This window comes from Grampus griseus (genome assembly GCF_964374135.1).
Source record: "Grampus griseus genome assembly, chromosome: 4".
In the NCBI taxonomy this organism is placed as follows: domain Eukaryota; kingdom Metazoa; phylum Chordata; class Mammalia; order Artiodactyla; family Delphinidae; genus Grampus; species Grampus griseus.
In genome coordinates, this window is record NC_138997.1 from 70,295,315 (window position 1) to 70,439,493 (window position 144,179).

The 144,179-nt window shown below is 42.2% G+C and overlaps 1 protein-coding gene across 4 annotated transcripts; it reads right to left on the reverse strand.

Moving 5' to 3' along the window:
* Positions 1-36,080: 36,080 nt before the first annotated feature.
* Positions 36,081-119,803, reverse strand: KIT (KIT proto-oncogene, receptor tyrosine kinase). 4 transcript variants are annotated; one of them, XM_082653917.1, is made up of 21 exons: positions 119,707-119,803; positions 82,423-82,692; positions 78,460-78,741; positions 77,249-77,385; positions 70,583-70,751; positions 66,509-66,698; positions 63,956-64,071; positions 51,381-51,495; positions 49,545-49,726; positions 48,245-48,351; positions 48,024-48,150; positions 47,642-47,746; positions 47,018-47,128; positions 45,619-45,769; positions 43,660-43,751; positions 43,001-43,128; positions 41,804-41,926; positions 38,231-38,342; positions 38,017-38,116; positions 37,562-37,667; positions 36,081-36,437 (listed from the first exon to the last, which is right to left on the reverse strand). In XM_082653917.1, the coding sequence occupies exons 1-21, from the start codon at positions 119,771-119,773 to the stop codon at positions 36,309-36,311; spliced, it is 2,919 nt and encodes a 972-aa protein (XP_082510043.1). In that variant the 5' UTR covers positions 119,774-119,803; the 3' UTR covers positions 36,081-36,308. The 4 variants fall into 4 exon arrangements, with proteins under 4 accessions (XP_082510043.1, XP_082510041.1, XP_082510042.1 ...); XM_082653915.1 differs by having other exon boundaries at positions 49,533-49,726; XM_082653916.1 differs by having other exon boundaries at positions 70,583-70,754.
* Between the last annotated feature and the right edge of the window lie 24,376 nt (positions 119,804-144,179).

Below are 144,179 nucleotides of genomic sequence, written 5' to 3' on the forward strand. Positions count from 1 at the left end.
ATTTTCTCTTCCTTATGGTTCCCTTTATAACATTTTGCTTTCTCTGGCTTACTTTAAGAAGAGGGTATACAATACGTATAACATACAAAATACGTGTTAACCGACTGTCTATGTTCTCGGGTAAGGCTTCCTGTCAACTGAAGGCTATTAGTAGTTAAGTTTGAGGGGAGTCAAGAGCTATACACAGACTTTTCAACTGCTTGGGGGGGGGGTTGGCGCCCCTAACCTCCACATTGTTCAAGGGTCAACTCTATTTATGCCTCCTACAGTATAGGACTATGTGCATACATGCTTATGTATAGTAGTATAGCATTCATTCAACAAATGTTTATCGAACAATTACTACATCCTAGGACCTGTGTAACTGCTGTCTCAACAAGGGTAAGAGATACGGGTATGGCCGCAGCTCTCATGGAACTTGCGATCTAGCCGGGAAGAAACCATGACATAAATAATCGCAACCTAAATATATAATTAGAGTCTGGAGTAAATGCTCCAAATCAAAAGCACAGGGGTCCTGAGAATGTATCAGTATAAGAAGAGGGGTCTGGCCCCGCCTGAGGGAGGGGCCTTTGAGCTGAGATGTCAGGATGAGCAGGTGTTAACTACAGTCTCTACGCTGTGTCTGCTGAGGATGTAGAAATAAAAACCACTGGCTCTGGGGTTTCACCATGGATGAGGCAGGAGATTCTCCGCAAAGTTCCAGTTTCGCAAAGCAAAATCGTAATTCTTAGCCCAAATCAAAAGGTAGGGCTTCATGGAAAACGAGGTTAAAGCCCAATCAATTTACTAAACACTAAGAATGGGACGTACTATAAAAATGGAAATCTGCGTGCAGACGAGGCGTCCAGCTTGTTTGCTGCCCTTAGAAGTTGCAAAAAGATACTAGCAAGAAGCACAATGCTTAGTTCTGGTGCCTAGAGCTCTCCTAGTTTTGATGTGGTCTGTTCTCTCTTCTCTCTTTCCCTTCGTTTCTCTGCTTGTCTCCTCTTCCCTCTACCTTCTTGTTCACTTTGATAGATTCACGTCAGCCAGTCTACTCATCTTGACTATAAATAGCCATTTTTTCCATATTAAATGCTTATCAGGCGTTTCTAGGTTCCAAAATTTCAAAGTGTGTATACAACATGGCAAAATTTTTATTTTATCACAAAAGCAAGTTTTATTTATATTTACACATGCATGCACGCGCGCGCGCACACACACACAGTAAATTAAAAAGGTTGCCTAGGTAGAGGCTAGAATCAAATAGTTTCTTAGTGTTCAACGCTTCGGGCCACACAAATTCTAGTTAGCTCAGCCTGTTTCTAGATGGCTATCTAATTAACCTCGAGGGTCTTTTTAAACAACTAGTAAAATCAACATACTATCACAGCTATTTTCTCAAAAATAACAAGTTCGAATTCTTGTTGTAGTCTTCCTAAATTAAGGAGAGACTTCCTGCCCCTGGTTGCTCAAATTCAGCAGTTTCCAGAAAACAAGGGATGTCAACAATCTGGCAGAAGCAGAAGGAAACAAACCAAACAAAACAGCCAGTGGAACCCAAGTGAAGTTTCAACACAGTGGTTGCCTTGGAACCCATTTAGAGGTTAACTTGCTCTTATTTCCCCAGCATTTCCTTGCTTAAGGACACTTGTACTCCAATTCCAGCAAAAACTCCAATAAAATCGAGATAAGATGCCCTGGAGGGTTGAAGGCAGGACTGTGGTGTGAGCAGGGTCACATCATATCATGGGAACTAATGAGATGGGATTTTACAGACTTTGAGTGTTAGCCGTTTTTCACTTGCCAACAGTGGGTTGTTTGTTCTAGTTGTTAAATAATTAAATAGGCAGTTTGTATTCATTTAACATACAGATTCTAGCCAATTCCTGCTGACAGCTACCAAAATAACCCCACATTCCCTAGCTCCGAATTGCTCAGAAAACTGTTTCCTGACCGCAGAGGCATCACCGCAGAGCGAAACTCGCCTCCGAGTCTCCAAACACCCTTTTTCATCACTTCAAACAATAAATCAATTCACAGTCTGTGATCCAAAAACAATAGCCCAGGTTTATTGGATGAGGATCCTTCTCTGAGGCTCTTCCCACTACCAGCGCTGAGCTGTCATGAAACTATGCTTGGCTGGGGACAGATGAAAAAGTCGCCAAGTTTTCCTCATTTGTGTGTGTCCAGTAAAGAAAGTGAATTTTGACCTAATGATTTAAAAAAGGAAAAAAAGGATGATAACTTGAAGCAGAAAGTAAGGAGTTTGGGAGAAGCAGACCGATTGGAGAGTCAGGAAAGGAAAATATTTAAATGCCACATTGGGTAGTCTGGGGAGCTTTGGAACAATCTATGGTAAAGTAAGGGCTGGTTCCCTGATGGGGTAACGGGAGAGGGAAAAAAACTGAGCCGCCAAAGACAGCATCCTCTTCATTGGTGGAGGATGATGGTAAGAAACATACTGGGAATATTTATATATTATTAAGGCTTTTACCCTATCACATGTGCAGAAACCGTTATCAAAGGAGATACAGACCAGACGCCTCTTGAGGTTTCCTGGAGCTCATACATAGCGTTTGGGGTATTTAGGCAGTACGAATTAAAGAGAGGTCTTTAGTAGGGGAAGGACGCTATGTGCCTTGTCCTATTTGGCTACCCATCAGCCAGCAGCATGGCAATGTGTGGTACCACCGCACTGTACCATCTTCCTCCTGATGCCCTCACTAAAGTGGGCATCAAAGGACCACCCTGGGGGAAGAAGCAACCAAAGGTATGAAGCAGGAAGGAAGATTCTTTTCCTTCTCAGTCACCTCCTCCCTGACTCTTGAATGGTCTCTCTATTGTGCAATTTGCCTTTGAGTGATTCTCTCGACTGGCGGACACTATGAAGGCCTCTGTGTGGTCAATATTAAAACCAAGCATTGATGAGTCAACATGGCTCCACTCTGGAACTGTTCAATTTCAGCAGCACTGCAGAGATTGGAACTCGGGTAAAGAAAACCGTTCACACAAGTAAGAAGGAAGCAGCCTGTTAGGGTGGCATCCACATTTCATCTGGACTGTCTGAAGCAGGAGGTCTCTCTCCCTATTATCTGTGCATTTTCAACCATCTGAACTCAGTTTCCTCATCTGTGAAGTGGGTCTGCCCCACTTGTCCTTGTCACTGCATTGTTCTGGGGGTAGAAATGGAAGAGCTCTGCCCTCTGTTATTCATCGCTAGTCCTGTCCTGTTAATCAAGCTTGAGGGAACACAGAGTTCATTCTACCTCTTCCAGAGATGCAGAACTATGGACGCAAGCTCAGAAGTCGATTATTTTTTTTTAATTGTCACTCTGCCCCTCATTTTCCATTTGTATTATAAAAGGAAGAAAGTTTTTAGTAAGATCTCCAAGGTTTCTTCCAAGCTTAAAAAAAAAAAAATGCCAGCAGTCCATCCAAACATGTCAGTCATGGAGTCTTGACCTCCTTTGGAATGAGAGGCAATGTCTAAGTAAACTTCAGCCTAATCTCTATAACTCAGCCACAGAAACAGGTATTCTGGGCTTGGATGTCTCAGGAGCTGGGAAAGAGATTTTGGCGTATTTCTGAAGCATAATCAAATGGGTGTAGATAACAGAGAAGAGTGTCATCCCTGCTCATTATTTGGGGCCATACTGCTAGGAGGCTAATTCAGCTATTCAACAGCCAAGGAACATTTCTGATCACAGTCTCAAGTCTCCCATCAGACACCTGCTCCTGACATATCACCTAAGGTACTGTAATCCTTTCAATTCCCTGGATCATGAATCAAGTGACTGCTGTCGGAAGCAGTCAAGTTGCTGATGGTAGATTTTCTGGAAGGGTCCCTCACCTCTCTCTGCACCTGATTTCTTCTCTTCACCCCTTCTTGCCCCAGCCCCTGGGACCCTCTACAATCTTTATCATCCCTTTTCTCCCCTACTCCTTTCCCTCTGCTCCATGTCTTTCCTTCCTCAGCAGCTCTGATGGCAGATACTATCTTCCATATTTCTAAGTTTCCACTGGGATCGACATAGTCAGCTTCGCTCACACTGCCCTCCACCCTTCCTTCCCTGTCCCATTCCAATTCCTTCCCATGGAGGACAAGGGGACTGTATCCAAACTGGGACTGAATATAATCCACAAGGAACCTAATGATCCAAGTCCCATGTCCACAGCGCACTATATTCCAGTGCAATATTCGGCAGATCACAGGACCAAAGATCAAGCCCTTATTAAGGTGGAAGATTGTTGGCTCCCTGTGGAGAGTTAGCCTCTGTCAATTGAATCCCTGGACATCCATAATACAGAACTGGATAACGGGCAAAGAAAAAAAGAAGATGACAAGTTGGACGTTATGGGAAAGAAGGCAGAGAAAGAAACCAAGTTAATCTAGATACCGAGGGAGAGGGCTTCCCTGGTGGCGCAGTGGTTGAGAGTCCACCTGCCGATACAGGGGACGTGGGTTCGTGCCCCGGTCCGGGAGGATCCCACGTGCCGCGGAGCGGCTGGGCCCGTGAGCCATGGCCGCTGAGCCTGCGCGTCCGGAGCCTGTGCTCCGCAACGGGAGAGGCCACAACAGTGAGAGGCCCGTGTACCGCAACAAATAATAATAATAATAAATAAATACATAAATACTGAGGGAGAGACAAAAAGCTAAATGAGATGGAGAAGCATTTTGTGGGAAGAGGGGCTGTTAGTGACTGGGAATGCAAAGTAATATGTGGTGCAAGAGACTCACCACAGGAGGAAAAAGGGGAGATGAGTAGTGTCGCTCAGTTATAAGTTGGATCCTCATAACCTCTTTTTAAAGAGATACAATTTAGAGCCTGGTTTCCTTCTTGATTACCTTTGGCTGTTTGATCCATAAATCCTTGAATAAAAGTCTCTGTATAAACTGAGCCACGTGGGTCAAGGAGGCATACAGGTTACACACCGAAGTTCAGATAAGTATAGGGACTTCTGAGTTGTCTTTGGATTAAGGTCAGACCACTGAAGTTTAGAAACAAGGATACTTACAGGAATTTCCCCTACAGTACTCTCTCATCAGACAGATTTTTCAAAGGGCAGTCATTTCAGCAGAATTGGAAAGAGATAAATGGCAGCCCCCTGCATTTGATATTTGATACATTCTTCCTCCACTGAGAATCTAATGCTTTAGTTCCAGACTTACCTGAAGCCATCAGGAGACTCTCAAAGATGTAAAACTCCTGTGCTATGCTGAAAGGAAGTAGGTTTTAGAGTCAGAAGAATTGTCTCTTTCTGTAGTTCAAATGCCATTCAGAAATCCAATTAATGTTTGGTTTTTAAAGCAGAATCTGTAATTGTGTTCAATACTGCCAGCTGTTCAGTTTGATAATAAAATGGGCTATTCTAAAGATGGCTTATAGTCATTAGGGAAAGTCTCGCTCTGTAGGATAAACTTTCTCTTTGGAATAATAATATTTTATGTTTTTATAATGTCTTTCATCCAAGAATTTCAAAGCATTTTAAAAGTTTGGGGTGATGGGAAATGTAATGCTTCATAAGTTAAGCTACATATGTCAATACTTTGCCTGGGGACAGAAATTAATTATTCCATGGAAGTAATGCTGGTACCTAATTTTATTCCATTTACACTTTAAAGGCATCATTATTATTAAGTACGATAGCTATTATTTATTGAAAGCAGAATGCTTATTCAGTTAGGCATTGTGTTGTTCTACATGTAGTATCTCATTTAATCTTCATATGGATCTAATTCTTAATCTAATGTCATTCTAATGTGATTCTTTGAGAAAAGTACTACTTTTATCCTTCTTTCACAGTTCATGTAAATTAGGTTCAGAGAGGTTAAGTAACTTGTTCATTGTCATAAAGCTAGTAAAAATGATAGTGTCCTTTATTGAGTGAGGATCAGTTAGTAAACGTTCTGGTAGTCAGTTTCCTTTCCAAATGTCATTTGCATGGCATTTTATGATCATGAAGAGATGGTTTTCTTAATCCTGGAACAGCGTGGTTGCAATCTTTGCCGATCCTTGCATGTGTCAATGGTTTTGTTGTCCTTCGACACCTAGTAAAGTAGAGAAAACTCAAGGGTGATTTAAAAAATGTAGTAAATGACACCCCTTCTCCACTGTCAGCCAGGTCTCTAGAATTACAATAACAGCACACACCATAACCAAAAATTCCAGGATTTAAAGATATAGGGCCATCAACTTTCCCCTGGATTGTTGCAACGTCCTCCCCGTAATCGGTCTCCCTGCTTCTACACTTGTCCTCTACAATCTAATTTTGATTGAGCATTTAGAATGATCACCTTAATGTGCAAAACCAAGTCAACTTCCCTGCTTCAAATCCCCCAATGGTTTCTCATCACATTTAGAATAAAACCCATGGCTAACTGCTCTCTGTGATCCAGCAAAACCTACCAATAACCTGATCTCATCTTAACATCTCTCTTTTCCTGGCTCGCTCCATTCCAAGCCGACTCACTCAGCCTTCTTCAGATCTTCAAGCACACCAAGTTTGTCCTGCCTAAGGGTCTTTACACACGCTGCCACCTCCTGCTGAAATCCCTTACCCTCCTCTTCTTCCAATTCCTTCCCCCTGTTTCTCAGGGCTCAAATGTTATAGTTGGTCTTCAGTGATACACACATCCCTCCTCACCACCATACACACAGACACACACCACATCTAAATTACATCCTTGCTACACTTTCTCCTAATACCCTGTGTTTTCCCTTCAGACCTCATTCATACGGATCATTTTCTATTTTTTTGAGTACTTCTTTGTCTCATGAGTGTCTCCTCAACTGGACTGTAATCTCCACGAGGGAAAATTCCTTATGTCTTGGATCACCGTTGTATTCTTAGTGCCTGAGACCTTGTCTGAACACGTTAGGTACCGATGAAATATTTGATTAGTTGAGTGACTCTTAAGTCTGATTCCTTCTCAACCACCTCATTGTTATGTGACCTTTGGAAATATATTCAACCTCTTCTCTAAGTCTCAATCTTTTCATCCGTGAATGGACTTCATAATAACCATGTTACAGGATCTGTAGGGAGAAGATATATGATAATGTATACAAAATGCTTCATAGATCGTTAAACCGTATTATAAAATTTCAAACATTAGATCCAGCATCATCTCTTTGAAGCAAAGGGCATTCCCTCCCGTCTACCAAGCTAAACTTGCAGAAGAAGCAAATGTGGACAACACGTGGGCAATTTTTACAAGGCTTGTAACTGGGCTCCAGGGCACTCAGAGGTTCAATAAGGAGAGAAATTGACCCAGCTCATGCCCCAAGGAATAAACTGGTCCCCTGACTGAGCCTACAGGCTCATGTTGCTGACTTAGTCTTCATAAACTCAACCACCTCCTGTCTGACCTTTTGTCCTCTTTCCTAACTGACTTCTCCTCCAAAGCACAAAGCCAAAGGGAAACCCGAGGGGCATGTGTATCGACAGAGCAAATGCCCTTGGAGGATCAGAGTGGCTGGTGATTTCTTTAAGGGACCGCAAAATGGAAAAGTTCTGCAGGTACATGAGACATATGGTTTTCATCCGTCCTTAAGGTAGACATCACTCTCTTAAATGCTTAGCGAAGGAAGGGCTGTGTCCGATGTAACCTAAAACTTTTCTCAGGGGCTTTGATGAAAGTCTTCTTCCTTTTTGTTGATCTAGATTTGAAAAAGCAGTAGTATTTGTAACTATGTTAGGGAAAATGTCAGGATGGCTAGAGGTCATTTTCTGTGGGAAGGATCAGAGTAGGTAGAAGTCACCTGTGGAGACCAAAGTATAGGATATATGTTTTCCTTTGACTTCCTTCTTCTCAGCAGTGAGCAGACTGGTGACCTGGGCATCAGCATCCTTGGAACCTTCGAGAAGTTCTCTAATACCTTCCAGTATTTTGAGACGAACAGAGTGCCTCAGAACAGGCTAGATCCAGAGTTCTCCATTCCCCATGCTTTGGCTTCTAAAACAGGTGAGAAAATAATCCACAGTACAAGTGGTGTCCCAAATAGCTATTTGGGGTTCTTTTCTGGTATTGAAGGGGGGAAATCTTGTGAAGAGCCCCAGGGTCTGCTGGGCACTGGGAATCAATTCTTTCTTTTCTACCACCCCGAAACCTCATTCCAGCACCTCTCCTGACCCAGGCTCCCATCGTCTCTTGCCTGGGCCACTGCAATGGACTCCTAAGTGGGCTCCCTGCCTCTGGTCTGGCCTCTGCTCCACGCCACCCCCATCCATTCTCAACACTTCACACAGAGCAATCTTTCTGAAACTTACCCAATCACACGGCTCTCCCGCTTCAAGCACCTCTACTGTTCCCCATTGCACTTGAGATAAAATCCACGCCATCACATGGCCTAAGAGGCCTGGCTACCTCGCCAGCATTATCTCTTGTTAATTCTTCCCTCCAATCACCCCCCACCTCTGCCTGTCTCTATTCCAAGCCATGATTCCCTGCCCGCAGGTCCAAAACTGGCTCTCTTTCAAGAGTCTGGGGCTTCTCAGATGCTACCGTCCATGAATTATAAAGTCCATCTTCTCACTGCTGTTTATTCCATATGCTTTCCCTGAGCCCCTACGCTGCGCCTAACACCGTGCTTGCTAATGAATAAGGCAAAATTCCTGCCTTGAGGAGATTGCAGGCCAGCAGGGCAGACAGGTGGGTAAACAAAGAATAGTTCAAATGGGATAGAGGGAAATAGGTACAAAATGACAGGAACCCAGAGGAAGGGGCCACTGAGGGGTCAAGGAAGAGTCAAGGAAAACTGCACAAGGAAACTGTAAGAAGAAGAATACAAATCATAATAACATGCATTTATTGAACATTTCTTTAGCTCTGTGCTAAGCACTTTAGGAACATTATCAAATTTGTAAAACAATCCAATGAGAAGGGTGCTATTAGGAGGCAGGGGAGCATCACTGTTTAAGCACATGAGCCAGACCTTGGCTCAAACGGTCTCTTTCGTGTATCAGGTTCATGGCCTTTGGCGAGTTATTTAATGCCCAAAGCATTCCATCGTCTTGAAGATGAAAATGATGATTTTAAAATAAATCAGTGTTGCTTGTGTGTATTAAGAGAGAAAAATACATGTAAATAGCATGGTGCCTGGCACTAAGCGAGGGTCCATTAAAAGTTGGCTACTACTAATATCCTTCTTCTTGGTTTACAGAGAGTTTAAGTAATTTCCCAAGGTCACACAGCTAGTAAACACCGGAGCCAGGGTACAAACCCAGTATCGTCAGACTCTAGAGTCCAGGCTCTAATCCAGGATGTTTCTCGTGAGCCTGAACAATGAGTAGAACTTTGGGCTGAGTATTTGAAAGTATTTCTCAAACTAGGAGCCGTAAAGAAAAAAGAAAAGGTGGTGTTGACACGGCACCAGCTTGGGAACAAATACTTGGAACTGAAATCTGCCAAACGGTGTGTCCTGCCTAGAGAAGCATGTGCTGAGGCTGATCCAGCTCAGGTGGGCCCACACCTGCTGGGCAAGCAGTCCGCAGTTTACACTGGGCCCAAGACCAGCTGTGCGGGGCTTGGGCAGCCTCCAGGAACGCAGGACCAATTCTCTCTCTCCCTCCCTCCCTCCCTCCCTTTACCCAGGCTGCTGCTGCTAGGATCTACCTTAGTTCAAAACAGCTTCCTCCTTAAATACCAGGCTGCGCCCTTCCCTGCTACTCTGGCTGTAATAAGAGCTGGAGGGATGCACCAGTGAAACAGCAGAGCCAGGCATCCATTCCGCAGACTTTAATTGCTCCAAAGGAGCGGTTATGGTGTGTCTGTGTGAAAGACCCTAATTATCTGTTAACCCAACGAAACAAATTTCAGAGGGCCCACAAAGACCTATTACCCAAATGTGTAATCTGTGATTACAAATCATCCATTGGGCAATCAATAGACATTTTAAGCCATTGTTTGAAAGTTATGCCCTTCCATGGGAGAGGGTTTTCCTGAGGACTTTTATATTTGTTTATAAACTGAAATATACACAAAAATTGATCATGGGTATAAGTTACACATTTTTTTTTGAGCTGTATTTAGTTTATTTTTTTATTTTTATTTTTTTTACATTTTTATTGGAGTATAATTGCTTTACAATGGTATGTTAGTTTCTGCTTTATAACAAAGTGAATCAGTTATACATATACATATGTTCCCATATCTCTTCCCTCTTGCGTCTCCCTCCCTCCCACCCTCCCTATCCCACCCCTCCAGACGGTCACAAAGCACCGAGCTGATCTCCCTGTGCTATGCAGCTGCTTCCCACTAGCTATCTACCTTACATTTGGTAGTGTATATATGTCCATGCCTCTCTCTCGCCCCGTCACAGCTTACCCTTCCCCCTCCCCATATCCTCAAGTCCATTCTCTAGTAGGTCTGTGTCTTTATTCCTGTCTTACCCCTAGGTTCTTCATGACATTTTTTTTTTCTTAAATTCCATATATATGCGTTGGCAAGATGTGGCACATATATACAATGGAATATTACTCAGCCATAAAAAGAAACGAAATTGAGCTATTTGTAATGAGGTGGATAGACCTAGAGTCTGTCATATAGAGTGAAGTTAAGTCAGAAAGAGAAAGACAAGTTACCCATTTTTATGGAACTCGCACATCAAGATGGAATATCTCAGCTCTGATGAGTTTATTGAAATAGATTATGATGTTGAGAACAGTCCCTGAATCATACTGAAAGCAATGGATTTGGGGCCTTGAAAGTTGAAATTGAGTCTGCACTAATAAAATGCTGGTCGTAATCCAAGAACTAGCTGCTTTCAGTGTGTCCCAGAACATGCAGTCCAGGCAAAATGATCCTGGCTCTTGGGCTAGTAATACCCCTGTGAGGCGGTTTCATTCACATATTCATTCATTAGCCCAACAAATCGCTCCCACTGTATTGTGGATTGTGGCCCCGCTCCATGCCAGACCCTACACCAGGTAAGGAGGATTAGATGGACGAGGTCCTGCTCCCATGGAGCTTATATTTGGGAGTCGGAAAGAAATAAGTAAATAGATAAGATAATTTCAGAGAATGGTGGTGGCTATTAAGAAACTAAAAAGGTGATGAGACAGTGACAACCCAGTAGGAGGCTGGAGAGGGCCTAATTTAGATTGAATAGAAGGCCTCTTTGAGAACGTGATTTTTTTAGCTGAAGACTAAGCAATGAGAAGGATCCAGTAACATAAAGATCAGCTGCGAGCTTGCCATGTGTGAGAAGCAGAGGCCAATGTGGCTGGGGCATAGTGAGCAAAGTGGCACCAGACAGTAGTGGAGGGGCAGGCAGGGACCAGCTCATCTGGGATTTGTCATGGTAGGGAGTTTGTATTTCATTTTTAATGCAGTGGGAAACTGTAGGAGTGTTCAAGTAAAGGGATGACATGGAAATATACATTTAAAAAGAACATTCTGGCTGCTGAGTGGATAATGGATTCTAGGAGAGCAAGAGTAGACAGGGAGACGGCTGAGAGACGATTGCAATCATCCAGATGAGAAGAAAAGCATAGGCTTGGATTACAGTGAGAACGGGAGATGGTGAGAAGTGGCTGGATTTGGAATTTGTTTTGGCATCAGAGCCAACAAGACTTATTTTATATGGAAAGTCAGGAAGGTGACAAATGGAGGCTAACTCCTGAGATTTTTTTTTTTTTTTTTTTTTTCAGTACGCGGGCCTCTCACTGTTGTGGCCTCTCCCGTTGCGGAGCACGGGCTCCGGACGCGCAGGCTCAGCGGCCATGGCTCACGGGCCCAGCCGCTCCGCGGCACGTGGGATCTTCCCGGACCGGGGCATGAACCCGTGTCCCCTGCATCGGCAGGCGGACTCTCAACCACTGCGCCACCAGGGAAGCCCACTCCTGAGATTTTGATGTGAGCAATTGGGTGGGTGATGGACGGAGTCACTGAAATAGGGGAAGATAGAGGAGGAGGAAGTTTCGGGGATGCAGCTTCAGGAATCAACAGTTCTGGTTTGGAAGTGCGTTGTAGTGCCAGCTGGACTTCTAAATGAACATGACAAGTTGCGCTAAAGGACTTAGATCCCAGACGAGAGGTCAAGGCTGGAGCTTTAGCATATCGAAAATTATCCCCATTTTAAGAAAACTGAGACTTAGGAAGGTTAAGGGATTTACCTAAGGCCATGTGGCTCATACGTGTAACCTGTAAAGGCCCCTAGAATGTGGTCTCCTTCTGCCCCATCAGCCACATCCATGACTCCCTGGCCCGTGCTGTCTAACCTCTGGCCACACGGACGTTCACTCCATTTCTCAGAGGTATACAGCTCTTTCCTGCCTTGGAGTCTTATACACAATCTATCTTCTGCCTGGATGTTCTTCTAGTTTTCCATCTACATCTACCACAAGGTCGCTTCTCAGGAAAGCTTTTTCTGACCCCCTGAGATAGATCATGTATTCCTAAAACAGGCATGCATGGCTCCTTTTATGTGTTACATGTCATAATCAAGTTTGAATATGTGTAATTATTTGATTAATTTCTGCTCATGTACTCCAATACAGGCTTCATGAATGGTCTCTTACTACTGTATACCCAGAAACCTGGGTAATCAAGAAATATAAGTTGAAATTGATCATTGATAAATAATGGTAATCAATAAATATGTGTGAAAGAATAAGTAATTTAAAAAATTAATTGATGACTAGATAGATGGATGGTTTTATTATCTGGATAATGTTGGGGGAGTTATTTAGCTTATCTTCATCTTCTACCAGATGTATAAAATTAAAATGAAAAACAACAAGGAGCTACGGTATAGCACAGGGAACTATACTCAATATCTGGTAATAAGCTATAATGGAAAAGAAGCTGAAAAAGAATATATATATATACATATATATATAAAACTGAATTGCTTTGCTGTACACCTGAAACTAGAAAACATGGTTAAAAAAAAATTAAGACAAAAACATCTTCTTTAACCTTTTGGGGATATTAAAAGGCTAAAGATAAAGTGCTTTGCTAGTTTAAAAATAAGAGCTATATAAATACAGGGTATTTTTAAATCCAGAGGAAATACCAAGACATCAATTACTTAATAGCCACTCTACTTTACCAAACATTTTCTTAGAGTTGCAAACAAATTCATTTCTACAGATTCCCATTTCCTTTGCCTCTACTCCTTTGTTCACTCACTTTTAGGAAGGAGAAATACTTTTAGAAAATGTACCAACTAAGAGCGGCCAGGAACGTCCCAAGTAATCCTCTAATAACTGACGAATTAATCTCCAGCCAGAGGTTAGAAAAGCTGACTGCATTTTCCTCTCCTGTTACTTTTTTCACTGATTGTGGACCAAATGACCAAATGACCTGGGACCCAATAAAGTTTTCATAGGGCATCTGTGGGCCATGAGAAATAAAGTGCCATTTATTTAATAAATGAAATGAATAGAAATAAAGAGCCAGTTGGAACCAGTCCAGCTACCCTGCCGGAAAGACCATGTGCAGCGGGAGAGGTCCTGAGAGTATGTGGAGAGTGAGAGAACGGCCCAGCCATCCCAGCATCTCATCAGAACCCAATCTTCCTGCCGTCCCTACCAAGTTACCAGAAATGTGAGAGAACAAAGTCTGGAGATTTCAGTCATCAACCCCCCAGGACTACGGGCACAACTGACACTATATGTGAAGCAGAAAGACTGCCAAGTCAGCCCCCAGAATCATGAGAAATTAAAAATTATTGTTCCTTTTACCCTCCAATTTATGTAGTGATTTGTCAAGCATCAATAAATAGCAGAAATAGAAATTGCTACCGGCAATGGCATGCTCCGTAACAAAAGCCTAAAATAGGTGGCTTTGAAACCAAACGGCAGGTAGGTACCAGAAGAGCCTTGAGAATACTTTTAGAAAAGGCTGGATGGACACTAAGAACAATTTTTACTGGAGCCTAGAGAAAAGGTGACCTGTGTTAAGCAGTTGCAGAAAGTTTGGCAAAACTCTCACCCGCTGTCACAGGGAAGACAGAAAGGGTATGTAATTAGTTAGTAGTTGGTCAAGGAAATTTCCAGGCAGAATGTTAAAAAAGCGTCAACTTGTTTCATCAAGCTGCCAATGGTAACATAAAAAGAGAGGGTTTAAAGAAGGAACTGTGCAGTTTTCAAGCAGAATTTAGAGGAAATACAAGAGATCCCAAAATAGTTTTTCCAATCTGAAAAAGGTTCTGAGAAATTAAGAAATGTTCTCCAGGAAAGATCAAATCCAAGGCACTGACTCAGATCAAACGCGGGGTAAGACTTTTTTGTTAAGACTCTGAGGAAGATATAAGGTAGTCCCTCCTAGATCCTCCCAGCTGCGGAAAAAAGGACTTCTATTCTTCAAGCACTGGGAAACAAAGGCAGGTTTTTGAGTGTGTAAATGGTGAGAAGAAAGAGAGGCTTCATAGCAATTCCTCTGGCAGTGGAATGTAGGATGGAAAATCCTGAGACATGAGGAGACCAAATAAGAAATAGCCACCTTGGTGCTGGAGGTTCCTTCTCAAAAACAGTTGCATGCTGTTTATAACTCTAAAAGAATACAGAAGCTTCAGCACCTATTGTAGTGCCTAACACATAGTAGACATGCAAGAGATATTTATCAAATTGATGAATATATGAATTATTCAAAAATATTACACAATATTAACTGCGAAGGATAAATGGGGCTAGATTAGCGCTCACAAAGACCCAGCTTCAAATCAGCTCATTGGATTAAGGTGATCCAACCCTAATCTAACTGCCTGCAGGAGCAAAAACAAACCTTCAAAATTTATAAAGCAGAATCTAACACAACTAAAAGAGGAAATGGAAAGGTTCACAAAGACAGTGGGAGACTTTAACGCATCTTCCCAGTTATTGATAAAATAAGCAGACAGAAATATTAATACAGATATAAAAGATTTGAACAACACTAATAAAATTGACCTAATTTATAAATATAACAGATGTAAATATATAAGTGGATAATGGATCTAAGTTGACCATTTGTATATACATACATACTCATATGAGCATACACGTATGTACACTATACCCAATCGTAGAATACATGTATTTTTTTTTTTTAAACTAACTCCTTTAGGCTATTGGAGCACTTTTTTTTTTTTAATTTAAATTTATTTATTTTATTTTTTTGGCTGTGTTGGGTCCTCGTTTCCGTGAGAGGGCTTTCTCCAGTTGGCGGCGAGCGGGGGCCTTTCTTCATCGCGGTGCACGGGCCTCTCACAGCCGCGGCCCCCCGTTGCGGAGCACAGGCTCCAGACGCGCACGCTCGGTAGCTGTGGCTCACGGGCCTAGGCCTAGTTGCTCCACGGCATACGGGATCCTCCCAGACCAGGGCTCGAACCCGTGTCCCCGCATTAGCAGGCAGATTCTCAACCACTGCGCCACCAGGGAAGCCCCGAATACATGTATTTTTAAAATGCACATAGAATATTTATTTAATGTATCCAAATACTGAGCGACAAAGCAAAGTTCAAAAATTTCAAAGGACTGAAATCATATAGAGTATGCTCTCTGACCACTGAAGCATTAAGCTAGAGATCAATAACAAAAATACCCCCAAATGTTTGGAAATTAAGTGACTTGATTAGAAAAAAAGAGCAAATTAAAACTCAAGAAAGTAGAAGAAAGGTAATAATAAAGACAAGAGCAGAAATTAATGAAAGAAAAACAATATATAATACGAAAGATTAAAAGTTGAATCTTTGAAAAGACTAAAAACTTTATAAACTTCTTGATAACTGATTAAGAAAACAAGAGATGATGCTCAAACAACCAATATCAAGAATGAAAAAGTGATTGTCACTTATCTTACAGACACTGAAAATATAATAAAAGGATATTATGATCAATTTTTTGCCAATAAATTAAAAAATTTAGATAAATGACAACTAGAAAAACAAAACCTACCCAAACTGATTCTGGAATAAATAGAAAAATCTAAACAATTCTGTATCTGTTAAAGTCATTGACTCTGTAGTTAAAACCTTCCAGATGGCTTCACCAGTGAATACTTCCAAATATTTAAGATATTTAAGTAAGAAACAACATCAATCTTATACAAAATCTTCCTGAGGATAGAAAAAAAGGGAGCATTTCCCAACTTGTTTTATTACACCAACAAAACTTTGATAGTAAATCCTAATAAGCACATTGTAATGTAGGTCAGAGTGTTTCATAAACATAGATACAAAATCCCAAGACGATTATTAGCAAATTGAATATAAGAAAGAAAATACATCAGGACCAAGCTGGGTTCATTCCAAGAATGCAAAGTTGATTTAATATTTGAAAATCAATAGATGCAATTTACTACATTAATAGAACAAAGGAAGAAATAATATAAATTATCTGAATAGAAGCAGAAAAAGCATTTCACAAAATTGAACACTAATGCAAAATAAAAACCTCTTGCAAACTACAAATAGAAGTACACTTCCTTGATTCGGTGAAGGGTAGCTACAAAAATCCTACAGAAACTGTACCTTGAAATCAAGAGCAAGATAAGAATGCCCGCTTTATTACTTCAATTCAACATTATACTGAAGGTCCTAGCCAATATCATGTAATAAATGCAATAATGTAATAAAAAGGAATAAAACGTAAAATAATTGAAAGACAAGAAATAGAACTGTCAGTTTTTACAGATGATGTGATTTGTATCCATACCCAAGAAATCTTCATATAAATTATAAATAAGTTAGTTTAGTAAGATTGCTAAATATAATTATTTATATTTTTATATACCAGTCATAGTTAGCAAATAAAATTTTTTTCAAATATCATTTACAAAAGCATCAAAACAATCAAATACCTAGGACTAAATATAATAAAATCTGTTCAAGATCTACATTCTGAAAATTATAAAATTTTCCTGAGAGAAATTTAAGAAATCCTAAATAAATTGAAGCATATGACAATTTTCATGAACCAGAAGATCAATTTTATAAAGATGTAAATCTCCTCAAACTGATCTACAAGTTTAATGCAATGCCAATCTGAATTCCCATAGGTCATTTCCTTAAAAATTGATAAGCCAATTCTAAATTTTATATGAAAATACAAAAGGTCAAGAATAGCCCCTTGAAAAATTGGGAAGAAGATCAAATTTAGAAAACTTAGATTGTCAGACATCCAGACTTACTCTGGTAATAAAGACTATGTAATGTTTGCACAAGGATTACAAATAAACTGAAGGAACATAATTGAGAGCACAGAAGTAATCTATACATATATGGATAATTTATTGACAATAAAAGTGGCAAAATAGAGCAGAGGGGAAGACATTCTCTTTTCAGTAAAAGGAGCCAAGACAATGAGATATCCATACAGAAGGAAATCCTGCTTGACTCTTATACCACACACAAAAATCAGTTCCAGGTGGATTCTAGTTTTAATGTAAAAGGTAAAGCTTCTAGAAGATAAAATATGAAAATATTGTCATGGCCTTGAAAGAAGAAACTATTTCTTAAACAGAACACCAAGAGTAATAACCATAAAGGAAAAAATTACTATATTAGACTGCATTGAATCTCTGATTCATCAAAAGATATCATTAAGGGAGTGAGTGAAGAGGCCAGCCACCGAATAGAAGAAATTTGCAATATAGAAAACCAACAAACGACTTAGTCCAGACTATGCATAGACCTCCTACCAATCGATAAGAAAATCTCAGAAAAAACAGTAGAACAATACACAAAAGACTTAGACAGGAAGCTTACAAAAGTCGATGACCAAATGGCCTAAGGAAAGGTCCTCAGTAGGGAAGATGCATATTGAATCCACAACGAGGTTGTGTTATTAATGCACCAGATTGGCCAAGTCTTTAAGCTATAGTCAGTAAATTCTAAGTGTTAGGTGAGATGTGGAGCAATGGGAACTCTCACACACTGCTGGTGTGAGCGAAAATTAATACAACCCCTTTGCAAAAATGTTTGGCAATATCTACTAAAGCTGAACGTATTCAAAGACTATGAAGCAGAAATTGCACTCCTGGGAATGTGCCCAACAGAGGTACATGCTTAGTTTCAACAACTATTACAACTATTACTAATAGCCCCAAACTATCAACTCAATTTGTCAATCAATTGTAAAATGGATGTACTGTGTTGTATTTTAAAATGGAATATTATACAGCAACATGGATGGACTTAGAGAATATCATACTAAGTGGTCTGACAGAGAAAGACTAATATCATATGATATCCCTTATATGTGAAATCTAAAATAATGATACAAATTAACTTATTTACAAAGCAGAAATAGAGTCATAGATGTAGAAAACAAATTTATGGTTACCAGGGGGGAAAGGGAGGGAAGAGGGATAAATTGGGAGATTGGGATTGTATATGTCAATGTATACTACTATATATAAAATAGGTAACTAATAAGGACCTACTGTATAGCACAGGGAACTCTTCTCTGTAATGTCCTATATGGGAAAAGAATCTAAAAAAGAATGGATATATGTATATGTATAATTGACTCACTTTGCTGTACAGGAGAAACTAACACAACATCATAAATCAATTCTACTCCAATAAAAATTAAACAAAAAGTAAAATGGAATATTATACAGCAGTGAAAATGAATGAACTACAACTATATCAATAATGTGGATGAATCTTACAAACATAATGTTGAGCCAAACAAGACAAATGGGTCAAAACATATATACGACTCCCTTTGTAAACATACAAAAATAGGCAAAACTAATCTATGATATGTGACGTCAGGTTAGCAATTACCTTTTGGGAAGGGGGAGAGAGGAAGGAGTGAATGAAAGGAGACCCAGGATGGGGTTTGGGGTGCTGCTAATGTTCTACTATGATCTAGGTGGTGACTATATGGGTGCAATCACTTTGTGATCTCCAACTGAGCAGTCCATCGATTATTTGTGCACTTTTGTGTATGTATATTATGCTTCAACAAAAGTGTTGCTTAAAAAGTTGCTTTGCCAACACGGGACAGATGGCTCTCCTCTGCCTTCAGATGTGCATCTTGAGACAAGCATGACATCACTCAGTAGCAATCCAGCCTGGAATGCGACCATGAATCTAACCTTGGGGAAATGTCACTCAGACCCCAAATGAGGAACAATCTACTAAAAAGGGGGAGGAAGGATTATATTATTTAAAAATATCAGTGTCATGCAAGAAAAAGAAGGCTGAGGAAATGTTCCAGATCAAAGGAGATCAAGGAGACACAATGGCTAAATGCAATCCCTGATCCTACACAAAAGGAGTCCGATTATGAAAGGTATGAGGTCAACTGAGAGAGAGAGAGAAAGGGAGGGAGGGAGGGAGAGAGAGAGAGAAGAGCCAATAGATGGCAAATGGGGCAAGTATTAACAACAGGTAAATCCAGGTCAAGTATATTAATTGTGTTTTATATACCATTCTTTTTTACTATATACTATTCTCTTTTTTGGGGGGGCTGTGCCGCCTGGCATGCGGGATCTTAGTTCCCTGACCAGGGATCAAAACCGTGACCCCTACAGTGGAGGTGCCGAGTGCTAACCACTGGACTGCCAGGGAATTCCCTATATGCTATTCATATTCTTGCATATTTTCTCCAAATTCAAAGTCGTTTCCAAATAAAAAGTTTTCAAAATGCATTGGCTTATTGGACAACTTCACTGCACTGATGCTAGTTGACATGGTTTCTGAGTTTACAAGTATTATGAATAAATCAACGACTGAACATCCTGCACAGCCCATTCTATTCCATTTATGTTACTGAGAAATACGCCAATCCCAGCCATACAGCGAAAGTTAATGAAAAAATTGTCCCCAGTAACCCTGTCAGACTCCTGCCAGGAGAATTAGCAACGATTCGCGAGTCATTTTTAATATCGCTTAAGTCTGAGAAAATGTAATGTCTGGGACACTTGAGTAGCTTTTCACACCATTTATTAATTCAATTATTGAGCAGCTCCTATGTATGTGCCAAGCCCAGTTTTAGGCACCAAGTGTAGTGCTGAAAAGTAGAGAGAATATATGCTACCTGAAGTCCAAAAGGGAACCTAAGAATGTAACAATATAAGAACAATAAAATGCAACCAGTATTTAATTTACAAATGCTTATCAACTGAATTCCAGCACAATGCAAAAGGTTCCAAGTGACAATTAAATACAAAGACAGTAGTGTTCTAAAAGTTTTGTTTCCCTAACTCTTACGGATCCGGAATTACCGTGCTAAGGAAGCATGTGTGTTGTCATTGTTGCTTTCCACCAGTATGTTCAGAACTACCCCATCACCATAGCTTCCCATGGAGTCCATACCAAAGAGAATGGAAAGAATAGGAGCAATCATTTATTGAGCAACTATTATGGACCAGGTAGTTAAAACAGTATCCCGTGTTGTGAGATAAATTGTGTTCCCACCAAAAGATAGGTTGAATTACTAACCCCTGAACTGTGAATGTGATTTTATTTGGAAAATAGGATCTTTGCAAACATAATCAAGCCAAGGTAAAGTCATACTGGATTCGGGTGGCCCCAACCCAGTGACTGGTTTTTTTTTTTTTTTCTTTCCTGGATCTATACCCAGGAGTGGAATTGCTGTGTTATATGGTAGTTCAATTTTTATTTTTATTTATTTATTTTTCTATTTTATTATTATTATTTTTTTTAACATCTTTATTGGAGTATAATTGCTTTACAATGGTGTGTTCGTTTCTGCTTTATAACAAAGTGAATCAGTTATACATATACATATGTTCCCATATCTCTTCCCTCTTGCATCTCCCTCCCTCCCACTCTCCCTATCCCACCCCTCCAGGCAGTCACAAAGCACCGAGCTGATCTCCCTGTGCTATGCGGCTGCTTCCCACTAGCTATCTATTTTATGTTTGGTAGCGTATATATGTCCATGCCACTCTCTCACTTTGTCCCAGCTTACCCTTCCCCCTCCCCGTATCCTCAAGTCCATTCTCTAGTAGGTCTGTGTGACTGGTGTTTTTATAGGAGAAAGGAGAGGGAGATTGAACACAGAGACACAGAGACATACAGAAAGGGGAGAAGAGAATGCCATTTGATGTCAGAGGCAGAGATCAGAGTGACGCAGCTGCAGGCCAAAGAATGCCAAGGTTTGCTGGCAACCACTAGAAGCTAGGAAGAGGCAAGGGAGAATTCTTCCTTGAGCCTTCGGAGGGAGGCTGGCCTTGCCTACACCTTAATTTTTAACTTCAAACCTCTAGAACTGTGAGAGAATAATTTCTGTTATTTTAAGCCACCTGTTTGGTGGTACTTTGCTAATGCAGCCCCAGGAAACGAATACAACCCTGCTTTATAATTGAGGACACTGGAGCTCAAAGATCTTATGCAAGTTGCTCAGGATCGTACAACTAGTACTTAGCAGAAACAAAAGTCCAAGCAAAGCTGTCTGGCTCCCAAGCCCATCCTGCCAATTGCTATCTCCAATCTTGCCTACTCTCCTGAATCATACCTGTAATATAATCATACCTGTAATGTCTACTTTATATTGTCATTTGCATGAAGATAGGCATCTCTTCCATGCCATGCTCTGGGACAGTGTCTTGGAGATTAGTCTTTTCCTGCCTTCAGACTTGGACTGAAACTCATGCCACAGGACCTCTCGGTTCTCCAGCCAGCTAAGTGTAGATCTTGGCATTTCTCAGCCTCCATAATCATGTGACTTAATTCTAGAATACAATAGAATAGATAGACATCCTACAACCTATTGGTTCTGTTTCTCTGAAGCTTGCTTCAGTGACTGCAGGGACTCTCTCTGGAAGGCAGCCAAAGTGGCATTGGCTGCTGTCCAGTGGAAGTGTCCAGTGACAGGGATGGTAGCACTAGAAATGTCAGTGTCCAGCTGCTGTCCCTTGCTCTTGTCACTTTTCCACATATGTCCTTGACAATCCTGTGGGCTACCTAAGTTCCTTTCAATAAATTCCTTTTCTGATAAAATCGTCCAATCCGTCTCTGTTACTTACTATTAGTTACAAAGGGACTTGTAAATGTGTCTGATAAAACCGGGTCGTTTCCTGCTTATCCAGTTTCATCACATATCACCTCTCCACTAGGTCCCTACACGTCATCCCTCCAGGTCTTTTTCTCCAAACTCTTCCCACCTTGAGTCTTTGGTGCTCGCCTTTCCCCGGGTGTACGTGGAGGCTCCTTCATGTTATTAAAGATTCAGCTCAACAGATCCCTTTCAGGGAGAACTTTCCTGATTGTACGATTTAAAGCGAACACTTCCCCACCAAGATGCGTTTACTAATTACTCTATTTTATTTTCTATATTGCACTTGTAACTACCTACAAGTTTATTAGTCATGCTTTTACTCGTTCATGGTCTACCTCACCCATTCGAATTTATCCCAGCAGAGCAGGGACCCCCTCTCCCTTCTGTCCTGTCAGTGCTGCCTCCTTAGAGCCTGGAATGGTGTTAGGCACATGACCAATGTGCAGGAATCATTTGCAGAATAGAGAAAAGGGAGGCCCCTCAAGGGAGATGTCCAGGCCAGACTTCTCGGTGAGAAGGGATCACTCTTCAAGCTTGAGCATTAATTTCTGAGTGCAGTAAACTCGTGAATTTTGTCTTTCTGTGGAGCCAAGCTTTGTCCCCCTCAGGGTGTCAGCAGGGGTGGTTCTGTCCATGTCGACTGCTGCCATTTAAACCCTGAAAACTGCTAGAGTGTTTGACAGTAAAACGTTAGCAGGCCAAAAGCCGTGATCACCCCAAGCTACAAATGTCATCAAGAGAGCCCTGGCTGTGTTGGCAAGAAAGGGCACCCAGGGCTACTTTTCCCTGAGAAGCAACAATAACAACAACAAAAAAGATTTATTTCTTTGCTCTGGTCTGCCTTCATTCTATTCTGATGCCGCTTGCTAGAGGAAGAGGGACGGACGAAGAGCAGAGGAGGGTCTGGTTTTCCATGCTTTGGAGAATGTTTGTAGGGCCAGCTGGGCTGGGATGGGTAGGGGCAGGAAGACCAGGGATACAGGGAGAGGGGTGGTGGGGAGAAAGGGAGGATGAAAAGAGCAGATATCACAGGGCTGAAGGGAGTTGAAGGGAAGGAGAGGAGGGAGCAGAGAGAAAAATCAGACAGAGGGAAAGAAAAGAGGATGGAGCAAGGGAAAAAGAGAAGGAAGGGAGGTGAAGGAGGAAAGAAAAGGAAAGGGAGAGCTGGGGAAGAGGATGAGGCTGGGGAAGGGAAGACAAATTTAGGGAACTGTAGATCCTGGGCCAGGTATTTTTGTATTTTTTGTTTGTTTTTTTGGTACGCGGGCCTCACCCGTTGCGGAGCACAGGCTCCGGACGCGCAGGCTCAGCGGCCATGGCTCACGGGCCCAGCCGCTCCGCGGCATGTGGGATCTTCCCGGACCGGGGCACGAACCCGTGTCCCCTGCATTGGCAGGCGGACTCTCAACCACTGCGCCACCAGGGAAGCTCATGTTTGTTTGTTTTTGAATGCTGATAAGAGCAAGTTCCCTCTGGGAGTTACTGAAAGGAACTCCTGCGTTTTTAATCTGGATCCCATCTTCCCCTCCTTTCTCTACCCTACCAATCCTGTTCAGTACCCACCGTCATCGGCACTGACCCACTGACTGCGTGCCAAACATTGATTTGAGGACCTCACCTGTGTTGACATTTAATCCTCATAGGAACTCTGTGAGGTGAAGTCAGTACTATTAGCCCCATTGTTTTTCAGATGAGAAAACTGAGGCACAGAGGGGTTACGTAACTTGCCAAAAGTCTCATGTCTGATGAACTGAAGGAGCTGAGATTCAATTCTAAGCAAGTCCACCTTCTCAAACACCCCCTCATTCAGTACATATTTACTGAGGAGCTACTATATTCCACGCACCACGATTCCCCTTCCAATTCCCCAGGCAAAGCTAACTGAGCCCTTTGTGCTCCCAAGGCACTGTGTGTACCCTGATCCCCTGGTAATGGGTTGTACACGTGTGATCCATCTCCTCCAGGAGCCCAGACGTTTCTTGAAGGCACCATCCACGCTTTGTTTTTTGTTTGTTTTTGCGGTACGCGGGCCTCTCCCTGTTGTGGCCTCTCCCGTTGCGGAGCACAGGCTCCGGATGCACAGGCTCAGCGGCCATGGCTCACGGGCCCAGCCGCTCCGCGGCATGTGGGATCTTCCCGGACCGGGGCACGAACCCGTGTCCCCTGCATCGGCAGGCGGACTCTCAACCACTGCGCCACCAGGGATGCCCATGCTTTGTTTATCCCTGTATGCCTGGCACCCAGTCCTGAGCCTCCTACGGGGGAGGTCCTCGGAAAATGTTTGTTGGATAATTGGGAGTCAATGATTGATTAATTAATATCACCTGCTGTGACTTTGAAGCTAGTGCCTCCGGTTCTAGAATAGCAGGCTTCACTTGGCTAGTGGGGAAACGCCAAAGCAGCAGCTAAGGTAGCCAAGAGAGAAAGCTGACAGTTGCCTGTCTGAGACCGGATGCATCTACTTCAAACCTGCGCAGCCCAAAGTAAGATTGGGGATGCGGGTGAGGCAAGCAAGGGAGAGCGATCGGATCGCCAAAGCCGGGCTAGGAGGCACTTTTCCAAAACTTATGTTTCCCAGGAAGCCGTGAACATCCCAGAGGGTTCAGTCCTGACACTGTGTGTCTGGGTTCTGAAGCCATGGCTGGGGCTGCACCTGTTATTTGCTCACATCTCAGAGAGGGCCTGGGTGGGACAACACACAAAAGCAAAGTCATTGCCCATTCTTAGCAGATTCTGCTGCATTCACAGAATCACAGACCCCAGAGATCAACCAAGCCAGTGGTGTTTACAACCTTTTTCTTGCTTTGGGTAGCAGACATCTTTCTTCTAAGCAGATATACGGACCAGATAAACGTCAGGTAGTTCTGGTTAAACCAAGGGTGGGAACTCAAAGTCCCCCCCACTCCCATCCTCCTGTTTACTGAGTATTTTGGAAATCGCTGATACATTGTGACCATCTCATTTCAAAGATGGCGAGTCCAACCCCCGCCCCCCGCCCCCACACACAGAGTTTAAACGACCCAGCAGAAGGCACCTGGGCGCCGAGCAGCCTTTGGTGGGATTGGGATTCGACAGATCTGAAGAGGTTTCCTCCATTATGTCCTGCTTCTTTTGTAATCAATACAAGTCCACTAAAAACAATGATGGGGACGGTGCCGTGTACTATCGAGCATGTGGTTGGCAGGGCCCACAGCTGATGTGCTGCTGCTGGTTGGGACCAGCCGACAGACGGGTTAGACAGATAGTGAAGCCCTGAGTTACATTCTGTGCACTTGCAAAACACTTGACAGGTCAAAAAACTCTATTTTCAGATGCGGCAGTATAATTCGTTAGAAGGTTAATTTGTGTGACGGGCAGAAGCTGCTGGAAGAAAACATCCCCTCCCTTTTGGAGCCTTCCTTTTTTAAAGCCTAGATTCATAGAAGGCATTATGCTAGGTTTTTCCTGAAAGGGTGGGGAGGCAAGCGGGGACCTGCCAGGGAGGCTGGGGACGTATGTGGGGAGACTGTCTGAGACCCACAGTGTGGAGGAAATGGAAAGCCAGGCCCTCCAGGTGCTCCAGGAAGACCATGAATTGAGTACTGTCCTGCCAACACTTAACCTGGATTATCTCATTTAATTCTACAAACAGCCAGTGAGCTAGGAGCTGTTCTTATTTCTATATAATAAATGAGGCAACCGAGGCTCAGAGAAATTACATGACTCACCTGAAGTCTTAGAGCTAATAAATGACAGAGCTGGGATTAACATTCAGGTCTTCTCAACTCCAAACACCAAACATTAATCACAATAATGTTCTTTTTACAATTTCCTTAATCTAAGGTGGAAGCTGATGGAATATCCCAAAGTGTAATTCAGCAATGGTACAATATAGTCTCGTCCATGCACATAATATTCTTATGTTCATGGATAGAACTTGCATTTCCTAGGGGAGGAGAGATGAACTGATTATTCTTTAGACAATTGTGCATAAGCACTGTTTCCATCAACTAGGATTTTGATGGATTCAGAATGTCAGGGAGTTGGAGGTTATACGGCCTGAAAGTACCTGGCATACAGTTGTTTTCATCATCGGTTAAAAGCGGGCTAAAGCTTTACTAATCAGCCCAGACAGGGGTAAGGATTGACATTCTTGGGGATAGGGGACTTAGAATCATTGGAGAACAGTTCAAAGAGAAAGTGATAGCCCATTGTTGTCTGAGCAGTGAATATCTAATGTAACCCTGGTGTGGTCTGGCTTTATTTATTTTTTTGCGGTACGCGGGCCTCTCACTGTTGTGGCCTCTCCCGTTGCGGAGCACAGGCTCCGGACGCGCAGGCTCAGCGGCCATAGCTCACGGGCCCAGCCGCTCCGCGGCATGTGGGATCTTCCCGGACCGGGGCACGAACCCGTGTCCCCTGTATCGGCAGGCGGACTCACAACCAGTGTGCCACCAGAGAAGCTCCAGTCTGGCTTTATTTTAATCATAGGCAAATGAACTGTAGATGCATATGTGTAATTGGAAAATAACTCCTTCTCTTCCAATTTCCTTTAGACATCTGAGAAAAGTTAATAATCTTCCTTTTAAAATTCACTGAATAAAAATCAATCCAGGCACACTAATATACCTTCTACTTTCTCAGCCCTTTTTTACTTACTGAAGGATATTATACTTTCAGATTTAATTAACCTTTAATGAGCACATGCACCTTACCTGGCACTGCTCTAGGCCTTCACATGTGGATTACCTTTATCTAATAAACGGACTAAAATCTATTATCACATACTTCCCCCTGACTCTGCTTTTAACCCAAACAAACAAATGCATTCCAACCTCTACATTTGTTAGAAGTGGGCCCCAAATATAAGGTCTTAAACTTCCAGTAGCTAATGTGACGTTTCTTACCTGAAAATGCCAGGCTTTTGGTATGTCCTTGCAATGTGAAATTATAAGTTTCATTTACATGTAGTGATCTGGAGTGATAATCATGATACAGTGGAAATTAAAAATGTAAGTTGCAGAATATATAATCCCATTCCTTTAAAGAACAAGAAATATATATACAGAGAGAGAGAGATGAGAGACAGATAGATGATAGAGGTAGAGATATATTTGTATGAAATAGAAAGTTATGAAGGAACCATATCAAAGTTAACATTGATTACCTAAGAGAGAGTAACAGTTAATTTGAAAACAACAGCCTTTGTGCTGCAGAAGACTGGAACACTTGCAGACAAGGAAGGTGTACTTCCTCCAGTATCTTTCTGTTGAGTCAAAAGAGGAGTCTCTGTTTAATGGCTGGGAAATGCTCCCCAAGTGCCCTTGGACAGGAAATCTTCCAGCAGGAGGAGACATCGTTGGCCAGTCCAGAGTTGGGATGGGATTTTTAAGCTGCTAGACTGCAGGGAACTTTCAGGGGTTTCCCAAATGTGGTCTGTGATGGACTAGAGAGTCTGGGGGCTTGCTGTGGGAAAGGGAGGGTAAGAGCCTGCCAGGCGGGCCCCTGGGACCCCATTGCCACTGAATGTTTTGCTTACTGGGATTTCCATTTAACTGGGGATTCAGCAGCGACCCCAGCAAAAGAAATTGTAAATTTCTGATTCCATTGAGAAGGACTTTGGAGTCAAACAAAATTTGCTTACACTCCCTGAGTCTTAGTTTCCTCACTTGTGTAATGCAGATGAAGTCCTACCTCCTAGGGCTGTTTCGAGGATAAGATGAAATAATGCAAGTTAAGTGCCTAGTGCTTGATAAATGGTTATGTGAAAGGAAAAAGGCTCACCTGAGTGGTAAATAGAGGCACGGGTAGGGCAAGTGACGGGCTTGGAATACCTTCCATGGTACAATTATCTTCAACTTTTCCTGTCACCTTTAGACATTATTCATTTCAGAGACCTGGGTTTACCTGGACCTGTGGTTGTCACCCACACATGCTGTGTGCACCTGGGGACTTCCGCCTTCACTGTCTGTTTAAAAAAGTCATCTCCTTTTGCAAGGTCAGATATCTAAGTCCTGGTCATCCTGGGAGGGAGGAAGGGCCATAGAGACCCACAAAGTCCAGTAAGTAAGTATCATGGTGGAGAAGACCCCTTCTTGTATGTGATGCCAGGAAAAAATGTGAAGGTTTTACTGAGTGAGGCTAACCCAGGTAGTCTGACTTGATTATAATAGGACAATAGAGGCAGTGTGACACAGTGGTTCAGAACCTAAACTCTGATGCTAGACTCCCTGGATTCAAATCCTGCTTTGGCAATTTACTAGCTAATGAGCTTGGTCAAGCTACTTGATCTCTCTATGCCTTTGTTTCCCCATCTATAAAATTACATAGGGTCGTTGTGAGGATCAGATTAGTTAATGTACGTAAAGCGCTTAGAACATAATTAGACCTATATAAGGATGCTGTATGGGTTAGCACATATACTGCATTCCCCATACCAATGTCTAGGCAGACATAACTAATCAACAGCAGCATTCTTTTTCACTCAACCTGTTTGAGGTCCCTGTATCCTTCCCAACAGTCACTCCAAGTAGTTGTTGATTGATTAGCTCACCCAATGAAAACTGTTTTCACATCCTAGTCAACTGGAATATTTGGATATAAGCAGTGGAGAAAGTCAGTTTACCCATACCAGTTTTCTAGACCACACACTCCCCAAGGATAAAGCGTACCCTGATTAGCGGCAAATGATGCCATTTAAGGGCTGTTTGGCCTTTAGGCCCAGGAGCCTGTTGTGTCAACACAAGTGTTTTCAGCTGCCCTAGAATACATTCTGAGACAAGCAACCACGACAAGAGTGCTTGCCTGTCCTCATTCTTCATTACCTATAGAACAAGAGCAGCTGCTAAGCCACAGACCACAAAGAAAAAGTCAGTCTCACAAAATACACCAGGGTCCTGCTGATGTGCCTGAAAAAGCATACACAGTTCAAAGCCAACCACGGACGGAGACATCTAGACGAGCCACTTGAGAACATTTATTTCAATTAGGAGCCTTTACCCTGAGGACCTAGCCCTTGTGAGGTTAAACCCCTCAGTCGAACCCACATCATAAAAGCTGCATTTAACCAACAAAAGTGGAATCAACAGTGAAGGAGACATATGGGCGACAGCTTAATTTATGAGCAACAGTAACAACTGTTGAAGCAAAGGCAAGGTGGTATGTTCACCTACACGCTCACTGATCTGCAATTCTTGATTTGCCCTTTCTCCAATGCCTCTCTCTGCACTTCAGACCCCAGCCCCTTCTGCAAACCCAACATTTTGTTTTTCTCACAAGGCTCGAATGAACAAGACTGTTCTTTGAAATATAAAGGCAAAAATGTTCTTGAAGGATATGAGGAAGGTCCCATGGTGCATAAGGGAGGGGGCAGATCATGAACCTGGGAAATCAACAGATGATCCTGGAGCCTCACATTAACTTTGACTTCAACCACCATTCTCACCAACATTTAGAGGAGCTGGTAATAGGGAGCAAAATGGTTGATTTGCTTTCTCTACATTTTCTTGTATTTTTGAAGGGGAACTGAAATGGCTAAAACATCATCCAGAACCCAGAGAAAGACCATAAGGAGCTTGCCTATACACCAACTAGTTTATAGTGATTCGGATTCAGAGATCAAACAAACTAGAGCTTGCCTCTCAACTCCGCTGCTCATGGCTGTGAGGTTTAGGGCGAGGCAGTTTTCTCACCTTGAGACGGAGATAAATCACACCTACCTCCTAGTGTTATTCTGAAGCTTAAATAAGGTAAAATGTGTAAAACATCTGTTGGAGGACAGGGAGAAGAAAAATGCCCATCGAAATGAGAAATTGTCTTGAGACCGAAAAATGAGGCAGGCAGCTCGATTTAATCAACGGATCAGTTTATCATAGGGTAGCTTACTCACGGGGTGGATTGGGCAGACAATGATCTAGAAGTATTTGCAGCTGCACTCCACACTGCCGAGGGGCCACTGGGATACTTTTATAGATAACCTAGGGTATGGGGGTACGTGCTTGGAAACAGGGAGTGCATTCCTAAGTCAAGATATATGAATGGGTAACTAGTCTCACGGGCGCCGGGAATACATCAACAAAGGATTTCATCATGGTTTGGAGACTACCAGAGCATAGAGGCCACCTGGTTGTAATGATTAGTAAACGATATCTATTAACTACAAAGCCCTTAACAATAAAGAAGTGATTTACCGCACAGCATAATCCTGGGTAGGGACAGTGGAAGAACAGGAGGAACTGTGTGGGCCCAAGATGGCATCAGTAATGCTAACAGTCATACAACATCCGATGTAGGTCCAGGTAAAGAGGAGGCGTTCAACAACTGGTAGCCATCATTATCTTCATCACCATTGGCATCATCATCACTGATAATACCCAAACAAGGCAACCTATCAATTGTCACTGTTATTTATATGACCGAAACATCTAATCTAGAAAGATCCCAGAGACATAAATGACTGCGTGCGTGTGCTGTGAGCGCCAAAAATGTGCCGTCATCTTACAAGGCAAGAATTATTGAAAATTAATTCATTTAAATTATCTGAATACTCATTAACTGCAAACAAGCATGAGATAAAATTTTGGGATAATGTTCTAAAACTGTATCATGGGGATGGTTGCACAGCTCTATAAATTTAATAAAATCACTGAATTGTACACTTACAATGAGTGGATTTCAATGTTAATTATACCTCAATAAAGGTGCTAAAAAAAAAGTCTCCCTAGGCAGGCGCTGAAGGGGGATTCAGATGACAGGAAGAACAGAAATTACCTTGCATGCAGCATAGAAAGACAAAAAGAAGGAAAATATGAAAGATTAAGAGACATGGAGGGCAGAGTGAGGGGCTCTAAGATGCAATGAATTGGAATCCTAGATGGAGAACTGAAACAGGATGGGCAGAGGCAATTTTAAAAGGGCTAAGGATTTGCCAGCATCAGTGAAAAACACCAATGCATAGATTCAGAGTCCAAAGAATCTCGAATAAGATAAATAGAAAGAAATTCGAGCTTAGATATATAATAGTGAAACCAAAGACAGAATGTTAGAAGCAGTAAAGAAAAAAAGATAACTATCTTCAAAAGAACAATAGACTGACCTGGCTTCTCAACAACAACAATGGAAACCAGAAGAAAGCATGGAAATAAGCATGCTGAAGTTGCCAACCTTGAGTTTTATATCCAGTGAATATATCTTTCAAGAATGACGGTGAAGTAATTTAGACAGCAAAAACAAGATTTCCCGCCTACAGACCTTCACTAAAATAAAGTTCCTCCTCTGTGTTTTACAATCACTTTAACTCTTCATTTCTTCCACATGCTGGACCTTGAATATTCCCAAAAATCTAGACAAGGGTTATTAGATTTAGCAAACAAAATACAGGACACCCAGTTAAATTTGAATTTCAGATAAACAACAAATACATCTTTAGCATCTATGTGTCGCCAATATTGTATGGGACATTTAACTGGGTGTCCTCTGTTTTATCTGGCAACACTAGTATATACAAGGGGAGAAATGTTAGAGACAGAATTGGAATCGTCTGTTTGTAGGTGATGGCCACATCCCAGGGATGAGATGAAACAGACTAGGGCTTGATGGGAGAAAAGACATGAAGGGCCAGACTCTGTGCAACTCTGACCTTTGAAGGGGTGATGGAGGAAAACAGAGAGGAGGAGAACCAGTGAGGGCAGGCCAGGGGGCAAGTTCCAAGGAGAAGCATAAAACTTCATTCATTCAACAAGTATTGAGTGTCCGCTACAGACCAGGTACTGTTCTAGGCACTGTTCTAAATAATCAAATAATTGAAAAGAGTGCTCTGAAATCGGCACAATGAAACGTAGTGATCATTTAAGGGTTACGGGTAAAAGTCTCTCCTTAGGCTAACTCCAATTGCGAAGTACAGGCTTCCTGGAGAAAGCTGAGACTTCTAAGGCATCTCCATGGGAAAGAGTGCTGTGTTACATGAGTGATGTCTGCACGGACATGGATAGCGAGATGCCAGCATGGGAAGACCAGGTACTTGCCACCACGGAGGTGCAGAGACTTCATATACCACTAAGCAAACTTGGGCAAGTCTTTACCTCCTGCAAACTCGTGAGCAATTTAACCTCTGGAGTGTCTAATTTTAACAAGTGAACGATAACCAGAGAAACTAGTGACCCACCACATATAGGTATTTCATGTTAATTAATTTTAACACTGACTATAGTATCGGTGGGGAGCAGATAACACAAAAAAATCAAAATAATTACAGTACCAGGCAGAATAGATTGATAAGAGCAATAAAAATGATGGGTACCAAATGTCATGGGGATTCAAAGGCAACTTCCAATTGAGTTTATTTCCCTGGTCTTGAAGGGTGGGGGGCTTGTTGGGAGAGAAGAGACAACATAAAGTCAGAATGGATGGAAGCAGAAGAGTGGGGCATATTTATGAGTCGAGGGTCACATGAGAGAAGCGTGGAGAGAAGGCTGGAGCAAGAATAGAGAGCCTTGAATTCCTGGCTAAAAAGTTGGGATTTTAATAAAACACAGAAATCTCTATAGCAAAGTCAATTTTCACCAGCAAACTAGTATGGTACTGTTTGCATTTTACAGAAAGACAACAGGTAGAAGCACATTTTTGACCGTAGAGTTCTATGCGGGGTAACCGGGAGCATCTTCTTCCTTCCTAACGAGCCTAATCAGCCATGACAAAGGTCACCATTTTTTAATTTTAATTTTTATTTTTTTTGCGGTACGCGGGCCTCTCACTGTTGTGGCCTCTCCCGCTGCAGAGCACAGACTCCGGACGCGCAGGCTCAGCGGCCATGGCTCACGGGCCCAGCCGCTCCGTGGCATGTGGGATCTTCCCGGACCGGGGCACGAACCCGTGTCCCCTGCATCGGCAGGCGGACTCTCAACCACTGCGCCACCAGGGAAGCCCAAAAGTCACCATTTTTGAATGCTATTTATGTAATAGGCATATGAACAAGGTGGTCTGACAGCTTCATTTTAGTACATTGAGGCAGTTACCACGGTTTTGGAAAATGAGATTTCAGGAGTTCATCTGCCCAATGTCACAGAGCAATAAGGGGTCGAGACAAGGCTGGCACCTTTGAACCCAGTGAGAGACTGGACACCAAGCATCTACTTTGTGATTAAAAGCTGGGCCAGTGAAGGTAACAGCTACATTAATAATATAAGGGCCAGGGATTGCTTCTAACTCTTGATTACACACACATGAGAAAGTCTAAATGACAATGAAACCATTCATAAAGGATTTCTTTGTTTTGTGGTCAATTAGCATTCATTCCTGTCAGTAATAATATAATGGAAAAACGCTTGACTGAGTTGTGGGTCTGTTTTTCATTGATTATTGATGTTTCTGGCCACACCATTCCCTCCTGATTTTAAAAGGATTCTTCTTCATTACAGTTCACCGTTCACCCCTTTTCCCTCTCCTTCCAGGAGTTACTTCTGCAGATGTAGATGCCATGTCAAAAAAGAAAATAAAACTGATGGTGTTTTGTGTGCTTAACTCATTTTTAATAGGATTTTGTGGTTGGGGGTGATTCTTTGTTTTAAGCTGGAGTAACACTCAGGCTCTATGCAGGTTCCAATGGTCTGGACAGTCCCTGCTGATCACAAAGGTTGCTCCAGCCAAAGGACAGTACCAAATTAAAAGGCACAAGTCACCTCTCTCCAAGCAAGTGATAGAACTTCACTTTGTTCCAGAAGCAAGTGAGAATGAAGATGAAAGGGTGGAACATGGACATGTCAGAAGGGATGTTAAAAATCCAAGCCAACAAGAATACAAACCACGTTCTTGGGATTCCTCATGTCAACCTTGTGAATTACTTTACTGTTCATATTAATTTTTAGACAATCTCTTTTAGGAAGAAACATGCCAGTTATATTAGATTGAACCACATAAAATTGCTGCTAACCAGGATGGTCATTTCACATGAGTCAACCTAATAATCATCACAGCACTGTGCAGTCATCTCAATGTGTTCTACATTTATTTCTCAATTTAAATGGAGACCTTGGGCTGTAGAGAGAAAATGAGAAAATACAGCACATACAAATTCTTAACAGATGTCTGTTGAATCTTTAAGTATATAAATCCTAGCAATCTGGTAGCCTCGCGTGTATCTTACGCATCCTAGGTACAAACCATTCTAATGTCAGGGTGAACGCACTTTAACACTTTCCAGTTTAATTTCCCTGAGTCTGAAATAATTAAAACTTCCACTTGATTTATATATTTACACTTTTATTAGAATTCTTCAGAACTGTGAACAATTGGACAACATATCAGAGAAAAAACATATAGAACATCAACATCCTTTAAACTTGCACCGCTTACATATTTACACATAAAGTTACTTACTGTATATATAAAAAATATTTTCAAGGACTCATGGGCTTGGGAATATTCAAAAGACATTATTGCTACATTTCAATATTTACCAAAAAAAGCCACAAAATAATTTCAAACATTAAGCCACTGCCAAAGAAACATGGGATGTAAAAAGAAAAAAATTATAAAAATATAAACTTTCAAGAATATCCAAGACAAAACTCTCAGTGAAGTGCCCCTGAAGTACCTAGACATCTACAATTAACAACCATTTTTCTTACTATAATCAAAGTCAATAGAAACACAAAGGAAATTTTCAAAGTATGGCAAACAGCGACAACTTCTTACGTGACAACAAAACGCCCCAACCTGTTACCTTTGGAAAGGTGCGAGAGCATAGAACTCCAGTGCAAATGGTTACTTCCAGATAAATGGCCACAGTTCTCTAAATGAAAGCTAAGAGACCTAGGAGGAGAAAACCGTGAGGGCAGCATACCTGAATCTCACGAGACAACACACAAACCTTGCCATGTACCCATGGATCTCTTCCAGTTGGGTAGGAAAAAAAAAGGTAAACTCTAACAGTAATATCCAGGCTACAGCCGAAAGTGTAAAATTTAAATCTGTTTCAGTGGGAAAGTAGCATTAATAAGGTCTAAGGAACAGGTAGAGTATGTTGAGTATAAATAACAGAGTGCCTTAAGTGCAGGTGGATTGCAAATCAACAGGTCCTTAAGCACTGCACCTCCTATATGCCTCTATGTAAGCTTTGGTAAGCTTCTCTACACAGCTAGGTGGAGTGAAACAAGAGCTGTGCTGAAGAAAGCCAAGCGACTTCTTGGGTACTGAAGGACCCTCTTGGGCTCAAGGCAAGACTACTCCCAAAATATTTGTCTACAAGCATACACACGCGCGCACGCACACATACACACTTATATAGATACTGGCCCAGTGTCTAGGACATGTCTGTGATGGAGGCTGAATTTAAAGTTTACTTCCGGCTACAGAAGAATCCAACTGAGACAGTACTGTTTTGTCACTTCTGCCGGAGTCATGCAGTAAATCGGTCACTTTTTCAAACGGCATCAAATCCACTGAACACAATGCCATTCTGAAGCTGGTCAGCTTGTTCTGGACAATCTCTAGAGCAAGTTCATCGGCTACAAAGGAGATCTCTGTTAAGACTGTGCTTGGCAATTATGTGTTTTCTTTAAAAAAGAAAAAAAAAAAAAGCACTAACGGTTTCCTTCAAACTTGTCTGGCTCTTCAGCTATCCCTACACACAGCAGACTCAAGCCAGAATCGTATCCAGAAACTACATCGTGTGGGTTTCCCCCCTCAAATATGTGAATCTGTACAATTTACAGATGGGTATATACAAAATGCAGGCTGGGGAGGCCTTCTCTCCAATTCAGCTCCCTAATTGTGAACTCTATTTAGAAAACAGGTCAGGACCACAAAGGCTCACACCCAGCAGTCTTTATTCGTGCCTGGAAAGCATTTTTCCAAGGCCTACGTCTCACTCCCAGCATGAAATACTAGATATCTTGAGCCCAGATACTCATAGGCTTCTGCCCTTTGAATAACATTCTATTTTCCACATCAAGGGATGAGCTTTCGGTTTCTAATCCTGCCGCATCATCGTATCATTACGGATGGTTATGAGGAATGAAGGTGACTACTGCCATGTATTCAAATAAACTATCAACTATACTTTTCAGGCAGAAATTGGAGAAGCCCTGGGAAGGACTCAGGGTGTCTATAGCCCATCCCACCCACCCTTTCTCCAAGTCTGAAGTTATTCCGTTAACGGGGGCTAGCTTGCTATTGGGAACATATGCAGCTCAATGGTAGCGGATGACAGAAATCATCGGCCACTAAAGTATGCTCATAAAGACAGGAGTACAGTGGGGTGTCCATTACCCTGGAGGAGGATTCGAGTCGAAGGAAAACAAAATAACCATTATGAAAACCAAAAGAATGGGGGCCGTTCTTGTCGGGGAGCCCCCCAACACCGACCCCCAGATGTGCATTCTGTTTCAGACGTCTTCGTGGACAAGCAGAGGCTGCGTGGAGGATGTGCTGCTGCCCACCGAGTTGATCCGCACGGAACGGTCCACCGAGGGGGTCTCCCGATGGGGGCTGCAGTTCGCTAAGTTGGAATAAATCTGAGGAAAACAAGTCCGCAGTTAATACACCAGCCCCCATAACGAGCACAGCAACAAAGGGGCACGTCTGCAGCCTCAGAATCACAACTTATGAAGACTCCTAAAGCCAGAAGGTTTACAAGACCTTACAGCCAAGAACCAAATCATATTGACCAAAGACAAGCTTTGTTCTATCCCTCATTTTCCCCAAGGTCTGACTACCTAAGAAGTGATGGTGCAAAATGTGCTTTTCTGCTGGGACACATCTGGGAAAGAGAATGATCTAACTTTTATAAAAGGTGTATAAATCTCTACAGCCAACTCCAATCCAAAGGCTGATGTCAGTCACTAAGAAATCGGTGGTCCTTCCGGGGGTTTTCCATTGAGAACCGGGCTCTTGGGTGTGAAATGCTGTTTAATTCAAAATGTGCTTTGACACCCGGAAGAGCAAGCTTCAACCCAAAAGTATCAGTGGTATATGCTGAAGAAAAGACAGTTCTAAACACACAAACCAGAAAAAAAGCAGGTTAAAAAAAATCTGAGTCAAAGTAAGGATCACTCATTCTTCCTTAAAAGCCAAACAAATGATGGATTTGAGTTTTGATTTCCCCCCTCCTCAAATCACTGGGAGGGATCTCCCAACTTCAAACAACGTCTTCATTCTCTATGGCTTGTGGCCATGACAGCTATCTGCCACATTCTGGCTATGCTTTCTTGAGCAGAAGGTTTATTTTACTGCAGCAACAAGCTGTCTTTTCTCTGATTTTATTCTAGTGCACATCACCCCAACCCTCCAAAGCCTGAATAGCCTGACACGTGAGGCAGAGCGCATGCCGACCCCATGACCAGCACTTGGGGTGGAAGAGGAAATGTGGCAAGTCCTTATGGAAACATCTATGTCCACACTTCTGAGTGCCAAGCCCTCTACTCTTTCACCTCCTTATTTAATAGCCCTTGGCCCAGAATGGAGGGGTTGGGTAAAAAGAAACTGTTTCCATTGCTTTACTTTCCTACCCAAAGCCCAATTTACAGCCCAAGCCAAGGAGAGAAGGGGTGGGTAGCTTAGTCCTCACCCCCAGAGCCTGAGAAGGACACGCTTGGAACCAAGAGAGCAGAGGTCCTTTGCCCGGCTAGAGTGTACTCACGTGATTGGTGCTCTCTGAAATCTGCTTCTCAATCAGCTGCACAATCTGCTTAAATGTCGGCCTTTTCAGGGGATCAGCATCCCAGCAAGTCTTCATGATGTCATACCTGCAAAATGAGGGCCATTTATCACTCCTCAATGCCCTTAACTGGTCCTCAGGTGTATGCCATGCAGCAATTTCAAAAATAATTCCAGGGCTACGCAACTGGACATAGTGAATGACATGGGCATAAAATAAAACTGTGTCTATGAGATGCTGCCAAAACTTTCTGTATATTTGGTGACAAGAATTATGAAAATCAGCTACAGAAACGACCTTTGACCAAGATGTCATAAAAAAGGAGCCAAGCGACATTTTAAACTGTGCTAGTGAAAACCCTCAACATCTGAGCTTGTCTTTAAAAAGGAAAATAAAAGGGGAAACATTATCTGAAGGAAGAATGTCCGGGCCCTTACATTTCCGCAGGTGCGTGCTCAGGGCTGAGCATTCGGAAACCTTCCTTGATCATCTTGTAGAATTTAGAATCGACTGGCATTCCAGGGTAGGGGCTGCTTCCTGAGGCACAAACAGTTTGCAATCAGTGTAACAATACGCAAGCAGGACGCTGACAACACCTTAAAGAAGATGCTCTAAGTCTGATCAAGGAGGCTTTGGCAAGGCTCGTTTTACCTAAAGAGAACAGCTCCCACAGAAAAATCCCATAGGACCAGACATCACTTTCAAACGTGTACACACAGTTGAAAATGCTCTCTGGTGCCATCCACTTCACAGGTAGCCGAGCCTGCAATGGAAGCATAACAGAGTCAACAATGTTAATTATGAAGCTCAAAAAAAAAAACAAAAAAAAAACGGAACAGAATATATTCCTATAAATGTTGCTTCTGCTGAGAGGTGGAGGTGAGAACTTGACGGGCATCTCACGAAGGCCCACATAACCTCAGATGACCCCGACTGCCTCTGAAATAGGTGGATCACAAGTACAGCTGACCCTTGAACAACGAGGGTTTGAACTGCATGGGTCCACTTACACATGAGTATGTCTCAATAATAAATTCTACACGGTCTGCGGTGAGTCGAATCCAAGAATGCAGAGGAACCGTGGATACGGAGGGCTGGCTCTAATTTATACTGAGATTCGTCCCTGCATTGTTCAACTGTATACTATCCCCATTTTCAAGATGGGGACATTGAGTCTGTACAGTGTGGTGGATAGGAGCACAGACAGTCAGACACAGATACATGGGTTCTAACCCTGGCTCCACCACTGGCCTTGTGTAACACAGAGGTTAGTTACCACTGAATGTTATTTACCCTTTTCCCTTGATAGAAACATGGCCTCCCACGGTAAGGACTGCATGGCCCAGCTCCTTCCCAGCTGCGTGCAGCCATGTGGCTCAGTTTTGGCCACTAAGGTATATAAGTGTTGTGTGACAGCTTTAGGAGAACTTCCTTAAAATGAAGCTGGCATGTGCCCTGTGGCCTTTTCCTTCTTGTCTCTTCTGGATGTGTTGGCTGGCTCTCTCATGGCCATATCATGGACCATGAAGATAAGGGCTACACCAAGGATGGTAAAAAAAAAAAAAAAAAGAAACAAAGGTGGAGGAATTCACTCCCCCTAGTACATCATGGAACCTCCATACCAGGCCCGGCCTGCTACTCCTATATTTGTTTTACTTTTTTGGGGGTGTTCTGTCATATGCAACCAAAACTATCCCTTACTAATACAGTGGGAAAGTCACTTATGCATCTATAATTAAGCCTCAGGATATTCTTCTGTAAAGCAAAAATAATACTTCAAATTCCATGAGTTGTCTTGGGGGTTAAATGAGATAATATGGGTACCAGTGCTTAGCTGGGTACTGCTGACTCACTAGCGTCTGAAAACTTGCCCTGTACAAGCAAGCACGTGATAGAGAGTAGCGGATATGCTGACTATGACTATTCCAATGTGGTGAGTGGCAGATTTGGGGTTGAAATTCAATGGCTGAACTTCACATCCTGAACTCCTCCTGCTAACCTCGAGCCAAACTTTCCGTGACTAGTCCTCTTAGAGACATTTCTGAATTCCTGGATCTTAATTTACCGTAAAAAGCTAAATCAATCCTTCGCTTAATCCATTTAGGATTGAAAACTGGGAAGACAATTTTTTCTGGTCTTAAAGTTATTTTAGTCAGTAGGAAAAAAAAAATGCTTTCCAGTATCCCCTCCCAGATTTTATGCTAAAACTCTTATAGAGGCCCTTAACCTGAGATTTACAATGTGTCTTGAATTCAGGAGCTTGTGAACTTGGAAGGGAAAAAATTACATTCTTGTGTTGACTAACTAAAGTTGAGCATTTCCTTAAATTATAAATTCAGGCAATAAAGCACCAGGTCTTAGCAGTGCCTGTGACTTTGTCACCAACAGTAACATAGATACCTTCACATTACAGTTTTATATTCATCACTTAGACATTACAGTAGTTGTTAGACCCACAGTTAGAACATGTTATTCTGTGTAACAAAGAAGCACGTGTAATGAATATCACAGAGGTACTTTTTAATATTTTAATAACTTCATTTCCATTTAATGGCTTTTCTCAGTATCCTATGTATTTTATGCATTTAAAACAGTGTTCTGACAAGGGATCCACAGCTGTCACCAGACTATGATAGGGGCCACAGCACAAAAACGACCAAGAACGTGTGTGAAGAACTTTCAGAGAAACTGACACAACGAGGAGGTCTCAAATGACTATGATGTAAATTTGGGGCCAATAACATGTTGTGTGAGTTTCCCTGCTTTTAATTTTGTCCCATTAGGTCTCCTTACCCAGTAGCCTGGTGAAGGGTGATATCTGTGACTGGTTAGTAGAACTGGCTTAGCTGGAGTCCACAATCTGAAGCCTGGTGGGACCTAACCACCTGACCCATCCTTGTTAATTCCAACTAAGGTCACGAGCCAAGAATGGGCTATTAAGAAGCTGCAGCATAACCACTGTCATGATTACTTAGATTCTAAGTAAGACATCTAGCCATAATAATAAGTGCCTCATATAAGTATTAGCCACAGTGTGCCTGGCACTATTCTAAATACCCTACTATGTATATTAACTCATTTAATCCTCACAACAACTTCACGAGGCAGGTGACAGTATTATTACCAAAAGGAGAAAAACCAAGGTTCAGAGGTGCTGGGGTAATCCTTGCCAAATATCACACAACCACTAAATGATAGAACCAGGTTCGAACTCAGCAAGATTGGGTCCAGAACGCAGTAGCCTTCTGTCAATACTCAAAGGCCTGGATAGAGAACCACCTTTCATTCTTCCTTCCAATAGTGTACCAGGACGGAGAGGACTTGGTGTTATTAACACTCCTAGCCTTAGGGAGTTACTAGAAACGCATGCTATCATCAGGAAGTAAATCCAGGAAGATTTCTGCAAAGAAACAAGTCTAGTACAGCCCACCCACAGAGATGCCATAGTGATGGAGACGGAAATATTACATCATTATAAGGCACACAAGAGCTACCTCCAGGAACAGCTCTGGACCATAGGTATGGGCCTGGGAAAATAGATACAGAAGAATATATGTTCAAGACTATTGGCTTCCCATACTAATGGGATATTCCTCTAGAAATCATAGGCTCCGGTTTCAGCCTCTACTGACCCGTGTCATCTCAGACAAATATCACTAAAATACACTGTTTTTAGTTTCTCCAACTTTTAAAATGTGAAGACTTGCATTCTAATGCCAAGGGTTTGTCCTGATGGTACAATGAAAACTGGCAATGAAAGCACTTTGAAATAAAATCACTATGTTCCGTAAGCCAATTATTCCTTATGAATGTCTTTAATAAGCTCTTGATTATAAGATTCAACATTCTATATACCTAACTCTGAACATTATCTTAGACTTAACATTATCTTTTTCACATAGCATGTCAATCTCAAAATAAAATTCTCCTGCTGTGACCTTCAGGTCCACATTTGTTTCACTTGAACAAAATCAAGTTCATTGCTATTCTCAGGCTATAATGAAAATTAAGGCTATTTCTGTTTCCTTCACATGCTCCATAATTACACAATTAGAATTAGGAATTCTATTATCGGAATTTTGCTAAAGTACACTTAATTTGACTGCTAAAATGCATGGTACCGCAAAGGTAGGATTTGCATTATGAAAATCCTAAAAAGCAATACTTAAGAAAACTTGAAACAAAAATCCTTCACTGGACTGTCAAGAGAGAGTGGGTACTCACATTTCCTTTGACCACATAATTAGAATCATTCTTGATGTCTCTGGCTAGACCAAAATCACAAATCTTTGTGATTCGACCATGAGTAAGGAGGATATTTCTGGCTGCCAGGTCTCTATGAATACACTATTAGGAGAGTGGGAGACAAAAGAAAACCATTTACATTTATTTTAAACTTTTAAAGAGTGAAAGCTATGTTTAATACTAGAATGCTGTTCATGTCATACAGTGCCAATACTTTTGCTTTACGTTTAAACTATTCAGTGCACCAAAAATAAATATCTAGATTACACTTTGAATGATGTTCAAATTTGTGTTTCACATTGTTAGGACCTTAATTACTATAATCACTTTCAAAACCAACTTGAATAAATGCTTCTTTTTTTCCTTAGGACTACTTTCATTCATAGGAAAATACATTATAAATAGTCCCATCATTTTTTTAAACGGAAAACTCATTTTACATGCTTCTCTTTGAATGTCCTTTTAAAGAGTTTCTAAAATGTCTACAACTTCAATCTGATACCTCCTAAGGACAAAGGGAAGAGGCTCTTTATTTCAGCCATCCTATATCCTCTTTGAGTTTGGTAATTGTTTGGAAATGTCACCAATGATAACTTAAGGGTAGGTTCTGTAACCTCATTCTATTCTGCTTGTCCCATTTCCTAAGGAATTCCTCTCACCCTTCCGGAGACCATGTTCCTTGTTTTGGTTCCATCATTCTCTTCCCACCCCCAACCTTCTGATCAAATGTTTATCGCTCTCTCTTGATTCCTTACTCCCCTGCACTTTGTAAACCATACATGCAATATTTGAGGTCTAACTTCAAAAAGACCCAAGTATATGCTTCACCGAGCACTGCAACTACATGAGGTACCCCCTCCTTTGGCTGATCAAATAATTCTCTCTTTATTTTCTAAGAGCAGCTCCTATATCCTAAAAGCCAAGTTTTAAATGAATTCATTGCATATAAAAAATATATTCATAGAAAGCTTATTTAGACAAGCTTGCACTTTAAAGCTTACAAATGAGAACATGAATTCCGAAGAGACAGCAGTTAGAACATGAAGAAACTGTATTTCCTCTGCTTTTGGTTACCACATTTCAAATGACACTCTGCCTTCTAACTATGGCTCTAAAATGCCCCTTGGGGGCCATGGGGGCAAGGAGAGGACTCTTCTGAGAATCACCCTCACTTACATTCTTCGAGGCGAGGAATGCCATGCCCTTTGCCACCTGGTAAGAAAAGCTCAGCAAGTCCTCCAGGTCTAGGGCCAACTCATCATCTTCCATGATGGCAGGAGTCACGTCTCTTTCTATGTATGAACCTGGTAGGAGGAGAAGGGATTTTCCTAGCAATTAAAACCTTCAAGTAAGGACAGTAAAAGACAGTGACAACAATACCTCCAAGGGCTGGTAATCAAGGAACTGATGTTGAACTTGCAGGCAAATCACCTCCCCAATGTTAAGGACAGGTAGGTACTGAATCACAAAGCTAATATTCCCAATCCTGGGCTAAGTTACAAAATCTTCAGGGAACAAGAACAGTGGATGAATACAAAAGTCTCATATTTTTTATATGCAAAATATGTATTTGATATATTTTGATATGCATGTTATCATATATGCAGTAAAATGCTCAGATACAATAACACACGCTCTGACCCCAAATATCCACTTGCAACCCTTAACTGCCATTGACCACTGGCATTGCCACTGGATCCCGTGGCAATGGATCCTAGGCCATTGGATCCTATCCTAAAGGAGAACCGGTCACTACAGGAATGGTGTTAGATTCCACAGTGGTATGACAAACCCTCTGTCAATGAAGTTGTTTTTATTGCTTGATAGGTACCCACCTATTCTCGAAGATCTCCTTTTGTCTGCCTTGGTTGGTACAACATAAGAAACTCCGGGTTTCATGTCCATGTACTCATTAGTACTATCACCACTGGGAGAGATGAAACATGCATCAAATCATGATTAAATAAAATGGGAAATGGGGAAGCACACAAGGGCCAGGCTCTATCTCCCCATCCCTTTTTGAACATAAGAGGCTGCTTTTATTTAAAGAAAGCATTGCCAAGTTTCAATAAGGAAAATCTTGTTCAGTAAGATACGAGTTTTTAATATTCAACATTCGGGTCCAATCCCCGGGAATTAGATGGCCGTTTTTGTGTTCAGTTGTAGATGGAACTCAGGTCAGAAATTTCCCATCTCTTGACGCCAGGGATTTAATGAGAAGCAGAGAACCAAAAGCATTATCCCACATTACTTCAAACTCTCTAAATTAGCCTCGAGAGAGACAAGATGAAAGAGACAAAGAACCAGAGCTTCTGAGATGTGTTATTAGTGGGGGAAGACAGAGATCACTAACATATAGCAACTGATGGAAGAAGGGTTAAAAAAACCAAGTTTGGTTCAGATAAACACCAATAATTTGGATGATTTTCTGAACCATCTGGACCTCTTAAATCTGCAACATTTGGCTGGAGAGTCTTCAAGATTTCTAGTACTTCCTGCTTCTGATTAGCATAGAAACACCATGACAACAATCTCCTTCAGAGTGTGCTGGTGGTTCCAATCCCATATGGGATCCCAAAGCACAGAAAACACTACACAGGACTGAACAATTTAGGCCATTACTTCAGAAAGTTAAAAAATATACAAGGGGCCAAGGTTTTAGAAATAAGGCAAAGTGGCTCATTTATTCATATAAAGAGGATGTGCACTAGAGAAACTAACAAAAGATGGTTTGGTTTATACTGTATTTTACTTCCACTTGTCACTACTCAAAGTTTACAGGATTGAAAAAAAAATTAAAAAGCTTCACCTAGGATTTAAAACTTTAGCCAGAGGTATAGAAAAACACTTTAGGAGGTAACCGCCTATCAACAATATTTACCAAGGTTTCCTTGAGGGCCTGGGGTTAAGTTTAGGAGACAAGTCTTGCCTTCTCAAAATGTAGGGGATATAGCAAATAAAAAGGAAAGAGGAAACCCACCACACAACTGCAGAAATATAAAGTATAAGGGATTAGGCGCAATTACTAGGATTTCTGTTGGGCAGGGTGAGCTAGGAAATCTTAAATGGCAGATCTTAACAACACTTGGAAAGAAAAGGCAAGACGTGGCACAGAATTCTATTCTGGTTGTAAACTACACCAATTCTCCTTAAAGGAACTTGAAGCCCTTGACACATCATTCAAGTTCAGAATGGTATCAAGGATGAAAGAGATGAAAATAAGGCACAAGTTTTTAAAATGTGCTGGAGCAGTTGTGCCTTTGAGAGCATGAGTTAAGAAAAGAAAGGGTAAGGTATACAGAAATAATTCAGAGGTGGATGGAGAGAAACCTATGTGCAGAGAGCTGTCTGGAGCTCTTTGCCATTCTGTTAAAGGTTTTAAAGGAATTTACCGTGACAGTTTGGCAGCCTTTCCCACTTTCCCTATAAACAGTGTCTCACTGTAAAGACGCATACAGTACCCGGCTCAACAGCATAAAGAGAATGACACCAAGAACAGAACGATGAGAAGAGAAATAGGTACAGAATTCACTCAATTGAATAGAACTAAAGCTTAGAAAAACACTAAAGATGGATTTTTAAGAATCAACAGAAATTTAAGTTCAACGCTATTTCAATCCTTAAAAACACTATTTGAACTTTCTAAACCGTTCATCACATTTAAATGATTTAATAATTCTGGTTTTGTACCTCAAAGTACCTCAGGTTCACTTTTTTAAAGAATCAACCTTGATTGTAAACCCTCAGACTCCATGAACTGCCTGTCAACAGCTATTTATGTAAATCAGTCTTACCAGGAAGACTCCTTTGAATGGAGAAGGTTTTTATAAAGCGCCGCTTCTGCGTGATCTTCCTGCTTTGAGCAAATAAATGAATCACGCTTTCTTCTCAAAAAATTCAGAAGATCACCGTAGCAACAATATTCTGTAATGACCAGGGTAGGCCCTATGAGCATTTAAGAAAAGGTTAGAAAAAGGTGAGATATACAGACCATCCAGCCTCCCATAAAAATACCCAAGGGTGATCACGGCCATTCACACTCAGGTTCAAGGCTAAGCCTACTTAGTACAAGTACGATCCTATCTATTAACATTGCTTAGCAAAAAGCAGCAGAGTAACCTTTTTACCTGAATTTTTAAGTGATCAGGGGCCAGGCATGACTGCTGGTTTTAGACAAGAGTTATAGCTTTCACTGTTATATTATTATCAAGCCTGCTATTTGAAACCTTTGATTCACTTCTGTTTACAGTGGGGGCTCCATGCCTCTTGGTAACGTTATTATGGAAATGATGATGAGCACACACACACACACACACACACACACACAAAACTGTGGCATAATAGGAAAACCAACCACCAGAACCACCAGCTGAGACGAGGAGGTGGGGGAAACCCTGAAATGACAGGGCATCGCCTGTGTTCCAGGGCCTATCTGTCGAACTTTTTTTTTTTTTTTTTGGTGTTGTGCACGCCTAAAGAACTGTAGCTCTGAAGTTAACAGGCAACTAATTAACTCGGGCAGAAATCTCTCAGGAACAATTGGTGATGTGGTGAAGCAACATTTATGGGGGCTGTTTTGAGAAATTATATAACCCTGTCAACTTGACAGTGGGTCTCTCCAGACCTTGAGGAATGGCTCATTTTACACATCTTTGTTCCTTCTGACCAAAATGCCTTCTGGCAACATCCCAGAAAGCCTTGATGAGAGGACTAATGACTGCTTCCGAATTGGAAATTTCTTTTTTATAGAAGTGAAATGTTTGCTCATTTGGTGTATATTTGAGGGCTGGAAGGCTTAGAGGACTATTTTTAATGACGGTATGTACATGAACATTAACGCTTTAGTGGCTAAATGTCATCCAGCAAAATATAAAAGCTCACAAGGTAAAAGAAAAGCTTTCTGGAGGAGATGAGACATTCTCGAGGTATTCAAGAGGTCAATGTCGGTGAGACATACACAACTGTAACTAGGGTATGTCCTGGGCTGTCCTGCCCCATGATGATAAAACCTGAAATACATTCTTAAAGTACAATAGCTTGGGTGGTGGGGTGCAGGAATCCAGCAAGAGGTTAGCCGCCTGGGTCAAAATCTTGCAAGGAGCTTATAATCAAGCATTGTCAAAAACCATATCAAAATCTCCCATCTTTTGATAATTTGACCCATAACAAGAGTCAGGTTGGCCATGGCCTTACCTCCAATGGTGCACGCTCCAAGAAGATTCACAATATTCACGTGATTACCGAGGTAGCTTAAGACTTTGAGTTCAGACATTAGGGCTTCGCGTTCCGTTAAATGGGCACTTGCTAAAATTAGAAACATCTTATTTTAGCAAAAAACAAATCTGGAGGGGGGGGGCTTGGGATGAACTGGGAGATTGGGATTAACACGTATACACTAATATGTATAAAATAGATAACTAGGGCTTCCCTGGTGGCGCAGTGGTTGAGAGTCCGCCTGCTGATGCAGGGGACACGGGTTCGTGCCCCGGTCCGGGAAGATCCCACATGCCGCGGAGCGGCTGGGCCCGTGAGCCATGGCCGCTGAGCCTGCGTGTCCAGAGCCTGTGCTCCACAACGGGAGAGGCTACAACAGTGAGAGGCCCGCGTACCGCAAAAAAAAAAAAAAAAAAAAAAAGATAACTAATGAGAACCTGCTTATAGCACAGGGAACTCTACTTCTCTTTGCTATATGGTAGAAACTAACGCAACGTTGTAAAACAACTATATCCCCCCAAAAGAACCCAAAAAACAAAGCCCAAAAAAAGACAAATCTGGGACACTGGTGGTGAGCACGCACAGTAGCCTGCGGGAACTTACGTTTGAGCATCTTCACAGCAACAGTCATGGCCGCATCTGACTTAATTAGGCCGTATGCAGTGGCCTCAACAACTTTCCCGAAGGCGCCGGCACCCAAGGTTTTCCCTATAGAAAAGAAGACAAGGAAGTAAGTGGCAATGGTGTGGTGGGACTGAAGGACTATTTGTGTCATTTCAAAACCAATAAAGGATTTGGGACAAATTTGTCCAGATACACTTCCTTGAAGTGTGCTTGATGCCAAATCTATCAAAGGTGGTGAAATCTCACAAAAAACACTTATTGTTTCAGGTGGAATAAAATAAAGGAAGCTACTGGGGTTCCCTAAAGTCACTGTTATGTGTACACAGAAAGGTTATGTGGAAAGCCCCTGCTGCATACTGACCAAAACTCAGCCTGTTTCTGGGAAACTCCCATTTGTGATCATAAGGAAGTTGCGTTGGGTCTATGTAAACATAATTGTTTCCATTTATCTCCTCAACAACCTTCCACTGTACTTCATACATGGGTTTCTGGTGGAGAGAGAAAGGGAAAGAGGCATCATCTTTTAATGGTTAATGGTTCGGCCATTACAGCGTTCAAGGCAGAGAACAAATAAATGGTTACCTGCAAATATTTGTATGTAAGAATCATCACGATGATACACATCATACCAGCTGCGATCACAAAACCAATCAGCAAAGGCGTGAACAGGGTATGGGCATGGATTTGTTCTAAAATGAAGGAGGAACGTGGAATCACAACCTGTTAGTGGGGTCGGATCTTCACCACGACCACCTTGCCCCCAACTCGCCCACCTCCCACCTTACTGCCCATCACGGCAGAAGTCAAACCAGTTGCATCTGAGCTCCTGGCCTTGATGATTATCATACTCTTGTTATTCAAAGGAATCTTTTAAAATAACAGCTTTAAACCAGACGACTGTGGAAAAGAAGTTGCGATTTCCATAGCACAAGAATAACGTTACGCTGTTTGTCAGTGAAAAGCGACATCTCAGTGAACTTTGCACTTCAAATTCCTGCCTTGAACTTTAAAGTGTTTCCTTTATGGATATCTTATAGTTTCTTCTTTATGTTTTCCTGACTTTCCAAATTTTCTACACTGAACATTGAGCTTCTTTCACAACCGAGAAAAACACTTTTAAAGTGTTCTTTTCACTGCACTCCCTGAAAAAAAACCTATGATGAAGAACAATGTAAGATTCTTCCCCTCGTTACTCAAAAACTGAACAAACACCACTTTCTGGCACTCATCTTTGCCAACTCAAGAAACAAAAACCGAGCCCAAGAATGTAGGTGTCTAGTTCCTTTGTCTTCTGACTTCATACCAATTCATCAATTCGTCCACATGCATGGTTCAACTTATGTTAGGAGAGCTGGTCACTCATGAATCAAATTTTCAAGATGGTAAAGAAATAGCTCACTAACATGATTCCATAAAAGGTAATGTTAACTTTGTGATACGGTGTCTGGCAATCTGTTAAAATAACTGATTTTAAGTCACAACTTAAATAATTTTTCATTGAATTTAAATCTTTAAATTGTCCCAATTCTGTTTCTGTTTGGATATAAAGTAAGTCTAGTTCTCCTATTTTCTTTCTCTACCCCTTCCTAATAGAAACCGTTGGAAATACACAATTAATTTTATACAGATACATATGCACACACATACATACGTGCACGCACGCATAAAATACATATAGTACATGGTTACTGCACACATTTTATTAACAAACTAGCACAGGATGAAACTGAGTAAGTTTGATGACAATCAAATGTGCAATGTGACTATTACCAGAAATGACATGGCCAGGGATGGAATGGACTTAAAATCATGATGGACATGGCAGGCCGAGCCTAAACATCCCCTTAAATTGGATTAAAAAGAAATATACCTTTGCTGTTACCTTTAAATGCAAAGTTAAAATAGGCAGAACTCTTGCCCACATCGTTGTAAGCCCTGCACTCCACCGTGCCATTGTGCTTAAAGGCGCTGTCATCAATGGAGCTGTAAACCACTAGTTTTCCAAACGGTGACACAGATGAGTTTTGGATCTGCACATCCACTGGCCCAACAGGGACAGAACATCTAGCGGGAAAAAAACAGCAGTGCGGACTTACTCTAGGAAAAAGAATCAATCGATCAAACACATTGGATGTGGCATACTTTTAAAACTAAGTCAGAGGTTTGTAATCAGACATTTCCTTTTACAACTGAAGAGTGTGATGACGGATGAGCACGTCTGTGGCACCGTGAACAAGAAAAGCGCTTGGAAAAGAAGAAAGAGGTTTCAGAGTGAGATGTGGGTTCGAAATCTGGACTCAAACACCTATTCCGTTGACTTCCGACTAGTACTTAAACCCTCCAAGACTCAGTTCCTACAGCTGCAAACTTGGGGTGGTAATACCCATCTTGGAGGGTTATCGAAAGGATCAGAGATGAATTCAATAAGACGGTTGGTTCATATCCTGGCACACAGTAGCCTTTTATAAATAAATGGTGAAAGAACGTATGAAGGATTGAAAAGGAAGAGCGTGGAGGAGGAAAGCAGTAAAGTCTATGAGGATGAAGACAGGGCCAGCCGCCAAACACCAGACGTGAGGACCCTACGGCTCGAGGTACGATCATGCCGCTGGGCTGGACTCCAGGTGGCAAAGGCTCAGATGACCCTATTTTAAATTATCCCCCCCATATGCCTGGCAATTTTCTATTCCCTTACCTTGCTCTTTACTTTCCCCCTTAGCACTTAACACCTGCATATGGTAGTTATTTATTTCATCTTCTGCCCATCTCTGCCCATTAGAATATAAACTCACAAATGGGACTCAGGTGTTTTGTTCACCAGGCCCATGTCTGGCCTAGAGGTGGAACTCCATAAATATTTGCTCAACAGATGTCTAAAACTACTGTGGTTGCTTTCCCTGTGGGCATACTTTCCAGGGGTCTTGAACCCCCTATTACTCCCCAAAGAAAACACTCCACTAAAACTCAGCTGAGAACAACAATCCTATGTAACCTCTTCCAACTTGGTGTTGATAAAAAAGGTCTATTCCGTGAAAAATGAAATTTCTATTATTATCCTGACTATTTAAATGATCGTGACGTTACACTGGCCTGAGTGTAAAATAGCATTTGATGGATAAAAACAGCAATGCTGACCCCATTTTCATCTCCAGGTAATGTGAAAGGACAGTTTAAGGTTTAAGTGTGGATTGTGAGGGAGAGGAAGTACAATGCCAGATGTGCTCTGCTCAGGGCCTGGGCACCTCAATCAAGGAGAAAACCTTTTTAAAACACATAGCTCCCAAACGCCGCATGTATGTGGTAATTGTGCGATCATTACTTTTTGGTAACTTGGCAATTAACTTCCGAGGTAATTTTTTTCATGATAACTACAGCCACATTTCCCACACATATTACCTCCTGTGTATAGATTGGAAATCTAATTACTCTGTCCTGGAAAATTGCTTTATCTACCTGCAGGGTGGAAATTGCATGATAAATCCAAGAAGATAACCACCAAAATAGAGAAGTCATTCAGTAATCATGTTTCAGCAAACAAAATTCATGTCTACCAAGAAAAATATAGCAATTATGTCCTTTAAAAAGCCACATGGATAGAAAAAAAATTAATCAAAACAAAGTTTGGTTTTTTTTAAAATCTGAAAACATATTTGAAACTCAAGTGAATTGCAGTCCTTTCCTTATGCATGTTAAGTAGTACCCAAAATAATCATCTCACCTCTGCTCGGTTCCTGGACAAAAATACCAATCAATGGTGGGCTCTGGGAATCCTGCTGCTACACACTGCAGCATGCCATTCATGAGCCTGTCACGAGTCAGGATTTCTGGCTTTGCTGCAGGGAGAGAGAAGTGGCCTTATGTCAGACTGCTGGAAAACCTCACCAAGGCTCACTCCACTATTTCTGAATCCTCAAAAACTTTCTCGAGGCCGAAGGGGACCCCGAGGAGCATGCTGTTCAAAGGGGAGAATCTGAACCAGTGAGTGGAAGGCACAGGGAAGGCAGATGTGAGGGTCTGACCAAGAAAGGCTTTCCCGGTTAGAGCTGCCCAGTCCACATGTGGACTGTCCATCCTACGGATGCCGGGGTCTCCGAGATCTCCCTGTCCCGGGGATGGCTGAGGTCGCAGGACCACCGGGCAGGGTTTCTGTTTCCAGTGAGGGGGAACCTGAAAGACGGCATCTAATCAGGATTCTAGGATTCCCAACTATCTTAAAGGTGGAAATCCGGTTTAAAGGTTTCCTGCCATCAGGATTTCAAATTATTGAAACTTTCATAGGAATTTCAAGTTATTGCAGGAACTAGAATACTTCCCCTTTTTTTTGGGCGTGGGTGTGGTGCAGATAAGGAGCTGAATCACCCTTTTACAGAGAAGTCAAAACATAAGAGTAAAACCCAATATGGGCTTTTAACTCCAAACTTTTATTTCAAATACAAAACAGGAACAGAAAATGAGAAGAGGAAACCAGCTCAAGAGTTTTATTTATACATATGTCTAAACCTGAGTATAATCACTGAAAAAGTAAACTGTATCATCAGCAGGAATGCTCTAATTTGACATTTCTGTGTAACTATAATAATCAACTGATGTTCAATCAAGGGTGCCCTAAAGCACTGCAAATTCTTGAGATTATTTCTAAAGTGAACGGAAGATGAATTTACATACAGTTGTTCTACTGGTAATATATCTGAAGGATTCTAACCCTTTGAGAATGAGTAAGCTCCACTGTGAGCACCTGATGGCAGGGATGGTGACGTGCTCATCCTGCATCCCCGGTACAGCATCGCATGTGCCGACGCCAAGCACGAGCACAGAGCTACAGGCGGCGGCGTGCGGCAGACAGACCTGCACCCCAGCTCTGACACTTAGAGGTTCTCTGCCTTCCACCAAGTCTCCTCGGGTGTCCAGTGGGGAATAACAAGAGTACCCATTTCATAGGGATGCCGTGATAACTAAATGAGATGGCGCACACAAAGAACCAAGAATGATTCACAGAGGCGAAACAATAAATGTATTAATGACTAATTTATTAGTTATTCAGTTACTCTTTTCTATTCAGAGTACCCACCCTCCTCGGTTAATCAAGTTTGCTACCAATTAGGTTAACTGTATTTGCCACTCTAAATATTCTCTTCAATATCTAAAAACTGCTTCAAGATAAGCATGATAACGTGTGTGTTTTAACCCGATGCATTGAGAATTTGACATTGATTATGTTGCAACTGACAGGAAAAATATACATGGTCAGAGGAAAAGACTGACAGATCAGAAGCTTATTTCCTCGAAGGAAGGAAATAAGCTGATAAATGACATCTTTGTAGAACGACCTCTCAGCACCTCACCTCCTTGCAGGCAAATGGCTTGGCAGGGATCAGAGTGTCTGCATGCATGGCACACCCACCTGTCATTCAACCTGGCCCTGCTGATGCGCAGGCCATTTGGCTAATACACACAAAAGAGCAACAATCCACAAGCAGTCTCAAGGTAGGGGCATCCTTGAGAGTTTGGATCCAATGCCAGCTTTCACAAATAGAGCAAGAAGACAAGCCATCGTCTTGCGAAAGCATCCATCTGGCAAGTTTCATTTAATTATCATGGGCAACTGTGTGATCGGGCTGAAAAGTAGGACGTAACACAGAAAGCAGCGGAACTTTAGGAGAATGCTATTTGCTGAAGACTGCAGGCACCATACGGCAGGTCTCTCTGGACTCAATTCAAGTGTCATCTTCTTTTCCAAGCCGTCCTCAACTCTCCAAAGCCAAGTTGGTCAGTCTCGCCTCCCTACTCCTGAAGCCCTTTAGAGCACCTGACGCGCTTATACAATATCCTGGTGTGTCTCCTCCTCCGTCAGACTGTATGTTCTCAAGGGCAAGGACCATGTCTCACTGACTGTACCTCTGACTCCTAGCAGAGTCTGACCTATGGCAGACATACAGTAAGAGCTGTTGAATGATTAAGTCCCCCCAGAGGCACAAGTCCCTCATACTCCAAAGGAATTCAATTAGAGTCACAAAAAGGGACCTGGAAGAACAGCCTAATGGTGATTTTCCTGTGTAGCGGCAGGATTTACACTATGTGTTCAACAGTGGGCCAATGACATAAGAAATCCACACATATACCTGGCTGTGTGATTTTTTTTTTTTGCATACTGAGATTAATGATGAGAGGGGAAGGTCTACACATAGACAGTAAAGATAACTGGATAGGACTCAAATGGGAATCAAGTTCATAAGACAGATCTCCTCATACCAACCTTCCTTTTGTCACTCATTCTTCCTAACGCTACATGATGGATTTTTAGTGGAATTAAATATTACTCAGTATGGGGGAAAGGGCTGAAAGGATGCCTGATGACGTTCACAGTGGTTATCTCTGAGTAGCAGGGTTATGGGTAGTTTCTATTTCATTCTTTTGACTTAGTTTCTAAATTTTTTTTCTTTTTTGACAGTGAACACATAGCTAATAACAAACCTATAAGACATTTTTTAATTAAAAAAAAATTGGAACAGCCGAAAATTACATAATCAATTGCACTTAGCTTTGGTTACAAGAGCCAAGCCTTCTAGCATGACACCTGGTAGCAGTTATACAACGGCCAGGGCTGGCAAAAGGTACAGTCAGGCTGACCTACTTGTTCCTGTGTGCTGGTTAATTAGGCAGATGTTTAAGCTACTATCCCAACCTAATCTAAGGCTAACAGAGCAGCTTTTGTCCTGTTGGACCTTAGGCTGGCAAACCAAGCTCGGAGGGCTCCTCAAACTTCAGTGTGCATTTGAAGCATGAGGAGATGAGGTTAAAATGCACGTTCCTGGGCCCCATTTCCAGAGATTTAATAAGTTGAGCATCTGACCAAGCAAAGGGCTTTTTTAGACAATCTTCAAGCGACCCTATCAGGGCTGGGACTAGAGTGAGGCAAGAAGAGCACCTAAGGCGAGGAATTTAAGAAGCTTCTCACCCTCTAGGTCTTGCAAATACAGGTTGGCACCCTGAGTGAGCACCTCCTTAAATTTGGCAACCTAGGCATCTCTCCTGCCTCATCCTAATTCCAGCCCTGTCCCTAATGTTGGTGACAAGAGACCTCATTGTGAAAAGGCTAAATTACATGAGTACAGTTTGGGCTGTACATGGCAAGTTGCACTACAAAAAAATGTTTAATGCATAAAGAATGAGCTAGGTATAATTCTGATTCCTAAAAATGAAAATCTGGGCTCATCTGCATTTTGTAAGTGCCTCAACGCACCGTCTAAGGCATTAAATATACATTTTGCTTTTAAAGACACATAACTCCCTGCAATTCTCCAGGTTAAATCTGAGCTGTGTTTCCTTAGATATTCTGCAATCAGCAGTATACCAAATGACACATTCCTTAATTCCTCCCAAGTTGGAGGTTTAGATAAGCCTAAGAGGTGTATAAGCTATGTATTTCCCGTGGAGATAAAAATTAGCCTTGTCTCCTTTCAAAGCATCGTGGACCTCAGTCATCTGGCGTCTCCGACAACACTGATCAGCTCGTAGGCAGATTTCAGAGTGCTTATGACTCTTCTGAGAATTTATTGCTCATGCAATTAAAAATCCCAACCATTTCCTGACTTACCCCCCAGATATGTGATCTTACAAAATATTCCTTTTCACCAACATCGTGTCCATACGGAAGGCAAGAACAAATCGAATTTTAAAGAACACAGCACAGACAACAAGAGCTGGGGGGTGGGTGGGAGGAGGTGCACAGGTAACTGGTGGGGAAGCACTGAGTATAGTTCTTGGCTCAACTTAACTACCTCCACCAACTCCTGCTACAAATGCGTATATGCCCACACTCTCTAATCAGCAAAGAACACAGACTTAAGTGTCCATACAACAAAGGACAAACTGAAGAGGGATCTTACGGATGAGTATGTTTTTACAGTTGTAGGTCCCATGATATTTAATGGCAATACAGCAATGATTTGTAGCAATTTGTCACTATCATGGTTTGGGTCTGAGTCAAATCTACGTTCCTGCCATAATATCGTTATAATAAAGGAATTTAAATCAACTAAAATAGAAGTATTAAAAAACTCAGGTTAACTTTTACTTATAAAAGGAGTATCATACTTTTTTAATACTTTAAAAAAAAATCCCCAGAACAGATATTTTGAAAATACATTTTGGATACGAACAATTATATATAAAATGGATAAACAACAAGGTCCTATAAGGGAACTATATTCAATATCCTATAATAAACCATAATGGAAAAGAATATGAAAAAGAATATATGTACTATATATGTATGTACAACTCAATCACTTTGCTGTACACCAGAAACACAACATTGTAAATCAACTATACTTCAATAAAAAAAAAATTAAAGAAAATACATTTTGTTTTATACATTCTTAAAGATATCCAGCAACTGGTGTATGGGTACTTTAATAGAAATTTGTTCAACAAACGAAACAAAACTTCAACTATAGTGTCCTACATCCAGTTCTGTTTAGCAGAGTGTCTATCATTAAAAAAAAAAAATCATTCTCCTACTGAACTGATGTCCCAAATGAAAGGTATGCAAATTTTTAATGTAAAAGGTGAAACAGTAATATTTTACATTTTAGAGGCCATAGGTCTCTCACAAATACTCGATTCTGACACAAACATAACATGTAAGCAAATGTGCAAGGCTGTGTTCCAATAAGATTTTATTCATGCACACTGAAATTTGACTTTTATTTTCACATCTCACAAATCTTGGTTTGTTTGTTTTTTTCCAACCATTCCTACCACCCACCCGCCACCCCAAAGAAAGAAAGAAAGAAATTCTCAGCTTATAGGCCATTCAAAAACAGGATACTTGTCAAATCTGGCCAGAGGGCTATAGTTTGCCAATCCTTATTCTAAACAGCCATCAAAAAAGATCTCCCTATCCTGAAAGTTAGCTTTAAAAAAAATGATGAAACTACTTGGAGAAAGCCTTCCTCAGCCAGAATCACTGCGCCCAATTTACAGGAGCACCATCGCTAGGTGACCTAGACGGAGGGGGGATGTGTACACATATCACAATGCAACCCTCCCTGCTGCCAAGGAGTGCAGGCATGTGATAAAGTGCTATTTTTCTACTCTGTATGACTAGTGAATTCAATGTGCCACATAATTCAGAAGTGGAAGAGAAGGGTTACTGACACAATGCCCATGGAAAGATTATGTACCTATTCTTGGATTAATTTAAATCTCCACTACATTATAGATGACGCTGTATACATTTGTAACTGAAGGGGGCTAATCTGATGTAAGAACACATGTGGCTCAATTGGGAAGGAAATTTCCATAGAGCAGAAGTTCCACTAATATGAAAGGGACTACTCATGTTATTTTTACAAAAGTATATCCCAAGTCCAGGGTCAATTCTAGCTGAAGCTTACATGGTTCCAAACCTAAACCTCTTCTGCTTTTCCACCATAAACATGAAATAATGGCTAGACCACACCAACAAAGGGCCTAACGATCTAGATGGGTTACCTGTCCTCCAATTGGTTCAGCGTTTTAACAGATCTCCAAATTACCAAGAGACCCCACCAGACCAACTTTCTAATGAGACATGAAAGAAAAATGATACCAACACGTTTCCTAAATTTTTTCAAAATATAAGAGAATCAAACTCTAAAGTAGGTTGCCATGATATTCCTTTTTTCTTCCAATTTAAAAGTCTATAGCAACTCTTGCATCCACAGAGATCCTCTTCATAAGAAGGAGATATTAAAGTGCCACATCAAAAACAACACTCATAACTCCCAAGCAATTTAAGAACAAAAACTCATTTCAAGTTCAGGAAAAGAAAATAAAAACAGACTTTAGATACTGTCAAGTATCTCAAATCACCTATAAAAAAATTAATGTAGAAAGATAAGAAACTATTTTTACATAGATTAACTACCCATACTAAGAAGATCTGAAAATTATTCCTTAATTTGGAACTGTCCTGCAAGCCAGCACAGTGTATCTCCCGTGACATATGTTCGAGACATAAGAGCATGAAAGATGACAGATGATAACCTTATCAACTTCCAGGCACTTAGCTGAGGTCGCTCATTTGAGATTAAACAAGATATAATTATAAACTTTAAATAATCATTTGGTTGGTTTCTTTAAAAACTCAGTCACATCATTTCAGAGTCCCACCCTCACACACCACAATGTCTCAAAATGGTATCAGATACGGGTTAAAGAAATTATGAAATAGCCATGCAGTGAGATTACCAAAGCAATACTGTAGAAGAAATATTATGGTATGGAAGATTGCTTACAATGCATTCACTGCTCAGCACCAAAGCACACAAGGTTAGCAAAAGAACCTCATTCTTGTTCCACCCCCGCAAAAAAAAAAAAAAAAAAAAAAGAAAGTTTTAAAAATGGTCTGTAAAGATATATATGAGATATATTAGCACTGGTAATCCATAACATGTAAATAAACTTCAAAAGGTACAATTAAAACTTGTTTGATTCTTATTTTTGCCTATTTGTATTTTCAAGTTACCCCATCCTTCACATAACATTTTTATAATAAGAAAAAATTGTTTAAATCTAAAAACACATGTATACAAATGTTTGCACAAACCAGGCTACATTCTGGTTACTGTGGTAGCCTTACAGCAAACTCAAAAGCAAGTAAATAAATCAGAGAAAGGAGGTCTATTTAGCACTAGCTTTATTTAATGTTGAAGAATTCCAGTAATTTAGTATAGGAGTAGGTCTAATAGAATCCACCTAGAAGGAAAAAAGAAAAGAAAAAACAGAAAAACACTAAACAGCAAAGCTTCTCAAGTAAAACTTGATACGTGTGTTAGCAGTAATTTAGCCTCTACCGCAAGTATGGTTTGGACACCAAAGGTTTGGAAGGCCCTATCATCTTTAAAAAATGGAAATAGAAAGGCTAACAGGTTAAGAGGTAGAAAGACATTTCCACCTTCCCAAAAGGCAAAGTCCTAGTAACTTTGTTCTCTTGACGCATGAGGACCTGGAAAGGTGCCCCAAACCCCCAAACTGGCACGGCCACCCCGGGTATTATTTTACCCTGGATAAAGTCACTGAAACTTCCAGCCAGGTGGATGACCCAGATGGATGGCTGGCTGGCTGGCAGACTGTCCAAAGCCATCTAGCTACACGGCTGTCCTGTTAGGTCTACCCTCACCTACGGCAAATGGTGGGCTGCGCGTGTGCTGTATTTGCACAGTGTTGCACTTAGGGTGGCTTCTCCCTGGAAGAAGGATAGTTTAGCTATCCATAACTGGATTTAACTATGACCCAAAATAAAAAATACATAAAAAGCAGCTCAGATTCTGTAGATGTGGTCAAAGGGAAACATTCCCATGAAGAAGCCTCGTTCTGGATGATTGATTACTTTGACCGATTTGGGTATATTGTATGATCTATAAATAATCGCTTACAGCAGACAGGATGTTAATTATATGATGCCGTGGTTTAGAAATAATACAGTATTTAGCATTTCCTTAAATTGTTTCAATCCCCTGTTAACACTCTGCCATAAATGGAGGGAAATCGGTGATTTAGAGAATTAATTTGGTGTAGAGTTCAGCAGTTGTTTGGATATCCAATCGAGCTTAACATTACCTGTGTTCCGTGTAATCCCAAAGATGAAAGGCAAGTGCTTTCATTCTCTAGACCTTACTTGTCCTGATGGCCTTGCTGTACCACCACCTGAGTACCACCATACTCTCACTCAACTGATAGGTCTGTCATTAAAGGATAGACCTTTGAGATTGGAGAGGGATCTATTTATGGCTCCCAGATAACATTTGCTACAAATTTTAAATTCATAATACTGATCTGGAAATGCTACCAGACAACATTTTATAATGCTACTAGTGTCATTTTAAGTTACTGGCCAATCAAAACCATAATGAGATATCTCCTCACACCTGTCGGCATGACTATTATCGAAAAGACAAGAAAACAAGTGTTGGCAACAATGTGGAGAAAGAGAACTCTTGTATCCTGCTGGTGGGAACGTAAATTGGTATAACCATTATGGAAAACAGTATGGACGTTTCTCGAGAAATTAAAAATAGAACTACCATGTGATCCATCAATCCTACTTCTGGGTATAAATTCAAAGGAAACAAGACTATTATCTCGAAGGATTATCAGTCCTCCCACGTTCACTGCAGTAATATTGACAACAGCCGAGGTATGGAAATAACCTAAATTTCTTTCAGTGGATGAATGAAGAAAGAAAATGTGGTGTGTGTGTGTGTGTGTGTGTGTGTGTGAGAGAGAGAGAGAGAGACAGGGGGGCCAAGTGGATAATCAGGGTTAAAATACGTGTTTGGCCTCTTATTTGTCCTGGATCTGATAAAAACCTTTACTGTATGACATTGATTGTAACCAAAGAGACCATTAGGTTTCTAATCCATTATCACAGGCTACCTACAGAATCTTGGTGATGTCACTTTTTCTAAACATTTGCAGGAATTTTGGAAAGAGTAGCGCCTATTAAGAAAGCACTTTTGGGTAGTTTTATAGTTCTTAGAACTCTATTTTCCTCCCGATTTTGATCTGAAAGGGAAACAAATGGCCATTTTCACCGAAGATATCAAACTTCTTTTTAGAACTAAGAATCTGATTTCTGTATATACCTTCAATAAGCAATTCAAGACTAATTATAGTAATGCAAGTTCAATGCAAAGAATCACTGATTTTTTGGCCATTATAAACCACCTTTAATGTCAGTGAGCCTACTTACCAGACCCACGTAAATCATGGCTTGTTAGAGAAGTTAAAAACAGTATTAAAACATTTTCAAGGAGCTTCCCTGGTGGCGCAGTGGTTGAGAGTCCGCCTGCCGATGCAGGGGACACGGGTTCGTGCCCCAGTCCGGGAAGATCCCACATGCCGCGGAGCGGCTGGGCCCGTGAGCCATGGCCACTGAGCCTGCGTGTCCGGAGCCTGTGCTCCGCAACGGGAGAGGCCACAACAGTGAGAGGCCCGCGTACCGCCAAAAAAAAAAACATTTTCAAGTTTAACATGTACATATTTCTCTCTTAAAGGTTACACGTAAGTGATTAGAACACAAACACACACACACACACGCACGCACAATATCCTCAAATCTACATTGTGGAATTTTCAAAACAAATGGGTTCTTCAACCACCAAACATTTAACTCTTCAAAATCAAGGATCTTCCTGAGCATTTCTCATAGCTGAATCTATTAAGCAATTATGCATCCCTGTCACTGAGTGAAAGCAGCCTGAATTCCTACACTAATAGCATGCATTTATTATTCTGATTTTTATTCATTCTAGTTTTTGCAGAGCACAATTCCTTTCACCCATGGGGCTAAGCTTATTTACAGAATAAAACATGCAGCAGATCTACATACGTAATTTGGCTCAGCTAAAATGGTATGTCAAAATAGACACAACTGGTCCAAGTTTAAATTTTAAAACTATTTTTAGCTTTTGATTTTAAATGTAACATCTTGCCCCATGATACATCAACTAGAATTTTTTTTTCAATCCAAAAAATAAAGTTAACAAAGAAATTAGCTAACTATATCTGTGAAGAGCAATCGGGACATACTTCATAAGAAACAGATAAAAGATTCACACAAAAATGCTAGCTCTGTCAAAGCATTTGGAGGTCAAGAAATCCAACATGTTAGGTAAGTGAAATAAATGCCTTTAGCGTCAGCTTAGTGTTTGTAATAAACTGACATCAATGAAGAGACTCCCTGAAGAGCTTAACCTACGAGGGCAGACACTACACACCCTCATCCGTGTGCCCAGTGCCATGAAGCAGGAGCTCAAGTACGTGCTGGGAGGTATCTGCGACCCAGGCCCCAGAATATACAATAGAAAAGGCCTCCTGCGCTAACAGGGAATCCAAGAAGGGATCATTTGGGACAGTTCAGGCCATTTCCTCTCTAGTTTCAAACAGGCGTGAATTCACCAGCAGAGGTCATTAACACCGATCCTATGGATGGCAAATTAGGCTGGTAAGTAAAAAGGTAGCAATTTTGTCACCCTGAGAAAAGTAAGGGTGACTTCAGAGATGTCTTTCTAAGGTCAGTGACTCATGACTGACTGGCAGACCACACACACTGGCAAATGGAAGCAGGAAAAAGGGGGAAAGAGACAGATCTTAATGCACCCTGGACCTTGAAGCCAGGGAAAGAGAAATGCAAACGACATAACTTTATAAAATTCCCAACTACTAAGCTTCTCAAAGTGAGGCCTGTCGAGTAGGCCATGTCCATGATCTACTGGTACTGGGGACCTAAGCAGAGAAACCGAGACTAAGCAATTTGACTTAATTGTATCTGTTGAATCTAATAATAAAAAAAATCCATTCTTGGATTTTACATATCTTTGCTCTTTTCCATCTCACTTTTCTAGTGGCTGGTTCTTTCTGTATTTTATAAGAAGTATTGATCCAGAAGGAACTGGAAATTAAAAATACAAGGTCCCTTACCACAGACAGTTTGAGAAGTACTGCACTACAACACCCTAAATAAAGTTTTGTACGGACAGTACGGATATGACGCTTGCAAGGATACTGATTTACCTGCAATCATCTCTTCAATTACTTGAACAGTAAGCAGGTAGTTTTGCCCATGTGTAATACACTAAACTCTTCTGATTAACATCTGAATTAATCTAGAGATATTTGAATTGCAGGCCAATGAGATACCACATAATCAAAACTGTTCCCGGGAACTGAGATGTTAATTAACGTGTTTCCCTTGGAAAAGGAGAGTTCTGTGGTCATACAAATGTGAGAGATATGCTCATTTCCATGCCTCCTCCTGGGCAGGCAAAATACACGTTAGCGTATGAAGGATGCCGAGAAGGTCTGCAGTTAAGAAAAATGTTTATGCAGATGTGATGCTCTTTGTCTAAATACATGTTAACACCTTGTTCAGGAAACACGATTTTGGAAATGCTGGAATTGACAAAGGACTCCAGATTAGCAATCAAAAACCTGTCTTGAGTGTCACTTGCTAGCTGCTTCCTGTCTTCATTTGTAAAGGGATCACGCTCACCACCCCACCACGCTAGTGAGCGGCTGCATCAGTGAAGGAACGATGGAAAATCACTCTATGCAGCAAGTAATAAGCTCCTGGAGGACACGGAACTGGCTCCCATCCTGCAGCCCAACACACACAAACTGTTACTAAGCTGCTCTCTAGGGAATGTTCCAGGTTGTCTCCTCACGCCCCCCCGCCCCTCCCTGCCATGCCCCGGATGGCTAATTCCGATGGTCATTTTGTGGGCTGGTCCCTTGAGATTCCGTGCCTTTGGAGGCCTCCTGCCTCTGGTCCCCTGGCTGGTGTGGTGTGGCAGGCACCTGCCACCCTTCCTGGGAAATGCAGGGGGCCCCAGAGCAGAGCCAAGAGCGGGCCCTACACTTGGCAAAAGTCCCAGCTGGTGAGCACAGCCCCAGGCATCAGCCTCTGTGCAGAGAAGCTGCCCCAAGACATTGTGGGATGTGGGCCACACAGGGCTCAGGTGTTCAGGTTCCCACGTCCACTGCCATCCTCCCACCCTAAACCACCTGCGCCCTTCTCCCACAGCCTCCACGTGACACGCAGTAGGGACCCACTGAGCTGAGCGATACTGCATTCATCTCACACAAAGAATACCCCAACGTGGGCTTCCCTGGTGGCGCAGTGGTTGAGAGTCCGCCTGCTGATGCAGGGGATGCGGGTTCGTGCCCCGGTCCGGGAAGATCCCACATCCCACATGCCACGGAGTGGCTGGGCCCGTGAGCCATGGCCGCTGAGCCTGTGCTCCGCAACGGGAGAGGCCACAACAGTGAGGGGGCCCGCATACCGAAAAAAAAAAAAAAAAAAAAAAAGAATACCCCAACCCGAAAGAGAAAGCGTTGTAACAAGAAATTGTTTGTCAGGGCTTGATAGCACTTCTTTCCCACCTAATACCATAATCTAGCTCCTATTCAACCTCCGGCTCCCCATTTCAACAATCAGTAAGAATACATTCTCCCTCAAACTGTTTGCTATTTTTAACTTCTATGGCTCCTCTGTTGACTTCAAAGGCAACACCCAGCATCTGAGCACCAGCTACAAGGTCATGTGGTTAGTGAAATGTAGGACAAGGAATTGGTTTTTGTACACAGTCTTCCAACCACCAAACCACGAGGTCTTTGTTAAGGTCAAATTATCATGAAACGTTATTGACCCAGTACACAATGAACTCAGTGCAGCAGCTGTTACAAACACTAGCCACAACTTAAAAGAATAAAAAAATAAAAAGATAAGCAGCCATTCGTTCTACTCACTGTTCACGTAAACATTAAATGTCACGGAAGAATTCGCATCAGAATTGGACACGAGAAACGTGTAAGTGCCTCCTTCGGTCCCTTTTAATCTGGTTAGATGAAGTTCACTTACATATCTACAAAGAAAGGACAACCCATCAGTCACCTGTGGACGGCCTGCCTCGGGGCGTGTGGCTTTATCAGTTTCTACCTGAAAATACATGCTTATTTTGGGAAAATATGCCCCACTTAATTCAGTATTAACAAGATCCACATTAACAAACAAGAACACACACATATATTTCACTGGGGACAGATGCCTGGCGTGTGAGAATACAGAGTGGGGAAAGGCTCTCTCGGCATAAAGGCAACCTCACAGAGATGGCAGCCTCTTCCGCTTCCTGAGCTGTCCCCACCGCCGCATCCTTCTCTGCCCTGGTCCTCTGTTCAACCTCCCTCTCATCGGTGTCCTGAACTCGCCCGCCCTGCTTTAACGGCACCTGCCTGGCAAAACGCCAGGCTGGCAGGCATCTCCATGTAGGTGTCTCCCTGCAGATGCTTCAGGGTCACACGGCAAGGTCAATACCGCTGCCCTCACCTTCCTTCTTGTGACACCACCGTCTCCCGGCTTTCCTCCTTCCTCCCCGCCGCTGCTTCTTCCCAGTGTCCTCTGCAGCATGTGCCATTCGACCTTCTGTTTCACAGCAAGGACATCGTAGATGGCTGTGATAACTGAGCACGCGGTACCACCATCGGGGGCGTTACTGACACGGGCTCCAGCATGGACGGAGCACCCTGGGCGCCCCTTGACCCCCACAACCGATTCGACACGCGGTGGGTGGTTCAGTCTCTCCTCTCCCACTGCATGTGCTCCCTGGGCAATCCATGCTCCCCTGAACTACTTACTGTCTGCTCACAAATCCTGACCTCTAGTCCAGACCTCCCTGTCCTATGCCTTCCTTCCTCTACAGACCTATGCTCACATCCCACCCCCCCAGTCCAGAGTGTCCCTGTGACTGGACTGTGGCTCACCCACACCCTTTCTTCTCTCCTTTCCCCTCTCTACCCTGTTCCCCCCAACTCCCCGCCAGGTCTCTCTCTCCTTTAATGAAGACCTTGCCTGTGAATCCCTCCCGCAGGCGCTGCATCCAGGGAACCCGACCTACGATACATTCTACCTGAACATCCCGGCTCAAGATCCCACAGTCAACCTCAAATTCAACAAACCCCAAGCCGAGCTCATTGCCTTTGCCCCCTCCCTCTCCCCTCCCCCTCGAATAGTATTGCCTCTTACCATCCAACCTGGCTGCCACAACCAGACTCCTGAGAGCATCTTCAGCTCCTGCCTCTTTCCTAGCCCTTTGATCACCTTTAAGGAGGAATCCTGGACACCTCCCAATACATGCTCTTCCCTCCAACCCTTAGACCGAGGCCCAGGACAGCATCCTTTCTTATCCACACTCTTACAACAGCCAAGAGCTCCTGACTAGGAAAAAGTACTAACTCTATCTAGGCACCTACCTCTTATCAGCCTTGGGCTCTTGTTCAGATTAACACACCTAGGTCTCAGATTCCTCTTCTATAGAAAGAAGGGAAGTAAGAGTGCCTCCTCATCGAATTTGTGAGGACCAAAATTATTGAGTTAATGTACATGAGGGACTTTGAACAGCACATGGCAGGAAAAAAGCACACACAGCTTACATGAAATGTCACTATTGCTACTGTTTTTATTGTAAGTGTTTTGAGGATCAAATGAGAGGTCTGGGGCTTCCCTGGTGGCGCAGTGGTTAAGAATCCACCTGCCAATGCAGGGGACACGGGTTCGAGCCCTGGTCCAGGAAGATCCCACATGCCACAGAGCAACTAAGCCCGTGCACCACAACTACTGAGCCTGCGCTCTACAGCCTGCGAGACACAACTACGGAGCCCGTGTGCCACAACTACTGAAGCCCATGCGCCTAGAGCCCGTGCTCCTCAACAAGAGAAGCCACGACAATGAGAAGCCCATGCACCGCAACAAAAAGTAGCCCCTGCTCACCGCAACTAGAGAAAGCCCGCGTGCAGCAACGAAGACCCAACACAGCCATAAATAGATAAGTAAGTAAGTAAGTAAGTAAGTAAGTAAGTAAGTAAAAATTAAAAAAAAAAAAGAGAGAGAGAGAGGTCTGATGTAAAAGAAACTTGGGTTCACCGCCTGGCCCAAAGATGCTTAATGATTCTTAGTTTTCTTACAGTCTTAAAAAAAATGATTAAAGGCACTAACATTTCTCTTTCTCTGAAGAGAATTATTTAATGTGTCCCTAGTATATGCTAGTCACTGCTTTGAACTATCCTCAGAACTCTAGGAGAGAACTATCCTCCAATTTACAAACAAGAAAACTGACGCGTGGACTTTTCTGTGTGCTCTAAACACACAGCAAAATGAAATGATGATGACTCAGGAAGCAGCCCCAAACTTCCTTCCGTTATCAGCTGTCCTCTCATACACTGACGGGTCACAGAAACAGGATCCGGTAAGCCAAGGGGACAGGGTGGGGGGAACGTGTAATTCCCCAAACAAGGCCCTTTTCTTACCTGATGTTACTTTCATTGTCAGACTTGGGGTAATCTTCCCACTTGTCAGTGGAAGTTCTGTTCATGTATATCCACTGTCGGTGTTCAGGTTTGGGATATGCCTCATACTCAACAACCAAATCCACATTCTCGCCATCGTTTACAAATACTGTTGTATTCATCATAGGGAAGATATTAATGAATCCTTTATCTAATCACAGCAGAATGAGACAGAAAGAAACTGTTATCCCCAAAATCTTGACAAATAACAAAACTTCACCTTTGGATTATAAAGATATTGAATGATTTCCAGTATTAATTGGCAATGACAAGTAAGAATTTTGACTAACCATTTTACATTTTATTTTGCTCTTGGAGAATCACGGTCATAAAGTGAGAAAGGACACACGTTGGAAATGTTTATTCTCTTATCTCTGCCTCTTAAGCAAGTCTGTTAAAGATCTATCACCATCTTAGAAGTCTTCTAGAACTACCAGTCCTGATGTTTATTAGGCTAAAAAGTATTTGGACTAAATAGTTAGCCCATACCCAGATCCAATATAATTGTATATGTGATAAGAAGATGTCATAAATCAAGAAGGGGAAGAGAGCCCCGATATTTAATAAAAATGTTGCAAGAATGTCATTTAGTATTTAGAGAAAAATAAACTTAGATCTTCTTATCATATCATATATCACAAATGAATCAAGGACAGCATTTTAATAATTAAACCATATTTTTAACTAAACAACGGAATTTACTTCTATCAAAACTTTGTGGAGGGGAGGGTGAGGGGAGTTTTCTAGGCTTTTTAGAAGCAACCAAAGAAATAAAAATCCTAAAAGACAAATCTAAATACATAAACATTTTCAGAAAGTATCTATATATAGGAAAATTAATTAAGGTAATAGGAAAAAGAGGACATAAAAATATAGAAGGAAAAATAAACTGCTAATTTAAATAAGGCATTCCTTTTCACATATTGAAAGTAGCAAAACTTCAATAAAGCTGTTAAAAAATAATGTATATCCACTCTATGGAAAAACAGTAAAACTAATCTGAAATAAACTCAATAATTTTGCAAGTGTACTTAAAGTAGCACACTGAATTACACTTTGTAAACGGGTACAACTCTTGTGGAAAGCATTTAGCGATATAGATTTTTAAAAATTATCTACTTTTCAATTTAATCCAGAGAACTCTTCTTAGTGAGGTAGATGGCCACGTGCAAAAAGAAGTGCTATTTACACTAGTCATAATAATTTTAAAAACGAGAAAATAGAGAACTGGCTAAGTAAATAAATCAGCCCTTAGAAATTATTATATAATAATAATAATAACAATACAAGGAAGAGCTTGGAAAAGACCATCATAAAATAATTGCCAATATCATATTTATAGCCTCCATTTATGGAATGCTTTTTAGCATACACTTTGTTTAATAATTATGACAAACATTTAACTTATAATGATACTGAAAGAGAACGCTTGTAACCCCTAATCACAGATGAAAAAGAAATCAAGTCCTGGAAAGCCATATAGGTGGCGACCCAAAGCAGAGCCTACATGTGAATACAGGTCTGTAAGAAGCCAAGGCTGGTCTCTTTACTGTTGCACAGCCTAGAGTCTCCACATACTTCAAATGAGAAAGAGAGAGAACATAAGATTGTATGTATAATTAAAATCCTGTTGCATATAAAAATATAACCATATACCAAATCCTAAAAAAGCTTATATCAAGTTAGTGGAATTATGGAAGAGTTTTAATCTTCTATTTATTTTTCAAAATTTGAAAATTAATTATAACATTTTATATTGTCATTTAACCAAACAGTGCCATTGTCTTTGGCACTGTTTGGTTAAATATATTGATAGCCCCCATGATGTTGACATGAGAGTATTTGACTCTCCTTTAGTTTCCTACAGATTCAGAATAAAAAAATGGAGTCAAACTGTCCTTTGTATCAATGGAAAAAATATTTTTCAGGTGAAAATCAAAAATCATCCAAATGAAATTAAAACACCACTTTGTTCTAATACCTGAATCATAAAAGGTACACCCCTGCCATTCTTTAAGCTAATTTAGATTAATTTTGAGGAAATAAATGTTTTGTCTGAATGTTACGTTAAATTTTCAGGTACTCAAGATCATAAATTCAAAGATATCACACAATGCAAAATATTCAAACACCACAGACAACGATATTTCCACTGATTTCTCTCCCTCTCATCATGTACAAAATACTAAAGTTCTCCTGAGTTTTCTATAGTCCAGTTTGCTCAATATAGTTTTATGTCCTATAATAGGACACAGCTTCAAATTCATGAAGTGTAAGAATTATTAGACTCAAAGAACCCCACCTGGGTTTGTTACAGAGGATGATTTAAGAAATTGACGAGACATTAACATTTAATCAAGGGCAAACACTGTGCCGGGCACATCTGCAAAATATATGGCCTTTCTCCCTCCACAGCCTTGGGAGTTAGAGGCTATGTTTCTTGGAAGAGAAAATGCAGGCAGAGTTAAAGTGGGGTGTATTTGAAAGTTAAGTGCCAGAGCTCCAACTCAAAACCAGGTTGGGGCCACCCAGAAGCCTTTTTTGCGCCACTCCACACTGTGTCCAAATCCTACTCCCAGCCCCTAAAGAAATTACTTTTCTCTTTGTCTCTTACTGTTCCTCCCATCCCAACCCACTCCTGAAATAGTACAAAGCCAGATTCAGGTTTCACGGCCTCCAGTCTTTCCAGTTATACAGTTATATTCTTGGAAATTGATGAATGGATTTTAAAAATCTGATTACATACAACAATAAGCTCCAAACATCCTTACTAATTGCTTTCTGGAGCTGAAGCTGATATATCAACATGCTCCCTAATCAACTTAGCAAATTAGCACTTATGGAGTTTAATATTTTAAAAGCATAGCCTTTTATTCAAATTAATAAATGGTTCACAATCACATTTAGGGACAGAGTAGTGCCCTTTCTCTGGGCTGGCTCTGTAATTGCAAGTAAAGTGTCTTTTTCACGTTCAGTCTGGTGAGATACTTTCCATTACAACATGGGCAGAAACGCCAAAATCATATGAGATTATTGTGGGATAAATCGCAGACTTCTAACATTGGTACATAAATTATTGAAGAAATATGGGGGAAAGGAGAGAAATGAAAACAAATATCACACCATTTTATTATTGCTCATGATGAATTTCACCACCCTACAAGTACTTAAAGTCAAGCGCTGAGAATATGGTTGCATTAAAAAGACAAGAAAATAGATTAAACGCAAACAGTACTAAAAAGACAAGAAAAGTATAAACAAAGTAATTTTAAAATTATTATTATTTTCAGTAATTCAAAATACCACACTCTGATCTCATTAAGTAGATGCTTGGGAAATAAATATTCAGTAAGATCTAAAGCATGGAAGACTAAACCAGTTGTGTATGCCAGATATGATGGGGTTAGGGCACAGGTTACTATGTTTCAGTTTATGCTCTGTAGAATCAATGACCCATGCCTGGTGGGCTGTCTTCCTGAAGGTTTATGCTACAGCCTATAAGGCTGGAGGACAGGGTGAGGTCAGGGGTGTACTGAGGAGGAGAAGCCAATTCAGTCCTTCCTGCTACAAAGGGTGACTAGAGCCCATGAATCATAAAACGATAAACCAAAAGGCTGAGGAACCTCACCAGAAGATTCAGAGAAATACATTAAGCTCTAAGCATATGCCTTCCTCCACAGAGAAAAGTCTCCATCCATTTCCAAAGTCAAGTCATTCAGCAAGGACTAGAGTTTCTGGAAGGGCTCAACCTACATTGTATTTGTTGAGGTAGGGGAGGTAAGCAGAGAATGACATGTTCAAACAGCTTCACAGTTACAACTTTCCACTTGCCTCTATTAAATTGGTAGAATTTGCTTTTGTGCTCTAGTTGGAAGAGGCTACGAAGATCATTTTCTTTCATATATTCATCCATTCATTCAGTAATAATAAAAACCCTAAGAATCTGTTCAACATTCCATTAACGTAAAAAGGAAACCATCTAGTAATTCCTTCATTCACTATGCCAGTAATTTATCCATTCCCAGAGATATTTACCTACTACTTCTAAGGTTGTTGTGACATTTGCTGATCCAAAAGTATTATTGGCATAACACATGAACACGCCAGAATCATTAACTCTTGCTGAGCTGATAGTCAATCTCTCCTGACGAAGAAAATTGAAGTCACCCTGATGCCAGCTATTCCTCTTCACCTGTTCTTTAGTCTGCTGGTTTCAGAAGGAGAGGGAAAAAAAAATCAAAGATTACCATAAAATTTATATTCAGGATCTTTCCTAGATAAATTAAAAATAGCAGCAATTAACTTCTCCGTATTAGCATTCATTATACACTACTTAAGTAAGTATAATAAAACATCATGACAAGTCTGTCATTGGAACACTTCATATTACAGGATTATATTGAAAGATAGTTATTACTGATGATTGTAAAAAATGAAAATTCATGTCTTAATAACCACAGCATACGTAATTCCAAATTCTCTGCAGTGCTAAATATTTTTTAACAGTGCCAAATTTTAGAAGTTCTTATATAAGAAATAATACAGGACACTGATATTTTAAAAGTCAGCATATTTATATCCTATCAATACTTCCTGTTATATATATATTTTTTCTATTCTACATCCCACTGGTTGAAAGAAAACACATCACTAGTAACAATCGTTCTATTATATTAACATTTATATTATTTTCATGAATAAAAATAGACTTACAGTGTCTAAGACTAACTCGAAAATTCATCCTATAGTTCTTACCCAGCAGAATTTTGGCAAGTATTAAAGGGAGTTCTAAAGTATATAAGACATATAAGACAAAATCCCCAATTATTTACACATGAGCTGAAGAGAAAAGGTTGTGCATTTACTCTTGTGATATCACCATGCCACTGTTAATATTTATCTGCAGATAAGACATGGAGAGATTTCTTGTATGGAAAACGTCATGGGGAAACAACCATAATATAAACTATAACCACTCTCTGAGAAGATTAAAAGAAATAGCATAGAGCTTTCTGCATCTTCCAAATTTTCTGTAACATGAACACATTCCTATTACGATGGGGGGAGGGAAGCAACTAAAAAAGAAACTAAACAGGAGCTGATATTGACATGAAACAAGATCAAGGGTGATTCCCTGGCCAGGCTATGGTGAACCTATTAGCATTAGACCATTCTGACAGTACTGTAAATCCGAACAGTCCTTCTGGAAAGCAACTTGGAAGCATGGTTCAGACCACTAAGCAACTCCAGCAAATTTATCTCAAGGAAACAACTCAACAGAAAACAAAAGGTCCAATATATTTACTGCGGTGAAAAATTGCAGATGACCTAAATGTATACCAGGTATCAAAACTATGAATACGTGAAAATAAGAAAAATGCTTCTTTTATGTAAAAAGCATGAAATGAGTGTACCTTAAGACAGCAACCATGTGTTAATACATATGCATGAGGGGAGAGAGAAAATAAACATGAAAAAAAATGTGGGCAATATAGCATTTGTAAGGACTAACCACTTGAGACTACTGAGCACTTGAAATGTAGTAGGTCCAAATTGAGTTGTGTTGCAAATATAAAATATGTCCCAGATTTTAAAGACTTAATATGAAAAAAGTAGTGTAAAATATCCCATCAAAAATTTTTATGTTATGAATTTGGTAAAGTAGCAAGATACAAAATTAATGCACAGAAATCTCTAGCATTCCTATACATTAATGATGAAAAATCTGAAAGTGAAATTAAGAAAACACTCCCACTTACCACTGCAACAAAAAGAATAAAATATCTAGGAATAAATCTACCTAAGGAGACCTGTATGCAGAAAATTATAAGACACTGATGAAAGAAATTAAAGATGATACAAATAGATGGAGAGATATACCATGTTCTTGGATTGGAAGAATCAACATTGTGAAAATGACTCTACTACCCAAAGCAATCTACAGATTCAATGCAATCCCTATCAAACTACCACTGGCATTTTTCACAGAACTAGAACAAAAAATTTCACAATTTGTATGGAAACACAAAAGACCCCGAATAGCCAAAGCAATCTTGAGAAAGAAAAACGGAGCTGGAGGAATCAGGCTCCCTGACTTCAGACTGTATACTACAAAGCTACAGTAATCGAGACAGTATGGTACTGGCACAAAAACAGAAAGATAGATCAATGGAACAGGATAGAAAGCCCAGAGATAAACCCACGCACATATGGTCACCTTACCTTTGATAAAAGAGGCAAGAATATACCGTGGAGAAAAGACAGCCTCTTCAATAAGTGGTGCTGGGAAAACTGGACAGCCACATGTAAAAGAATGAAATTAGAACACTCCCTAACACCATACACAAAAATAAACTCAAAATGGACTAAAGACCTAAATGTAAGGCCAGACACTATCAAACTCTTAGAGGAAAACATAGGCAGAACACTCTATGACATAAATCACAGCAAGATCCTTTTTGACCCAAGTCCTAGAGAAATGGAAATAAGAACAAAAATAAACAAATGGGACCTAATGAAACTTCAAAGCTTTTGCACAGCAAAGGAAACTATAAACAAGATGAAAAGACAACATCAGAATGGGAGAAAATATTTGCAAATGAAGCAACTGACAAAGGATTAATCTCCAAAATTTACAAACAGCTCATGCAGCTCAATATCAAAAAAACAAACAACCCAATCAAAAAATGGGCAGAAGACCTAAAAAGACATTTCTCCAAAGAAGATATACAGACTGCCAACAAACACATGAAAGAATGCTCAACATCATTAATCATTAGAGAAATGCAAATCAAAACTACAATGAGATATCATCTCACACCAGTCAGAATGGCCATCATCAAAAAATCTACAAACAATACATGCTGGAGAGGGTATGGAGAAAAGGGAACCCTCTTGCAGTGTTGGTGGGAATGTAAATTGATGCAGCCACTATGGAGAACAGTATGGAGGTTCCTTAAAAAACTAAAAATAGAACTACCATATGATCCAGCAATCCCACTACTGGGCATATACCCTGAGAAAACCATAATTCAAAAAGAGTCATGTACCACAATGTTCACTGCAGCTCTATTTACAATAGCCAGGACATGAAAGCAACCTAAATGTCCACTGACAGATGAATGCATAAAGAAGATGTGACACATATATACAATGAAATATTAGCCATAAAAAGAAATGAAATTGAGTTATTTGCAGTGAGGTGGATGGACCTAGAGTCTGTCATACAGAGTGAAGTAAGTCAGAAAGAGAAGAACAAATACTGTATGCTAACACAGACCTACTAGAGAATGGATTTTAGGATACAGGGAGGGGGAAGGGTAAGCTGGGACGAAGTGAGAGAGTGGCATGGACATATAGACACTACCAAACGTAAAATAGATAGCTAGGGGGAAGCAGCCGCATAGCACAGGGAGATCAGCTCCGTGCTTTGTGACCACGTAGAGGGAGGGGATAGGGAGGGTGGGAGGGAGGGAGACACAAGAGGGAAGAGATATGGGAACATATGTATATGTATAACTGAGTCACTCTTGTTATAAAGCAGAAACTAACACACCATTGTAAAGCAATTATACTCCAATAAAGATGTTTAAAAAATTTTTTTTAAATGTTAATTATATAAAATATTTTGGATGTATTGGGTTAAATAAAATACATTAAAATCAATTTTACTTTTTTTTTTTTTTTTACTCTGTCATGTGCCTACTAGAAAATTTTAAATTACATAGGAGGCTCACATTCTATTTCTACTGCACAGCGCTGCTAATGTACAGTGGTAGAATTCTAGCTATTTCTCTTTTTTTCTCATGGTATTATATTTTTGGAAATTTTTTTCACTAAAATAAGCATACATAAAAGCTGACTGCCAAAGTTGAATGTTTTGGAATCAAAAAGAAGAGAAACCTGCTTGGTTAACTAACTGTGAGATCTTGGCCAAGTCAAGGATGCCACTATGGTCTCAGCTTTTGTTTCTAAAAGGCAATGAGAGAATAAAGGTCTTTAAAGGGCTTTCCGGTTTGGAGCACTATGTCGACTTGAAGATAATCCCTTCTAAGAGATTCTTCTAATAATTGGCAGAAAGCTGACATTTTCCTGCCTAAGAGTAATTGTTAAGAAGAGACAAAGGGGAAGTGACATTTTTCTCTGGCCTCTTCCAGTCCATCATACAGACTTCTCCTCGGCAAAGGCAGAGTGACAATGGACAGGTCACAGACTATATTCTAGATTCCCGGTATCTTCCTTCTAGTTCCTGCAAGAGCCCAGGAGTCCCTGTTTAGGGAGCTAAACAGGACAATGAATACATTGGTGCTAGAAGGAATAGTTTGTTAATAATTGATACATCATCAGCACCCAAACCCGAAGGCCATAATTTAGGATACTGTCAAAGATCATAATAAAAGCAAGCAAAAATACGAGGGTTTAGAAGCCTTAGAAAAGCTAACCAAGATTCACAGTGTTGAATAAACTCCAAGACTCTCTTACGTTTTAAAACAAACAGTTGCAAAAATACCACAAGAGTCGTTTTACCCTAAATTTCATTGTGAATTAAACTTATTCTAAATGATCCAGATCAAATACTATGGATTTTTGAAAGAATCTGATAGTGCTATAACAGGGCTAGGTATTCCAAATTAAGCCAAAGGATATCAATAAAAGATTCATGGAGGAACCCTGGCATACAGCCATGAGCCCCATCTGCAAGTCACACATTACATATTGTTTGCATGTGATTTGCTCTTCCTTAACCCTTGGAGGTGCTCACTGGGATTTCCCCAAAGAGTTCCCAACACTGCAGGCTTATCTACCAGCACCAGCGGATTAATTGGGAATGGCATGCAGGACTCCTGGGAAAAAGTGGTTCAGAATCAAACTGCCTGGGGCAATTTAATTCTCATCTCAAAAAGGCTAATTTTCAAGTTATGGAGAGGCTCAGTTACGCACCCCGTAAATTGTTCTCTCATCTGAAATCAAGGATCATAGAAAGGCAATTAATATGGGACTGTGTTCTATAGGGTTAGTCAGAAATTCATGTGTAAGCTGTTGGTTTTATGATAGGACTTGTTTCTCTGACCCACTGGTTCCATTCTCCTGTTAGTGGCAGGCTTCACTTAGCAAGGTATCCATCACTGGTCTACATGAACGCCATCATAATGGTTTGCATTACGCTAATCACCATAGTTACTTGTTTAGCAAAGGATTCTCTAAACAGGCATGAAACTGCCAGTGTTGAATACAGAGCATGAGGCGGAAGAAGAGGAAGAGGAGGATGAAAAGACAGTATTTCCTTTCTTCCAACGTAATACGCATGTGTGTACTCAGGAAAAACTACCATGAGAGCAAATTAACTACTTGGCCAAGATCATTCAAACAAAAATTATTAAAAACTCAGTCACGGGCTTCCCTGGTGGCGCAGTGGTTGAGAATCCACCTGCCAATGCAGGGGACACAGGTTCGAGCCCTGGTCTGGGAAGATCCCACATGCCGCGGAGCAACTAGGCCTGTGAGCCACAACTACTGAGCCTGCGCGTCTGGAGCCTGTGCTCCGCAACAAGAGAGGCCACGATAGAAGCCCGCGCACCGCGATGAAGAGTGGCCCCCGCTTGCCACAACTGGAGAAAGCCCTCGCGCAGAAACGAAGACCCAACGCAGCCAAAAATAAATAAATTAATTAATTAATTAATTATTTTTAAAAAGTAACAAATGTTCAAGTACAGTTGGCGTCTTTAAAAAAAAAACTCAGTCAATGGGAATCTTAAGGCAAAATATTAGGGAAACCGGACATTTTAAAGACCTTGTTATTAATATGAGTATTAGAGAGGGAGAAAAACCTTCAAATATAACTGGCTAAAATTTATTTAATTTTAAGATATGCCTAACACGGTATCTGACATACAGTAGACATTCAATATGCATTTGTTAAACGAATGATAACCTAAACGTGTCCAAATGTTTCAGATTGATGACAACCATTTTATTAATAGCGACTAAAACAAATAGAAAACCATTAGCAACCTGATCTCGGGTAAGCAGGCTCAAAGGAGGAAATCAGATGCATACAAAAAGAAATCTCTCAAAGGGACAGGCCTCTCTGTGGCAGAGGGAAGGGCTTCTTGGCTGACATCTGAGACCATTGATTTATGTTTTTAATATGGAAGGAAAAAAACTGGCAACTTTCCCCAATATTTTAAATAATCTGGTCTGAACAGTTGCCATAGTAGCTTTAAAAATCAAGGTAGTTACTCACTGAACCATTAATTTTTTTTCCCCCCACAAAAGTCATTCAAAAGAAACAGCATGGAGTAATAACAAGTCTGAAGTTTTCTCTACGACTTTCTCAAAATAAATTTACAAAATGACATTTCTTTGTTACTCATAATGAATATACACATCTACCTATGGTGCAATGAAAGGGGTAAATACACATCATCTGTACACACTCCAGAGAGTTCCACCTCTGACAGACACACCAGCTGAGCCATCCCCAGGACAATTAACAGACTTTTCTAGAATATGTAAAAGAATGTATATGTATGTATAACTGAATCACTTTGCTGTACAGCAGAAATTAACACAACATTGTAAATCAACTCTACTTCAAGAAAATAAATTTTTTTAAAAAATGGACTCTTAAAGAAAAACCTTCAACTCTCCCACACAGAGAGAATGATACTTTGAGGCAAATGGAGAAAACAATCCACTCACCTGGCTGTTTTCCCTTATCCACATTGATTCCACAGAGCTAGACACGTCTTTTATCAAGCACATCACTGCAAATTCTTCCCCTTCCCTGAGAAGATAGCTGGCTTTGGACACAGACACAACAGGCACAGCTCTGATGGCTAGAATAAAACGAAACGTGGCCCTCAAATAACTGGCTGTAGTAGAGCATAACGTTTTAACTTACCATTTTTCCTCAGCTCACTTTGTGGTCTTTTAAATAAGATATAAAGTAGGGTACTAACCGATCTGTATTACTTGTATATTTGAAGACATCAGCAATGAAATTGTACATCCCTCAAGTAACTTCATTAACACCGAGTGAAAAAGATAGACTGTCTACTTTGAGATTATGATAATCCTGGGCAATGCTATTTTGAAATAGGTAGAAGCCCTGGCATAGTGAAGCTGCATTCATCTTTATTTGACTTGCTGGTTTCATGAGAATGTGACCAACAACTAATTATATTCTTTTAACCAAACAGGCATCTTTCCCACGCGCTATAAAAATAACGTCTTATTTCTTAAAATCACAGGTTTTAAATAATCAAACTTGCCTTAATTCCAAAGAGCATCCTTTTTCAAAAGCCTTAATAAAAACTACTCAATAGCTAAATGCCAACTGGTGTTGAGTTAGATGATCTCTGAAATACAAAAATCTGGGTATCTTCCAGCTATCAAAATATTCTACATAATGCCACATTAAGAACAAGGTCCAAAGTCAGCTGGTACTTTCCTCCTCAGATTGTGAATAGTTTGAGAGGTATTAAAATTAAATAGCTGAGGAGGAATCAATTCATAGATCAATAGTAAATCAAGGAGTGAATTATCTGTATGCTAATCTTTTCAGTGTAACTAAGGCTTCCCAATGAGTTTCTCTTGGAAGGAACAGTTTGTGCAATTATGAAACTTTGGGATGTCCTGACGTCAGTAGGTTTAAAGACCGTCCCCAGGACCATCTGAATGCCCATCCCTGGCAGACACACCCAGCTGGAGGTGGTCATGGACCCAACACATGGGATGGAGGCTGTGAAATAAAGTATTCACAAGCAGCCAGCATTATTTTGAGGCTGGGCGAAACGATCCAAGAAGCTACCTGAGTGACATACTGAGTTGGACCAGTGAGAAGAGAGAAGTCTTCTTTTAGATCAAAGGATGCTCCAGACTCCCAGAAGAAAGCAAACAAGGGCCCATACCTGCCCTCACTTTCAGGGTGAATTTCTTCGACAGCACGGACTTGCCCTTCTGGTTCGCCGAGCAGTGTAGACAGAGCCGATGATACTCGCGCTTCACATTCCTGATCGTGATGCCGGCCTTGGGGTCAGCGACAAACGCCAAGTCCTTGGGAAGAGGTTTCCCCTCGCACCCCGTGAGGGAGTAATTGGTCACCTCTGGGTCTGTCAGAGGACAGCGGACCAGCGTGTCGTTGCCTTCCTTCCCGTACAGGGGAAGCTCAACCAGGAAAAGCTTCTCAGGATCTACAGCATATCAACAATCAGTAGTTTGAATGGCTGGTCACAGACACTGAAAACATTTTATAAAAATCTAAAATATTGCCGCTCATAACAACAATCCCTAGTGGCCCAAATGGCTGCTGACTTTATTCTTTGCAAACAAGAGTAGAATTTATCCGAGTCATACTAATAAGGAAGAGTTAACACCTAGTAAACGCTTTCCATGTGTCAGGCACTAAGCCTGGACCATTACACACTTCTCACTCTCATTTAATCCTCAGTACACCCCTATATGACAGGCGCTATCATTATCACCATTTTATCGATAAACTATAGTCTCAAAAACAGTAACTCTCCTTAAGTGACACAGCCCAGAAATGGCAAGACAGAACTCAAAGCCAGGTCTGACCGATACCACAATCTGAACTCTTAAAGCTCTGGGAATATTTTATTGTAATAGTTACTTTTTTTCTACAGCAGGTAACACTCCAAAGAAACTGGGCCAAGAATAAGCCAGCCTGATGGTATCTAATAGGGTGGGAAAAAGTGGAATTATACCTTGTTCAGGACTTTCCCACCCACTGTCCCACCTGTAATTTGTTTTGATCTTATCTAATTGACACAACTTCTACTTTTGTGTGAGCCTTTATCACTTTTTTGAAAAGTGTCCAAATATACTTCCATGTTGTACCAGTTTCCGAATTAATCATATGTTTTTGGTTTTTTTTTTTAATCTATTTAACAAGCAAGAAGACCTATTTAGTTCAGAAAGGTGAAATAATTTCCCTCTGGTGATACAATAACTTGCCTCATTTGTCCCCAAGTGTGCTTGACTTCAAAGTCAAATATGTACTCTACGCCTCCAAGACTAAGGGAGAAGCATGGGAAAGAGTCTATGAATTAAAAGAAGAATACAGGGCTTCCCTGGTGGCGCAGTGGTTGAGGGTCCGCCTGCCGATGCAGGGGACGCGGGTTCGTGCCCTGGTCCGGGAGGATCCCACGTGCCGTGGAGCGGCTGGGCCCGTGAGCCATGGCCGCTGGGCCTGCATGTCCGGAGCCTGTGCTCCGCAGGAGGAGAGGCGGCAGCAGTTGAGAGGCCCGCGTACCGCAAAAAGAAAAAAAAAAGAAGAACATAGAGGTTTAGAGGCAGGCAAAATGACCACGATCTAGGAGTCATGTGAGGGTATTCAATGAGACGAAAGGGAAAAAAATAAGGAATGTTTAAAAAGGGGACTAACTCATGTTATCAGTACTCAAGATGTGCTAAGAAGAAAGGAATATGGGAACCCCATGGGTCAGCCTGAAGCCTGGATGATAATCAGTAGTAACAGTGCAGAGTACATCAATGTGGAGAATGAGCTGCAGGGGTCCAGATGTTTTTCCTTATATAGTGAGAGAATTACCAGCATCTCCATTGTTTGTAACAACATGGGTTTCAGAAAGTTCCTAAGAACCACCAGCTGAACACCCTGAGCACAGGGACTTTCCACACAATTCTTTCTTCATTAAGATAAATTTCAATCAGCTTATAAGTAACCATAGAGTACAATTAAGACTGAAAATGAACAAAACTGAATCATCATACAATTGTCGTTCAGTGTTTTCATTCCTACAAAACCCTAACCCCTCTGCGGGGGCCTCTTTCCAGAGTTCCCAGTCTCCAGGATCCTCCAGTTTCTGAATAGAATCTAGAAAACCATCAGGAGGCCACACAGTATAAATAACACGTGGGCCCCACTCTATTCATATTCCTTGAAAGGTAGGTATAAATAGAACTTCTAGAAATCAAATAAACCGATATGCAAACGGGGAGCTTATGAGTTTCAGAAATGCTACGGCAAATACTTGATCGTCCAAACCAGGATACTTGTGACTGAAAGGGGTACTCTTAATAATTATGCCAGGACACCAGGCATGGACTGGGAAAGCCTCCGGTCGACTAGGATCTCATATAAGCAAATACAAACCTCATTCTGTATACACAATATGCTGCCGCCTCTACTGTGTAAAGGTAATACAGATACAGGGTTGGGCCCACAGATTACACTTAAAATATTTTTTAATTGTCCTTTCCATCTGTAAACCGGGTGTTCCACAAAAATCAATGACATAATTGAAATATACTTATCATAGAATTTTGACCAATTTTCAAAGAGTTTTCCAAAACAAATTATGCACCTCCCAGCCTTACTAAGTTATTCTGCAAACAAATTATCTCATAATGGCTGAAATATGGTTCGAGGCTATAGCTGGTTAATTTTCCATCTATTCTTTCTCAGTCACTTGAGTCATAGTTCCTATAGCAATGCCCCAATTTCCTTCACTGCTGTCTAAGACAAATTACTTAAGCATCCAAACATCTTAAATTGGTAATAATTAAGTATAGTCCTAAGTTATTGGGGATGACGTCCCCCATCAAGAAAATCTGTGAGCCCTGTGAGACTGATTTGGCTAATGCAGCAGTTTCCCTATTTAGTCAGCTGTCTACCCACCCTATTAATAAGCAGAATGATACTTCATTACCACCTGGAAATTACAGAGTACCTTCCTGAATGTCAAAGAACAGAACATGGTTGGCTCCACAATTATGGAAACAAACCCGGAGGCTAGCTGTGGCTTTTCAACGCGCGTCTTTCTTTGCAGCGACCCACCCAGGAAAGAGTAAAAGATAAACTAAGGAGAGGCAGCGTCAGTTTCACGGCAACCTTCTGTACAGAGAACATGAGAGTCAATTTTACTAACCCTTGACAGAACTAGAATTTGCACAATTTTGTCTCCCTGATAACAATTACATAAGAAAGACAGCGCAGGCGATCTTATCCAAGCATTGCCATGAGGAACTGTGACTCTAGGGGTGGCTCAGATCCACAATCTAGGATAAGTTTATTCGGTCCTCTTCCACAATACCATGCATGAGGTTGCAAGGACAACCCCAGGCCAGGTACAAACCCAGGACTAGAACTGAAACTATTTATCCTCCTATAATGTGGGTCTGTCTCTTAAGCTTTAAGTGCTTCAGTTTTTACATCAGCAGAAAGAGATTCCTCCCTTATCCCTGCCCCTAGCCCCCTAGGAAATTTCCTCCGGACAAGGATATTAAAAGCACAAACACAGATGAATCACTGCATTCATCACATGAGATGAGGTTCAGAAATCCAACCGTCACATTTTCCTTTTGTTTCTAAGAGGTCACAATTTTTTAAATGAATGAACTGACTTCTATTAAGAACCTAGGAAGGACAGGAGGTGCTTAGCCAACTGAGTTATTTTTCTGGAATTTACTCCCTAAAAGTGGGTCAATTCATTTGAAGCTTTGGTCTGTTTAGGCCTTTAGAGGCCTTTAGTTCCCTGAAATGTTTTTACTAAGTGGGAGTATCTGGAATCTCAAGGCATTAAAATGCCGCCTTCCCAAAGGGCCTAATTTATTCTCAGGGTTTACTCACATCACCAGGACAAATGGGCTAAACCATATTGTAATCTCATTAGGAAGAGTTACACAGCCTTGCAGACCTCCAGCTGGAGTTATACCCAAAGCCACTATGTATCAAAAGATGGGGGAAACTAACAATAAAAATTTTTGTCTTATGCTTCCTAGACCCAGCCAGTAATATTTTATCCATGACTCAGCCATGTGTATGTCATCCCTAATTAAGGACAGGATATAAAGTTTTCTAAGTATAGCATCAAAGAAAGCTGAGCATTTACCTCTAACAAACACATAAATGGAACCGCTCAAGCCGCCTTCATTGGTGCACGTGTAATTGCCTGTATTTGTGGCCTCTGCTTTCTTGGTGATCCATTCTGGGTATGTTTTCTCTCTCAATTGACCCAGAGTCTCAAAAGTCCACTTGACAAATCCTGGGTCGGTGCATAACAGCCTAATCTCATCGCCGACACTGACAATTAACTCTGATTTTGCCGGATGGATGGATGGTGGAGACAGTTCCCCTGGACTCACAGATGGTTGAGAAGAGCCTGCCAAGAAAAATGAAAATCGTGTTGAATGTGATCTTTTTCTTAGGCGAAATAAGGATTTCTTCCAATATTGATTTCCATCTTCTGTGTACTCGACAATAAAAATAGGACAAAGCTGCCCAGCTATTTATGGGCAGAGAGTTCTTTTTAAAGTTTCTCAAGTTCATCTAGAAAATTAAGTTATTTTCTGCAACCCTCAATTAATCCTGAGGGTCACCCTTGGTATGCAAGCCAAGATTTGCTGGATGCCATGGCCTTCGCTGGGTTAAACACAGAGCGGGGTCAAGTTTCCACTCTGAACATGGGCCATTGCAATGATACTGACATGCTGACACCCAGTCCAGAAACAACAAAAACAAAATCTTACACTATTAAAAAAGAAACTACTGGGCTGTCACTCTTTAACCAAAATGTACATGATCATGATTAACTTGGCTTTTTCTTAAAACTTTGTGAATTCAGTTATTTCTATGCAATTCTCCTTATATGGTGATGGTCATCAAAAAAGGACTATCTCGAAGTTTCAAATAATAAGTCATAAAATGAAAATCTTGTTTTAATGATCAGATCGTGAGATTTCCTGGCCTATGTTGGTTTGCAGCCTGATCTACCTACTTAATGCCTAGAGAGGTTTCCTACATAGGAAACTAGTTTAAAGATATAAACTATAGACTCTGAATATGAAACTTGAACCTTAGAAAATTCACAGCAGCCAATTCATTCATTCATTTGTGCACGCCTGCATCTGTAGCATGAAGGCAAGTATCTGTTCATTACTTGTGATCTACAAAAGCATTGTTAGGTGCTGGGAGAAAATCCCCATAAACGGACACACAGTCCTTACACTCCAGAGCTTAAAGTACACAGTGTTCAATGTCAGAATAATGAAACAAAGATACAAGGTTTAGCTTTAGGCTAAAGAAAAAGAAGTGGGCTGGATTTTCACAATATCAGAAGAGGAGAAAGAAAAGACAGACAGGTACCAGAGATATATACCACGGAGACACTCATGCACAGTGAGATACCAGAGGTCAACTAGGTTCACGGAAACCAGTGAAAAGCTCTGGTCCTCAGGTAGGCAGGAGCCACAGAACCCAACAGCAAGGATTTGAGACGAAAAGAGGAAGATCTGAGACTGCCAGAGGAAGAGCACATTAGTGGCTAGAGTGCCACGAAAAATACAAAAGGTTGACTCACATATGACCTGTGTGAGATGGGCTGGGGCACCAGGATAACAGAGCCCCCTGGGGGGCTTTCAGCTACTTCTGCAGGATCATGGGGGGAATGGTTCATGTGCCTGGGATTTGTGCCCCCCGCACACATACAAGGTCAGCTGGAGAGGGTGTGGAGAAAAAGGAACCCTCTTGTACTGTTGGTGGGAATGTAAATGTATACAGCCACTATGCAGAACAGTGTGGAGGTTCCTTAAAAAACTACAAATAGAACTATCATACGACCCAGCAATCCCACTATTAGGAATATACACTGAGAAAACCATAATTCAAAGAGTCATGTACCACAAGGTTCATTGCAGCTCTATTTACAATAGCCAGGACACGGAAGCAACCTAAGTGTCCATCATCAGATGAATGGATAAAGAAGATGTGGTGCATATATACAATGGAATATTACTCAGCCATGAAAAGAAACGAAATTGAGTTATTTGTAGTGAGGTGGACGGACATAGAGTCTGTCATACAGAGTGAAGTTAAGTCAGAAAGAGAAAAACAAATACCGTATGCTAACGCATATATATGGAATCTAAAAAAAAAAAAAGGTTCTGAAGAACCTAGGGGCAGGACAGGAATAAAGACGCAGACGTAGAGAATGGACTTGAGGACATGGGGAGGGGGAAGGGTAAGCTGGGATGAAGTGAGAGAGTGGCATGGACTTATACATACTACCCAATGTAAAACAGATAGCTAGTGGGAAGCAGCCACATAGCACAGGGAGATCAGCTCGGTGCTCTGTGACCACCTACAGGGGTGGGACTGGGAGGGTGGGAGGGAGACACAAGAGGGAGGAGATATGGGGATATATGTACACGTTTAGCTGATTCACTTGTTATACAGCAGAAACTAACACAACGTTGTAAAGCAATTATACTCCAATGAAGATGTTAAAAAAAAAAAAAATGTTACTGAGCACCAACAGTATGAGAAGTGCTATGGACGAGACTCTATGGACGAGACTCTGTGCCCTCTAGACTGAGCATCTAAATGGAAGAGCCAGAATGTGGGAATGAAGTGGTTAGGATTATTTTTAAAGTCATACAGTGCATTAAGTAATGAAAATGGGCACAGCGGTAAATAGAGATGCTATTATTTCAATTATTTATCCCCTTTAAAAAAGGAATACTTCCGGGAATTCCCTGGCAGTCCAGTGGTTAAGACTTGGTGCTTTCCCTGCTGTGGGCCTGGGTTCAATCGCTGGTCGGGGAACTAAGATCCCACAAGCCACGTGGCACGGACAAAAAAAAAAAACAGAAAAGGAGTACTTCCTAGTCCATATGAGCGACGCTGACAGTAAACTGGATCCAAAAATTCTCAAGAATTTATATTGCAATATATTTCAATCAATTCAATCTTCTCATGAGTGGGTCTTAAGGGCATATGCAGATACTACAACCTGGTTGAATAAATACTGTTGACTTCCGGAGACCTGCCACCCCAACGTAGGCAAGGCTTAGCTGTGTGACCTAAGGCAGGCAACTAGAGCTTTCTGTGCCCAAGTTTCCACATGTGGAAAATGATGATAGAAATACCCTAATTTCACAGAGTCCTAATGCAAATCAAATGCGATAAATACACGCAAGGAGCTTAACACAGCACTGCGGTTTGTAATAAATGCTAGTTATTACAGTGAAGCAATAAAGCATCCTAGGTAAGAGCCTGACTCAATTTTTGAGGTTTCTAAATTGTTTTTGAATTTATTTTATTGAAGTATAGTTGATTTACAATGTTGTGTTAATTTCTGCTATAAGCAAAGTGATTCAGGTATCCACATATATATTCTTTCTCATATCCTTTTCCATTATGGTTTATCACAGGGTGTTGAAATTATAGTTTCCTGTGCTATATGGTAAGACCTTGTTGTTTATCCATCCTATATATGATAGGTTGCATCTGCTAATCCCAAACTCCCACTCCATCCCTTCCCCTTGGCAATCACAAGTCTGTTCTCTATGTCTGTGAGTCTGTTTCTGTTTCGTAGATGAGTTCATTTGTGTCATTCTTTAGATTCCACATATAAGTGATATCATATGGTATTTATCTTTCTCGTTCTGACTTACTTCAGTTAGTATGATAATCTCTAGAGATAAGACTGTACAGATTTGCATCCTGGCTCTCTCTACCACTTACTAAGTGGGTGATCCTTAGGCAAGTTACCAATCATCTCTGCCTCGGTTTCCTCATCTTGAAAGTAGGGATAGTAACAGCACCTGTTCATAAAACTGTTATGTAAAGCACTCAGAATTGTGCCCAGGCACATAGAAAACACATAATAAATACGAGACAATTATTCTAAAAACAGAATCTCTTATCTTCCCTCCAATCAGTTCTGACTTACTTCCTATGGATGTGAATGGGTCCATCATTTCCCAAACAGATTTCTGCCTACTTCGCCCTCCTTGGCAGTAAAATCATAGCAATCTTTCCCCAGAGCCTCTGCCCCACATCCTTGTATGCCTTTCCACTCCTGCTGTCCCACCCCAGACTAGACACTTACAATGTCATGGAGAGAACACCCTCTCCTGAAAGATCTCCATGCCTCCAGCCTCCACTCACCCCACCCCCAAATCATCCAACCTCATAACCCTGAGACCCATCAGCCTAAAACACCACTTTTTCAACAACCCCACTCCCAGCCTCAAAACCCCTAACAGAGGCAGCAGCAGCTAACACTGACATCATGTGCGGCTTACAAAGCATTTTCACGGGATTAATTTCTAGCTGTTTCCTCTGGACCCAACCTGCCTCTCCAGTCAGACAGACCCTTAGGCTAAGGATGCTGCAAACACTCTTCAGTCCTTGCTATGCCCATCTCTCTGCCCACGTCCCCAGGACACAGCTACTCCACCAATTCACCTCTTTGTCATATGGAAAGCCCAGTCTTCATGGCTGTTGTTCCCTAACCACTCCAGGTCGTGATCACCTGTCCCCACTAAATCCCTCTAACGTGTTCAGCCCCATCACCCATTTGGCTTCTACTGCTGTACCACAGTGGTCTACATCTATATCTTACCTTCTCTACCTACTGCAAGGTCTTAGGGCCCTCAGGGTAAGGATCCTAATTTGTACTTTTTCCCCTAGCATAGTCATAAAAAAGATTCCCTTCAATCCCTGAACATATAAAAGATTGGAGGAAGGACAGGTTCCAAAACACCCAGCTCCTGTAACAGATGTTAACAGTCTTCCGACCTATCCCCAAAAGAGCACAACTGTCTATTCTGCTGCTCCACTAAGAAAAGGGAGTGGCTTAATTCATCCATTAAAACTACTATGGAGGGGCTTCCCTGGTGGCGCAGTGGTCGAGAGTCCGCCTGCCGATGCAGGGGACGCCGGTTCGTGCCCCGGTCCGGGAGGATCCCACGTGCCGCGGAGCGGCTGGGCCTGTGAGCCATGGCCACTGAACCTGCGCGTCCGGAGCCTGTGCTCCGCAACGGGAGAGGCCACGGCAGTGAGAGGCCCCGGCAGTGAGAGGCCCACGTACCGCAAAAAAACAAAAGAAAACAACAACAACAAAAAAACTACTATGGATACCTCCAAATTTGATATCATTAGTTTGCACTTTACTTCTAGAGTTAGTTTTAAAAAATAAATTTTTTAAATAATCCCCACCAGAAACATTCAGGGTTTTATTTTCAAAATAAATGATAAGTTCAACCCTCAAACTCATACTATAAAATGAAAATAGAGGTTATATCAGAGTGGGACTGTGGATATCATTCTCTTGTCTCCAAATAATGCTCTCACAAGAAAAAAAAAAACTAGAGATTCCTGTTAAAAGATATATATGTGTGTGTATGTATATAAACAAACACACAGACATATATACACACATACTTTTATTATATTTAAAAATCAGGGCTTCCCTGGTGGCGCAGTGGTTGAGAGTCCGCCTGCCGATGCAGGGGACACGGGTTCGTGCCCCAGTCCGGAAGGATCCCACATGCCGCGGAGCGGCTGGGCCCGTGAGCCATGGCCGCTGAGCCGCCTGCGCGTCCGGAGCCTGTGCCCCGCGACGGGAGAGGCCACAGCAGTGAGAGGCCCGTGTACCACAGGAAAAAAAAAAAAAAAATCAATACCAATAATTTATTCCAACTGGCCTCTGAAATTGCTCTGGAATCACACATTTTGAAATATATCTGGTACATAGCAAGTTCTCAACAAACGTTTGTTGAATTGGGTTTTATCTGTATCAAGACCCTTTGCATTTGAACATATACTTCCCTAATTATGTTTGGCTAATAAAAATATCAAGAGTTGCTTTCTGTTTCCTGAACACATGTTAATTAATGAGCCCCCCCAAAAATGACAGATGGCAAAACCCACCATTCTGGGGACCAAGTACTATAATGAATGATGGCTCTGGGCTAGGAACTCCAGGACCTATTCAGCAAATACTTATCCCAGGTACCTTGCTAAGTGCTGGACCTAGGAAACAGTCCTTGTTCTCAAGAAGCACAAATGAGGGAGGAAAAGGGCACTTAGGAACAGTCAACAATGCAAGATTTTAACAATAGTTCACGATAAATACCAACATACCCTCTGTAACCTCCTTCTAGTATAAAATTCAACCATACCCCAAAGAATTGAAATCAGGATGCAAACAGATACTTGCACACCAACGTTCATAGCTGCATTATTCACAAGAGCCAGAAGGTGGAAAAACCCAGTTGTCCATCAACAGATGAGTGGGTAAACAAAATGTGGTATATACATAAAACAAAATATTATTCAGCCATAAAAAGGAACGAAATTCTGACATATGCTACAACATGGATGAACTCTGAAAACATTATGCTAAGTGAAATAAGCCAGACACAAAAGGATAAATATTGTATGATTCCACTTATATGAGATATCAAGAATAGGCAAATTCATAGAGACAGAAAGTAGGATAGAGGCTACCAAGGGCTAGGGAGGAATGGAGGGTTATTGTTTAATGGGTTTCTGTTTGGGATGATTAAAAAAAAAAAAGTCCTGGAAATGGATATGGTGATGGTTGTGAATGTACTTTAATGGCACTGAATTAGACCCTTTTAAATGGTACGCTTTATATTATGTATGTTTTACCACAATTTTTTTAAAAACTAAAGTTTTTAAAAAATCAGTAATTCTTCAAGGCCCGGGGGAAGCCTCAAATTTTCTCAGCTACCTGGGCTCTTTCTTATCTGACCACTCTGACCTCTAGTAGTAGCCTCTGTGGGCCCCCCAAGTTTATCTTAAATCACAGCGTTAAAAAATTAATCACTGTTATTATTTTTATTTGTTCCACACAGCTGTGTTGGAGGGCTTGAACACCAGCTCTCTTTCTTCCCAGTTCTCTACTACCTTATACAGAGTAGCCATTCACAGCAGAAGCCTCTTTTATTAGTGCTCTGGGCTGAATAAGCTAGAAATTTTAAACCACACTGACTACTGCCCAAGAGACTTGAACGCTCAGGGCTACTAGAGTTCTTCTCCTGTACATCTGTGCTTTTCTCCTCACACCATCTGAGTCCTTTGGTTTTATTCTCAAACCTGTTTATGGAAGTTGGACTTGATTTTATATTATATATAAGTACATGTTATGAAATCGATGAAATGAGTGTGTGTGAGTGTGTGTGTATGTGTGTGTGTGTTTGGGGAAGGCTGTTGATTCTCTGATAACTAAGCAACACTCTATAAGGTGGCTCAACTGAAAAAACCCTACAGGTACTTCAAGTTAAACGTGGGTGAAACATGAGAAGACTGGGGGAGGGTCTCCACTTCACAAACACGGGGGGGGGGGGGGGGGGGTGGATTCTGCATTCTGACTCTCTCACAGGCACTACGTTTAAAGAAACTGAAATTAGAAACTGCAGGCCTTATATTGTGGGTGTGGTGTACAGGGAAGACAGCAGCTCAGACTGCCTGAGAACTCCCATCAGTCAACCCAAACTCAAAGTCAACCAAAACTCAAAGAAAAAGTTCTGTTTCTCCATCAAAAAGAACAGAGCCATGATCTTTCTTTTCTTAAGTGAAATAAACCATTCAAGGTAGACCTGTATTTTTTGTGATCTGTGGCTTAAAAGACTCGAGTCCAGAGTGGGCTTCCACAGTACAAGCTTCTTAATGACCTGTGTAAGTCGGGGCGACTGGCTTGAGCACAGGGTGCTCCCCAATCACCTTCGGTAGTGGTTGGACCATGTCAACTGTTAATCATTCTGGAGTCTCAACTCTCCTCCTAAGGTCTTTATACCCTTCACAAATGTCTAAAGCTGCAAAGACTGAATTTATAGCTGGGGTTAAAAGTAAGGAAGTCATTTCAAAACCTTCTCCTCTTTGGACACAAATGTAAGGAGCCAGGCAAAATAATGGCAGGGAAGAAACCCCACATAGACAGGCCTATTCTAGTTTTGGGGAAGTAGAGCTGTGAATAAGGCAAAGCTCAAAGCTCCATTGTAGTTCAGCTCCTCTCTGGTTCACATACTGTTCAACCACAGTTCATAATAAAAGGGCTAATGATTTTGTATATCCTACTGTTTCTGACACACTTTTATATTCCCATAGGAGTAAACTGGATAAAAATCAAGATGGAAGGATCGTAGTAATTGCCCACAACACCCATGGGGCTTTAAAAACAAGTAGATGATACTGGAAATAGAATAAAGCTGGGGTGGGAAGTATGAGCTCAGTGAAAACGACACAAGTCCTTAAAAATGCTCTTGCCCAGCGACAGGGAGAGTGTGAATCCACTCTGGATCCCCACGCAAATTGGAGGAAGCCACGCCATGGAGGATCCAGCATGGCCCCCATTCCACTGTGGTGAGGCCACGCCCCCAGAACCATTAAGAAATCTTTCATGTCAACGTGCAGCTATTGCATAATTATTACCATGGTAGTGAACGAGATGCTGATGGGGAACTCAGCCGTGTGTAGGAGACGAATCTAATACAAATGAAACAAAAATACTGAGAGGTCACAAACAGGTCCCAAGACTCAAAGGAAGCAGCTATCATTCTGCCCAAAAGGACCATGAAAAGCTCCAGGGGGAGGGGCCATGGGAGCTGAGCCAGGAAGTCTTTGTCTGTGTGTTTGCATGTGCCCGTGTTTGTATGTGTATTCGAGGAAAAGCTCATCCTATGAGGACCCCATCCCACCCACCCCAACCCCCCAAACTGTGAGCTCTCAGAATCCAAAGCAAGGTCTGTAGCCATCACTAGCCTCAAAGCCTCAGAGGGCATCAGGAATACAGCATGTGCTCACTAAGTGCACAGCGAAGGAATGACTACATATAGGAAATGCAGAGGTGCAGGATTTAAGAAGATAATCTGAGACATCATCTTACAGAGCAGTGCTTTCCTCATCTAGGGTGTTTGCTAACAGTCTTCTTTTTTTTTTTTGCGGTACGCGGGCCTCTCACTGTTGTGGCCTCTCCCGTTGTGGAGCACAGGCTCTGGACGCGCAGGCTCAGCGGCCATGGCTCACGGGCCCAGCCGCTCCACGGCATGTGGGATCTTCCCGGACCGGGACACAAACCTGTGTCCTCTGCATCGGCAGGTGGACTCTCAACCACTGCGCCACCAGGGAAGCCCACTAACAGTCTTCTTGAAGGTCAATTTCACTCAGTGACAAATAACAGTAAACATCCTTTTATATTATAATATGTAGCATAAAATAGAAAGAAAAAAATCAAACACATTTTTTTCAGGGGGAAAACATGAGCTTTCAAAGAAATTGAACTGCTTCACGACTTCATACTCACAAACACACCACCCAAATCCCGACCATCTCCAACCTTTAAATGTACCTCCACGGACAAGTTTGAGAACAGTCCTAAATGGATCACTTGAATTCCAATTCACAATTGAACACTGTCCAAAGGATCTTCTGGGTAACAGAAAAGTTCAGATATATCTTAAATCTTATAACATAGAGATTTAAAGTACTCAACTGAGAAGAACTCACAGCTAAAATCTACTCAGGTTTGGACATGAGATAAACAATAGGTAATTGACACAGTCTCCTCACCATCCTTTAAGTCTCTCACTGTAATACCCCTAAGTTCGGGGCCTGAAAAAACCAATTCCTTGGTACAATGCAAATTTGTATTTATCTTTTAAAAATAAAATTTCTCTCTGCATGCCAGGCCTTGGTACTACATTAGGTCCAGGATATTTAGTGACTATACAAAATCTGTTTCCATATTCGAGACAGCTTAAGGTTGCAAGCAATGGCAATAGACCATTATAAAATGATCAGCCATTTGAAAGTCAGTTTAAAATCACAAAATATCAATAACAAAGACATCCCGCAGCACAGTCTTTTTTTAAAAAAGCAGCTCCTTGAGCATATTTCAATGTTGGTGTAAAGATTATGAACTAATTGACAGAAGGGAACCGAAGGACAGAGAAAGAAAAACTGGAGCATTAGTCATTAGTGGCAAAGAGAGAGGGCTCAGTAACAAAGCCAGCACTTCAGAAACGTGTCTTCATGGATGCAATGGTAATTGAGCTCCTACCGTTTGGCCTGGGTGGGGCCTGGGTCCTGGGAGGACCAGGAATACAGAGCAGGGCATGACAGCCCAGTGGGGAAGCTGAACTCACACACACACAGTGACCATACAATGAAGCAAGTGCAGACATAAAGGGCAACGGGGGGCTTCCCTGGTGGCGCAGTGGTTGAGAGTCCGCCTGCTGACGCAGGGGACGCGGGTTCGTGCCCCGGTCCGGGAAGATCCCACGTGCCGCGGAGCGGCTGGGCCCGTGAGCCATGGCCGCTGAGCCTGCGCGTCCGGAGCCTGTGCTCCGCAACAGGAGAGGCCACAGTGGTGAGAGGCCCGCGTACCACAAAGAAAGAAACAAACAAACAAACAAAAAAAGGGCAACGAAGCGTGTGGGCAAGAAAAGGGGTCAAGGAACTTCCCTGGTGGTGCAGTGGTTAAGAATCCCCCCGCCAATGCAGGGGACATGGGTTGGAGCCCTGATCCGAGAAGATCCCACATGCCACGGAGCAACTAAGCCCGTGCGCCAGAAGTACTGAGCTTGCGCTCTAGAGCCCACGAGCCACAACTACTTAGCCCTTGTGCCACAACTACTGAAGCCCACGTGCCTAGAGCCCGTGCTCTGCAACAAGAGAAACCACCGCAATGAGCAGCCCGCGCACCGCAACAAAGAGTAGCCCCCGCTCACCTCAATTAGAGAAAGCCTATGTGCGGCAACGAAGACCCAATGCAGCCAAAAATAAATAAATTAAAAAAAAAAAGAGGGGTCAGAAAGGATTCCTAGAGCTCAGATTAAAAAAATGTGTGACCTGGCCAGACTGCAGGCGCAGATGGTCTATCGAGTGGAGGAACCACAGGAGCAAATGTCACAGAACCAGCAAGACGCATGCTTAGAAGTCAGGTGTCACTCAAAATCCCTGCAGCATCAAGGTGTGAGGCCAGAGACCCAGTAGGGTCTTCGTCATGGTAAGGAGGTGAGCCTGCCCAGATGGGGAGCTACTGGTGTGTGTCTTGGGGGGACCCCTCTGGGAGCAGTGAAGGATAGTACTGACAGAACAGGACTAGAGACACGGACAGCTAGGAGACTAGGTCCAGACAGGAGCTGATGAGAACGTAAGCCAGAGGTATGGGACGGACAGGAGAGGTGGGTGTTTACTGGGTGAGTACAGGGCCTCGGCATGGGCGGATCTAGGCAGTAACGAAGCAAGAGGAAGGAAAGAAGACACCCCTGTTTTGGGCTTACACCTATGAGAAGATGGGGTGCCCACAGACTGGAGGGGGAAAAAACTGATTTAGACGCATTTGGATCAGCAGGTGGCAGCTGGAAGGTTCTGCAAATTGATGGGCACGGGCGCAGCAGGGGAGGTCAGGGCCACAGACATATTCACCAGCACACAGGGGGTGGTATCCCGGGGTGCCCATAAAATCATCCAGGGAGGGAGCGGAGAGTGCAAAGAACAGAGGGGCCGAGAGGGAAATGCCAAGGCCCAAGGCGGCTACAGTAGGGTAGAGACGGTGATGACTCGACTGGTAAGAGAGAACCAGGAAATTCCAGGCTAGAGGGTGCGGAGGGACTTCTAGAAGGATGCTAGAATCTTGGAGGACATGGCAGCAGGCGGGGGAACAGAAATGGACAGAGAACCAGCCCTAAAGTCTTCAGCACAAAGGATTGGTCACTGGCAGTAGGGAGGAGGGATGGAGAGTCGTGGAAGTTACATCACTCATTTGCAACCCTGGCTGCACACTAGAACCCAATCCTGCCAGAATCTCTGACAGTACTGCAGGCCTGGGGTGTGGGACAAGAGGAGCCTTGACTGCACGTCAAGGAGAGGAGAGGGAGGAAGGGAGGGAGGAGGAGGAAGGAGGACTCCTTAAGTCAGTGAGCAGAAAGGCAATGGCTGATGGGGAAATGGAAGACATGCAAGCTGCCAGAGGTCTCGCATGAAAAGCTGGGCGGGGATGAGTATCCAAGGGGGCAGGCAGCCAGGGAGAACAGCAAAGGAAGGAAGGAAGGAATGGGATTTAGGGACACAGAGGACTGACTAGCAGAGAAGACCACGACACAGACTGGCTGGAGAGGCCTAGGCGGCTACTGCCTGACCTCAAGGGTTGATGAATGTGGCCATGAGGTGACTGAGGCGGGGTAAAAACACTATTTTTAAGCCCCTCTTTTTTTTTTTTTGCGGTACGTGGCCTCTCCCGTTGCGGAGCATAGGCTCTCAGCGGCCATGGCTCACGGGCCCGGCTGCTCCGCGGCAATGTGGGATCTTCCCGGACCGGGGCACGAACCCGTGTCCCCTGCATCGGCAGGCGGACTCTCAACCACTGCGCCACCAGGGAAGCCCGCCCCTCTTTCTTTGAACACGCTCTTTTCAGAGAAACATCTGTGGCACAAAGGAGCCGGGCTACCACATGTGGGTCCCACATTCTCATGGACGTCCGAGCAAGCGTGATTCACCAGGCTCCCTGGTGCTAGAAAGGGATGCCCCAGTGCAAACAGGGGTGCCCTTCTCTGGAGAGGCAGGGTTGGGCCACATCACCCCAACTCCCACCCCACACTGGCTCACCTTTCTGCAGGCTTTCAGCTGGGGTGGGTTCACCTGTGGTTTGGGCCCTTCCGGCCTCTGCTCCTGAGAGCGGTTTCCTCCTGGGGGCCGAGTCAGCTCCTCTATTTTCTGCCTTAACCACATGGACAAACCCGGCACTAATAAATCACCTGTGTTGATCACACCTTTCCTGTAACGTGTATTTTCTGCTTTTCTGGCTGTTACTGTGATCCCTGGGCCAATCACGCAGGCCTCGTTCTCTGCTATTAAAGCACATCCCCACGCAGATCCCTCAACGATGCCCAACCGGGAGCTTCCTTGTACTTGAACCCCCAACTCCTTCTTTTCCATCAATTCTCCATTCACAAGCATGCCATCTGGGGGCAAGAGAAGCTACCCTCAGGCTGCTTTTGCTGTTTGAAAAGCACACCCAAGATCAAGGAGATGTTAGATGCTCTGCATTCTTCTGACGAAACTTACTAAGAGGACTCAGCAGCAAGGATTCAGGCTTCCAATAAATGCCTTCTAAAGGTACGACATCTGTCAAAGCTTTTCTCAGGTTGGAGGCACAAGCAAAATTACTGTTTGGTGTCTGCTAAGATATTTAATATTTGTACGTTTTACATAAAATGTGTAACTCTGTACTTTTGCTCTGAAGCAGTTAGTGAAGGAAAAATGTAATGGTGGGGACATAGAGAAATTCTGGATTCTAAATTGGGGGCAAGTCCCTTAGGTTCGAGGCGTCTGCTTCCTCTGCTGAAAAACGAAAAAGAGGCCATCAAAAGCCCTAAGATTCTAGGATCTGTAATCAAATAGTTAGGCCATAATAGGGTCAAAATAAAGAAACCCTTTATTTAAAAAAAAAAAAACAAAGCTGGCTGGACATAAAAAGTACTCAACTATTTATGGCAATAATGAATAGCAGTGATTCTCTTATGATATAAATAATATAACTAATCACCTGCTTTGTTTTTAAACTACTGTTTGAACACAGAATTAAATAAGGGCCTAAACATGGAACTTGATTCCTGGCTCTTACATCTTATGAAGTGAACAGTAAGTGTGGAGATGCATGTATCACCCGTTCGACAATGAAAGGAGGATCCTTCTCAGCTTACGATATTGCAAAACTTCTTCTAGACATCATACATCCCCAGCAGCAAAGGCTTACATAGGGCTACTTAATATATTTCCTACTCAGTCACCCTAAGAAAAATACAACCCGATGTTTGAGGGAGCAGGACGTCCCCTTTTTTTTTCGTGGTACGCGGGCCTCTCACTGTTGTGGCCTCTCCCGTCGCGGAGCACAGGCTCTGGACGCGCAGGCTCGGCGGCCATGGCTCACGGGCCCAGCCACTCCGCGGCATGTGGGATCCTCCCGGACCGGGGCACAAACCCATGTCCCCTGCATCGGAAGGCGGACTCTCAACCACGGCGCCACCAGGGAAGCCCCAGGACTTCCCCTTTTGATCTCAAAGATACGCATGGCCATTATGAAGTGGGTCTTTGGGGAGCCAGGTGAGGTCTGGATTTGACAAACATAATGTAAGAGGATCCATCCCTGCGGCAGAAACGAGGAATGTCCTAATTTCCAGTGGGTTTTTCCTGATAGCCCAGTGCAGCTTCTGTTGTAAATACGGAGATTTCCACGTTTTGAATTCTGTAAAGCACTTAATGAAATAAACAGCAGGTAAGAAGCAGAAGGACTGAAATCCAATAAACAACAGAACAAGACCCTTACCATCTGTGAAGCTGGGGTGGGGAAGCTCCTGACTGCTTTCAACATTAACTTCCTTGACTTGAAGAACAATAAACAGCCAAGTGAAAGGGAACACGGCAAGAAGGGCGTGGAAGGTCGGCCTCGCTAGTCAAAGGCCAGCTTCACCCCAGACCTACCAAGTACCAAGGAAAACAGACGCGTGCGCGTCTCACCTCCAAGCAGACCTGGCTGCACGCTCTACAGAGGGCAACAGCTAGACCCTTGAAAGGACCTGCAGAAGGACCTCTCAGGCGTAAACTGCCTTCATGTTAGCGCTGTCCTGGACATGTGTGGTGGAGTGTGGACCTGTAATCACTATGCCATTTCCTCCAACCAAGAAATTGACAACTCCTCAACATGCCAATTCCCAGGCTCAGGAGGGGAAATGAGTTTGTGTCAGCAGCAAATGAAAACTTTAAGAAATAAAAATATGCGACACCCACAAGCTCTGGTTCTAATTCTATAGCATTTCATTCTAATGACATCAAATGTAACACCAATAAGCAAGAGATTGGTCAATATTTTTACACTCACGAACATAAATATATGCCAACTGGGGCATTTAAAAAACATTTTTTGGTGGTAAAATATACATAACATAAAATCATGTTAAACATTTTTAATTATACAAATTTTGAGTGGCAATAAATACATTCACAATGTAGTACAACCATCACTACTATCTATCCCCAGAGCTTTTTCATCATCCCAAAGTGAAACTCTGTACCTATTCAAGAATAACTCCCCATTCCACCATCACCTCCTCACCTCAGCCCCTGGTGACCACAATTCTACTTTCTGTCTCAATAATCCGACCGCTCTAGGGACCACGTGTAAGTGGGACCATACAATACTTACCCTTTTGTGTCTCGCTTATTAAACTCAGCCTAACGTCTCCAAAGTTCATCTGTGTTGTTAGCATGGGTCAGAATTTCCTTTTTTAAGGCGGAACAGTATTCCACGGTATGTAAATATCATATTTTAGTTTATCCATTTATCCTGATATTTGAGGTGTTTTCCTGAGGCGGTTTTTAAACTCTGTCTTCAAATGTGACCTACATTTTTGAAAGGCCTCTCTGCTTTTCTAGTTCTGAAAGATGCCTGGAATACTACTTGGCTTAAATAGATATTTAAGCTCATTTTCACCATAATGGGTAAATCAATACATTTTACTAGTGATTATATACTAAATTCTGCTTTTAATACAACTGTCAGTTAAGGGAAATTGTACTTTCCCCTCCATCCCATACATGGAGCAGAGAGAATGTTTTTTCCTTCTGTTCCACTTTCAAAATGTTGTTTTATAGCCACTGGGCTGGTTTAAAACAAAGGAAGTAAAAATAAAAGTATTAATTAAAAACAAACAAACAAACAAAAAAAGCAATTTTATCTGAAGCAGCTGACAGAGAAAAGGTTACCAGAATTGGTAACTGTCTTGAAAAGAGAGGTGAATTAGCAGGGGCCAAACAGTTTAGCTGCAGCCCTGGATAACAAGCTGCGGCAAGTCCCTGGTCTCCCACTTTTTCACGAAACAGGGAGCCCCCTGTTGTTTGCCTGTGTTACCCTGCCATAGAAGAGGTTCTGTTTGTTAGGTGCTGGAGAGAGCCAATTTCCAGAAAGGGAGTTGGATGGGTTTTAGCCTCTGAATTAAATTTAAAGGACTCGGACTAGGGCTGAGGGCAAAAGTGAGCTGAGTGTCCCTCTTTGGAGCCAGGTCCCAGCCTAGAGGCCAGGGGGAAGACCACACAGGTGGGGGGCAGAAGAAGGAACTCAGCCTGGGGGGCCTCAGTGTTCTCATCAAACCTAAGGCTGAGGCCCAGATGGGTTTTCAGGGGAGCATGTTAGCAACTTACTCTTAATTGGGTCAGAAACGCCAATATGTATATACATGGACAAAGTAAATGTGGGGAAATGTTAATTGCAGAGTCTAAGTGAAGGGTATCCTGAAGTTCTTTGTAGTCATCTTGCAACTTTTGTAGCTTTATTCAGCAATATTTTAAAGTCTAGAAGCAAGCTCAGAGACTGGAGATTGATGGTGCTTTTCTGAGCTTGGATGAGCACGGGAGGCAACAGGAATATAATGGAAAAGGTGTACGTTTTGCAGATTCCAAGCTGAGTGTTGTGAAACTTTGGGGAAGTTACCTGACCTCTCCAAGCCTCAGAGTTTTGTTTTGGTTTTTTTGTTTTTTGTTTTTTGGGGTTTTTTTGCGGTACGCGGGCCTCTCACTGTTGTGGCCCCTCCCGTTGTGGAGCACAGGCTCCGGACGCGCAGGCTCAGCGGCCATGGCTCACTGGGCCCAGCCGCTCCGCGGCATGTGGGATCTTCCCAGACCGGGGCACGAACCCGCGTCCCCTACATCGGCAGGTGGACTCTCAACCACTGCACCACCAGGGAAGCCCAAGCCTCAGAGTTTTGACATCTATAAATTGGGGGTGAGATACATCAGGATTCATACATTATCTCCAAATCCTATACCTACCTTATGTCCAATAAATGGTTGCAAGTGAGAAATAGTGTTTATGATGTTTGTTCCAAAACTTACTGTGTTTATTATGTTTCACTAAATCTAACAGAGTTTACACTGGGTATAAGAGAGTATGCTGAGGGGCTTCCCTGGTGGCACAGTGGTTAAGAATCTGCCTGCCGATGCAGGGGACATGGGTTCCAGCCCCGCTCCGGGAAGATCCCACATGCCACGGAGCAACTAAGCCCATGCACCACAACTACTGAGCCTGTGCTCTGGAGCCCACGAGCCACACTACTGAGCCCATGAGCCACAACTACTGAAGCCCGCGCGCCTAGAGCTCGTGCTCCGCAACAAGAGAAGCCACCGCAATGAGAAACCAGCGCACCGCAGCGAAGAGCAGCCTCCGCCCACCACAACTAGAGAAAGCCAGCGTGCAGCAACGAAGACCCAATGCGGCCAAATACATTAAAAAAAAAAAAAAAAAATGGAAGAGAGTATGCTGAGCCCCAAATGTAAAACAAAAACAATTAATTGGCAAATAGCAGATTATCAGTTCCTCTATCAAAAGCAAGGTTCCCGCAAGCCACTCTAGATCTTAAATCTCCATCTTTAAAAAGAATTTGAGCCCTTGCTCTCAGTACGTGTATTTTTATAAATTACACCCATGGGTGCCATTGCCAGCCCTTCCATGAATTATCAATGTAAGGCTTACTTAGTTTCTGACTGGAGGTAAAATGCCCCCCACCTTGAAGCTGTCGCCTCTGGGAGTAACTCCCATGCTGTCACCTTCTAGAAGAGGAACGAAAACCCCTAGCTTTACCCAGGTCAGGACAAATTGACCAAAATGAGGCAAAGGAGCGCATCTCTGTTCTTCCACCAACTAGATCTGAAAGTGGGTGGGGAGAAAGAAGCTGCCCCAAGATCATCTTCTAGGAGCAGAGCGGGCAGCTCTTCCAGGAAGCCCTGAGGGGACTGGGGACAACTGTCATTTCCCTGGAAACTTCGCAGGTGCCACCTTTACCACTCGGGCTGCTGGCTTCCGGCCTGGGTATTATGAACATCTCCAAGGTCAGAGGATTTCCCTCCTTTCCCATATCCCTGGAAGCATAATACTCAAGAACTTCTCCTGGGGGGTCCACAGGCCAGATCCCAAATTAGAACCATAATCATAAGATTCTGCTGCCACTGTGCAAGGGACTCACTTTTCTAGCAGGAGGATTAGATGATGGTGACAAATACGCTCTCGTTAGGTGACGCCTCCATCCAAATTGCATACATTCACCAGCCCGCATGTCCTAGGGATAAAAATGGGACTGCCCCCCCCCCCGCATTCATGCATTCAACTAAAAATGTTTCTTGAATGCTTGCCATGGGCTGGGCCCTTGGGCAGCAGGGAAACAAGGCAGGGTCTCTCGTGGAACGTATATGAATTTATATTTAGCTCCACCGGTGAGCTGTAAACCAATAATTATACAATTATATAATTACAATGTGCAGAGTGTGGAGAAGGGCACTGTACACAAGGGGCGCTGACCTGACCTACCCTGGGGGGGTCAGAAAGGACTGCAAAGGAAACATGCGAGCTGGGGTCTGAGGTGCACTAAGAGACCAGGGAGAAACACAGTGCCCCTGGCAGTGGGCAGAGGGGCAGGGTGGCTCCCGCAGCTCCAAGGAACAAGGACATCTTTAAGGAGTGAAGAAAGCACGGACGGCGAAGGATGAGGCAGGGAATCTGCAAAATGGAGATCCAGAGGAGACACTGGAGGCGTGGGATGGGATCTACAAGGACAGACTTTATTCCAGGAACACTGGGAAGTCTCTGAAAGGTTTTAGTCAGAGAGGGACACGATCACATCTATTCCTTTAAAATATCACCAAGAGGGGCCTTCCCATCACCCCTCCCCCGGTACACGCGTGTTTTCTGAAGGCCCCTTGCAGCCTCTGCGAGGCACTGTCCCACAGTACTGCAATTGTCTGCTTTCCTGTCTGGACCAACTGAAACTCCTATCTATCTTTTTAGTGCCACAGAAAGAGAACTGAGAATTGCACCCTCGCCTGACATTCAAGAGGTCACACGAACTTTAATATTTTTTTAACGATCACTGCCCAACGCTGTGACACAACCCAATCATTTTTGCATTGAAGACTGGAGGTTCTCAAACTTTAGTCTGTACCAGGATCACCTGGACAGCTTGGTAAAAGGGACCGCTGGGCCCGCCCCCTGGTCTGGAGGGGAAGGGAGAGTTTGCATTCGGGTCCAGGACCCCACGTAGAGGACCAGTTATCCCCTCCCCCACAAGGCAGGCAGCTATCAGGAGAAACCCGTGGCATTAATGCAGCAAAAAAAAATTTTTTTTTACCAGAATCTGTATCTTGGAATTCAAAGCAAACCTGCAAAACAGATTTTCTTGAGTGAGCAAATCTGCCTGGCTTTTACACCTAGAAATCGGCCTCACACTGGGTCCCCCTGACAAGCTTTGGCAGCCAGTCGGGCACAGATTTCTCGAATCCCCAAGCTTGAGAAGTGGGAAATGTTGCAGAATTCACCAGTCACAGCTACAGGACTCTGGAATAGTGACACTGGGTGGCAAATACAACTTCTGTAGCACATCAGACCTCAATCTGGTGCGTGACATCCGAGGGCCCTGAGCCCATGTCCACAGCCCATGCTAACCCAGTGACGGCCTCTGGGCTCTCATCTGCCGTGGGTGAGAACCAGAGAAAAGAGCACAGGCTTCTCCTTGGACTGTATGTGGTCCTGCACCAGCTATATCAAATGCCACGCATTTCTTGGTGAGTAGTCAGATACTATTCACCAATTTTCTAAATTGCTGATCAGATAATTGCTGCAGTCGTAAATTCTGCAGCCATTCTACATTTGAATACACAAAATAAAAAATAATTAGACCAAAACAATCACATTGGTCTAAAAGCACACTAATGGACAAAATTCGTTTATTCAAATTTGTTGCGACATTCATCAAAACACTTGGCTGGTCAATTTGCTTAATGAGTGTTGACTTTTCCCTTAATTTTTCTTGGGTGACATTCACTTGAAGCAATACATTAAGCCTGCTACCCGTTTACAAAGAATTCTTAATGACCAGCCCCATTTTGAAATGATTTCTTCTCAATCTCTGTAGAAAACCAGAGGGAATGTCTGAAAATGATTTACTCTATTTTCCAGAATAAAAAAAAAGTTTCCAATATACCCACTGAGAAAGTTTTACTTCTTCCTTCTATGGCTTTAGAATAATGGCTATCCCTAAATACAGGAGGAAAAAAGGGCCAATTCTAAAATTGTCACCTTTTAGTATGTAACTTAAATCAATGGCCAACTGGAGGAAACTCAAGTTGGAGGAAGGAAATTTAGTATTTTTGGAAATCTAAATTAATATTATGTCAAGTCCTGGCAGCACTTTTTTTTCAAATGACTATAATTAGAGATATGCAAATGCTTCACTGGGGGAAAAAAAGGCTGAAAGAGAAAAATGCACCTAATTAAGTAATGATTTTATCTTTACTAGATGGTTATTAAAAGTGTAAATGTGGCTGAACCCTTTTAAAACTATAAAATAGCATTATCTCCTTCAGAACTCAAGGAATATCAAACCAAACAAATAATGGCAAAAGTGTGTCACTCTTTACACCTTTTCCTCAGATATGGGCTTCCTGGTACTCAGATGATTTCAACTATTACATTTTGTCATAAACAATAAGCTTAGAGTGGGATGAATTGGGAGATTGGGATTGACATATATACGATAATATGTATAAAATAGGTAACTAATAAGAACCTGCTGTATAAAAAAATTAATAAAATTCAAAAACAAAACGAAACAGTAAGCTTAGAATATGGCTTAGGTAGCCCATAAAGTGGCCAGTTTTCAGATAGTTAAAACCATTAAGTTTTCTCTCTACTTTCTTATATTTTGGAAGAAAATTATTTTTAAAGGCAGGTACTACTGATTTAATGTTTCAAGACTTTGCTACTTTCATCCTGACTTGGTAGACCCAAAGGTCTACAAATTTTATGTTAAAATGTCCATATAGATTCTGGCAAGATGGTGGTGGAAGCATAATTATTGAATATCCCCAGCTCACCCTAACCATAAAAACAAATAGAGCAGAACCAAAAACCCTATGGATAGCATCTACAAGAAAACCAGGTGATAAGGTATCCCCTACCCACAAAACCAGGTGATAAGGTATCCCCTACCCACAAAACCAGGTGATAAGGTATATCCCCCTCCTATGTATGAAGGAGGTGGGGACAAACTACCAACAGCTTCAAGAACTGCCGTTAGGTACGCACTACAATGCTCAGAGGGCCATTCTGGGGACACCCACAGAAGCTGGCAGAGGACTCTGCAGGTTCCAACTTCCCTAGGAAGTACAGAGGGGATTGTGACCCATGTATTTCTAATGGGCTGGAATGTTCTGGGGTGGGAGAGGTCTGATCCCTATAAACTAACAAACTAGGTCAAAGCCCCACACTGAGGAGAAACTGCTAAAGATGAATCTAAGATGAGTTAAATAGGCAAAGGAAAGGAAAGGTTCAGATAAGTAGGGGCTGAGAACGGAGACTAAAGAAAAGTAAGATCTTAGGTGTAGAAAAGTAAAGACCATTTTTTTCACCACTTTGTGAAAACAATGTTAAGTGGGTACTCTAGAACTGTGAAGCTAGAAAAGCTATAATGGCTCTAATAAGAGTATACGAAAACTCATAGCGAACAACAGAAAAGAATAGCAGTTGAATTCCAAATACGTTCTTTAAAGGAAAAATAAGGAATAGAATGACATCCCTAGTATAGAAAATAAAATCATGCCAGAAAGACACAAAAAAATGAAAACTATAAGCTAATACTTCAAAAATGAGCTAAAAGAAATTAAATAAAAAGAAGGTATAAAGAACAGCCTAAATCAGAATTTTTAAAACTCAGAAATGAGCTGATTGAATATATATATGTAATTGAATCACTCTGCTGTACACCAGAAACTAACACAACCTTGTAAATCAACTATACTTCAATTTAAAAAAAAAAAGTAAAAAAAGAAATGAACTGGAGAAAACGAAGATTTGAAAATGGAGATAAAGAAATAAGAATTAGAAATGAAAGAAAAAAATCATTTCAGAAATAAAGGGTAAATAAAAAGAACACAAGAGCAAATAAAATGAATAATGTCTCAAAAGAAGGAGAAGATGGAAAGGAGAAAAATTTTTTAATTCAAACGAATTATGAAGACATTAAAAGGATTTGAGAGAAAAAGATCAATATAAAAAGACAGGCAAAGAAGATCTAACATACACACAATGGGAGTTCCAAAAGCCAAGAAGAAGAATAGAACAAACAGCAAAAGCTACACTACAAGAAAGTTTGAAATTACAGTCAGCTCTCTGTGTCTGCAGGTTCCACGACCACAATACAGAGAGCCGGCTATACTGTGCCATTTTATATAAGGAACTTGAGCATCCAGGATTTTGGTAGCCGTGGAGGTCCTGGAACCAACCCCTTGCAGATATGGGAGGATACTGTACTTACCAAAGTAGCACAGTATGTCCCTGAAAAAAATCAACCCAGAGCATCTAACACTACAGAATTACTGGACTTCAAAGCATAAAGGCAAAAAACAGGCCTTTGGGTATCTAGGCAAACATACCAAGTTAAATATGAGGGAAAGAAAATCAGATTGCCAGCAGACTTTGACAACACTTTATGGCAAAAGACAATATAGTAAAATATTAAAGATCCTTGAGCAAAGAAAAGATGAGCCAAGGATTTATATCAGACAACCTGACTTTTAAGTATAAAAGCGAAGGCTACAGACAAGCTGTTGTGAACATAATTCAGGAAGCACTTCCCATGAATGCTTCCTGAGGTATCTGTTAGAGGATGAGCTTCAGAAAACCAAAATGTCAGGAAAGACAGAACATAAGAACTAGTGGCAAGCATTAAACATATATTTACTTGTAGAACTAAGATTAAATGGTGGGGGCTTCCCTGCTGGTGCAGTGGTTGAGAGTCCGCCTGCCAATGCGGGGGACACGGGTTTGTGCCCCGGTCCGGGAGGATCCCACATGCCGCGGAGCGGCTGGGCCCGTGAGCCATGGCCGCTGAGCCTGCGCGTCCGGAGCCTGTGCTCCGTCCGCAACGGGAGAGGACGCGACAGTGAGAGGCCCGCGTACCGCAAAATAAAAAAATAAAAAAAAGATTAAATGGTGATAACAAAGGAGACAGCAGAGTATGTGATTGCTGTATATTCTGGTAGTTTTGGTGCAGTTATCAGAAAAATTAGGGGAGGGAGAGCATCTGCAAAGTAGAATATGCTTGCTGACGGCCTTATAGTAAAAGGCTATTACTTCAAATCCCAAGTAGGGGAGAAAAGGGAGAGGAAAGAACAGGCTACTAGCTAATTTAAATTGTTACTCACAGAAGGAAACCAATAGAAAATAGAGCCCCAGAAAGAGCGAACCAAGGGTATCATATAAAGGTGTAAGTATAAAGGCAACCATTAGAACAGAAAGCACAAATCTTTTTAAGTACCCAACGGTATATCCAAAAAAGGGAAAGAAAATAGAATAATAGAGGAACACACCATCTATTAAGTCGTCTTACTAAAAAAGAGATCAAACCTGAGTATGATCATACCTCTAAATGACCAATTTACAGGAAATTCAGGGAACAGAGAACATGTTCAACAGCACCACAGGAATGCAGCCAGCAGCATTTGGACTGTGGATAACTGCACAGGACTAATCCTCAGTTTTCTTCAACAAACACTGGAGAATAGAACCTATAAATAAGAAATGACTTAAAAGGCCATATCAACGAACTGCCATATATGGCTCTTGCTTAGAGTCTATCAAATATTTATATATTCGTATATGTCTTTATATTTATTTTCAATAAGGGAAATGTGAATCCTGGCTACTCAATGACACTGTGGAATTTTATTGCTTTGGAAGGCTGTGACATTGGCATTATCATTATGTTTAGGGAAGGGAACCTTTCTATTTTAGAGCTACATACTGAAAATGTTCACAGATGCAATTCTATGATGCTTATGTTTCAAAATAATGGGAGGGTGGAGGGAATTCCCTGGCGGTCCAGTGGTGAGGACATGGACTTTCACTGCTGTGGACCCGGGTTCGTTCCCTGGTCGGGGAACTAAGATCCCACAAGCCGCGTGGGGCGGCCAAAAAAAAATGGGAGGATGAAGTGGGTAGAGGTGAAGCAGAGAGACTGGTGTTGATCCAACTGCTGAAGCTGGATGACAGGTATATGAGGGTTCGTTCACTATTCTCCGTGTGTGAGGTGGTCCTATGATAAATATATATATAATGACATTTCTATGTATTTTAAAGTTACATATTTTTTAAAGTTAACGTGAGATTCAATTCCTCCATCTTGAAATAAAATGGCTGCTAATAGGTTTTCAAATAACCCAGACTAGAAGTCAAAGGACACCCCCCTTTTTCTTTAAATCCTTTCCTAGTCAACTGATAGCAAACTTAAACAGGGTCTATTTAAATTTAGGCCCTGAAATTCTCACCCAAAACAATAGGTGCTAACCAATGATGATGACACCAGATAAAAAGAATTCTCTGGCTTAGAAACACTACAGTCTTTCGTCAAATCTAAACCAAGTGCTTTAAGGCAACTGATTTCATAATGAAGCATCCACACTTGTATACCTAAAGCTGTTGGTTTCATCGAAATTGTTAACTGACATGGTACCAGGCACCTGAGTATCTACCTTAATGCCTTCAATCCCAGCTGTGGTCAGTGGATGCCTTCCTGCCCATAACTCAAGAGGGTACCACTTTCTGTCCCTGGACAGTCTTTATCTTGGATTCCTTCCTGAGGATCAATACTAAAGGCAGCACGAGTCTTACTCCAGGCCTAAGACTTAACAGAGAAGGAACTTTCCAGTTCTGGACACAAACAGTGGCAATTCTCATCTGGAGGAGTCCCCGATTTGAAGCTGGAGGGCTTATCACTTCATGGAACTCTGAAAGGCCACCCTAAGGCTAAAATGCAAAGTCAGATGAAGTCACCCTGTCACCTCACCCAGGCTGGCTGCAGCAACACGGGAGTTGACACACCATGCCCAGTATAACAGACGGTGGCTAAATGGCGCTCTGTCAGACTCAAAAGTGCCATTAGTTAAATACAGGTATATTAAAAACTAAAGGTGGTCAGATTTCAACAAGAAACAGATGAAAGAATTTAAAAAGGAGGTGCAGTGGCTTCCCTGGTGGCGCAGTGGTTGAGAGTGCGCCTGCCGATGCAGGGGACGCGGGTTCGTGCCCCGGTCCGGGAAGATCCCACATGCCGCAGAGCGGCTGGGCCCGTGAGCCATGGCCACTGAGCCTGCGCGTCCGGAGCCTGTGCTCCGCAACGGGAGAGGCCACAACAGTGAGAGGCCCGCGAACCGCAAAAAAAAAAGGAGGTGCAGAGCCTCCAGTGCTTGGAGACATACTGGAGAGCATTCAGCCTGGACCCCTGAAGCATCCTCTCTCAGCTGTGAAAAAGCATTCTGGTCCATTCTGGGAAAAATGGTTCTAGAGCCACAGATGGACGATGCACTTTGGCACATTCAAGGCTCCACAAAGTCCTGAAAGTGAAGACACCTATCGGTGTTCCCCCGGCGTTGCAGACATTTCTGCCACCCCCTTCGGTACATCCTTCATCAGTACATCCTCATACCTGCTGGAGAGGCTGAAGTTACAAAGACTGGAGCCATGACAAGCTGGAAGGCTGGCGTGTGATGCTCAGCCCTTCCAAGGGCACTGGCGGGGCGGACAGGACTCGACTGACAAACATCTCACAGAGCTCCTCCTGAGTCGGCCCCGACCCAGGCCCTTCCCCAACCCACCCCTACCTAACTTCATTTTTGCGTCCTCTGGTCCCTCCTTCCCTGTGAACCCCGTCCCCCAACCCTCTGAGAAACCTTGCTTTTCTCTGCATCCTTCCTTAATTGACCATAATAAGAAACTGAAATAAATCTAAAGGAAGGCGCTTTCTCTGAGAGACTCTAGACTTTTTCTTCCTTCTGGGCTCTTTGCGGACCTGGACTCATGAAAGAAAAAGAATTCACTAGAACATAAGCCTCAAGAGGACAAGGATTTCTGCCTGGTGTGTTTACAACTATACCACTCGCCCCCCTACTGCGTCAATAATTGTTTGTGAACAAATCTATAAATTCCTGGTACGTGTAGGGTCCGTTTAAAAGATACTGAAGGGACTAACAGAATGAAACTGTAAATCCTAAGCACTACAGCTTTATGCCCAGAGTTGCTGTTCCAAGTTTTCCAAATGGAGAGAGAAGCCATCTGCACCTGCCTTGGATTTGTCCTCACCCGATGGCATGCCACTCACTACCTGAGCTCTTTCGGCATCCTGGCCAGCTCCTTCTTAGAAGGCAGTCATTCTGAAACGAAGGTGATCGTTTAAAATACTATCCCTTGAAAAGACTGGAATGGAAATGAGGCTACACATTCAAATCTCCTAAAAAATTCATAAACCCTTCTACATATGCTAGTTTATTTTAAAAAGCTGGAAAGGGGGGTTCTTTTTCATGAAAGTGATACATTTTGCTTGAGCTAGAAACGTGTCTACTATTTCCCTGTAGTAAATATACTGACTATACTAAAATAAGGAGAAAAACCTTTAAACATCCCAATTAACTGTTTTCAAGTGGTGATTCTAATGACATATTTTTGGAGTAAGAATCCTGGTTTGACTTAACAATGACGAAAAGCCGAAAGGCCAGTCCATGCAGTTTTACCAGACCATTCCTTGAAATGCAAATCTTCCATCAGCCGTTAAAAAAGAAATCTACATTGTGAAAATTAGGATGGAAATGCATTTTAACATTTATAAACTTTAAAACTTATCACTTTATAACGTACCCATAGTCTTTCCAAGTAGTATAATTTTCAATTTTTTAAACAGTAGTGTTTTTTTTTTTTTTGCGGTACGCGGGCCTCTCACTGTTGTGGCCTCTCCCGTTGCGGAGCCAACAGGCTCCGGACGCGCAGGCTCAGCGGCCATGGCTCACGCGCAGCCGCTCCGCAGCATGTGGGATCTTCCAGGACTGGGGCACGAACCCGTGTCCCCTGCATCGGCAGGCGGACTCCCAACCACTGCGCCACCAGGGAAGCCCGTAGTTTTGTTTTTTTTTAAGCATGCACTAGCCAAGTAGAATAACAACCAAATGCCACACAAAATCGCTAGTCAATGTTTTCCTCAGAAGTCACATCTACATTAGATCCCTTTCTATAAATACTTCCTTCCAATAAAAAGAGACACCAAATAATTTCCAAAGTTCTTTGTGACAACGCCACCTTTGTTCTAACCCTGCAAAGCAATTCCTCTGCTAACGAGTCTGCATAGGCCATCATATTTAAATTACTGGCAGCCCTGATTGCTTTCAAGAATTTTATAACACCCTTTGAAATAACGTGAGCCACCTGGGATAAACCCAAATGAAGTGGGATGTTTTGCCTCACTGAAGAACTTAAGAGACACAAGGGAAAAAGTAAGGATTTCTCCTTCTTTCATTTTCCCTATTATTTTTTAATCCATTAGGTCAAGAACAAGGCATTCCCTGGAAAGTACCATCACTCAAACTCTTTCCTTAAGTGATAGATTTCTGCCCGCCACAAACAGCCACCTCCTCCCCAAGGCTCACTGCTTTGGGAAGGGCAGTGACCAGCACCCCTCATTACCTTTTAATGACCTTCTAAACGCAGGGCTAGGGAACCTACAGCAGAATCCCAAGATGGCCTAAGCCAGTCAGGACTCTTATCAGGCTTGGGGGTTTCATTTGTTGCCAGGTTGGTTGGTTGGTTGGTTGAACAAGTGAATTTATGCAGACTGTTACATTCCTGACTTATCATTTTAATAAATACTTAAAATTTGTTAAGAAGCAGAGACTCAAAGATCATCTCTTGCTACTATCAGATGTTGAGCCTACAAAACCTGTGATCTTGGCTGGGGCGGGGGGCGAGTAGGAGGTAGGGGAGGGTAATTAGCCCTGGACTTAAAAGCAACTCAAAGTACACATCCGTGGATCTCTCTGGATTTGCATTGTGCATACCATATATGTAATATCATGCAAAAGTGAGACCTATTAAAAAAAAAAAAGTGAGACCTATACTCTTCCGTTTTTTAAAGTTATTTCTCTGAGTAAGCACCTACTTGACCAGATGACACATACAAAAATCTCATCACATATGGTACCGCAGGAGACACTGCAGTTACTGAAGAAAAATCCAGGTGCCCTAAAAATTATCCTATCTCATCTTCTGCTAGTCTCCACAGAGATTTTTTTCTATGGGAGTCTTTCAGCTGACTGTAAACCTCTACTTCTGCTGTTCACACCTTGACCAATTCCTGCCCCATTCCTCGAGATTTAACTCAGGTCCCAGATCTTCCTTGGAATCAGCCATTCTACTCAAGAAATGATGCTCATTCCTCCAACCCAATGCAAATGAATATGTGTCCTGGCTTCAGGACCAGCACAAGTATTTAAATCTTATTACAAATCTTAACTATGTTAACATCTACACCAAGCACTTACGTTTCCACAGATCCCAGGCCCCTTGAAGGCAGGGATCACATCTCAGAAATCATCATGCATGTTGACAGGACAAGTGAAATGATGTAATCAACCAGAGACTGCCCAACTGCAATTTCATTTCTACCACCTTCCCCTGCTGGACCACTGGCTGATCTAACGTGCCACTGAGCCATGACCACGAAATGACCAAAGGGAAGGGACAGGTGGGAAGGGAAGTGAGGGTGCTGGGTAAACCCCAGACTGAACAGTCCATCCCTGAGTAATCAAGGGAAAAGGACTTCCTTCACCCTTACAGATCTGTCAGCCTACATGCAGCATGGCTGGCTGTGTCTCAGAATCAACAGTCAGTCGGGTGATCACAGAGCACAGTCATTCTTAGGTTAGGGCTAATTATGGTCGATTATAGATTTCTCCAGACCTCGAACTTCCTTGTTTCGGGCACTTATTTTGGCACTCAGCTTAAGCTATCGTGCACTGCACAATTCATTCTGTGGTTAGATCCACTGTCCCCAACTCCAATAGATCGATCAATAACCCCTTTTTAGGTGTGAGTTCTTTATTGGCTATTTTCAATATAACCAAAAACTGTAAGGGTCGTGTTAGAGTCTACCCAGAATTTATAAGAAACAGTCCAGCCCAGAGCCGAGGCAGTGAAGAGAGAAAAACAGCTGGTTATTTTATTTAGAAAGATTTCAGCTGGGCCCTTAAAGGGTCATCAAGCCAACTGAGGTGGGCAGGACCTAACCATTTCAGAATGACAATTACTTTTGGCTTTTCTCATACCTATAGCCAAGGCCCTGTAACTCTGGTAACACAATAAAGTCTTTTCCAACCCTTCCAATCAAAGAATTTTCCCTAAAAAAAAAAAAAAAAACCTCAATTTCTTTCTGGGGTAATTTCAACTATTCTCATTTTGTCCCATTCTTCACTCACATACTACAAATATTTGAAGACTGTCATTCACTAAACCTTCCTTTACCTTATCTTCTCCAGGCTTCATAAATCCAATTCTTTAAGTTGCCCTCAAAGGGCCTATTTCCCAAAGCTTTAATCAACTCTACGTCCTCTTCCGTGCCTAAAACATCCATTTTGTTCTCTGAGAAAACCAATAAACATACTTTTAAAATAGTCTCATGCAGAGACTAAATGAAGAATTATCTTCCTGCCATCGACTTCTTTTCATGAAAATTTACTTTTCATTACACGACGGGTACACAACACACAATTCTTTAGGATCCCCAAATCCTACTGTAATATTATAGAGCCATGGTCTGTGACCTTTGAGGTTTAGTTTTTAACATGGACATGACCCTAAGAAGATTTTCATTTATATCTATCATCGTGTCTGTGAAATTAAGTGTCAAGTAAATGCAGCCTGTAAATAATCAATAAACAAACATAGCGGAGTCCAGCATCTTATGGCCTCTTTCAAACGGGCTCCTCTTCTTGGCTTTATTTCTGTGAACTCCATAGCACCCCCAGATCTCCGTTACCACACCCACAATAGTTCCTGTTCCCCTTCCCCACAATCTCGTAGTGCCTGGCACATCCAAGATGCCTGTAAATTTGCCAAGCAAAGTAACTAAGTCTGCCACCTTTATCTTCTTCATGTCTCTTAAGTGTTCCCCCTTCTTTCCAGAGCATGCACCCCAACACGCAGGCACTCACTCCTTCATCCAGAGACCACCTAACCATCTAAAGAGTATGATCGGGCTTCCCTGGTGGCGCAGTGGTTGAGAGTCCACCTGCTGATGCAGGGGACACGGGTTCGTGCCCCGGTCCGGGAGGATCCCACATGCCGCGGAGCGGCTGGGTCCGTGAGCCATGGCCGCTGAGCCTGCACGTCCGGAGCCTGTGCTCCGCAACGGGAGAGGCCACAACAGTGAGAGGCCCGCGTACCGCAAAAAAAAAAAAAAAAAAAAAAAAGAGTATGACCGATGGTCCCTCTGCCCAGCTCCCCACCAACACATAGCTCTCAGCCGTGGGCCTAACCATCCTAACAGAGGCCCCTCAGAAACTCTCCGTTAGATATTTGTACACCCATGTTCATAACAGCATTCGTCACAATAGCCAAAAGGGGCACGCAACACAAGTGTTCATCGATGGATGAATGGAGAAAAAAATGTGGTCGGTACATACATATACATATACATACACTGCCTTCCTTAAAAAGGAAGGAAATTCTGACATGCGCTGTAACACAGATAAACCTTGAGGACAGTATGCTAAATGAAATAAGGCAGTCACGAAGACAAATACGGAATGAGGTCCCTAGAGGGTCAAACTCATACAGACAGAAAGTAGAATAATGGTTGTCAGGGGCTCAGCGTTTCATGGGTAGAGAGGGTTTTGGTTTTGCAAGATATAAGTGTTCTGGACATGGGTTACACAACAATGTGAATGTAATTAACACCACTGAACTGTACACCAAAAAAATGGTTAAGATGGTAAATTTAATGTTATGTGCATTTTACTAAAATTTAAACACACACACACACACACACACCCCTCCCTTAGTTTTGGCTGCCCACAGCAAGGGGATGTCCAAGTTTTTGGAGCAGGTTGGGGAGTGCGCTTAACAGGACAGAATAGTAGAGCGAACAGCCCTGGACCAGCAAGCAAAGCTGGGAGGGCCACTACTGGGTCAAGTCTACCGTAGCCTTGACTTCAAAGTTCTTTTCAGAATCTGGACCAAATTCAATACTAAATATACCCTCCCCCTCCAATGCTCCTTGAGGCTAATCAGAGTCCACCTTTCCAGCCTCTTCGCCTCCAATTCTCTATCCCCCAGTCCTAACACCAACTGAAAGATCTGAAAATCTTCAAATAAGATCTTAATCTCTTGCTCCCTGTTTCAGGAGCTTTTTCCAACACAAGCCTCAACTACAGACACTCTACCCTCTTTTAAAGTTTAGAAATTAATGTCAAATATTATCTCCCACGTGGACTGATCCCTGATCTCTATCACATGCCCACCAAGACGTAAACTCCTCTCCTGTGAAATATGGCCTGGGCACTTTGCACTTCTTACGACATCAATTCTCTCTTTGAATTGTTGGCTCTGCTCTTACTCTGTTCCTACCCCACCCCCAGAGCCCACACGTATAGTCCCTACAAGGACCAAGGCATAAGGATTGATCATCCTTTGTTAAACTGAATCTGAAATGTTGGCTCAGCATTCACTAGTTCAAAGCTCTGTACAAGTGCTGGAGAACAGGAGAGAAGTTAAACCAGTACTGCCTGAGCACTGCTGTGTGTCCAGCCCAGGGCAACAGACAAGTTCAGCTTGGTCCCTCACAGCTAGGGAAGGGCCTCATATAGTCACGGAAAAGCTCCTCCCTTCTCAAGGTGCTTTCAATGCCACTTTACAAGGCAATAGGGTTCATGGACCCTCTGTGAGTTACACTTACTTATTCATTGAGAAAATGGGCCATTGACAGAACTTTTGCCTCCTAAACTTTTATCCAGAAAGCTATATTCCCTTTGGTGGAAAGCAGCCTGTGAATAAGGTTAAACAAAGAACCAGGGAGAGAAGTATGCACTAACTGTGAACCTTTTAAAAAACTAGACATTGAATGGATAATCTTCATCTTAAAAGAAACCCCTCTATATAATCTGGTTTAAAACCATTTCCAAATTTCTTTCCTAAGAGACAAACGCTGAAAAAGAAACATAAAATCAGCCTGATGGTGGAGTCCCCTTGCCTTCCCTGTAAGGGACGGTATGCAAAGTGTGTTTCGTGCATGATCTAATTTACTCCTTTCAGTAGGCCTATGCCATCATCCCCATTTTACAGATGAGGAACTGAAGCTTAAGCAGAGGTGAAGGGTCTCGTCCCAGGTCACAGAGCTGGCAAGAGGCCAAGCTGGACAAACTTGTCGACTTCAGAGCCCAAATCTTAACTCTGATGCCTCATGCCCTGAATAACAATTTAGCTTAAACTTTAAAGTTTGCAAAAGCCTTAAAAACCTAACTGTCAGAAAGGTATGCAGCGGAAAATACCTAACCAACACATTTCATAACCAAAATGTAAGCATCAAGGCTAAAGCATAAGATGAATGGAAAAATTAGAAGGTATGAATGTTTTCACTAGAGAAATCTTCTGGGAGATATATGTATCCATATAGCTGGTTCACTTTGTTATACAGCAGAAACTAACACAACATTGTAAAGCAATTATACTCCAATAAAGATGTTGAAAAACAAATCTTCTGGGTTTTTCTCCCCCCCACCGTGGAAAAAATAGTCAAAGATCTGTTCACTCTTTAACACTAGTGATTCCCAACTGTTTTGTCAAAAGCTATGTAAAACTCAAGACAAAAATTAAAGTTTATTTCATTTTAAAAGCTGTCAAGTTAGTACCTATTGGTATCTGCGTGCAAGGATTATAAAGAGAAATAGTCAGATTCTACATACTCATGGAATTTCTTCATTTGTTAGGTGCCTATGCCATCCCAGACCCTGTGCCAAGTATCTTTACAAGAATCTGTTTCTAATCTTTAGAGTACGCATATTAGAGAAGGCATTATTCCCATTTTAGGGACAGCAATAATTCCTAATTTACAGATAATAAATATGTACAGAGCTTGACATGTGTTGAGCTTATACCATGAGCGTGCCGGGCAGTACCATTCTAAAAACTTTATATGTAGCCACACATTTACTGGCACAGAGAGGTTAAGTAATTTTCCCAAAGTCACACAGCTAAAACTAGGATGAAAAGAGTGCAGCTCAGCAAGGGTAAGCAATTTGTTCCGAAGTCACAAAGCTGTCGGTCATGGAGCCAGCAGACTAATACAAGGCTGTTTTCATTCCTTAGGCCTGTGCTCCTTCCACTAAGTACCTGCGTGGTCCCACCTGTGCTCACCGGGACCCAAGGCTAAATGCCTAAAAGCCTGACTGGCAGTATAGAGTGGTACTGTCTAGAGCAATGGAAAGAGTAGAGGTCCCATCTAAAGATGGGGAGTTTTCGATTCTTCGAGAGAATAAAGAAACCTAGATCTTGATATAAATTCTCCATATTTTAAATACTGCCCCAATGTTTTCTAAAAAAGCATCAGGTGGGCCAAACGAAACACAACCAAGCAAGGGCTATGAGTTTGCAATTAAGAGTCTGAAGTCAAAAGATGGGCTGTCTCGGGTCCAAAATGTCAAGAGACTAAGAGCTGCCAGGCTAGGCTTCCTCACAAGTCCTCTCTGCTTTCAACGAAGATTTACACTGGATTCGGCCTAGATTCAAACTTTTTCCTCTGGTGACTCCCTTGCAGGCCCTCTTCACTCTGGATTTGCAGCCACGAAAATATCTATTCAAGTTACAGAGACTGCAGGTGAAATTTTGCATGCTTAGGATTTCTTCAAACGTCCTTCAGTCCCCTTTTTAAAAAAGTTCCCATATGTGAATGAAGCAACATTAAGCACTTCCCTAGCCCATCAGCTGTTTAAACTAAATTCATTCTGGAGAAAATGCCGCTGCAGCCTTGACCGCTGCCTTTGAAGGGGTCCCTGCACTGCAGTCCAGCTTCAAGAATTCCCGCTCAGGACACCGCGGCTCATTTCCTGGTGTCCTTCTTTAATCAGCTGGGGGAGACTTGAGGAAATGAGTCAAAATCCTCAGGGCAACTTCTAAGGGCCGTCAACAACAGCAGCAAAATCCATCACAACAACATCTGTACATAAACGTGCTCCAAGGGAAGCCCACAAAATAACTTGGCACATTTCTGATGAGCATTTGTTTTGGAAAAAGAAAGGCTTGGAGTGTTGAGCTGCCATTATATCTCACTGTGCTCGTCCAGGGTAAACAGCCAATGATGTCACCCATCACTGGGGCTTTTCTCTCTCACAGGTACCCCACAAGTATATAATGCTAAGACCACTTTTAGTTTTTTGCAGTGGGGATGGAAAAAAATTTCAACTAACTTGCACCATCATGTTAGAGACAGTGCATCTTCATTTTGGAGGGACTCTACCTGGAATAGGACAGCTAACACCTAAAGCCCTCATACCCAGCGTCAAATGCCTACAAACGCCTCAGGGAAGCTATCACTGAATGACTCCCCCTTCAATGAATACTTCCCTCAAATTGAGAACACTAACTCAGACATCGTATGACAGGAAACCTAGGTCTTTTTCACCAACAATGGGAAAGTAATGATCTTGGGCATCCTATATTCCCAGAACCTCCAACAATGCCTGGCATATGATATAGAATAGTTTCAAATAAATCTCAATTTATAACTGATTCTTAGAAATCATGTGACTGGAAATACAGCTGGGCATATGGGGCCAACCTCAGGCTTCACCCCTGATTATTCTGGGAACTCGCTTATCCTCAGCCAGTTTCTCCAGCTTTAATGGTAGGGATGGTAACAAGACTACCTCCAGGGCTTGCTGAGAGGACTGGAAATTGCAGGCAAAGGCCCCAGCATTGGGTCTGGCACTAACGTGAAATTGGAGGCACCCTAGAAAACGTGTTGCAATAGCACAGCATGAATGGTTTATAAAGTCTGAAGAAAAAATGTGTGGGTGGGTGGGAAACACCAGAAAGTGGATAAGTGAATTATCTGGGTTCCCTTTTATAAGACCATCATGTTATTTCCAGCAGGACAGTCATTCAGAATGTTATGTGTCCAGCTGCTGGGGATGACTCTAGCCTCACACCTGCAGGAACGAGGGGAGGGTATGATTCACTATTCACTGCAGGTTCATCCTGCTGGGCACAGGAGTTGTAAACACTGGGGCGGGGCGGGCCTGGTGACGATGGAGGGTCCTGCAGAGTTGGCACCTCCTAGGCCTCAAAGGGAAACTGTAGGGGAGCATGTTTGGACTGGAGAAACACACATCTCCCTGCTTTAACCAGAAGCAGACCAGCAGGACACCACCAAGCGGTCGCTGTGACCAGGAGGCAGTGGAATTTCAAGGAGGCAGGAAGGATTCAGGGAAAGAGTTCAGAAGAAGTGTAGAGTCTACGCTCGTAACACTGGAAGAGGAGAATTTGGGACCCAAAGGATCCTTCATGGTGCAGACCCCTTGCTGCCCTGTTGAGGACCCCGGGCTCCCACAGATTTAAGGGACTGGCACAACGGCACACAGCCAATAGAAGCTGAGAAAAGGAGAACCAGAAAGGCAGCACAAGGCTTTGTCACTACACCACACTGCCCCCCAGGAGCCAGACCTTAAAATCCCCTTTGCCAAAAAATCTGTTCGATGGAGCCGGCTAATTATGAGGAATAAGGGAGCAATGGATTCATTTAATTTAAAAAATGGGAAATAGTATGTGCAGTCTACCTTTCTTGTGTGCCCGATGGGTCCACTGCACACCCCTTCACTGAAATTAAAATGTCAAGGCACAAAGATGGAAAGGACCAAACGTCTAATTTGAAGCTTAGGCAGTCAAATCCGCCACGGGAATCCGGACACTCATTCATGATCCCTCCTACCTCTCTTCCCCCACAGGAAAGCCCTCACAATGCCTTATAAGACCGGGAAGGGGAAGGCTGCATCTTAAGACTTTATGGGAAAACTGATCAGCAGTAGATAGAGTCCCACAATAGTCACAGCGATGCTTCCTTTGGAGCCCTTGAATTCCAGTTCAGACTCACTTTCTATCCTTACATCATCAAGTTAGCCTTAAAGGTTAAAAAAAATAAAAATGACCTGGGAAAAAGCAGGGCTTCAGGGGTTAGTCGGGTGACCTGCACTCGCTTGCGCACCAGCGACGCCCAGAAAAAAAGAGAAGGGGCGGGAATCTGAGGGCTTCCAGGAGCCTGCAAATCCTCCTCCACCTGAAGACCCAAGTTCCCGCGCAGATATAACGGATTTTCATAACAGCTTTAAGATATAAGTAAGATTTGCAGAAAGTTCCACTCCATCTCCCACCCCTCACCTCAGGCAGCTCTTCAGTAGAGATATCATATGGGGGGTGTTGCGAATCTCAAAATTCCCAAAGAAAACAGGGACCTGCGATTACAGGTCGCAGACACCGTGTAGAGGGGCTTGCAGAGCCCTGCCAGCCTGGCCGGGTACTCCGGCCGTGCGTGGATGGCGGCTGGGGTCAGGAACCGCAGGGTGCCGGCGCACCGTCCCCGCCTCCCCCGGGAGCAGGCAGCAAACGCAGCCCTCAGCCGCTCCGAGGCGCGTTGCAGGAAAGAAACGGCACCCGGCAGAAAGGGGCGAGCCTCGGGCACAGAATCTACAAAAGCAAAAAGTCTGCAACCTAGCGGCTGCTTTCCACACGCCCTACCCAAGTTGTCTCCGGAGCTGCACCTCCAGGTTCGCGGCCACAGAGCCGCACGCGGCACGCTCCCCGTGCAAAAGGCATAACCGGAGGATCCGAGGACAACGCAGTCTTCGACTCGGGTCCAGGATGGCGCCTGGAGCAGAAGAGGCAGCGGGGTCCGTCCCCTGCTCTGGGGCACAAAGAGCGCCGCGGTTTGGAAAGCTGCCGCCGCAGAGCAAAGAAAAGGCTCTCCTCCAACTTCGCCCTCCGCGCGGCTGAGAACCTGCGGGCCGGTCCTCCGGTGCGCCGGTCACACACGCACAACTTTTAACAAAAGGAAGCAGCGGTCGCACCTCGCCCGGCGGAGATTAACGCGCTGCATGCGAACCACCTCGCCGCCCGCCTCTGCGCCCGCTCACCCTCCGCACAAAAGCATCCCCAAACTCGCACGCAACCCGCTGCCCTCAGCCTCACCTCGCTCAGCCTAAGCCCCCCTCGCCGCCCCCATTCCCGGAAGACCCCCGGCTCAGTGCGCCCACCACCAGCGACAGGGGGCTCCCTGCGCAGGTGAGCAGGGCAGGGCGCAGGAGAGTCCCAGGGCCGCCCCGAATCTTCCCGGAGGCTGAAATGCCCCGGCACCAAAGGGCCGGCAACCACCTCTCCCGACACACCCCAACGTGTTCGGGCCCTACGGGGGCACAGGGTGAGCCGGGGGACGCGGTCCGGGTGCCCGCAGCGCCCTCCCACCTGTCTGGACGCGGAGCAGGAGCACCAGGACGAAGAGGAAATCCCAGGCGCCGGGAGCGCCTCTCATCGCGGTGGCTGCGCTGGGAGCGGAGCTCCGTTCCCCGTTCCTGCTCTCGCCCAAGTGCACTGAGCGCGGCAAAGCCGGGCCCCCAGAGCTGCGAGCGCCGAGCAGCGGCCCCTCCTCCCAGCGCCCTCCCACTGCGTGCCGGCCACGCCCCTTCTCCGCGCCCCTCCTCGCCTCCCCTCCCTCCCTCCCCCACTCCAGGGTCTTGCTCCCTGGCTGCGGCGTCCGACCCCTGCTCCTTCGACGAGCTGATCCCGGGGGACCGAGCCCGCGGGTAGGGAGCGGGCACACCGGCCCTCACCGCCCGCTCCTGACCCCAGAGCCCCTTCATCTCTCCACCTCTTCTCTCCTGTGATATAGTAGGGCTGCCAGAGGCGGTTCCCGGACGAGAGTGGCGCTGCCCACGCGCTTTGTGAAGCTGGGCGCCACGCGCACATCAGGGGACCGGCCCGCCACCTGGCAGGTGCTCCCCAGACAATAAAGGTCCGCCTCCGCCCCTCGAGCACGCTCCCGAGGGAGGAGGCTGGACGCCGCTAGTGGTGGAAGGTGGTGCGGGGGACAGGAACGGGGGGGGGGGGGCGATGGGATTGGGCCCCGACATTCTTCTCTATTCCTGTTATTCGAGGGGGATCAAGCGTGGCGCCAGGCGCCGCGGTAAAAAGCTGAGTCCAGGCGTGGGTAATTATTAATGCTCTGTTTCTCCACCTGCTCCTCAACCTGTAAGATCACAGTTGGTTTCTATTGGTCGGTGTGGCCTCTGCTCAACAAGCCCCTGCTGAGACCTTTCTGGAGACTGGGGCTTTGGGGTGGGAAGGAGCCTTCAGAAGTTTACTCTGGGAACCCGAGTTTTTAAATCCATTTGCCCCAAAGTCGTTGTTCTGGAAGCCCTCTGGGCGCCTTTTTTTTTTTTTTCCTGTAGGGTTTCTCTGCCTCTCTATCAGACGACAGTTACAGGGGTGGGGATTCTTGTGTTCTTCTTAGCTGCCCTAGCCTGTACCAAGGCAAAACAATAGTAAAATGATCTTCTTAAGCCAAGTTTCACGGCCTAGGAAGTGCTTTACCCAAGGAAACAACAGTATCTGTATGGGGTTTTATAGTTCCTCCTTAGGCTGAATGCTATTTCATGCTCACAGTAACAGCTCTGTGAGGTCGCAGAACAGATATGTATATTATTTCAATTCTAAAAGTAGCCCAAGATCACACAGCTAAAAGAGGGGAGACCCAGTCATTATAAGACTGACCCCAGGTATGATGAGCTTTCCCTGTGCATTCTAATAAATCAGTAAACACCTCTCCAGAAATCTTCAGAATGGAAAAGAAATGGGAAGTGCCCATAAGAAAAAGCTATGGAATCATTTAGATACACCTAGACTCTTCTCTAAAGTAGCAGCCAAAATTTATAATTAACCAATTCTCTGCCACCCCCTTTATTTAATATTGAAAGCTCACCTGTTCGATGTTGATAGGACCTAAATTGGTTTAAGAAAAGTGACTTTTAAAGCTAATACTTGGACTTCCCTGGTGTGGCACAGTGGTTAAGAATCCGCCTGCCAATTCAGGGGAGGTAGGAGTTCGAGCCCTGGCCCGGGAAAATCCCACATGCTGCGGAGCAACTAAGCCCATGTGCCACAACTACTGAGCCTGCACTCTAGAACCCACTAACCACAACTACTGAAGCACGCGCGCCTAGAGCCCCTGCTCTGCAATAAGAGAAGCCACCGCAATGAGAAGCCTGCGCACCACAAGAAGAGTAGCCCCCGCTTGCTGCAACTAGAAAGCCCGCGCACAGCCACGAAAACCCAACGCAGCCAAATATAAATAAATAAAATAAATAAATTTTTTAAAAAAGCGAATCACTTAAAAATTATCACTACTTCATCAATATATATGATCGCCTCTCTTTAAATGTTTTTATTTATTCATTCAATAAGCATCTAAGTGTCTACTGTGAACGAGGACGGGCTAGGCACTGGGAGGACCATTGTTCATAGACAGGTGTGGGTCCTGCCACAGTTCTTACAGTCAAGTGTGGGAACCCACACCCCAATGTCCTAGCAAATGGTTCAAGGCACACAGCTGTGGGAGAACTGAAATTTAAAGGGCTCTGTGCTCAGGACCATCAGACCACATCTTCTTCTTAAAATGACAGAGATAAAACCTACCATGCAAAGCAATCATAAGTTTCTAGGATCTTGATTTATTTCTAAAATCATTCGTAGTGGGGGAAAAAATCACTATGTGTTAAAAATATCAACATTTTGCCTGAAAGAAAATTTACAATTTTCTTCTTCAATCAACTGACATTGGAGAGGATAACAAGTCTTCAGAAGAGTGGCTGAAAAGAGACCATATTGCAATTTAATTCTAGGCAGGAAACGTCTATCAGAAAAAAAAATAAAAAACAATAGGGAATTATACAATGCTGGACTATCATTCATGTTCACCATTCAAAAACACCTATGAGCACCTAGGTAGGCATACGATACAAAAATCAGTGAGACAGAGTCTCTACCTAGAGGGTTTCTTGTTCCAGGAGGAAAAACAGATACCCAAATAAGAAACTATAATATCTGTTAACAGGGCTCGTGTTCAGCCTGTACATACCCAGGCTGGCCACATCGGTTGGTAGAATATTGAAATCTTTCTGTACTGATTGGAAAAAAACCTACCTCCCTAAACACCTTAGTACCCTCTCACTCCAACTCCTCCCTTGAGATACCCCAAATCTCCCCAGATCCAGCAATTAAAGGTTTAATGACAGGCACAACAGAGAGCTTCCAGTCCTTGTGGCTTTAGGGTTATTAGGTATTTTTAATAGTACCCCCTGCCAGCTATGTACTAAAAGGAGGCATATAGAAGGTGCTACGAGTGAACTTCCAGGGGAATGAACTATACTTTAGATCATGTCCAGTAGAAACATTTACAATAATGGAAATGTTTTATATCTCAGGTATGATTTGTGGGACCAGTTCTGTACTCTGTTTTGTGATTGGCCCTGGACCCTTTCATGGATTATACTTTATGTATTTTTATTGTTTTTGTAATTGTATTAATGAGAACTCTTGATTGCAATTGTAGAAGTTGTAAACTAGTTTATGCAAACAAAGAAACCTAAAATGTATTAGCCCAGATAACTGGAAAGTCAAGGGGTGATAATGTCCCAGACTTGCCTAGTTCTGAGAGCTCAAAGTCATCAGACTCGAAGGTGGGGTGTGTGTGTGTTTGTGTGTGTGTGTGAACACACATGGATTCTTTTTCATCTCCATCCTTCAGCAATGCTTTCCTGTATTGCTTCCCTGACCTCATATGCAGCTCTAGACTTATAGCTCATTAGTACCAATGCAAGCAGAGCTTTTCTGCCCTCAGGAACATCTCCTGCAGAAGTACTGATTTGGCTTAAGTCACATGCCCATCTAGAACCAGTCACTGAAGCCAAACAGATGGAACATGAGGATGGGCCAGGCCTGGGTCACATGCCCATCCCTGGAGCTAGGGTTGGGGGCCCACTTCATCCACATCACGAGGGAATGGGGAGGACTGTGTTCTCAAAGAAAAACCGAGGTCCTCTCAACAGAAGAAGGAGGAACGATGCTGCAAAAAGAGAACCAAAAATGTTCAGTATAGTCTCACACAGCCCAAATCTGTAATTTGAAGAGTTTTTATATTTCTGATTCTAAAAGTAAAGATGCTTATTGTAGAAAATTTAGAAAATACCAAAAATTATAATGAACAAAACAAAACAAAAATCACCCAAGGTATAATTACTGAAGAGTTCATTTTGGTATGTTACTTTTTTTTTTTTACAGAGCCAAGCAAAGCAATTCTTTCTTTCCTTCCTTCCTTCTTTCTTTCTTTCTTTCTTTCTTTCTTTCTTTCTTTCTTTCTTTCTTTCTTTCTTTCTTTCTTTCTTTCTTTCTTTCTTTCTTTCTTTCTTTCTTTCTTTTCTTTTGCTATGTTGGGTCTTCGTTGCTGCTCACAGGCCCTTTCTAATTGCGGTGAGCGAGGGCCACTCTTCATTGCGGTACGCAGAAGCATGGGCTCTAGGCACTCGGGCCTCAGCAGCTGTGGCACGTGGTCTCAGTAGCTGTAGCTCAAGGGCTCCAGAATGCAGTTCCAGTAGCTGTGGCGCACAGGCGCATCATGTGGGAGCCTCCCGGACCAGGGTTCAAACCCCCGTCCCTGCATTGGCAGGCAGACTCCCAACCACTGTGCCACCAGGGAAGTCCCTGGTGTGTTTCTTTCAAATCTTTTTTCTTTGCCTATTCTAAGGGTTTTTTTTTTTTCATTATATGATTTGATTTTACAATATTTGCTAATTTTCTTTCTAGCTTTTTCACTAATCATAACACAAGCATTGTCCCAAATCATTAAAAATTCTTTGGAAACATACCATATAATGCTAATATAATGTTGTCAGTCCTATTTATATACCATAATTCTGGATGTTTAATCATTTCTCTATTTTTTTCCAGTTTTCTTCTATCATAAATTACTTAGTGATGAAGATCTTGGTGAATAAAACTTCCCTGCCTCCTATTAATTATTTAGGGTAGATTCCTAGAGGTGGAATTGTTACATCGAGGGAATAATCCTTTTCACGTTTGCTCCTTAATAGACCTTGTTTTTCCAGTAACGGTTTGAAAGTCTTTTGTCCATCAAATGGGAGAAATGAGTACATGATCCTTACTAGTAGACTCTGTACTGATGATAACCCTCACAGTTTGTGAGGATGAAAAAAGATAATGTATGTTCTTAGTTCAAGCTTTCACTCAGTATCGATTGAACACCTTCCATGTGCCAGATGTGCTCTATTTGGCGCTGGGAATGCAGAGTTAGACAAGACAGAGATGCTGTCTTCATGGGATTTACAGAGAAAGAAGAGAGACACATAAGGGGGTCAAATTGGTTACAGGTGCTCTAACAGAGCTCTGCACAGGGTGATGTTTGAACACAGAAGAGCACCTCGATCATGTCGTACAGTGGCCTCATGAAGCTCCCCCAAAGAGATGGCAGATTCTGAGGCATCCAGAGGAGAGGAAGGCAAAACAGGGAGAGGTAGGAAACACGCACGCAAAGGGCTAGAGGCAAGAACCAGCGTGAGGCATGTGAACCACGAGTGGTGCAGCACAGCTAGGAAGCGGGGCCTCACAGGGAGGGAAGAGTTGAGACAGAGATAAACAAGAGCTATTCATGCCAGGAATCATGAACTTCATCCTCTGATGAAGGGCGAAGCTATGAAGAGTCACTAAAGGACTTTACTCTGGGGCCAGATGTGATAAGGTTAACATTTTGAAAAGATAGTGGGAAGACTCAGTGAAGGATGTAAGGAAAGGGGCCCAGACTTGAGAAAATAGGAGCCTAATGTGGTGATCCACAGGAGGAGTGGTAAACTGGATTAAGTTTGTGGGGGTGAGAATGGTGAGAGGGGGTGAAGAAGAGAGAGGCTGAGCAGACCTGTAGGCCTCGATCCCCAACAGTACTGTGGAAGATGAGTGGAGAGAGAGACCCATTTCTGATGTCAGCGCCAACGTGCTTCCTTCCAGCAAGACACAGAAGCAGGTTTTTAATGGAAAGTGAAGGATGTGGAGTGGAGCCTGGTGGCTTTGAGGTGCTCGTGGATGTCATGCAAGCTAGACACCCAGACCTGGAGCTCAGCACAGGCCAGGCCATAGGGAGGTGGCTGCCGTTGAGGGTTTGGATGAGGTCACCCCAGATGGAGTGTCCCCCTTGAGGAAAACAGAGGGCTGATGTCAGCACCTAGGGAAACACCCACATTTAAGGGACAAACAGAAAAAGAGGACCCCACAGAGGATCCTGATGAGCAAGGGTCGGAAAGGCAAACACAGGGAGGGCTGTGGCACAAGAAGATTTCAGGAGAGTGGGAGTGTTCAGGTGTTGCCTATCTCTTAGGGAAGTCAAATAAGATAAAGACAGAAAAGCATCGGCCGGTTTGTTATCATAATAAGAACTGGCAACGCCCAGCCAGTTCCAAATTATTTACATAAACTAGCCAGTTTCATCCTCACAATAACTCTACCAGGTAGGTACTCTTGGTCTCCCCTACTTTATAGCTGAGGAAACTGAAGCTCGAGGAAGTTAAGTAACTTGCACTAAACTTACACCAGGATTCGAACCCTTGGAGGCTGACTCCATAGCTCCTGCACTTAATTCCTGTGATAACTCCCCTCCCTAGTTAACCTAGAGGTCATTGGTGACTAAATCTATACTCTTACGCTCAGACACACACCTAGACACACAGACAGACAGAGTTTGTGACGCCAGGATTCAGGCTGCAGTGGGTTGAGCAGTACATTAGAGGTGATGAAATGGATAGAAGATTTATTGCTTGGTACGTTTTCAAGAAATTGAATGGTATGAAAAAGGAGGGGATGGGGTAAGGGATCAAAGGGAGACTGGGAAGCCTTGAGCAGTTTGTAGGCTGAGGTAAAAACACCAGAAGAGGGAGATTTGGAAGATCCAGCTGATGGGGGAGGATGATTGAGAAGGGGAGATGAAAACAGAATCTAGGGAATTCCCTGGTGGTCCAGTGGTTAGGACTCAGTGCTTTCACTGTCTTCCGGGTTAGATCCCTGGTTGGGAACTAAGATCCCGAAACTGGGCAGCGTGGCAAAAACAAAAACAAAACAAAACAAAACAAAACAAAAAACAGAATCTAAAGTCAAGATGGAGAAATTAACATTAGAAAACAGAAGGGAGGAGTCCAGTGAGAAATGGGAAAAGTTGCAGGGGGGTGAGAGGTGTCAGTTTTAAAATCCTAGAGTCATTTATATGTAAATATAAATATATACATATTCATATATTTTAGTACTTAATATTTAATACTTAAATATGTATATATATATATTTTTTTAGTACCTAAAAGATGACACTAAAAGATTACTTAATCATACTTAACAGCAATTGCTCCTCCTGGGGCACCGTACAAAAATGAATAAACAGAAAACAACTCAATAGGGCCTCTTACCTAAATCCATGCTACTTCCCAGAATTAGGAGTATTTCTAAACTTCAGAGTCACATTTGTGTTCCCTAAATCCCCACAGCACATTGTTCAGGCATCTCTTAAAGTCATATATCTTTCATTGCCTTTTATTAGAATTATTCGTAACCTTGTCACAGCCTCTCTCCACTAAATAATACATTCTTTGAGGAAACTGCTGTAATTCAACTGTGGATCTCACTGAAGGGCTTGCCCAAAACGAAGCCATGATGCACACAGTAGTCACCGAATGTCTGCAAGATGGAATTACGGACAAACTATGTAACTGGGTGTCTTTTCCTATAATTTTTATTTTACCAGGGCTTATTCAGTCTCCATGAAATCCAGCTTCTTTTTCTGGAATTATTATTGTCATAAATTTGTATAATCCAAATCTGTCTTAATCTCATACTGAATGCCATGATCTTTTCACCTTTTGACGTTTTGCTTAGGATCTGATAAAGAAGTCACATTGCAGGAGTAAGGAAGGAAGAAAAACTTGCTTTACGATTAAAAGTATTAAATGGTCAGGAAAATACTGGGAGGAAAAACGTATTTAACACACACAAAAACGAGTACATGTAAATCAGGTCTCCTGATTGGTGAGGGAGGGAGGGAGCAGAATTGTTTAATCTACTTACAGTTCTTGAAATTTGCAACTAAATAATCTCAGATTAGGGACCCACTCCTCATTCTTTTGTTTTTAAATTGAAGTATAGTTAATTTATAATGTTGTGTTAGTTTCAAGTGTACAGCAAAGTGATTCAGTTATACATATATATATTCTTTTTTCAGATTCTTTTCCATTATATATTATTACAGGATATGGAGTATAGTTCCCTGTGCTACACAGTAGGTCCTTTGTTGTTTACCTATTTTATATATAGTAGTGTGTATGTATTAATCCCAGACTCCCCTCATTCTTTCTTTTTTTTTTTTTGTCCATGCCACACAGCATGCCGGATCTTAGTTCCCGACCAGGGATCGAACCCGTGCCCCCAGCAGTGGAAGTGCAGAGTCTTAACCACTGGACCGCCAGGGAAGTCCCCTCATTCTTGATTGATAGGAACTATTTCCACAATTGAAGGAATAGTAATGCGAGCATGGCCCTTGTTACACCAGTGCTGCAGCAGAAACCATTTCCAGCGACAGAGTAGCTCTGCTCGTGGCTTGTCCTCAGGTCTTCAGTGGTTGAAGTGTCCGTGGAGATGGGGGTATATACAGGGCAGGAAGGGGTAGGGACGAGCATGAGGAAGGGATCTGAGACACTTTGGGGAGTGAAAGGGGGCAACAGACATAAACCAAACCCTCCAGGATGAATAGTTATCCTGAGCATAAAGATTATAGCAAACTCTTGGCAGCCACCTCATTTCAATTAGGAATCAGATCCCTTCTATCCCTTGGGCCCTTTAAGACAGAAACGCCTTGGACATGTGTCTGCAGGGATTGAGTCCTTCAGCCCTCAGCTTGAAGGAGGTGTGAACCCAGAGAGGGGGAGAGAGAGAGAGAGAGGATGCAAGTTCAAAAGCACTTGCAAATTGTGATTGACAAAGTCAATTCATTTTTTAAAATACATTTATTTATTTTATTTATTTATTTTTGGCTGCATTGGGTCTTCGTTGCGGTGCGCAGGCTTCTCATTGCAGTGGCTTCTCTTGTTGTGGAGCACAGGCTGTAGGTGCACAGGCTTCAGTAGTTGTGGCTCGTGGGCTCTAGAGCGCAGGCTCAGTAGCTGTGGCGCACGGGCTCAGTTGCTCCGTGGCATGTGACATCTTCCCGGACCAGGGCTCGAGCCTGTGTCCCCTGCATTAGCATGCGGATTCTTAACCACTGCACCACCAGGGAAGCCCCTAAAGTCAATTAATTTTCATTGACTTGCACATTAAAAAAAAATCAGTCCTGGCCAAAATCATCATCATCATCATCCTCATACATAATAATTATTATTGTGTATTATAATTATTCATGCCATAATAACCAGAACTGCCCACCTTTCTACTATAAAATGCCTTTAAGACTTATTAATGGGTCATAACCATTTCAGGATATAATAATAATAGATAATGTTTATTGAGTAATTACGATGTTTCATGTGCTGATTGAAGTGTTTGTATTAACACATTTCTTTTCCAAACAACCTTTAGAGGTCATTCTGTCATTCACCCCATTTTACAGATGAGAGGAAGGCACCGATAGGTCAAGTGACTTAGTTACAGTCCCCTGATTAGTAAGCGGTGGAGGTAAGCTTGAACCCAGGCAGCCAATGAGCAAACATCCATCCTGTGCTGCTTCCCTCTGCACACAGTGCATGTTTGTTTCACGTTGATAATAGGTTTTCAACTTCATCCTCAACTGTTCAGAACCAAAGGGTGGGGATTGTTTCTCACCATCTCTGTGTCTTCCACAGTGTCTTGTACTTGTTGAAAGTTCAAAACTTGCTTGCTGCAAACTAACTGTTAAAAAAATGTGCGTTAAATGGGGCAAGCAATTTGAACACTGACAGGTTGTTTGATGAGATTATTATTATTTTTAAGGTAATAACATTGTGCTAATATTAAAAATAGAGTCCTGGGACTTCTCTGGTGGTCCAGTGGCTAAGACTCTGCTCTCCCAATGCAAGGGCCCCAGGGTTCGATCCCTGGTCAGGGAACTAGATCCCGCATGCATGCTGCAACTAAGAGTCCACATGCTGCAACTAAGACCCGGTGCAGCCAAATAAATAAATATATATATATATATATATTTAAAACAGAGTCCTTACTCAGCCATAAAAAAGAATGAAATATTGCCATCTGCAGCAACATGGATGGACCTAGAGAATATTATGCTTGGTGAAATAACTCAGAGAAAGACAAATAGTATATGATATCACTTATATTTGAAATCTAAAAAATAATACAAATAAATCTATATGCAAAACAGAAAAGGACACACAGACATAGAAAACAAACTTATGGCTACCAAAGGGGAAAAGGAGGTGGGATAAATTAGGGATATGGGATTAACAGATACAAACTACTATACTTAAACTAGATAAGCAACAAAGATTTATTGAATAGCACAGGGAATTATACCCAACATCTTGTAATAACCTTTAATGGAATATAACTGCAAAAAAAAAAAAAAAAAAAAAGAAACCCCAAATCACTATGCTGTACACAATATTGTAAATCAACTATACTTCAATAAATATTTTTTAAAATTGGGACTTCCCCTGCCAATGCACGGGACATGGGTTCGAGTCCTGGTCTGGGAAGATCCCACATGCCACGGAGCAACTAAGCCCATGTGCCACAACTACTGAGCCTGCGCTCTAGAGCCCGCGAGCCACAACCACTGAGCCCGCGTGCCACCCGCGCGCCTAGAGCCCGTGCTCCGCAAAAAGAGAAGCCACCGCAATGAGAAGCCACCCACGGCAATGAAGAGTAGCCCCCACTCGCCACAACTAGAGAAAGCCTGCACGCAGCAATGAAGACCCAACGCACCCAAAAATAAATAAATAAGTAAATTAATGTATTAAAAAATATTTTTTTTAAATTGAGTCCTTACAGTTTAGATATATACTAAACTATTTATCATGAAATGTATGATGTCTAAGAGTCCCTTCAAAATTACCCAGTGGGCACTGGGAGGTGGGGAGTGGATGGGAATACTGACAAAGCCAGATTGGCCAAGTGGCTGATGAACCACAAGAATGGCTGAGGGCAGTGGGCAGCAAGATTAACGCCTCCACAGGCTCATCAGCGAGATTTTTTTTTTTTAAACATCTTTATTGGAGTATAATTGCCTTACAATGGTGTGTTAGTTTCTGCTTTATAACAAAGTGAATCAGTTATACATATGTTCCCATATCTCTTCCCTCTTGTGTCTCCCTCCCTCCCACCCTCCCTATCCCACCCCTCTAGGTGGTCACAAAGCACCGAGCTGATCTCCCTGTGCTATGCGGCTGCTTCCCACTAGCTATCTATTTTACATTTGGTAGTGTATATATGTCCATGCCACTCTCTCACTATGTCCCAGCTTACCCTTCCGCCTCCCCATATCCTCAAGTCCATGCTCTAGTAGGTCTGTGTCTTTATTCCCATCTTACCCCTAGGTACTTCATGACCTTTTTTTTTTTTCTCTTAGATACCATATATATGTGTTAACATACGGTATTTGTTTTTCTCTTTCTGACGTACTTCACTCTGTATGACAGACTCTAGGTCCCTCCACCTCACTGCAAATAACTCAATTTCGTTTCTTTTTATGGCTGAGTAATATTCCATTGTATATATGTACCACATCTTCTTTATCCATTCATCTATTGATGGACACTTAGGTTGCTTCCATGTCCTGGCTATTGTAAATAGAGCTGCAATGAACATTTTGGTACATGACTCTTTTTGAATTATGGTTTTCTCGGGGTATATGCCCAGTAGTGGGATTGCTGGGTCATATGGTAGTTCTATTTGTAGTTTTTTAAGGAACCTCCATACTGTTCTCCATAGTGGCTGTATCAATTTACATTCCCACCAACACTGCAAGAGTGTTCCCTTTTCTCCACACCCTCTCCAGCATTTATTGTTTCTAGATTTTTTGATGATGGTCATTCTGACCGGTGTGAGATGATATCTCACTGTAGTTTTGATTTGCATTTCTCTAATGATTAATGATGTTGAGCATTCTTTCATGTGTTTGTTGGCAATCTGTATACATATGGTCACCTTATCTTTGATAAAGGAGGCAAGAATATACAGTGGAGAAAAGACAGCCTCTTCGATAAGTGGTGCTGGGAAAACTGGACAGCTACATGTAAATGAATGAAATTAGAACACTCCCTAACACCATACACAAAAATAAACTCAAAATGGATTAAAGACATAAATGTAAGGCCAAACACTATCAAACTCTTACAGGAAAACATAGGCAGAACGCTCTATGACATAAATCACAGCAAGATCCTTTTTGACCCACCTCCTAGAGAAATGGAAATAAAAACAAAAATAAACAAATGGGACCTAATGAAATTTCAAAGCTTTTGCACAACAAAGGAAACCATAAACAAGACCAAAAGACAACCCTCAGAATGGGAGAAAATATTTGCAAATGAAGCAACTGACAAAGGATTAATCTCCAAAATTTACAAGCAGCTCATGCAGTTCAATAACAAAAAAACAAACAACCCAATCCAAAAATGGGCAGAAGACCTAAATAGACATTTCTCCAAAGAAGATTTACAGATTGCCAACAAACTCATCAGCAAGCTTGAGCCCAAGTCTCCTGAATGCTCTGGGCCCAGCATCTTTCTCCCTTAACCTGAGAGGTTTACCCTTGACAGTCTCTGAGGTTCCATCCTGCTCCAAAATGTTGATGATTCTCTGATTTGGGGGCAATAACTGAAAGGAAAAATACCCCACCAACTCTTTGTGCTGGTGGCCAAGAAGAGATGGTAGAACCGCTCATATTCTTTTAGCTTCTTCAAACATTGCACCTCTGGCTTTCATTCCTGTCACTCCCTGGCTATGTGACTCTGGGCAAGTTATTTAACCTCAGCACCTCAGTCTCCTCATCTGTAAAATGGGGTAAAAATAGGGCCAGAACCACCTCACACGGCTGTGAGTTAATATATGCAAAGTGCTAAAAGCAGTGCCTGGCATATAGTAAGCACCCAATAAATGAGAGATCTTTTTTAGTATCTTAATTTTATAGCTATTAAAACGAACTGTGGTTCAGTGAGGAGAAGTGATTTAGCCGAAGTCTATCCATTTTAATAAACAATGGAGCAGACATTTAAAGGCAAGTTTTCTGATCATAAATCCAAGGCTGCTTCCACTCAAATTGCCCTCTGAGGGCATTATTATGAAAAATAGCAATTATGAAAAATTATACTAGACAACAATCTAGGAGGATCAGCTACTAGCCTAAGAGTCCGGCAGTCATCAGAAACCAAGTTAACATTTGTTGTTAACACAAAAACTTAGTCTGAGTTTCAGACTACGGGCTCTGTGTCTTGGAGCCAGTCAGCCTCTCTCCCAGACAGCCTGGAGCCCGGCACAGTGCAGTCGGAAAACGCTGGATGGCTGAAAGGTAAATTACATGAGGCAGCAAGAGCCAGCCCAGCACAGGGGAGGGGATGGGCCGTTCTTTTGTTTGCAAACTGAAAAGCTTCTTAACCATGCACACTGGGTCCCTTGGAAAGCACGGGGGCTCTGGTCAGGCTGACCTCAGGCGAGCAGTTTATTTTTCAAATGGTAGCAAATGATGAGTAACTTTTCCAGCAGCTCTACCATCATCAGCCTTAATCTGTCATCTCAAGATTATTTTTTTAAATAATCCTTCTAGAGATGTTAGGTGACAAAGAAATAAGGTTGATCTCTGTTTATTCACATAGAGTTTAAAGATATGCTGTTGAAGAAAAAGGGAGGTCACAGAGTAATACGTGTAAGATGACTCAAATCATGTTAAATATTAGGTGGAATCCTACGAAGGTACTGATAATTTGACCATTTTTGACCAACGGAAGCAGCAATTTTGCATGGTTCCACCTAATATGGAACTACGTTTCTGAAAGGATACACATCAAACTGTTAACTGTTCATGTTAGGCAAGGAGGGTAGATTTGGAGAAGGGGGAAGGAAGTAAGGGAGTTCGCTTCTTTCTGTACTCTTTGAACTTTTATTCAAGTAAATTCATGTATTACTTTTATCATGTAAAAAATAAGTTGCTATTTGCCAAATTTAGCTGCATCAAATGGTTTCTGGAAGGAACTTAGGAATTAAGAAATATTTATGTTTAATAAATATTAAATATTCCTATACTCAAATACTTTTGCATTTTGCATATCCCAGGGCTACGCACTTCAGATGTCACCAACATTCAGGTTCCCCCTTGATTGAGGTTATTTTGGTTTTTTTCTTTTTAAGTATAGTTGATTTACAATGTTGTGTTAGTTTCTGAATGGACCTAGAGATTATCATACTAAGTGAAGTAAGTCAGACAAAGTTTTTGTATTTTTTTTTTCTTTTTGGCGGCACGGTGAGGCTTGCGGGATCTTAGTTCCCCTGACCAGGGATTGAACCCGGGCTGGCAGTGAAAATGCGGTGTCTTAACCACTGGACGGCCAGGAAATTCCCCAGAGCTTTGTATTTTTATCATCAGTGTGACTTACTTACTTACTTGATTAATTTATTGATTTACTTACTTACTTATTTATTGATGAGGGAAGTGGGGATAATTTTCTTTTTATTTGTGTTTGAATAGAGGCAACTTGTCTAACCCCTGAAGACTGAGTTAGGGGCCCAACTATGTGTTTCAGTTGGATGACACACCTTCTGTGTCTTAGGACTTTTCACTCTGTATTATGATGTATTATAATGACCCATTTACCTGTCTGTGTCTCCCAGGACCCCCCTCCCCTGCTTCCCCTACCACAGCAACTAGAAAACCACCACCATGTCTGCTCATTGGGACCTTAGCACACAATGTCCAGCATAATAGGGGCTCATCAACATTCAGCAAATGAATGAAAGCTTACATGCCAGGGGGGTGGCAACTCTTTTCATAAATTGTTCATTCTTATCTTAAAAAAAAATACTAGCCATGTTTATAGCAATGGCAGAGCAGAGGTGTTAAGAATTACTCATGTAATGGTTCAAGGGCAAAGAGCTAAAAGCAAGTCAGAAACTTGTTCACGTTTTGTTCAAAGCCCACTAACATTTCAACATGTGTTAATGTTAATAAGCAGCTATCTGGGTCAATGGGTTAAGTAATAGCGGTGGTGGAAGGTGAGAGGTGAAGAAATGCATGGAAATTACATTTGCAGATGGCTTGGCTCAACTTGTAGAATAGCGGGCAAGTGATTTAATCATATTATCATCTTCCCTTTTCTCCGCAGCAGGCTTGGTAATGTGACAACGTTCTCTTTATTCGGGCATCTGCAGAGCCTGGTAAAATCTGAAAATATCAGGAAGGATCCAAGGGTTGGGTCACCATCTTCTCCTTAGTGGCAGAAAAAAAAAAAAAAAAGAGAAATCACAATGTTTAACAAAACTGTCAGAAACTGATGATACGGTTTGTAGCTCATCCTTTCCTACTCCATGCATTTGACCGTTTGTCTGCACCTTCTCATCAAGGCCAAAGAAAGAAACAAAGAGATTGCTCCTTAACGACAATACAAAATGATGATAATAGCTAATGTATTCTGAGCACACATTATGTGCCGAGTATCCTGTTAAAATCATTAGTTAAGGGGAGGGAGGTGGTTTTGCCCACCAGGGGACACTGGCAATGCCTGGAGATATTTTTAATTGTCACGTCTCGGGGAGAGGGGAGCACAGAGAGGATATTGGCATTTAGTGGATGGAGGCCCGGGATGCTGCTAACCATTTGAAAGTGCACAGGACCACTGGCCCACAGCAAAGAATTATCCAGCCCCAAATGTCAACAGTGCCAAGGTGGATAAACCCTGCTTTAGATGAATTTTCTCATTTAACACTCAAAACCACCCTAAGAGATTATTGTCTTCATTTTACAGATTTGGAAACTGAGGCATGGGACAGTCAGCTAACTTACTCTAGACCACACAGCTAGTAAGCAACAGAGCAGCTTTGCAACCCAAACCTGTCTGACTTTGGAGGTCCTAACCTTGGCCATGGTGTATTGGTGGGAAGGGAGCAGATGATCTTAGATTAGCAGTGGACTTTATGATTACATAACAGAGAATTGCATAGGGCCCTTGTGTCCATCACTGGAACCCTGTAGGAACTTGGAGGCAGGTGACTTCGCTTTGCTCAAAGTGTGAACTCTGTGAGTGTGCTTACTGTTCTTTGTCCTCTTTTCAACTAAAACGGTCTGAGATTGTATTGTTTTTATGAAGATAGTATGGATTTATAATTAGAAATAATTATATTTAATGAAAATACTCATAAAGCAGTTTGTGAATAGTTCTCCAAAATAATAAAAGTAATAGCAAAATAATGAAATATTAAGTTCGGCCTTTCCTCATTCTATGGAATTTTTCTTCAGCCTTGCATCTCAGTGGGCAGAATATATCCCAAGTTATATGAAATTCAGGAAACAGCCTTATAGTCCTTATCAGCTGTCATTTTCCATATTTTACAAGAATTGAACTTTTAATTATGTTTCAGTGCAGTTCAATAGTACCAGACCCAGCAAGAAGATACTTCACATGGTTGTAATTGTATTTTATACGTAAGGCCTTCCTTTTTCCTTCAAAATCCCCAAAGGTCTCTCATTGGCGGACTCTACTGAAAATCACCTATTTTCCATGAGGCTGAAACAGGTTCCATATTTAATGGACCAATGTAAAACATACTAGAAATATTAGTATGTGTGTTATGCTTTTTCTCCTTCTCAGTGGGTTATGTTTCTTTTGCATTCCTACTTGTTGTCATGATTAGATTTCTTATTTATTGGCTTATTTCCACATTTGACTTGATAGTTTCCATCCCATATGTCTTATCACACTCTCAGCTATCTGTAGCAGGAGAGAACAGGGATCTCAAAGATCATTCAGACCCCTAACCTGTATCTGAAACATTATCATCCCTGGTTCAATGTCCAGACTTTATACTCCAAAGTACTGCAAAATTGCTTAGAATCGGTGAAAAAGAAAAAGGGGAGGAAGAAGAAAAGACCCTAGGAAATTCATAAAGAGGAGGGGGAAATCCTTAAATAATTGAATTGTGGTTATTTTTTTTAGTTACACTACTTTTTAATGAAAGAGTATATTAGAATATGTAAATTGATATAGCCACTATGGAAAACAGCATGGAGATTCCTCAAAAAACTAAAAATAGAACTACCATATGATCCAGCAATCCCACGTCTGGGTATATATCCAGAAAAAGACAAAAACACTAATTTGAAAAGATACATGCACCCCAATGTTCATAGCAGCACTATTTACAGTAGCCAAGATATGGAAGCAACCTAAGTGACAATCAACAGATGAATGGATAAAGAAGATGTGGTGTACATATACCATGGAATACTAGCCATAAAAAAGAATGAAATTCTGCCAGTTGCAGCAGCATGGATGGACCTAGAGAATATTATGCTTAGTGAAACAAGTCAGAGAAAGACAAATACTGTATGATATCACTTACATGTGGAATCTAAAAAATAATACAAATGAACATATATGCAAAACAGAAACAGACTCACAGACATAGAAAACAAACTAGTAGTTACCAAAGGGGAGAGGGAAGCAGGGAGGGACAAATTAGGGGTATGGGATTAAGAGATACAAGTTACTATGTATAAAATAGATAAGCAGCAAGGATATACTGTATAGCACAGGAAATTATAAGCATTTTCGTGTAGTAACTTTTAACGGAATATAATCTGTAAAAATACCGAATCACTATGTTGTACACCTGAAATTAATATAATATTGTAAATCAACTATACTTCAATTAAAAATATATATATTAGAATAAAATAATATATATCCTTTATTTTAACAAAATAATTCAATTTCCAGGGAGGTCTCTTACTCTAATATTAAGCTAACATTAAACTGCATCACTGAACAAAATCTAAATCAATAAATATTTTACCTTTTACATTTCAGGAAGAAAATAATAACAAATCTAAGTTAGAAACCTCAAAATAATTTTGTCTCTCCCCCACCCCACCTCTCCAATCCATGCTGCACTCTGCAGGGAGAGTTATTTTTCTAAAATAAAAATATGCTAATTTCAATGTCTATCTCAAAAACCTTCAATGAGTATCACTCTTACCTAAAAAAAATGCTCCAATGCTTTAATATGACATTCAAAACCCTTCTCAATCTGGCTGTAATTTAGCCTTATTTCTTGCCAGTTCTCATGCTTTTTTATTTCTCTCATCATCCAAGAAGTTTTAATTCTAGTCATAGCAGACCATGCAAGTTTCCTCAAACACATGTGCTATTGTCAGGCTCTTTGCCTAAATGCTCCTTGTCATTTCACCATCCAATTCATCCCATCCTTCCAGGCCCAACCTAAATGATACCCTCCTCCCATTCCCATAGCACGTTGTTCCTTTCTCAACAGTAGAATCCTTCAAAACATCTAACGGGTATTTTTGTCACTTACATAGATATTTGTAACATACCCTAGCTTCTGGGCTCAAATTTTATCCATCTTTTATAACATAGAATTATGCCCATAACTGGGAACCAAGAAACGTTTGATTTTAATCAAGTGACCATAGAGAGTGTGCTTTTGGCACTAATTTGCCTGGGGAAGCTGAGAATAGTATCTACACTAGCCACTCTTTGCATTTGGTGTTTTTTTTTTTTTTTTTTTTTTTTTTTTTTTTTGCTGTACGCGGGCCTCTCCCTTTGCGGACCACGGGCTCCGGACGCGCAGGCCCAGCGGCCATGGCTCATGGGCCCAGCCGCCCCGCGGCATGTGGGATCTTCCCGGACCAGGGCACGAGCCCGCGTCCCCTGCATCGGCAGGCGGACTCCCAACCACTGCGCCACCAGGGAAGCCCTGCATTTGGTGTTTTGAGGAAGGTGTTTAAGAGGAAGTGGTGTGAAAAACATGTCCTGAATAGGTCAATCCCTCCAATAACCGAGATCTGATTAAATCACAATCAGGTTTATATCGGTTCAGTAGTATTTCCCAAGTCCCTCAACCCCAATTATCCCACCTTCAGGCTGAAGATGCTTCTGAAAAAGCAAAAAAGAACTTTTCCCGCTTTTGTTTTCCCAGAAAAGCCACTTCCTTTCAGTAATTCTAGTCATACAGCAATTATTATATTGGTAAAGGATTTTGGACTCAGTTCCATACACTTTTCATTATAATTTGCAAAAACCTGGCAGTTTAGCAATTGGTGGAACAGTACATAACCAGTGATACAAACATTTGGCCTAAATAAGGCCCACTTGGGTATACTGTACTTGGGAATTTGTAAACATAGAAACTTCAGCTTTTTGGATCCTTTCTGAAGAAGCAGTCACCACATTCTTTCAAGCTCCTACTCTCTTGCTTCTTTCTTAAAGACTCCCTGGGCCCTGATAAAGGAACAGCAGAAGTTGCTTTCCTGACTCAAACTTGAAGGAGGACTGAACAGCTGCTGAGGTGCCCGTTAGACACAGGCCTGGTTAAAGGACCCACCCTTAGATGCTATCTAGAGACAAAGGATGTCAGTCTTGAGAATGACCTTGGGGCAAGAATCAACAGCTCCAAACTCTGCAGGCACCAAGCAGAAACATAAATGTACAAGTAGGCTGGTGGGTAGGAAATGTGGTTACCGTTGGAATATAAGAGCTTGTGGCCCTTTTCTTTTTCTTTAAAGATTTATTTATTATTTATTTATTTTATTTATTTTTGGCCGTGTTGAGTCCTAGTTGCAGCACGCAGGATCTTCGCTGAGGCATGCAGGATCTTTTGTTGCGCTCAGGCTTCTCTCTAGTTGTGGCGTTTGGGTTTTCTCTTCTCTATTTGTGACGCGCAGGCTCCAGAGCGCGTGGGCTCTGTAGTTTGCAGCACGCGGACTCTAGTTGAGGCGTGCGAGCTCAGTAGTTGTGGCACACGAGCTTAGTTGCCCTGCGGCATGTGGAATCTTAGTTCCCTGACCAGGGATCGAACCCGCATCCCCTACATTGTAAGGTGGATTCTTTACCACTGGACCACCAGGGAAGGTCCTCAAGGTTCTTTAAAAAGGAACAAACCTACCCTACCACGCAACACTCGTTGGGTAAGAATGAGGGGCCCATTGTTGCCCAGAATTTCCCATTTTCCAAGAGAAACTGAAAATCTAGATCTGGGCGGGGGGAGGGGCGATTTCCCTACTGGGAAACGAATTGACATTCATTTTCAAGCACCGTGTAGGTCCTAGAGAAATCAGTCTGCAGGCTGGATGTGGCCTGAGGCCACCAGTTTGCAGTCTGTGTCTTAGGGACCATTTAGCCCAACTCCTTCGTTTTATAGATGGATATGTTGCAAGTGAGATTGATTTCACACAGCTGGTTGGAAGCAAAGAAGACTAGACCCTAAGCCCTCTAATTGCCCCTTATCATCATTCACCTTGGATTCAGCGCTGGAGTCTGAGACACTGGAATGTAAGGACCGAACTAGCCTGGAGGGCTCTTGCCTGGTTCAGAACATAGGCTCCAAGCTCGCTTGAATTTGATGGATAACAGGATGACGGAGCCATTTCAGGCTCCTCTACTATCTCTCAAATCCCCTGGAACTAGACTAGCACTTCCTTAATATGGCAGATCAGCAGATACACCTGAGGAACATTACGAACCATAGATTTCCAGGTTCTAACCTAGAATTTAGCAATCTGAGGTTCCAGGCCCATGTATATTTTTAGTAAGCCCCATCAGTGATTCTCAACGATTCTAAAGCTCAGCTGCTATAAGCTGGGCAGCCAACATGGGCCATATCAGGACTTACAGATGAATCCCATTCCAAGGCTCTGGTCTTGAACATGGAGCACTGCTACTCTTCCGTTAATTTTTACCACGTTTTACAAAGCTTCCAACTTCCTAGATTCTTGGGGGTTTTTTTCACACTTAAAAAAAAGGAGAAGGAAAACTAACTCTGTTGTGGTAAAACTTTTGGTTTTCAATAGTATTGCTGGATGCAGGATATTTTTGTTCAAGAATGAACCTGAACAGCTGCAATGAACTACTTAATTAAATCACGAATGATAAATTCCTCATAAATTACACTTACACATTTTATAATTTTAATAGTTCTTATTTTTTTACTATAATCTGTAAATATTTAAGTAGATGCTATGAATTAGATTTCAAAATAGATGAGTAATTTTTGACTGTGACATCCATTTTCATAGCATTACAGTTTATTTTAGGGGACAATTATTGGCACTTGTAAAAATGTATCTAATTGCTAGGCTAAATCAAACTCTGCAGTACTTAGATGTTTTTACCCTCATCAGTCCTATTTTTTCCTACAGTGACCAAAACAATAAGGGAATAGAGGCAAAAAATAAAATTCTAAAAGCAAAATGCTTATCATAAATTATCATTTTGAAATCAGCCTAGATTTGCTTAGGCCAATAACTCATTTCTAGATCTAGTAAATCCCGTTTCTTTTTTCTTTTGACCCTGATTGCAGACAGAGCCAAAGTATTTCCTGATCAAATGTAACTTGAACCTCTTTATATCAAGTTCAGACGATTGCTTACATTGTATGGAGGCTTCACTTGTTTTCAAATGCCTAGATTAAAAACTCAGATTTCATCGGTGATAATGATGATATTGATGGTGATGGTGATGGTGGTGGTGATGGTGATGGCGATCCTCTGCTGCTGCTAACTCATCGTCTATCAATACAGTAAGCACTTTGACTTGTCCAGGCACTGGCTGCTTGCCAACTGTCAAGGCTTATGGCCCAGGCAAGATTTAAATAATGCCTATTCTTGTTTCCTCCTTTCTTTGGGGACATGGTGTCCTTGAATAATTTTTATAAGCTGATTTACCTTGGTCCTAAGAGAAAGAAATCCATCTAGCTTCTTATACCATGCCCAGAATTTAACAACAAAGAAAATCTTAAGAATAGTAATAGATTTCTATTCCAGCCACTAACCTACTGCACCACTTGCAGAGTGCCTTGAATGAATCTCTGAAGGACCCATCAGACCTAACGCATCTCAATCTTGTACAAATATTCCAAGTTGATTCTTCATTCCTGATGGGTTTTCTGGTGTAATTCTGTATTTACCTAGTTTTAAAATCCCACACTTAGGTGAAATGTCTATTTAGATCCACCCGTTTTTTAATTGAACTGTTTGCTTTTTTGATATTGAGCTCCATGAGCTGTTTGTGTATTTTGGAGATTAATCCTTTGTCTGTTTTTTCATTTGTAAATATTTTCTGCCATTCTGAGGGTTGTCTTTTCGTCTTGTGTATGGTTTCCTTCACTGTGCAAAAGCTTTGAAGTTTAACGAGGTCCCATCTGTTTATTTTTATTTCCATTACTCTAGGAGGTGGGTCAAAAGAGATCTTGCTGTGGTTTATGTCAAAGAGTGTTTTTCCTATGCTTTCCTCTAAGAGTTTTATAGTGTCTGGTCTTAAATTTAGGTCTTTAATCCATTTGGAGTTTATTTTTGTGTATGGTGTTAGGTAGTGTTCTAATTTCATTCTTTTACATGTAGCTGTCCAGTTTTCCCAGCACCACTTACTGAAGAGACTGTCTTTTCTCCATTGTATATTCTTGCCTCCTTTGTCATAAATTAGGTGACCATATGTGCATGGGTTTATCTCTGGGCTTTCTATCCTGTACCATTGATCTATATTTCTGTTTTTGTGCCAACACCATACTGTCTTGATTACTCTAGTTTTGTAGTATAGTTTAAAGTTGGGGAGCGTGATTCCTCCAGCTCTGATTTTCTTTCTCAAGACTGCTTTGGCCATTTGGTGTCTTTTGTGTTTCCATATGAATTGTAAAGATTTTTGTTCTTATTCTGTGAAGAATGTCATTGGTAGTTTGATAGGGATTGCACTGAATCTGTAGATTGTTTTGGATAGTAGAGTCATTTTCACAATATTGATTTCTTCCAATCCAAGAACATGGTATATTTCTCCATCTGTTTATGTCATCTTTGATTTCTTTCATCGGCATTTTATAGTTTTCGGAGTACAGGTCTTTCGCCTCCTTAGGTAGGTTTATTCCTAGGCATTTTATTCTTTTTGTTGCAATGGTAAATGGGATTGTTTCCTTAATTTCTTTTTCTGATTTTTCTTTGTTAGTGTGGAGGAATGCCAGAGATTTCTGTGCATTAATTTTTTATCCTGAAACCTTACCAAATTCATTGATAAGTTCTAGAAGTTTTCTGGTGACATCTTTAGGATTTTCTATGTATAGTATCATGTCATCTGCAAACAGTGACAGATTTACTTCTTCTTTTCCAATTTGTATTCCTTTTATTTCTTTTTCTTCTCTGATTTCCGTGGCTAGGACTTCCAAAACTATCTTGAATAAGAGTGGCAAGAGTGGACATCCTTGTCTTTTTCCAGATCTTAGTGGAAATGCTTTCAGTTTTTCACCATTGAGTATGATGTTTGTTGTGGGTTTGTCATATATGGCCTTTATTATGTTGAGGTAGGTTCCCTCTTGCCCATTTTCTGAAGAGTTTTTATCATAAATTGGTGTTAAATTTTAACATACAGATGTCCAAGAGGCACATGAAGTGATGCTCAACATCACTAATTATTAGAGAAATGCAAATAAAAACTACAATGAGGTATCACCTCACACTGGCCAGAATGGCCATTATCAAAAAATCTAGAAAAAGTAAATGCTGGAAAGGGTGTGGTGAAAAAGGAGCCCTCCTGCACTGTTGGCGAGAATGTAAATTGATACAACCACTATGGAGAACAGTATGGAGGTTCCTTAAATAACTAAAACTAGAACTACCGTATGACCCAGCAATCCCACTACTGGGCATATACCCTTAGAAAACCATAATCCATAAAGAGACATGTACCCCAATGTCATTGCAGCGCTATTTACAATAGCCAGGACATGGAAGCAACCTAAGCGTCCATCGACAGATGAATGAATAAAGAAGATGTGGCACATATACACAATGGAATATTACTCAGCCATAAAAAGAATGAAACTGAGTTATTTGTAGTGAGGTGGATGGACATAGAGTCTGTCATACAGAGTGAAGTAAGTCAGAAAGAGAAGAACAAATACTGTATGCTAACACATATATATGGAATCTGAAAAATAAAAAATGGTACTGATGAACCTAATGCCAGGGCAGGAATAAAGATGTAGACATAGAGAATGGACTTGAGGGCATGGACGGTGGAGGGGAGGGGGAAGCTGGGGTGAAGTGACAGTAGAATTGACATATATACTCTACCGAATATAAAATAGATAGCTAGTGGGAAGCAGCGGCATAGCACAGGGAGATCAGCTCAGTGCTTTGTGATGAACTAGAGACATGGGATAGGGAGGGTGGGAGGGAGGCTCAAGAGGGAGGGGATATGGGGATATATGTATGCATATGGCTGATTCACTTTGTTGTACAACAGAAACTAACACAGTATTGTGAAGCAATTATACTCCAATAAAGATGTATTAAAAAAAAATCCCACACTGATTTTAAGGACAGTTGCAACAGGGTAGGATCCTTGGGTCAACACAATGTGTTAGAAAAAGCAAATGGAGGGGACATGGGCCTCCAAAAGGGGCAGGCACTCCCCAGCCTCAGCCCATTGTGCCATGTGGCCGAGGTTCTGGTGTGGCTTGATCTTCTGGCTTTTCAGGAAAAGTTGGAGTTGGGATTTTTATATGATCTCCCACTTTTTAAATAAAGGTAACTGATTTAAAACAATTTAAAATACTACCCAGGTTAAACAAGACACTTCTGTGGGACCCTCCTAGCTGATATTCTGCCAGTTTGCAAACTCTATATTGTGAGAACCATT

Coding starts and splice junctions, on each gene's coding strand:
- KIT (XM_082653914.1), bottom strand. CDS start 119,773: ATGAGAGGCGCTCCCGGCGCCTGGGATTTCCTCTTCGTCCTGGTGCTC. Junction 70,755..77,248: donor GGATAAGGGAAAACAGCCAG/GTGAGTGGATTG, acceptor TTCTGAAACCAG/CAGACTAAAGAACAGGTGAA. Junction 37,668..38,016: donor GAGCACGCACCTGCGGAAAT/GTAAGGGCCCGG, acceptor CTCATTTTGCAG/GTATGACATCATGAAGACTT.